Raw genomic sequence first — 144,179 nt, forward strand, 5'->3', positions numbered from 1 at the left:
ACGTTGTATTGTAAAATATGTACTTCATAGAGACTACATTATGTTTATAGAATCTAAAATTGTTCAGTACAAAAATAATGAAATTTCAAGGTATAATGTTGCGAAATGTGTTAGCTACAAATTTGCTGATATCATGTCATAATTATAGATAACAAGTAGGTAAGGTAAGGTAATTCGTTATATTTTAGTTTAATTTACGGTGGTTTTATTTAACAATTTCGGAAATTATATGTAACTAATAAGTATTAACTTGTTGTTACACAAATCTATATATAAGTATGTGATATATGGGTGGTTTTTCGATAAATACTTATTTAAAAAGAACGAAAAGAAAAGAAGGTGAAGTTATTTGAAAATTGATATGAATAGTATCTTCAAGTTATTTACTAAATATTTATTCATTTCTTGAAACCTCTCCTTTCAGCAGTTCGGTCAGGGATTATAAAATACCAGGTAAAGTGTGTATAGAATGATACGAATTTTATGGACACCCAAACTTAATCCGTTTTACAGCCCTTTCGTCAATTTTACTGTACAGCTGAAAAGCCTGTCAGGGGAAAACCAATGTTTACTGCACCCAAATTCACCACGCATCAAGCAGTCTGACAGGCAGGTACAAATTTTACTGTTTGCTATTGTTTGTTGTTTGTATCGTCAAGCTGCTATAATACCTGACTGATCGCGTAGGGAACATCAGGTGTTTTCCATTCACAGGTTGTTTTACAAGCAAACTCTTCAGCTGTACAATAAAATAGACGCCAGGGTTTGTAAAACGAATTAAGTCCATAAAATTCTTATAATTCTAGACAAACTTTACCTAGCTAATCCTATTGTTACGGTAACAACGAGTATTTCGGTCGTTTATTTCATTCGAATGTGATAAAAACTTTTCTAAATGAATTAAAGAATTAATTACATTCAGAGAATATCCACCTCTACCACAAATAATAATTCATATATTAAGAAAATATTTTATGTTAGTGAGATGCAAGTGTGGCTAGTATGTCTAGCCTTAGGTGTGATAAGCACTTTGCAAAATACATATGTCTCTGGGAATCTTATCAACTGCAGTAATTTTCTTAAGACCCACCACTGACCCGGAAATGACCGGCATTCAGGCAAGACTTCTATCATTTGCGGGTACTAAGACCAAGGAATGATATGCATTGATTAGATTAACAGAGAGATTCTAGAATTACAGCATACAAATTAGTCTGCTATTATTCTCTAATCTCACCCCATCCCCAAAAGTCTAGCGTAACTACCGACCATTTATCCGCGCATCACTTGGAAAGTGACCTACACTACTCTGACCTACTGGTGCTAATCTAATCTGACTGACATGATCAGACTGTTCGAGAAACTTACGAACAATATGACATGTTCCTAGTCACTTTTTTTAAACTGTTAATTTCAGATAGTGATATCTTTCTTGTGAAGAACCTTTGACGCAATGTCACTTTTGATTAATGACAAGAGTACAGAGAAGTTATGGGAAAACAACGAAAATCTGCAATGGAGATATCATTTGATCTTTATGCCTAACTTCTGTATTGTGGAGACGGTAATGGTGAATATATACATATAGTTTTTGTTAGACAAAAATTATTGTTAACTCTCTTTTTAAGACGTTAAATAACATTAATCACGCCATGTTACTCCGGTGTATGAATTTTCGTCTGCTTTGCGCACCAGCCACGTGACGTCACATTGCCTTGAAAACTGTGCCTGAAACGCTCTTCTGGCAACTTCTAAAACTGTCAATGTCAATTTATCAGTGATTTGTGAGCTTACAACGGAGGTTGGGATTTGGTTCACTTTTTAATCATGGGGTAACTTATCTTCGAGGGTTCTAAGTTCAATTCAAATTCTAATAACATGTTTTTTGCTGCTTAAACATCCGTTCAATGTTTTTATACATAATTATCACATCTTTAGAAGGCTTTGTTAGTCGCCCTCGGTTTTTTCTATTTAAGAGGTGCGAGTCAGAAACTAGAAAGTAACCTGTCCCTACATATGCTGTATTCTAAAGTTTAGATATATCAGATTACAAGGTAAAAAAAAATGTCTTATAGAAAATTTATTTGGATTCGCCTCAAAAACTCTAAAACTATACTTCTATGCTCTAAATTTGTATTTCACGTTAAATCCGAGCTCTAGTTATGACCTGACGTTTTTATTTCCTGAACGTAAGCTAAGAAAGTATAATAAATAATCGAGTCCATCAGATGACTTGTCATTTTCATATTTTCTCGAAGTTTCATGACACCTAGGTAAGAAACATTTGGTTTCCCTTTTCCATCTGTCTGTCCGTCTATTTACGTGTGTCGATTTTTATTAGACTTACAATCTTCGAAACTACCAGACCGATTGTTATCAAATCATTCAGATGGTAACACGCTTCACAAAATTTGACAAATCATCCCCACCACCAAAAGAGTGAGTAGAATAAGTTACTTCTGTATGAATCCGTGTCTAGTTTTTCCCTAGACATCTAAATTTTATAACAATTTCAACAAAGTATAATGCAAGTTTTAAAACGCCAAACTCACATAGTAGTGTGACTGACTTTGTGTTCAATTAATAAACTGTCTCACGACTTGAGATCAGTCAAAAATATACATAAAGTATTAAATTAATGTTCAGCCAGTTATGTTTAATTGAGCGTAATCATTGAAAGTTTTACACAGAGTTATACCTGTTAAAACCCTGCACGTGGTCCTAATCCCTCTAAAAGTTTGGGGCAAAACTACCTGTGAGGCGAGCGTCACCTGCACGTGGCACGGTGGTCAATTTACCACTGTGGGTGGTCTAACTCCTGTTGTGCTCAAACAAAAGATTATAAAGGTTATCAGTTCTTAAGAGCTGGTAGAAATTAGTATAGTCCTGGCAAATTGAAGTGGCAGACCTAACTTTACCATAAAAGTGTTTACTTCGGTCATTGATTAAATACATATAGATAGACCCATGCTATTGTTTGGAGCGAACAGGCCAACGGCCGGCGAACAAGAGATGGCGCACCAACAGTCGGCCGTCAAACGCCGGCGAAAAGCTTGGACACCAATCGCGCGCGTAGATAACCCAAATCGCAGCAACAATACATTTAATAAAGCTACCACTCGACAGAGGGCGACGAAAACAATGTGTAAAAATCTCATAGTAACCATTTATATAATTTGCAACGTTGCCAGATGAGCCTAGCACAACTTTGCCGTTATTTCTAGTCGATTAGATTTTATTTCGTTTAAAAGTTTCTGGTGAATAAATGGAATTATTATAATGAATAAACAATACAAACAAATTATTACTTGTTATTTTAAATACTTGTTAGTGTTGATGAAAACATAAATGGTAATTAAAGTTATTCTAAATACGGTCCGGTCCGGTAGCTCAAATTTTACAGTACGAGTGATATGTTTCAGGACGAGTAGGTAGCCGAGTCTTTAATTTCGAAACGAGTACTCCGAAAAGAGTTACCGGACGTATGTTGTTATGTATTTTATTTCATACTGTCAACATACTTTTTTATTCGATAATATTATTATTATTTTGAGAAAAAATCCAAATCGAGTCACTTTTTCTGACATCGTTAGCAACCGCTCTTTGGTAAATGTTTTAATTTGATTATTCGTGCAAATCAGCATCATATGTTTAAACACATAGTACTTATAACACTTTACAGGACTTATTGTTTTGTATAATCTGACTCGATGGACGAATGTTTTGTGCAATCCGTCTCGAAGGACCAATGTTTGTGCAACTCGGCTCGTCCTACCAGTATTTTTTGTAATCTGGTTGATACGACAATGTGATACCGAATTGTACTTTGATATTGCTCCAAGGACCTTTGTTTTCTTGCGTGCGAGATAATAGACAGCGTTCGGTTTCGATGTTTAATACAGGACGGTTACAGAAGTACTAAATTTACATTTGTATTTACAATAACAGGTAAAGCAAAAGAGACCCAAAAGGGTCAGTGGCCGCTTCCGGAAATGGAAGACTTGTCCTTTTTGGCCACGGAGGTAGAAGAGTGTCTCTTCTACCTCCGTGTTTTTGGCTCAATTTTATCGGACTTGTCCGTTTTTTTTATTTTACCGGAATACTTCGATCCAGTAAAACGTCAAACTTGACATAGTATGAAGTAAAATAAATAAATTTTATGATGTAAATACAATTAAGTGTATCGATAATAATTCGCTACTGAAAATTTATTGAAATATAATTTGTGTTAAAAAAAGATTTTTGTGGTTTTATGGTTTATTAAATGTAATTAAAATAAATAATATCAAGAACTTGTATTATATATCAAAAACATTCATTGTAAATAAGAAAATTATGTAAATAAACCATAAAACCATACAAAATTTTCCTGCGACCTCTATTCAAAATCCCAGTTTACCAATAGGAATTAAGGCACAAAGATGTTTCACTGAATTTATTACCGATTTTTCAAGAAAAGTATAATTCTTCGGCCGCTTGAAAGTCTCGCCATGTGAAAATAGATTATTTGATAACCTGTTTCGTAATAATTGTAAATACGAACAAAAGCATATTTGCATATTCTAAACAACTGGCCATATCGATTCCAAACTTGTACAGATATGTTTTTTATTGTTTCTGTTTTCAATGAAATAAATTTTATTTGCAAAATACCTAATGTCTAACGACATATCACGCATACATACTACCCCATTTACTATATTTTCAATCTGTGCATTTTTCGCTTCATTCGTAGGAGCCAAGTAAGAAGTATCAGTGAGACCGGCGGACTTTCAATAGCTCGTAAATGAAAAGATTTAGTAAAGTTTCCTAGAATAGTCTGTCTCTTCATAAAAAAATTTAGACATTTTTACTATGAAATATAGGTACAATACGGTATATTCCACTGTTTGTTTTCTTTGAGATACGACTAGTTCTTGTGCCGAAGTGAAACACCAAAAAGTCTAAAGTCCGGAAATCAGAGTGAATTTTAAAACACATAAAACGACTTCTTTATTTATTTAAATATTGTCCTGTAACGTCCTGTGACGTGGAATGGAGTTTCTTAATGTACAAAAGTATGTTAGATAATAACCGAAAAATTTTCTTGATTAAAACTAAAGGAAACACAATTATTACTTGGAATAAAAATAAAGAATATCAAGAACTTGTGCTATGTATTAAAAATATTTAATTTCAAATAAGTAAATTATGTTAATAAACCATAAAACCACAAAAATCTTTTTTTAACACAAATTATATTTCAATAAATTTTCAGTAGCGAATTATCGATATACTTAATTGTATTTACATCATAATAGTTATTTATTATACAAGCGGTTAAAGTGAATGTTTAATGAGCGGCCAGTTTAAGGCGAGAGCGGCGTATGCCGCGAGCGCCTTAAGACCACGAGTTACACATTCATTTTAACCGCGAGTGTAATACAAACTTTTATTCAATTTTGACAACCCCAAGTCCCAAATTGTGAAAAAATTGGTGATTCAAAGTTCACATTCGAGAAACGTCAGAATTGACAGCGACCAAATAAAAGTTTTATATGCGTAGAATTTAGGTTACAATATCAGGTGTGTGTGTGTAGTATGTGACTCTGGCGACGGTGTTTGTTTATTTTAAACAAACTAAAATTATCGAAAAATTGCAAAATCATGCAAGATTCCAACGGCAAAACTTGCTCCCAAAAAAGAGCAAATCAGAAAGTGTATCAAAAGTTCCTTAGATGGAAAGAGCAGCAAGGCATTGGAGAAATTACAGAAATGGTAACCATGGTTTTAAAACAGCAAAATAAAAATTTTATTTCGCTAGCGGTTTAAAAATTTTATGGTGCTACCGGATAAACCAAAGCTTTAGTGGCCTACTGACGGCAAAATAAACGTTTGTTTACATGTCAAAATTGAATAAAATTTATTTATTTTACTTTATACTATGTCAAGTTTGACGTTTTACTGGATCGAACGATTCCGGTAAAATCAAAAAAACGGACAAGTCCGATAAAATTGAGCCAAAAAGGACAAGTGTTCCATTTCCGGAAGCGGCCACTGACCCTTTTGGGTCTCTTTTGCTTTACCTGTTATTGTAAATACAAATGTAAATTTAGTACTTCTGTAACCGTCCTGTATTAAACATCGAAACCGAACGCTGTCTATTATCTCGCACGCAAGAAAACAAAGGTCCTTGGAGCAATATCAAAGTACAATTCGGTATCACATTGTCGTATCAACCAGATTACAAAAAATACTGGTAGGACGAGCCGAGTTGCACAAACATTGGTCCTTCGAGACGGATTGCACAAAACATTCGTCCATCGAGTCGGATTATACAAAACAATAAGTCCTGTAAAGTGTTATAAGTACTATGTGTTTAAACATATGATGCTGATTTGCACGAATAAACAAATTAAAACATTTACCAAAGAGCGGTTGCTAACGATGTCAGAAAAAGTGACTCGATTTGGATTTTTTCTCAGAATAATAATAATATTATCGAATAAAAAAGTATGTTGACAGTATGAAATAAAATACATAACAACATACGTCCGGTAACTCTTTTCGCAGTACTCGTTTCGAAATTAAAGACTCGGCTACCTACTCGTCCTGAAACATATCACTCGTACTGTAAAATTTGAGCTACCGGACCGGACCGTATTTAGAATAACTTTAATTACCATTTATGTTTTCATCAACACTAACAAGTATTTAAAATAACAAGTAATAATTTGTTTGTATTGTTTATTCATTATAATAATTCCATTTATTCACCAGAAACTTTTAAACGAAATAAAATCTAATCGACTAGAAATAACGGCAAAGTTGTGCTAGGCTCATCTGGCAACGTTGCAAATTATATAAATGGTTACTATGAGATTTTTACACATTGTTTTCGTCGCCCTCTGTCGAGTGGTAGCTTTATTAAATGTATTGTTGCTGCGATTTGGGTTATCTACGCGCGCGATTGGTGTCCAAGCTTTTCGCCGGCGTTTGACGGCCGACTGTTGGTGCGCCATCTCTTGTTCGCCGGCCGTTGGCCTGTTCGCTCCGAACAATAGCATGGGTCTATCTATATGTATTTAATCAATGCTTCGGTCAAGAAATATTTACTACCTTTCTATTTATGAATAAGCATTTGCACAGGGGCGAGTTGAAGGTGAGTCAAGAGGAAGAGACAATGAAAATAGAAACAGATCAGGTAGAAAAAAGAATGGAAGGGTAATAAACATTATTTGATAGAAGTTCACACATTTGCGGTAATTCTATTGGGGATTGGGGCCTTAATTGTTAGGTCAACATTACACAAATCTCATTTGACATACACCTGTTAAAACTTTTATGACTTAAGCGGCTTAAGCCAAAGCACCCTTATAAGTCATGCCTATTGTAACCTTTGTGGACCCGAACCGCAAGATTATTACTGTCCATTGTGGTATAATGTAGCTGTGAACTGAGTTAATTAATACAATAGCCAGTTTGACTTATAAAGGTGGTTTGGCTTAAGCCGCTTAAGTCATAAAAGTTTTAACAGGTGTATGTCAAATGAGGCTACTTTTCATCTTCTTTAGCCCCTTTACTGTTTAACAGATTAAAACATTAATATTTATAATAAATTTAAATAAACAATTTAATATAGAATTAAAATATCGAGCAAACACGTTACTCGCCAAACCAGCTTGAAGAAAAGTACCCTCAAACCAATTTATAATTTTTCACACAAATCTGGGCCCGATTAAGCGAGACAGATTAATATTGTATAAATCCAAAAATTTTTGAATAATTCGAAAAAAATGGTAAAAAAAACATTTTTCTATTTGGCTGAAATTCGATTAGTAGAGTAATTTTGCACCGCTGAGTCCATTTCTGGTGTCAGTTGTTGACTATCCTTATTATTTTAAACGAAATTCTTCTTAAAATAAAAGTCAAAAAGCAGATTTCAAGTTTTATTGGTCTTAAGTTTGGAACGGAATAAGATTGCTATTTCTGGTTTTCACCGTTTGATTCATTGAAGTTTTTTAATGACGATGGTTCATTCTCAGGTAAAAATCGATGGTCGTTTAGAATCTACGGATCAAAATATAAGACGGTGTCATTTTTCGGGAGTGTCGATAAATAATAAATTTTGAGAAAAAATCAGGAGGACCCGAAGACATTTTTAAAGCAAATATTCTTTTTAGAAATCTCTAATTTATACGTATAGAAATTTTCTGGGAATAAATTCGAAAATATTTCGGTAGCTCAGCACAAATTGATTGTGCCGAACTACTGGCAAAGATTTCATTTCATGTTCCACGGCTATGTTGTAGAGGAGCATTGTCTTCTTACTCTCCTGCAGCTCATACAAATATATTACTGAAATCCCCAATTAATTTAATCTGTATGTTGTATAATAATAAGTTTAAAGAATTGAATGTCTTTTACCTTAATGAAATCCATTTTACGAAATTAGCAACGAACATGTTCAATTAAATGTCTCTGGTTTATTTTTGTTACGTAAATTATTATTTATTTACTTAGGATTTGATTTAGGTTTTTGTTTTAATTAATATTTAAATCATCGGTTCCACCTTGTTTCTTTTGCGTAATTGATAGTTATTAATGCTCTGTAATAGGTTCTAGGAACTGTAGCTTATTATTATTATTATTATTATTATTATTATAATTTTTTGTTTGAGCACAACGGGAGTTAGACCACCCACAGCGGTAAACTGACCACCGTGCCACGTGCAAGCGATCCTTGCCTCCCAGGTAGTTTTGCCTCCAACTCTTATTAGAAGGATTAGGACCATCTGCACAGTTTTAGATCGCGGCACGCAGGTATAACCATAGATTAAGATAAACACGAGATACAGGCTGATTTTGCAAAACCACCCTTAGCGACATTGGAGTCCTCAACCGCCAAATTTAACTAGTTGATGTCAATAAAAACCTTGTTTCATTATAATTGTAATTCGTGTGACCTGAATGAAAGTGAAGGAAACAGTAACTAGCTTGTAATATTCTGGTAAATCTAGTGTCAATTTTTCGAAAATAAAACGCGTCGTTAATAGTTATTTATATATCAAGGGAGCAAAGTGAAACATTTCCTCCCGCGGATTCAGGTTGAGGCCCGACGCGTAGCGGAGGGCCTTAAGAATCCGAGGGAGGAAATGGCATTTTGGTCAAGTGATATATATATATATAATTTTTTCTTCGAACGTGTTAAGATTTTTCACCAAGAAAAGCAGCCAAATAAAACATTTCTATATTAATCGACTTGTATACAGGAGTATGTCAAATACCATAGACATAAAAATAATAGATTTTTCACTCTAAGGTTATTAAATACAAAATTAAGGAATTACATCAACAGAACGAACGTTTAAAATCAAGTTTATACAAGTTTAAATAAAAAATTTAATTATTGCCGCAATAAACTAAGTCATCTAGATAGTTTCTATGACAATTTTCAAACAAATAAACAATTAATCGCATTTGAACAAAGCGTCTCGTGAACTGTAGATTTGTGTTCTTTAAAACGCATTAATTTTGGAAAAAATATAGGATTTGGATTTAAGTAGTGCTTTAGATAATAATTGTACCCGTCCAGACGTTTTAGAAGTAGCAAGTTTATAAATTTGTAAACGTCATTTTTGACAAAAATGTACTTTAGCTTCCGGCGGGAGCCAAAATAGTTTACCTCCCGCCGGGAGGTAAAGTGACACTTTGTGCCCTTAAATGAGAGCAGAAAATCACATTTTCTATATAGTGAGTAGAAAAAAATATTATGACATTTCTTCTAGTTACTTTTATTCCTAATTAGAAACAAACATTGCTACCAATATAAATTGGGGAGTCCTCAACAGTCATTTGAGTTAAACGATGACGCTTCTCTATGTTCTCTGGTATAACTCTTAATGTAAAACGTTCAATGATTAATTTCACTTAAACATAACTGGCTGAATATTAATTTACTACTTTATTAATTGGAATAAACATAATTACTAAGCTGGTAAATTCAAATATACGGTAATAAATACCAAAGATCTTACTGATTTGGTACCGCTCATTGACGTATGTAAACCGTGTGGTGAACCAATGGAACAGCTTTCCTGATACAATTGTTATTTCTCCCAGTGTTAACTGCTTCAAGAACAGATTCGACACATTCAATTTATAAGTTTTAGTATATCCAATTATTTGTATTATTTAGGAGTGCAGCTTTTTTTCTTTTGTTATTGAAATTGTCTCTTATTTCTATTCGGATGCATAGGTTTTACCTCTATCCTTATTTTTGTATTAATAATATTAATAATAATAGAAAAATAAACGAACAAGCAAATTTTGTATCTCTTGTACCATCAATTGATGGGACCGGATACACGAAGGAGGTGTAATCAACACCCACATTTGGGCCGATGAAATTTCGTACGCTATTAGGGATCAGCACTTTCAATTTCTCTCTAAATGTTTGTCATGTTGACATGATTAGAAAAATACGTGTCCTAGTAATTGTTTTTGACCATAGATTATTAATTATAATAATTATATGTATTATTAGTGTCCATGGGTGATTGAGGATCCAAGGGCGGGTAACCTTAATTGGGATAAAATTTTAACAATTTTTAACTTTATAATTAAATAGTTTCTGATAAAACCCTATTAAAAAAGTTGTTGATTTTGATGAGTTCTATGTACTTATTTCTAAGACATGCTGTATATGTTGATGTTGAAATAAAATTTTTGAAAGCAACCATTTGTTACGCCACTGGTATAAGCACATACACCACTGATTAAGTGACGTTCAAAGTAATTGACAGTCTGTCGATTTAAATTAAAGTATAAAAGCAGTGTATTTTTTTTAAACAAGGTGATAATAAAAAACACGCAAAGAAAGTGTTATCTTGCGAACTTTGATATGTAAAATCAGTATTAGTGCAGTCCTGTCTTCGACATAACCTCACTGTGTAACATGAATAAATCCAAAACAAAACAAGATCGCAGTGACCAGAAGGCCACAAATAAATTAATCGACTCGTTATCCAAACTCGTGAAAGAGCAACCCACGACAACAAAAAAATGGACCTCTTCGAGGAGCAAAATGGGCGAAAAAAGCAAACTGAAAGTTGTGTCATCTTTGAGTAAAACAAAAGCGAAACTGAAGCCTCTGGACATTACTACAAAGAAAAAGGACCGAAGTTTGAAACGGGAATCGTCTTTTGAAAAGTACGAGATCGTGTTGCCGTCGTTTGAGAAGATCGTGGCTGATCATAAGAAGTTTGAAGAGCATAAGGAAAGTGTTAAGCGGTTGGATGTTTTCGATGAGGGGATGTTGAAGGTGTCTTTGGCGACCGATTGTTTGAAGGAGAAGGAGTTCACTGGGGAGCTTCTGGATTGCAAGCACGTGTCGCTTGAGGAATTAAGCAAGAGTTTCTGGAAGCACTTGAAGACTTTGAAGACCATCATGAAGGGGGATAAATTTTCACAAAGACATAATTCTTTTTTTAAGAGCGACGTACGTGCGGTTGGTCAGGACTTGACGTGTAGTACTAGTTGCGCCGTTTTTTCCTACGAACAAAAGGAGCATTTGTTGAAGTTAATAGAAGCAGAGTTAGATCCGGATAATAAATTTTTGGGGTATATTTTTAAAGTGTTGTTACCAGAACTGTGTCTGTTGATTTTTGTGGATGAACATGGGATGACTAAATCAGACGCAGAGGAGTATTTAGATCAACGACCGTTACACTTTGACCAAATATAATACACAGAATTGTAAAACTCTTGATTAAATATATATATTTCGTTTTCGAATTCGAGTTTCTTCTTTTTTTCTATTTCCTGTGAAAATTTGCAATAGTAATGTATATTTTTTTACACCATCAGAAAGTAGAGATTTCGGCAAACAAAAAGCACACCGATTTTTTCAAAAAAGCAATTATTATGACGTGAGAATTTTCGATTGAAAATTAGGGTGGTTTTTCGATATTAAATCAAAATAAGGGGAAAAATAGATATTTTGAATAAAAAAAATTGCAGTGAGTTTGGGACATAAATAGGTAAGTTTTCACCAAATTTTGTGATTTTTTTTTCTGGGAGATAAAAATAAAAAACCTAAAACTCGGTTATTTGCATTTTTCGCATAAATTTTGAGGTTATGTAAAGAAAATGTAAATACAAAACTTGTAGATCTTTTTATTACCTACAACTTTGCCATTTAACTTTTTGCGATAGGACTTGTAGTTTTGCCGGAAATCGTGATAAACCGTTTTCTACCTTTAAAAGCTCACCCTCTTCCACTTCCCGACTCCAGATCGCCCGTAAATTATTTTTCCTTTTATTTTTGTTATATTTTCTTCTTTTTGCAATGGATATCATCCTGTTCTAATTTTTTTTCACTTTTTACCATTTTCAAAGGCTTCGGCATTATGAATTGGACTCTACTTTAAGAAATCATTTGAAAGAAGCAACGGTTTTTAAAGAAACGCCTAAAACTGTTGAAAATGAACTTTTGGATGCTATGAACGTAAAATTTTAACCGAAGGCAAAAAGGAATGTGGAGAAATCCTTTTTTACATTTATTGAATGTATTTTTGTATTTATTTCCGGCACACAATTTCGTCTTTTAATTGGTAATAACAACCTGTTCTATATCTTCATATTTAACTCATCAATCAAATTGTGTACCCACATTTCAAAAGGTCACGAGCCGCCCCTGAGAATTGACTCTTGTGAGCAGAGAGAGGTTGGTCATGTTAATATTCTTCAGAACATCTTGTGTTTTATTGAAAAATATAATCATTAATTTAAAATTACTTGTATTTATGTGACAGTAACTGACATTTCAAAAAAGAAAAGCAAATTTGTTTTCATGCCATTGTGAAAATAAAATTTTTAGTCAAAGTAAACGGATACTGTATATATGTTGGGGTGCCTATAAGAAACAGGTAAGTGGGTCATTTAAGTTAAATCACCCTGTATATGTAAAAAATATATTTAAAAAAAGTGGAAGGGCGTCAGTCATTCTTTCACGGGCGGCCAAATGTCTAGCATCGATCGTGTAACCTAGTTTAAAATCGCACCGCATTTGAAATGTTCATTTGTTCATATTGATTGATATTGATATTTTGCTACTCATTTTGTTTGATTTTTACGAAAACAAGTAATGAGTAAAACGAGGATAAGTTTGTTTGAAAATAAATAAAAAATCCTGTTTTCCTAATATGTGTAGGTACAAAATTTATTAACGTAACAAAGTTGTGTACGTAGAAGAAAAGAAAATAAATAGACCCAAGACAAAGGAAAATAACATCCATACCAGCTTACAAAAGTTTAGGAAATGTTAACTCATAAAATTCGAAAAATTGAATTATATTCAAAGTTAAGAGAAATAACACTTTAGTTGAGTAAAAAATGCAAAAAGAACTTAAATTAACATTTAACAATATATCCAAACAACACTATCAATTGTTTTTACGGAGTTACTGTTGAGTAAACTTAGCAAAATACACTGTTATTCATTGATTACTTATGTCTTTGTATATATTTCAGCGATCCTTTTTAAATTCACAAAATTGACCAACAGTCGCACTTTATATTTTACAGGACTATAAAATATCCTCCTTGTCTCAGACAAGATATCCTTCTTGTTCATTAATACCATAACCTTTTCCAAAACTAGTCAGGAGTCGTTTCTGAGCAAGAATTTGAGCTAGGAGACTTTGGGGATTCTCGCTGGAATTGTGAAGAACGTCTGGCCATGGAACGGCATCTCGCTGATGGCGGAGAAGAGATTCATTGGCCGGAAGAGCCGGTGGCACCGGGATGCGGATATGACCCACGTGAGGAAGTGCCGGTATTGGACGCGGATCTTGAAAATCCAGAGGTGGTGGATACAAAAGATAGGGGTCGGACATGTTGTAATAGGACCCGTCCGCTGGAGGTGCTGGCGATAGGCCACTTATGTACGACGATCTTGCTGGAATTTGATTTACATATTTTATAAAGTCATGGGCCGAATGTACATTGTCAAAATGTATTTGGGTACAGAGTTGTGCAATCGATATTTTTTAAACATCGAGATGAAGACAATAAATAATTCGTTTTTTTCCAGTGAGTTCACACTTGATTAACATTTGTTTTTTGTTTTTAATTCTAATATTTTGTTTCTCTGCGCAAGCGCAGTGAATATTATTAATTTGATTATTTTAAAGCTAAGTTACTTGAGCCGACTTGATCTAACCTGATGGAACACGAGAATGTTACATATACATCGATTACCTATCTATAAAGAGAAATAAATTTGTTTCGTTGAAAGATATTTGTTTTAAAAATAATGTTATAGCATAATCTACACAGATGCTGGATTTAAGTATGCAGACATATTTTTTTTCTTTGCTGAAGAAATTTGAAGACACTATGAAAAACCATCTTGCTTAAATCAGCTTTATGTAGTTGTTACTATGTAATAATAACGAAATTTCGAATAGCTTTCGAGTAACAAAATGATAGAGAATAGTAAACAATTACAAAAAAAAAAAATGTAATTTAACGACAAAAGCTATGGAATAGCAAAAACTGCACACTGCGTCCTTTACTAAAGAATTGGAGATGTCTTGAACAAATTTTTACTATTAGACAGGACACACAATTTTTTTGTATTTCATTTTTGAGACATAAAATCATATCAAATAATTTATTTTATTAAATATGATGAATTGAAATCGTAAGAGAAAACATCGTTTCTGAGATTTTTGAACTAATTCATTGAGTCTACAAACGCCAAACGTTGAAACTATATCCAATCGTCTTCTTTTCACCAAATGAATCGATTTTGCATATCACAAGAAGTTCAGAATGGTTAAAACAAACTTGAATATACTCATTAATGTTAAAAACGATTTGATCTCTAGCTAAAATGTGAAAGTTTTCTTGGCATTTTTGAGTTCATAGGATGGAACTAAGGTACAATTCACTAAATCAAAAATACATTTTCCAATATACAAGCGTTCCAAGAATCAGGTGATAAAATAGTTTGACGCAGTTTAGGAGAACCTGTCCACTCTCCATTAAAGAAAGTGTATGTGTGTCCAATTAAAATTGTCTCAGATAAGATAAATAAGAAAATTCTTTAAAACATAAATATTTAGATAAAGATATATATATCTATACGTTTAAAATAGTAAAAGTGGAGTAAAAGTAACAAATAACCGATGATATTTTCATTTAGATAATAATCTAAACTGTTTAATATATAGAAATCTGAACACACTGTCTGCAATTAAAAAACACTTTACTGCTTACTATAAGTCTTTTCGTAGACTAAAAACTTTTGGCACCAAAATATTAAAAGATGTTTTTAGAGGTTAACATTAAGTATTTACAAGTTTTGCAACACTACAAATCGACCAGTTTCAAGCAGCTAATGTTTGCATTTTTCAAATAGGCGATCGTTAGTAGGTAGGTAGCAATCGAGTTAATTACCTGTCATAGTGCCTTGAAAGTCAAGGCTTTGGTCATCTCTAGCTCTGTTCCTATCATTCTCATAACTGGGACACACTGGCTGCACACCTGGGTAGTCCTGTTGGACCATGAAATAAATGCTCGTTGCTTCTTTAGGGCCATCCTCCTGGCAAAAATATTCGGGCGTTACTTTTCTTTCCATTTATATCGTTATTACAAACTATAACGATTTATGGTAAAGAAACAACGAAATTAGTTCGTTGTTTTAAAATTATGTGTCAAAAAATTACTTCACTTTTTTGTTTTGTGCAGTTTTAGTGGAATAAATTTCAAAGCCGACGGCATAATAATGAATAATGCAAAAAATTTTAATAAATAACATATATTACTTTAATTAATAAAGGAGCTACTGTACCTTCATTTTTAATAACTGTAAATGCCAGTTTTTGTGAAAACTATTACGACGTACAACTACGTAAAACTAACACAACTACTTAATTTTCATTTATTTACTTCATTGTTCCCTTTTTTTTTATACATAATTTTGAATTCAAAACCAACTTTTTCATAGATATTATTCGTACACACGTTCTTAGTAGTGACAATATTGTCCTGTAGTAATGGATGTTCAATTGAAAAAGTAATCGAGCTGCCGTTGCTTGTTTGATATTTGATAGAAGAAAGTACAGTGAAAAACGCATACCTATGTTTATTAATTCACACTGTTGTGCATAAGTAAGTGATATTTCCGCGTTGTTTGCTGTCAGTGGTTTACTTTGTAGACATACTTTACAAAGTTACAAAAAATCATTACATTATAACCTTTTAAACTTTCAACAACAGATATTTATGTTAAATGAACAGACAAATCACTTCAAAAGTATGCAATAAAAAATTCATAAAAAATAAGTTTTGGATGGAGCAATCAGACAGTATTGTTTAGAAACGATTTTTTATACACTATTTCATTATTTAAGCTGCTCTAAATTGTGCTCCTGCACTCAGAAAACAATGAACTTTTCACACAGTTATTATATTAGTAGGAGTAACGTATTCTGATAAATTTCTTATTTAATTAAAGACTTATTGATATAAAATTCAAGAAAAAAAACATGTTAAAAATGATGGCGGTTTGAAAAATCTTCTTCGTCATAATAAGTATTATAGTTTTAAGGCAAAACTATTTATAATAATTTATTTATTTATTTACGATTATACAGATGTAGCCATTTTGTCAAATAAAAAGACTATCTGAATGCTTTTTCACATCTTGTTGTCTCTGATCATGAATCTAATTATTTATATTATTTTGCGAACATTTTAAAGTTTTACAAAAGTAGAAAAGGTTAATTTTTAGTTACCGAAACTATAAACCTCTCAGCATTGTCATCATTTTCACATACACAGTCGTTGAGGATATTGATGAGTAATTGAAGAGTCAGTTTGGTTTATTTATAATCACAAGTGAGGTCTTTCATCAAAGAAATCAGAAAATTTAATGTCAATTAGTAGGTACTGATCATTTGAAAAATTAAAAGTGCTAAAGTTTTTATTAAAAAAAAACTTACCACGTAATCGTTGTTACTCTCTTCGTTATTGTAAGTTGCGCTTTTCTCATTAACTGAGGATAATGTTTCACCTGTGACGGTATCGTTGTGGCTATTCGGAGCACACATTTCGATGGTAGCCGATGTACGAGTTTGATTACTGTGTTCTGAAAAAAATATGAAACGAGTATATAAACTACTGCGATCAATAAAATAGGCGAATAAATAAACTATCAAATGTGAAAACGAATGTCGGATTATTTTAAGTCTTCGTTTAAGCATGCAACCGGCAATTAATTCGATGTTGGTAATTAAAAAGAAAATACCAATAACAGAAACACTAATAAATAACAATTCTCGGTAAATCTTGTTTAAAAGAAAATAAAACGTATTAATTACCTGAAATACGTTTCTTGGATCTTCTATGTAAGAAACAACCAATTAGCAAGACGTTCATTAGTATTATTAAGGTGCCCACAATAGTGCCCACTGTTATAAGGAAATCGGAGAAATTTTTTAAGTTTTCCTCATCTAAGCTGGGTGACGAATTAGACGGAGGTACTTCCGTATACCCCTCAATATATGGCAAACCAGGCGGATCTGAGCATATTCGGAGTTAGAGTGTGTTAAACGATAAAGAGTGAAGTTACTTACAGAATACACTAAACTGCACTGTTGTTTTCATAGGTATGTCGGAAGATAACGCTTCGTGCATCGCTTCGCACGTGTATTCGGCATGATCATCTTCAGCTGTTGGCTTCAACGATATGCGAGAATGCGTGTCGTATCTGGTAACCCTTTTGTTCCCGTGTTTGCAGGGAACTTCAATTATTTGATCATCGCGATTGGCTACAATCAAAAAGTTTGTCATCTCAAGTCGAGCAAATATTTAAAGTGCTTACGTATGTTTAATTCTACGTTTCCTCTGTACCAGACAATTTTTGCTGCCGGTTTTGCATTTCGCACTCTGCATTCGAGATGGAACTCTTGATTTTCTTTTATTTCAATTTTTGATTTATGCCGGTAGTGTAAAATTTCAACGGATGATGGCGGCGCTGAAAAGAGTGAAATGTAATTTTTTATAGAAGGAAATCTGATAAAATAAATTGTTGACAATTCGATAAATTCAACCCTCCCACTTTAGAAATCCAGCATCAATTTCATTAAGGCTACACCATATGATAAAATAGCTATGTAAAGATCTCTACGTCTGTTTTATTTGCGGTTAATCGGTACGAATATAAAAGTAATTCGCCAGTATATCGTTGAGGCGTATTCAGGTCTTTCTGTGAGAAACAACCCTGTTTCAATTCAAATCTAATAATTTCTTTATCACAATGGACCATGACCTATAAGTTGTCATAAATAGTTGATACTTTAAAGCAGCAAATCACTAATAAAACTTAAAAATGTTTCGTTTAGGCAAACTTGGTGCCAACAACTCAGCACGTGGTCGACCCATAAAAATTATATTATGAAGTGATTCTGGTGTTTTTGCACTCCTCGAATTTTCCAAAAACCTCAAAAATTCTGTTGAATATAAAAACTGTTCTATATTTTCGGACAAAACACCCAACCAAATAGAAAAATACAAAGCCCTTAAAAACAACTTTCTGAACGATTAGATAATGGTGAATCAAATTTAGTTATTTGTTACATTAAAGGAATACCCAAAATAATTTCTTTACACTAGTTGAATCACCCAATTACAATTTTCACTGTTATTATCAAAACGTACGAGGCTTAGAATCCAAAGTTCTTGATTTTTATAATAACATTTTTTGTCCAATTATGATGTGATTGGGTTAACTAAGTCTTGGGTTACTGCGGACATTAGTAATGAAGAATTATTTTCTAATGATTATTCTGTTTTTCGTAAAAAGAGAAATTTAATGTCCACAAATTTAACAAGAGGAGGTGGGGTAGTTTTGGCCATAAAAAACGTTTTTACAGTAACTGAAATCGATACAACATATTTCTCAATTATTTATCCATTTATAGGTGTTATTGGCGTCAAAATTCGTTTACACTTCAAAAATTTATAAATACATTTTTGTTACTTTTATTTTATATTCCCCGTCAGTTAAATTTGACGATTATGAACTGTTTCTAGATATTCTTAATAACCTAGATTTTACGCACCATGATAATGTTATGTATCTTGGTGACCTGAATACTTCCTCATTTATTACTGAGAATTTCAACAAATTCTCGAATGCTTTAACTCATTTTAATAATAATAATAATAATAATAACCTTTAAGGAAATACATAATTACATTCAATACAACACAATACTTAATTCTCACAATCATATATATTTTAGACTTAATATTTAGTAGTTTTAATTGCTTAGTAACTGAATTTAATTACCCTCTTTTATCTGAAGATTCCTTTCATCTGGCATTGAAAATTGATTTTTTGATTGATAAACCTCAAATTGTTCCATTTCTATTAAATACTAGTTCGAAACTATTCAACGCTAATTTTCCACTTCTTTATGTGATGCTCCTCGAAACTGATTGGTCATCCTTGGATAACTTTAACGATGCTAATGCTGTATGTTCTAAACTATACGTAAAGTTAGACGATATGTTCTCTGCATCTGTCCCGTTGAAACACCACAAACGTAATTTCTCTTCCTACCCTGCCTGGTTTGATCGTGAAATTATAAACTGCTTACGCCTGAAGTCCAAAATGTTCAGCAAAGCAAAAAAGCTCAATTCTAGATATTTTAATAATTGATTTGTAAACTATCGCTCTTGTTCCAAAGTACTAATCAAGAAAGCCTACCAACGCTATATTGTTGAACTTGAAACTTCATTTACCAACGACCTCCGCAAATTTTGGGCTTACATTCAACTGAGGAAAGGCTCCTCACGTATACCAGGACTCATGAAACACAACTGCTTGGAATTTTCCGCCCCTTCTTCAATTGTGAATGCCTTTGTATCATTTTTTAGTAGAGTTTTTATTCATTCAGATGTAGATAGATCTTAATATTGATCTTTCCTTTAACGGCTACAATAGTAATATATCCATTCCATCGATTTCCGAAGAGGAGATTGTAACTGCTCTAAAGAGATGCAAATATAGTTTTACTCAAGGCATCGATAATATTCCCAGGTTCATTCTTAAAGATTATATCTTCAACTTAGTTATGAAAACTTCAACTTTCCTAAACATCTGGATAACTGCCTGTGTTTCACCAGTTTTAAAAAAAGGCGATTTGAACAATATAGAGAATTATTGTCCAATTTCTCTCCTTTGTTGCTTCTCTAAAGTGTTCGAATCTATAATCCATAAACATATCTAGGGCTCTGTTAAAAATCTCATATCTCGTTCTCAACATGGATTTATGGGGAAAAAACAATTTAGCATGTTTTACTCAATTCACCTGAGAAGTAATTTATAACCGAGGTCACGTCGACGTTGTCTATACAGATTTCCAAAAGGCACTTGACCAAATTGACCATTTCATTCTGTTAGCTAAAATGAAACGTTACGGGTTCACTGACGCATTATGTTCTTTGTTTAGGTCGTATCTTGTTAATCGGAATCAATGTGTAAAATATAAGGAGCACCTATCTAATGCCTATGTACCAATTTCTGGGGTCCCTCAAGGGTCAAATCTTGGGCCACTTCTTTTTTTACTTTTCATTAATCATATTACTGAGGTCATTGCATCTAACAAAGAACTTTTCGCCGATGATTTAAAAATTTCTCGCAGCATCACCTCCGTCAGAGACTGCATTTATTTACAAGATTTGGCTAATGTAATGAACTGGTGCGTGAAAAACCGACTTTATCTTAATATTTCCAAATGTTTCATTGTTTCTTTTTGTAGCAAGATTCATCTATTGTTTGATTAATGATTACACTTTAAACGACATTTTACTTGTACGGAAATCGGAAATTAGAGATCTTGGCATTATTTTTGATGAGAAATTGAGATTTAGACAGCATATACTAGACATTACGGCAACAGCGTTTAGGATCTATGGCTTTGGCTTTATATACAGAAATTGTAAAAATTTTTAATCTGCATTGGCGTTAAATGCCCTTTGTTCTTCGCTAATTAGAAGTAGATTAGAATATGGTGTATTAATCTAGTTCCAATATATAATATTTATATTGCCATGTTAGAATCTATTCAACGCACATTTTTGAAGTACTTAGTATTTTTAATAGATGGTATTTATCCTCAACAAGGATACGATCGTAATATGTTGCTGCTTAGGTTTAATTAGAATTCTTTAAATACTCGTCGTATTATTAATCTAATTCAGTTTTTAATTAACCTTTTGAATAACAAAATTGATTGTACCCAACTTTTATGTCAAATTAACTTCATTATTCCAAACAGTTTTAATTATTAACCGACACTTAAGACACGAATTTCAGACTCCGAGGGTGCATTTTGAGGGCAGTTTGTCAGACTCCGTGAGAGTCAGTGTAAAGTACCCGATGGGGCGTGAAGACCCAGCTGTGTTGTGATGGCCGGAATCGGGTTGTGTGATAAGAACAAATAGTTGGGTGTTAAGGTATTGATAAGAGAAGGTAGCATGTTAGGGTGAACCTGGCCACGAGAGAAGTGTTAACGCGTAAAATCTCCGGCAGATACCATGGTATGTACCTCGGCACAGAGGGCGAGCTCAGGTGGGGTGCCTTTGGTTGTTGACCGACCGGTAGTGGCAGTGGTGGCAAGCGAATGCAACAGAGAATACGTTAACTGATTTAGATTAGGAAATTAACCCGGTTTCTGGAGGAAACATAGTGACGTATGAACGTGGAGGTGTCTTCTCTACCTTGGCCATGGCAGGGGGGCTGTGGGCGGGCAGTAGATCCTAAACTGGACCGCCTGGACGATTTCAGATAACTCGATAACATCACCAGAAGATCACGCGCCGTGAGTTGAAACTGCTGATCGACAAGGCGTAGGCTAGGGGGTGGAGGCCCCCTGGTGAGTTACCCTATTCTTAATCATTAGCGATAGATAAGACAGGTGTGTCTGTTTTCTCATATTCGTGATTGGGGCCGAACGATTTTCGGGGGTTATTAGAAAATGTTCCTCTCAACCTCCGATAAGAGCTGTGCTTTCAGCAGGACGGGGCACCACCTCGTTATCACAGAGTCGTTAGGTACTATCTTGATGAGACGTTTGCAAATAAGTGGATTGACAGAGGCAGTGTGAATGCATGGCCCCCTCGTAGTCCCGACTTAACATCTTTAGATTTCTTCCTCCGGGAGGTTATAAAAGAACAAGTTTACCAAAGTTCTATTCATATTGTGAAGATTTAAAAACCAGAATTAGAAATGCATGTGCTGCAATAACTCCTGAAACATTTGCTCGCGCCCGGTTGTCTTGAGTTGCTGATGTAAACGCAGACCAAAGGAGGACTACGTAGGTCGGATTTGGGTGAGGGTACGAGTCAGTCTACCACAAGCTTAGCGCTGTAAACGTCCTCAGAGCAGGTCATATTACAACGCTGACAAATCTAATTTAAGTTTATACTACCAAGCAAATTCATAAAGTGCTTCAGTCTTAGTTTATTCAAGAAAGTTTATTCTGACTTTTGCCTCTGGCACTTGATCTGTTTATGAGTTGCAAAAATCGCTTTTCTTGGAAAGTCGGTACGCTTTTAAAACTTAAAAACACTCAGTGAAAGTGATTTTTTTTGCGTAGGTATGTGACGAATTTTTGTTATGTAAAATTCGTGACATTTTGCATCTGCTTATGAATATGCTTATGATATCTTCCACAAAATAAAAATTCCTACCTAAGACGAACTCCTCCGTCGCCCATTGCACCTGACCCGCCAAATTAGCCACTTCGCATTCCAGCATCGCCTCACCACCTTCTTGCACTTCCACATGTCGAGGTTCCACTCGGAAATATTGTTGTCGACCATAGACCAAACTTAAACCGACGGTCATTATGTACACTGCAAAAAAGGGACATTGTTAAAAAAGAGTAACTGCGACGAGGGTTGCCTTGAAAATTTAAATTTATAGGATAAGTAAGCTGGTGTGTAGCTATGTTGATCCTTGTTCCAAACACTTTCTGTACGCAGGATCGGTATAAATGACTCGGGATAATTTAAAATTGCTCTCCAGTAGCTAAATAATGCAAACTCGAATGGGATCTTACAGATGTGGCCTTTAACGCCTTTGTACATTTAAATAGATTAATGCCAGGGATAGTGTAGGTATTGGTCATTATTTTTTTATGTTGGCTTGTTTTAAACCTATTAGGGGTTTCCTCGTTTACGTGATAATGAAGTAAGAGTAAGAATGAGTTAGTAAAAAAGAGTGTATGAGTACAACTTTGAATCATGCGAAAATATATCAGTTCATCATTAAAATTTATCACAATTAATTCGGGGAGATAAAACTTTTTGTTGCATATAAATTAGGTTTAAAAATTATAGTGAGTGTTACAGAAATGTAAGAGTACTCGGCTACCATCGCTCGCTTTCGCCTGACCTCGCCACGCGCCGGAGGCAGTACCGGATCATCCCTCAGGGGGATGGCAATATTAATTTAGGCATAGAGCTGTAAATACGTTCGACCTGTGATTTGAGGGTGGTTTGAATAAATTGTGCAGTTCAGTGTGTGGTGTTATTTAGGGTTATTTTACAATCAGAAGTGGGATTATTAGCCACAAGTGCCCATACATCAAACCGGCCAGAGGAAAATGGGAAAAGAGAAAAAGAAAGAATGTCGTACTTCAAAACGTCGCGGGTATACACCACCGCGGCCGCCACAGACGAGTCAAAAGCTAAATGAGGATGAAGAAACACCACGACGCCGCAATCCAAAACAACGTAGTCATACACCACCGAGTACACCACCTCTAGTATCGGCGGTCAAGGTAGCGCGACGTCGGCGTCGCTCCCGCTCATCCTCCACGTCGTCGTCGTCGACGTCATCCTCGGCGGCAAGCACCCCGGACCTGAAGAAGGAACTGCGACAGGTCAAGCAGGAGTTGGCGCAATTAAGAAATCGCTCTACCCCGAGTGTTTTCGACCAGGATGCGAGCATCATACCAGTTTTTGATCCAGCACGAGACGACGCTTCGGTGGATGAATGGATCGGCAGATTAGAAACCTTTGCGAGACGTTATTGCTGGAATGATGACACCATACTTCGTCTGATTGCAAGCAGATTACGAGGGCATGCACGACAATGGTATGACGAACAGTTACGCCGCGATCCGATCTGGTCAACTTTTAAGATGGAGTTTGCTCATCATTTTCGTAAGTCCGCTCCTTTTGCCAGCCTGTTAGGTGATGCCGCAAATTACGCGACGAAACCTGGTCAAAAACTCGGCGATTATTGCTTTATAAAACTAACAAAATTGCGCGCCCTAAATCTCCAAATTCCCGACGAGTATTTAATTGACGCCGTTATTGGGGTATCAAGGATGAAAATATTGCACGTACGGTCCGTTCCGCGCGATATCCAAACGCCAATGCCCTTTACGCTGGGATGAGCGCTATGGGGGCAATGCCAATTGCGGTCGCGGGCCCATCAAAGCAGGGTAGCCCGTTAAATCGTAGCGTCGAAGCCGCTAAAGCGCACCAAATATGTTACAATTGCGGGATTTCGGGACACATGGCAAAAAGTTGCCGAAAACCACGCTTAGAGTGTTCGAGATGTAATAAGTTGGGTCATTCCGCGGAGGCATGCACATCAACAACTCCAACGGGGAGACCTGATAAACGAAAATTTCACGGGCGAGTACCGTTCTCGCGTAAACCAATTTTGGCGGTGACAGGTAGTGTTAGCGACTCTGAGACGAACACGTTTCTAAAAACGGCGTACGTAAACAACCATAAGGTCCAATGTCTAATTGATACCGGAAGTGCTCATACTCTAATTAAGGCGTCGATAATTCGAAATTTAAAGCTTGCCCTCGATTCGAACGATCTTAAATTGCTAGTTGGTTTTTCCGGAGCAACGGTTTGTTCAATTGGAAGCGCATTGATAACGTTAAAAGTAATGTCTGCTGTAGCAAATGTTAGTGCTACCGTAGTTAATGACGAACGAATGACCTACGACATGATTGTTGGTCGTGATTTCCTCGAGTTGCCGAACATAATTTTTAAAAAGCAAAAGGGAGGAGTTTATTTGTTTTCCACGAATGCACTTCCGATTCCAGTAAACATAGTCGACATTGTTTTTCCGCACCTTTCCATTGAAACTTTGAATTTCGGCGAAATTGACGACGCTGACAGGCGAGCCTGTTTTGCCCTGCTAAGTAATTATTCCGACTGCGTTTCGTCCAGTTTACAGAAATTGGGAAAAACGCAAACAGCGCAATTGGAGATCAAATGTACAACTGATACGCCAATTTGTTACTCCCCATATAGAATGTCTGAGGAACAAAAATCGGTTTTACGCAACATTATCGGTGAACTTCTTGATAATAATATTATCCGCGAGTCCACATCACCTTACGCTAGTCCGATTACGCTAGTCAAAAAGAAGAACGGAGATTTTCGCCTTTGTATTGATTACCGCCGATTAAATGCTGTAACGATAAGGGACCGATACCCACGTCCACGAATCGACGAGCAAATTGATAAGTTGGGTGGATATGCTTATTTTATCGGACTTGACTTGGCGTCTGGTTATTATCAAGTGCCAGTGTCAGAAACTTCTATCCCTAAAACTGCGTTTGTGACACCCGAAGGTCACTACGAATTCCTACGAATGCCATTTGGGCTTACTAACGCACCAGCTGTCTTTCAGCGCCTTATCAATTTGGTTCTCGGTCCACTTAAAAACTCGATAGCTTTCCCTTACATCGACGACATAATTATCCCAGCACACACAGTTCAGGAGGGTCTTTATCGCTTACAGTTAGTGTTGGATAAGTTACGGGAACACAGATTAACTTTAAACATACAAAAATGTTCCTTTTTTCATTTGAAGATAGAGTACCTCGGGAGGGAAATTAGTGCGAAAGGTGTGGAACCTAGTAAACGCAAAATAAGGGCCGTTGTCGATTTAGCGGCACCAAAAACCGTGAAACAAGTTAGACAGTTTGTCGGACTTGCTAGTTATTTCCGCAAATTTATAAAAAACTTTGCAGTAATTATTGCTCCGATTACACAACTAACCCGGCGTGACCGTCCATTTAATTGGGGTATAGAACAAGAAAATGCTTTTCGCCAGATAAAACGAATTTTATGTGACGAGCCGGTTCTATCATTTTTTTATCCTGATTTGAAGACCGAATTGCATACAGATGCTTGCGCGCTAGGAGTAGGTGCCATTTTAATGCAAACGGATCCGGCGGGTCAAATGCGAGTAGTTGCATATTTCTCGAAACAGACGACGGTCGATCAACGCCATTATCACTCGTATGAACTAGAAACCATGACCGTAGTTCTTTCCTTGCGCCATTTTCGAACATATCTTTTGGGGCTGAAATTTACGGTGGTCACTGACTGTGCGGCTCTCCGCACTACATTTACAAAAAAGGATTTAATTCCGCGCATTGGAAGGTGGTGGTTAGAAGTACAAGACTTTCAATTCGAAATTGCGTAACGACCCGGCACACGTATGCAGCACGTGGACACCTTTAGCAGAAATCCTGTCGAAACATTGCAAATCGATGTCACAGACGCCGACTGGATTCTTGCAGCGCAGTTGCAAGATGATGACATTCGGCGTATTAGAAAAATTTTAATGACTGAGGCGAAGTCGGCAGGAACAAAACATTATTTTGAACTGTACGAGATAAAACAGAATAAACTCTTTCGTAAATTAGATAACGGTAAAAAGCGATGGGTAGTACCTAAAGCGGCGCGCATGCAAATTTGCAGATTATGCCACGATGATGCTGGCCATTTCGGATTTAATAAAACTTTAAAACGCATCCAAGAGCACTACTGGTTCCCTAAAATGACGCGTTTCGTAAAAAAATACGTGGCCGCGTGTCTTAAATGCGCATATTATAAACACAATGTGAGGAAAAGCGGCCAACTGCACCCAATAGAGAAGGTCCCTCAAGCCTTCCATACACTGCACATCGACCATGTAGGGCCATTCGAAACGAGCAAACAACGGAACCGGTACTTATTTGTTATTGTTGATGGTTTTACAAAATTTACCATTCTCGAACCCGTGAAATCGACAAAATCAAAATTGGCTATTAAGGTTTTGCTAGACTGTATTCACATATTTGGTGTGCCTGCCCGTGTAATTAGCGACCGTGGTACGGCATTTACGTCCTCATCATTCCATATTTTCTGTAGGGAATATGGCGTGCAACATATTTTAAATGCAGTCGCTACTCCTCGCGCAAACGGGCAATGTGAGCGTTATAATAAAACAATTTTGCAATCCTTGGCCGCTTCGTGCGCTTCGCGAGATGTCCGCGACTGGGACAAATCCGCTAAGCCTATTCAGCTGGCATTAAACACATTATACAATAAAGCCATTGGTACTACACCCGGTAAGGCGCTACTGGGGTTTAATTTACGTCATCCTGGAAGCGGGTTCCTTTTACGTGAAATGGATGACAACGTCGAAAGGGTCAATCTATACGCTCTCCGAGAGCAAATTTCGGCACACATCACCGCAGATCAAGAAAGGCAGCGACTACGTTATAATAAAGCACGACGGGAGGCCCGCAAATATGGAGTGGGTGACGTTGTTCTCCTGGATGTTACCCAGGACGTGGCTACGGGGACCAGCCGAAAATTACGACCGAGACGTAAGGGCCCATATGTGGTAACCAAAGTGCTACATAACGACCGCTACGAAGTGGAAGATATGAGGGAGCAAGGACGTCATCATAGGACGGTCATGGCAGCCGATCGAATGCTTCCATGGACCTCCACGTTACAGTAAATGTGAGTATCAAACCCCTTGTTCAGTATTTCAAGCTGTTACAAGGTTTACGTACGTAAGTAGACGGAAGTAGCCGACGGGCTAGCGACCGCTACTTTTACGAGACCAACGGGTCTAATCTCCCTTCACAACCTTAAAACCCATAAGACCAATGGGTCTGTTTTCCTTCTTATTACCTTGAAATCAAGAGACCAACGGGTCTTTTGAAATTAAGACGACGAGATCACCTATCAGATCTATTCCAAAATTATGACGACGAGACCACCTCTCAGGTCTATCTCAAGTTAAGATTGACGACACACCTATTGGGTCTGTCTCAATATTCAAACGACGAGACCACTACGGGTCTACCTCAACTTATTACAAGCTAAGATCATCAAATCAAAACTAGGGGGATTGCAACGTGCGTCCTCTTGGTTAAGCCCTTATAGTAAATTACATCGAAATCTTTCGTTTTAGGCTTCCATTCTGGTCATGGGTCTGAGGACAGCCCAAAGTCAGGATGGCCGATTGTAAGAGTACTCGGCTACCATCGCTCGCTTTCGCCTGACCTCGCCACGCGCCGGAGGCAGTACCGGATCATCCCTCAGGGGGATGGCAATATTAATTTAGGCATAGAGCTGTAAATACGTTCGACCTGTGATTTGAGGGTGGTTTGAATAAATTGTGCAGTTCAGTGTGTGGTGTTATTTAGGGTTATTTTACAGAAATCAACATCAGCCCCTCCCTCTTTTTTATATTTATTATTTTATTAACATTGAACGTCACCTGGGACATGTAATAACTAGACAGCGGATTTCTGTCGGGCTACGTCACGATTATAGGTGGGGACGCGCTGGGATCGCCGGGACTCAGTAGCGGGTGATAGATAATCACTGAATTTAATCGACACTTATTCCATAAATACAATTAACGATTTATTAATCAAACTGCTTAATCATGGGTTAACTTATCTTCGAAGGTTCTAAATTCAATTCAAATTCTAATAACATGTGTTCAGAATTTGGCATCGTTCGTTGACAGAAGCTCGAATTTAAAGTTGGCGGTTATGGCAGACACATGACGTCACACAAAATGCGCAATATCATACCATGTCTTCTTTTACCATGGTCCACAGGAGGTAAATCAAGTATAAATTAATAACGGCAGAATTAATTTCAACCTCTGCCGTCCCCAGGATAATTTATTGCCTTTGAAACTTTTTGTCGCACATAAAAATCCATAGTGCCACAGTTTAGTTACAAAATAAAAATCCTGCACTTACATGTCTGTCGTACGTAATCCATAATAGCCAGAAAGAGTAATCCTACAAATGAACGTAATCAGTATAACACTGAATCTGTCACAGAACAAATGGAAGTTTCGTAGGTGTTTCACACTCACGCAGCGTTGAAGTCACTTTACTGAAATGTGCGCAGAACTCGTGTGAAGAGTTACCGCTTCCAGCAGCACTAATTGGGGAAACGCTAAGTAATCACTGAAATCATCAATGCGTAGGTAGTATATACTTTCACAGCACAGCACGAGTACTTCACTATCGCTGAAACAATGAATGAAATTCGGCGCAAATGTGAAACTTTCAGCTTTTTCAGGAGCACGCAATCGAACTGTCACCGAGATTTCCTCGCTCCGAACCGTTTAAGAGGTGGGGAGATCAATTCAAAAGATCGGAATCGAATCGATTCCCTGCGATTACGTCCGATATCGATTTTTTAAAGGCTAAAACGATTTTACTCAGAATTTCAATTATATTATTTGTTGGTGGATGGCGTTTTTTTAGAATGTCAGAAGTTATAGAATAGAGAATAATAAAAATAAACATTAAAAAGGACGAACTCGCGAAGGAAAATTTATTAGTGCGCATGCACCTGTCATTATTTTTCCCACGGAACCGCCACTCAAGGATTTTAAATAAGTAGACAGGATTGCTCGATCCGTCTATTATTCTGCCTCAGCGGCGTGACTGGATGACGTCACATGCCGACCTAATGCCGACCGGCTCGCTAGCGGAGCATTAATTTTATTCGTCTACCATTTAATGTAGAGGTGAGAATAAGACTAAAAAATTGGTCTAAAGGGTTTAGACAGTACTTCCCTCGTTGTCGGAAACGTGACGACTGCATGCCTATTATGTTTTTTTTTCGCAGTAGATTTCAAAGAATTCGGTTTTGTAGTTCCTGAGTAAACCAATAAAATAAATTTATGCAATAATTATTTTTTTTGAGTCACCCGGTATATGCAAATTCAAAAAATATGAATGGAATGATAAATCACAAGTACAGAATCATCATATTTTGTACAGGTCATGAAAGGTCGAGAAAACGTAAAAGTAGAGAGTCGGCTGAAAGACTCGATTGCAATACTTCCTGAGCGTAAGCAAAAGTGATGCACATTAACTTAAGTAGTCCAAAAGCTACAAGGTTATATGACCATCATAACATTAGTTGACTTCGAATAAATACCCCCTTTGTGTGGATCGCATAAAGCTTACCGGTTGTCAATAAATTATTTTCTAAACATTTCTTGCTCATATTTAGATATTTAGTGAAAGCCACCTGTGAACGACACGACAATCTTAAAATCTTTTCTATTGTAAACAACTTAACTTCGACACAATGGGACAATTTTATGATGGCTATATAACCTTGTAGCTTTTGAACTACTATACCTGACAGGCAATGGCCACCTGTAATGGCCACTAAGGCATGGCATAGTCACTCAAAGAAATTAATGTATGATATATTGAAAAAAAATCATTTAATTAATAAAATTTATTAAAAATATAATAATAAAAAAATACCAATACACAATTTGTTACAAACACTGTCCTGTTTTTTTTATATTAACCTTAATTTTTGTCCCCCATTTTAAGTAAATATCATAAAAATTCCCCTCAAACGCGAGGTGACGCCACCAGTGGAAATTGGAGGTGATCTTCCCGCGGGGCTTCACAAAGGTCATTTCGACCCTCTGGCGTCGGTGGATATTCAGCTGACGCATATCGTGGGCAATCCCTTTGAGAACCTGGATTCTGATTCCTATTGGTACTTCTTCCCTGAAAAAAAAACATGGATATTAAACAATAAGTAATTAGTTATATATATACACATATATGAGTACACATTAACAGAAAATTTTCTACTTACATCTCTGTGTCTTCTCAGTTTTCTGACTCGATTCGCTGTATTTAGAAACATTCGTGTCACTGTGACACCGAAGTGCAATGTAGAGCTTAATATACCCCCCCAATTTTTTGAAACACCCCCACCGCTAAGCCACATTAGCTCTACCAGCCTCCTGATTGGTTCTCATTATTAGCACGAACCTTTCCCTTCCAATGCGAAGGTGGTCTGGATGCATTCAAGCAAGAAGAAGAATTTTGATCAACAGTGATAATCGATAATGAATAGTCTACCTTAATGTTAGTTGTCTTGGAGGAAGTCATCATTTATGTACATTAGTTTTTACGGAATTATAATAATTATCTTCAAGTTTAGATATATCAGATTAAAAGGTAAAAAAAAATGTCTTATAGAAAATTTATTTGGATTCGCCTTAAAAACTCTAAAACTATACTTCTATGCTCTAAATTTGTGTTTCGCCTTAAATCCGAGCTCTAGTAACGACATAACGTTTTTATTTCCTGAACGTAAGCTAAGAAAGTATAATAAATAATCGAGTCCATCAGATGACTTGTCACTTTCATATTTTCTCGAAGTTTCATGACACCTAGGTAAGAAACATTTGGTTTCCCTTTTCCATCTGTCTGTCCGTCTATTTACGTGTGTCGATTTTTATTAGACTTACAATCTTCTTCGATGGTAACACGCTTCACAAAATTTGACAAATCATCCCCACCACTAAAGGAGTGAGTAGAATAACTTACTTCTGTACATACTTGCGGTGTATGAATCCGTGTCTAGTTTTTCCCTAGACATCTAAATTTTATAACAATTTTAACAAAGTATAATGCAAGTTTTAAAACGCCAAACTCACATAGTATGACTGACTTTGTGTTCAATTAATAAACTGTCCCACGACTTGAGATCAGTCAAAAATATAAATAAAGTATTAAATTAATGTTCAGCCAGTTATGTTTAATTGAGCTTAATCATTGAAAGTTTTACACAGAGTTATACCTGTTAAAACTCTGCACGTGGTCCTAATCCCTCTAAAAGTTTGGGGCAAAACTACCTGTGAGGCGAGGGTCACCTGCACGTGGCACGGTGGTCAATTTACCACTGTGGGTGGTCTAACTCCTGTTGTGCTCAAACAAAAGATTATAAAGGTTATCAGTTCTTAAGAGCTGGTAGAAATTAGTACAGTCCTGGCAAATTGAAGTGGCAGACCTAACTTTACCATAAAAGTGTTTACTTCTGTCAAGAAAAATTTATTACCTTTCTATTTATGAATAAGCATTTGCACAGGGGCGAGCTGAAGGTGAGTCAAGAGGAAGAGACAATGAAAATAGAAACAGATCAGGTAGAAAAAAGAATGGAAAGGGTAATAAACATTATTTGATAGAAATTCACACATTTGCGGTAATCCTATTGGGACCTTAATAGTTAGGTCAGCATTACGTTGTTCTTTAGCCCTTTTACTGTCCAACAGATTAAAACATTAATATTTATAATAAATTTAAATAAATAATTCGATTAATAGAGTAATTTTGCATCGCTTAGTCCATTTCTGGTGTCAGTTGTTGACTATCTTTGTTATTTTAAACGAAATTCTTCTTCAAACAAAAGTCAAAAGGCAGATTTCAAGTTTGATTGGTCTCAAAATATAGGACGGTGTCATTTTTCTGGAGTGTCGATAAATAATAAATTTTGAAAAAAAATTAGGACGGCCCGAAGGCATTTTTAGAGCAAATATTCTTTTTAGGAATCTCTAATTTATACGTATAGAAATTTTCACGATAATCTGGGAATAAATTCGAAAATGTTTCGGTAGCTTAGCACAAATGGATTTTGCTGAGCTTCTGGGAAAGATTTCATTTCATGTTCCACGGCTTTGTTGTAGAGGAGTATTGTTTTTATACTCTCCTGCAGCTCATACAAATATACGTATAAGTACATTATTATTTAGTTACTTAGGATTTGCTTTATATTTTTGTTTTTATTAATATTTAAATCATCGGTTCGATCTTGTTTCTTTTGCTTAATTGATAGTTATTAATTACTCTGTTCTTAGGTTCTAGGAACTTGTAATATATATCTTAAGCTGTAATTCTCATGTAATTCAATTTGACATTTCGTTAAAATCACGCATGCGCCATTCCCATCTGCAATGTGACCGGACCACGAAGCTCTCGCGGTCTCGCGTACCGAACGTTCATGTAAATTGGTTGTACTTGGTAAACGCAAACTAAAATTGTTCTCAGCTCGCTTAATTATCGTTACCGTTCCAGCAATCCGAAACTACAAGTTCACGAAAATGTCGTGGAGCAAGGCATTCTGAAATATTTGCTGACGTATAAGTTAAGCCAAGACCACCTCGAATTGTTTTTTTCTTCTATTAGACCTAGGAGTGGATTTGATAACAACCCAACTCCTCGACAATATATATTAATTAAACTCTCTACGGAAATAGGAAAATATATTGACAGTGCATGCGCACTAATAAATTTTCTTTCGCTAGTTCATACTTTTTAATTTTTATTATTCTATATTCTATAACTTCCGAGATTCTAAAAAACGCTTGTATCAACAAATTATTTATAACATAATTGAAATTCTGAGTAAAAATCGATTTAGCCTTTAAAATATCGATATCGGACGTACTCGCAGTCAGTGGCGTAACTACCGGTGTTCCACGTGTTCGGCGGAACACGGGCCCGCTGCTTCAAGGGGCCCGGTCCGGTCACACGAACATTTTTTTATTAGATTTTTTTTATTTTATTGCCCAAATTACATCCTGAAATAAAAAATTCGTAAATGTGCGGTAATCCCAGGATCGATGGTCGATTGCTATTTACGAATTTTTTGCTGCAAAGGGCGGCATCTCAATATCATAGACTCAATAAACTCGGGTTTTAGCGACCGGCACCGGCGGTCGAAAATGCAGCAGCATCTGTTTGTAATAAACCTGTCGCAGTGTCGCAATCCCATTGTAGCAAATTTAACACCCCATGTAGTAAATTACCAATCTTTATCCGACAAAAGTATGACTAATTTATGATGCAAGACAACAAAATACTTAAATTTTGTCCTCAGTTCTACAGTGAAACTTCATGCTGTAATAAAACGTGAAAAAAAAATCAGTTTCAGTTGTGTTTTATGAAAATTTTCGTATTTTCAAAACTATTTTAATTTTGTACTTGTGGTGCTTTTTTGGAATAATAGAATATATCTGACGTATCTTACAACTAATTTTTTAAGTAGAAAAAAAACTGGGCCGGGAAATTATTACAGAATGACCTACCTGTACTAGTGTCACTGAAATTATCACAGCATGTTTCACTTTTCTTACAATACCTCTTTCGGTGGTTTCAGCGTAAAGATCTTTTTCGAAATTAAAAATGACTAAAAATTTTTTAAGAAACAATGAGCCAATGCAGATTACCTTCATTGAATCTCTCAAATGGAAATCAAATTGCTAGAAGCTTAGATGTGTCAAATTTTGTATCAATTTGTGCCCATTGAAAAGCAAGAAGAAAACAATTTTGAGATTAAAAAAAAAAAATGGGCATTTTATCTATACTTCTATACTTACTTATATTATAAAGTTGAAGAATTTGTTTGGTTGAACGCGCCAATCTCAGAAACTACTGGTTTGAATTCAAAAAATCTGTGTTGGATAGTCCGTTTATCGAGGAAGGTAATAGACTATATAACATCACCCTATGATTAATAGAAGCGGAGCAGCAATGAAAAATATCGGAAAAACGGGAAAATTATTCGTCCTTTGACAGCTTCCGTTGCTTACGCTGCTTATTAAACGGTTAAAGTTACATAAAAATCATGTATGATGGAATTGTTCCTTTCTAGAAGTTCTAAAAAAAAGTCCGCGACAGCATACATCAATCTTTTAAGGTCGACTCAGTATAACCTTTTTTATGGCAATTAATTTTTTTCTAAAATAATCTAATATAAAATTCTGGTGTCTCCTCCGAAACGCCTTGACCGATTTTTATGAAATTTTTTGTGTATATTCGGTAGGTCTAGTAAACTATTTTTTAAACCCCTAAGTGATTAGGGTGACCCACCAAACTTTTTTTATTTTTTAGACAACATTTTTTATTTTTATTTTTTTAAGATTTGACATTAAAAAATACATATAACCCTAAATTTTGACCCTTCTACCATCAACCCCCATTTCTTTATAACGATATGAGTATCTTTGCTTTCATCCACAGATGCGCAATAGGGTTGCAAGATGGCCATTGAATATAATCATTGTCGTACGATAAATTTTTATGTATTTATTTTAATTTAATTTTTTATTTAACTATGTACCAAAATATTCACTAGAAATGCCAAAACAACGTTTGCTGGGTCGGCTAGTTTCTAATATTGTATATATTTTAATTATATGTCTTCAGGTAATTATTGTATTTTATTTTTTTAATTCAATGTTTCAGGTAGAATGATTTTAATAAAACGTTAGCGCTAATTGCAATCTACTCATTCTTTACTCATTATACTCGTATTTTTAAATATTTTTATTTCGCTGTTCATTAGGGGCCCCACAGTGTTGTAGAACACAGGCCCGCAGTTTGATTGTTACGCCACTGCTCGCAGTGAATCGATTCGATTCCGATCTTTAAAATCGATCTCCCCACCTCTACATTCTAATTGGCGCGAGGAAATCTCGATGACAGTTCGCGATCGCGTGACCTCACGAAGTCCGCTTGAAAAAGCTGAAAGTTTCACGTTAACGCCGGATTTCATTCATCGTTTAAGCGATAGTGAAGTACTCGTGCTGTGTTGTGAAAGTACTGCCTCCCCGTTGATGATTTCAGTGATTATTTCGCGGTCAGTCAACGGGATGAATGGTCGAGATTATTTGTACTAACTATCTTAACTATGTGGTTCATTAGTGCGCAATAACTCTTCACACGAATTCTGTGCACATTTCAGTAAAGTGACTTCAACGCTCCGTGAGGGTGGAATACTTACGAAAATTCCATTTGTTCTGTGAAAGATTCAGTGATTTAGTGATTACGTTCATTTGTAGGATTACTCTTTTGTTGCTATTATGGATTACGTACAACAGATATGTAAGTTGAGGATTTTTATTTTGTAAATAAACTGTGGCACTGTGGCTTTTTATGTGTGATAATTTAATTCATACATAAAAAATCCCATAAGCCGCGATGAATTTGTCACTTTAACATCGGATAAAGTTAACCCTAATAACTTTGCATCTGGTTAAAATATGGGTAAACTTCCATGGCATACTCTTTCAAACCTGATTATTATTGGTTGTTATGATAACGAATGAACAATTTTAAAAATTGACAGACAATTGATGCAAAATGGCGAATTGACCGCGTTTTGGTACTTCGGATAAACGAGAAATTGAGGAAAGTGTAGAAGAAGCGACCCCAAAAAATACAGCTAATACAAAAACGTCAATTTGGCGACAGTTCAACTTTAAACGAATTTATTTTCGAAATTTTCATATTTACCTAGCTTTATTTTTTATTATTCATTATATTATCTCATCGAATTACGCTAAAGGTCTTTTTCTCCAGGATAAAATTTCATTTTTTAAAATCGATTTTGGTTTCTTTTGGGTAAATTGATTCCACAAACCATCAGCTAAATGATGATTAGGTAAACTTTGGTTAGCGTTTTTTGTTAATAAATAAAAAAATTGACAACAACCGGCCCAGTACTTTCGGAGATTATTTGTCTAATAATAATCCGGCAAACAGACAGACCGACGGACAGACAGACGGAAACGGGAGACCTATTTCTTCATCTTCCAGGGGTCATGATAGGTCGAGAAAATGCAAAAGTAGAGAGTCGGCCGACGGACTCGAGTACACAATACTTCCTTTGGTTACGTTCTTTAAGTAAAAATTGAATTAATTTGTCATTGATATGTCAGAACATCAGTTTGATTGAGGGTAGTGTTGATGTGTCAGTGTCAGACTTCTAAATACTAAATGATTCTTTAAGAAGTAAACAGTAAATAAAAAATTTTATAATCTAACCAGCAATATATCTATTTTCAGTGGTTAAATGCGAGGTAATTAGAAACCGGCAGAGAAATATTTGGTTTAAAAAATTATTAAACACTGGGTCATTATTACATGTTCCAGGTGAAGTTCAATGTTAATAAAATAACAAATATAAAAAAGAGGGAGGGGCTGATGTTGATTTATCTAACACCCATTATAATTCTTGAACCTAATTTAGATGCAAGAACAAGATTTATCTCCCCGAAATAATTGTGATAAATTTTAATGATGAACTGATATATTTTTACAAGACTGAACGTTTTACTGATACACTCTTTTACTAACTAACACTTACTTCATTATTACATAAACGAGGAAACTCCTAATAGGATTCTCACAAGCCAACATAAAAAATAATGAACAATACCTACCGCTACTATCCCGGGCATTAATCTATTTAAATGTACAAAGGCGTTAAAGGCCACATCTGTAAGATCCCATTAGAGTTTGCATTATTTAGCTACTGGAGAGCAATTTTAAATTATCCCGAGCCATTTATACCCATTCTGCGTAGAGAAAAGGTTTGAAACAAGGATCAACATAGCTACACATCAGCGTACTTATTCTATAAATTTAAATTTTTAAGGCAACTCTCGTTCCTCTTTTTTTAACAATGTTCCTTTTTTGCAGTGTGCTTAACGACCGTCGGTTTAAGTTTGGTCTATGGTCGACAACAATATTTCCGAGTGCAACCTCGGGATGTTCAAGTGCGAGAAGGTGGTGAGGCGATGTTGGAATGCGAAGTCGCTAATTTGGCGGGTCAGGTGCAATGGGCGAAGGAGGGATTCGCCTTAGGTAGGAATTTTTATTTTGTGGAAGATAAATGATTCCTTCATAAACAGATGCAAAATGACACGAATCTTAGATAACAAAAATTCGTTACATACGCAAAAAAATCACTTTCACTGAATGTTTTTAAGTTTTAAAAACGTACCGACTTTCCAAGAAAAGCGATTTTTGCAACTCATAAACAGATCAAGTGCCAGAGACAAAAGCCAGTATAAACTTTCTTTCATAAACCAAGACCGAAGCACTTTTTGAATTTACTTGGTAGTATAAACCTAAATTAGATTTGTCAGCGTTGTCATATGACCTGCTCTGAGGACGTTTACAGCGCTAAGCTTGTAGTGGACTGACCCATATCCTCACCTAAATCCGACCTACGTAGTCCTCTTTTAGTCTGGGTTTACATCAGCAACTCAAGACAACCGAACGCGGGCAAATGTTTCAGGAGTTATTGGAGCACATGCATTTCTAATTCTGGTTTTTAAATCTTCACAATTATTAATAGGACTTTGGTAAACTTGTTCTTTTACAACATCCCAGAGGAAGAAATCTAAAGGTGTTAGTCGGGACTACGAGGGGGCCATGCAGTCACACTGCCTCTGTCAATCCACTTATTTGCAAACGTCTCATCAAGATAGTCCCTAACGACTCTGTGATAATGAGGTGGTGCCCCGTCCTGTTGAATGCACAGCTCTTGTCGGAGATTAAGAGAAACATTTTCTTATAACACCGGAAAATCTTTCAGCCCCAATCACGAGTATGAAAACAGACACTTATCTGTCGGTAATGATTAAGAATGGGGTCGCTCAATGGGGGGTCTCCACCCCCTAGCCCGCTCCTTGTCGATCAGCAGTTCCAACTCACGGTGTCGTCTTCGGCGTGCGATCTTCTGGTGATGTTGTTGAGTTATTTCAAATCGCCCTAGCTGTACAGTTTGGGATGTACTCCTGTTCCTCACAACACAACTTGACTCCCCGGATCACCACGACCGAATCCCCTTAAAAATGGAAGACTTCCTCCTCCATCCCCTCTTAAGGAAAACCTTTAATTAGCGTCGTACGCGTGTATTGACATATTTGACATCAAGATAGCGGATTGTTTACATCCGGAAGTTGTACGGTTATTTATATATAGGTTCGCGTAGGCTTATAATGATCGTACTTGATGAGATGTTGTTAGTACAAGTCGCAAAAGAATTAGAGTGAAGAGAAAGTGATAGTAAAGTAAGAATGGAAACATAGAAGAAGGGTTGCACTGTTTGAGGTGTCGACAAAGAGTGGAAAGGAAGGGAAGACCTTCCCCAAAACAGTACAACGGTACTTTGGGAAATAGAGGAGAGAAGACGAGAGGAAAGTTAAAAGTGTAAAGAACGAGATTTGAGTGGTATGGCACCCAGGAGTGCAGAGTGACACCCCCTGTGGCTTATAGCAGCCATCCGCTGACATGGGAGGGGTAACAGGCGTGGTTCCAACCGCCCCATATTGGCTGGCGCCAAAAAAACAAAACTCAAAACGTAAAGAAAATTACCATTAAAACTTGAAAATCCAGAGAAAAACGAACATATGCAACCAATTATACTTAATTTGACTACCTCAACGCTACTATATATTCTTTTAGGCCCTTTACTCTTTAGTTGTCTTTTATGGTGTTCAAGACCGATGTTAAGCACCCAAACATTTGTGTGGCCCTTTAAAATACGCCCCACACACCGGCAAGTAAAAGTAGCGTGCTACAAAACCTCCACTAAAAATTCCGCTTACACAAATTAAAAACGAATCCTACAATGTTAATTAAATCATGTTTTGTTTGTCCACAGGGTTCTCGTCGGTTATTCCGGGTTTGCCTCGACACTCAATGGTCGTTGACCGTCCTCACGGCATATACAACTTGAGGGTGAGCAATGCTTCCCTAGAGGACGACGCCGAATATGAGTGTCAAGTGGGACCGGCAAAGCCTCATAAGGCAATTCGAGCAAAAGCCAGGCTCAACGTCATGTGTAAGTACCTGAGTGTTTGATTAAGGTTATTTCACACGTTCTCGAACGCAGTCCTGTTTTTATCACGCTTTTATTAGCTTGGGTTGTATCTATGTATGTATGTAACGGAATCTTTGAGCTTAATTTTCATCGGTTTCTAAAAGTCTGATCATCTTGAAACTTTGCACACGTCTCAAGGATCGATGACAATGCAATAATTTGATAACAGTTTCCCATTATCCTTATTAGGACCGCCAGGATCCTCGATCCTACGGAGACCACTGAGTGGTTCTTTCTAGAAAAATCTAAATAAGTAATTAATTCCCGAATTTATGAATTTGTCGCAGACTAAAAAATGAAAAATAAATAATAGTTTAAAAAACTAAAAAAACACGCTTTTATTGCTAATCGAACTAAAAACTAGAAAATAATTTTTAATGACAGAGTTTAATATTACAGTAGTAGAAGATCAAACAATCAATCATAATAAATCACCTCAAATTAAAATTATAATAAAATTTAAGTTTTTAACAGAATAATTCAATTCAGAGTAAAAAGCGTGGGGTGCATTTTACTGCGGTTCATAACTATCCTCTCATAGATAGTTGCCAATAGAATGATTGTAATATTTAAAATATCAAGCACCCCACGCTTTTTACTCTGAATTGAATTATTCTGTTAAAAACTTAAATTTTATTATAATTTTAATTTGAGGTGATTTATTATGATTGATTGTTTGATCTTCTACTACTGTAATATTAAACTCTGTCATTAAAAATTATTTTCTAGTTTTTAGTTCGATTAGCAATAAAAGCGTGTTTTTTTAGTTTTTTAAACTATTATTTATTAATTTAGTAAGCGACCAGGCAGCGGCTAGGGGTAAACTACTCTTGCGTAGAGACAACATCGACAACATTTTATGTACAAATGTAACATCTTGGTAACACATATTGTTAATATACACATAGTTACCATCGGGGACACGGAAAACTGGGCAAAGGTGTCACACAATTGGCAAAATATCTAAACCAGGCCTTAGCTATTCATAACCACGCTTTTAATGTTTGGCGTATTTCTCATTTTGACACTGACAAAGTCGAAGTTTTATTAAATTTGTTTCAATTATATGTATTAATATGCAGCTACTGCTCGAGATTTGTTAAAAATTGATACAGCTGGCATGCCAAACCAATTGATATATTTCAATGCTCATTTGACAGTTTTTTCGAAAATATCAATCATATTGACGCGTAAGGTGCATTTACATTGACATTTTTTTAAATGACAAGAACAGACTGCCCAGAATTCCATGTCCCTCATAGTACACTAAGGCGTGATGGCCGTCCTTGTTGCAACCTATATATTGGAAAAAGATGGTAGTAAGTCATTGGTTGGTGTGTACGTTTTCTTCTCCTTTCATTAAATTAAAGTGTAAATTCAGGGAGATATACTCTCGTGTGGAGCGAAAATCGCATAATCAGATGTTTCACGCAGTTTGAAAATTTATACGAGGGATGTCCTGGAAATATCTACGTTTCTGTAGAGTCACTTGCGACGCTGCCACAACCTGAGTTTATTAGTCAAGAGGCGTTCCATACTTGTGTAAATTATTATCCAGATTTTTTTCTTTTCTCACTGTTGAGTTTAACAGCGTAATTTCTTCCAACAAGGATGATATTTTAAATTTGTTCTTGATTTTGGCTTTGAGATAAAAGTTGATTGAGAGAACAACATTTGTAATAATAGAGCAAAACCGATGTAGACTTAATGCTTTTTTAAAATTAAAAATTGTGTTACAGTATTGCGGTTGTCGTTACATGTCTTCAGAGGTGCAAATGTAACGAATTACTTTCCCTATTGATATAATAATTTATAGATAGCAACAAATAAAAATAGTCTAAATAATAATAAATTAATGAAAAAAGCAAATGTCCTTTCAGTGGCGTTCTCTTTTGCTTTTGTTAAAATCAAAGCCTCTCTTTACATCTTGGCTTAAATTTTAGAGGTGAGGGGACAAGAAAAATCAGTTTGACTCACTCATTGCAATTGTCTAACAAAATCAGGTTGCCTTAGTTTCACTGAGGACCCCTCACATATAAAATTAACCAATTAGAGGTGGTAAAAGTAACATCACCTACTAAAAGAAACTAATATTTAATTACACATGTGTTGTAAAAGGGTGCAATAATGGAAGTTTCTCAAAATTACTTTCTTGACTTTCTTGAAAACACACAGTGACTATATGTAAATTTTAAAACTCTGACAACAGTAAATCGGTTACATCATACTATTTTCTCCATCGTTTTGGCACCCTATTTGCATACAACATGGAGGTCTGGTGGCGTCTTCTTTTGAAATCATTATAACAAAAACTTGAGCAAGCATTTTAGTGAACAATAAACAAACAAACTTGTTAAATTTAAAGGGGTTAAATTGCAAATTTCCATAGCTCGTATTGAAGTAGAAAGTCTATGACACCACCGACGCCGGGTGGGTATTATGTGTATTTAAACTTACACATACACATCTAAAATGTGCAGAATCTCAAAACAACGTTACCATTTTATAGATAATAAATAAATAAAAATCAAGTTAAAAATACAGTTATAATGTAAATGTTTTTTAACTTCTTTTATATCTACAATCAACAATTTCGAAGAGATCGTGTAAAATCCTGTTAGTGTGTGTTAAAAATTGAAACCATTTGCCATATTGCAAAATAATGGTTTAATTGATTAACCAAACCAAAATGGAATATTCTAACTCACTTAAAACAAAGGCTTAGAATAGTTGTTGTTTCATCATATTAGTATCATTAAAATTACGACTTACGCGCATTGCAAAACCTAAGACCTAGATGCAGAAGAACATACACTATTAAGATGGTCCCGAAAAGTTAAACCAGGGGCGAAGATCACTCCAAGATCCTTTATTACCTCCATTTCGCTAATTAAATGATCATCAATTAAATAATGAGTGTCCATAAAATATAAAGCTTTAGTTAAGGTAACAAAGCAGCTTTTACCATAATTAAGAATTAATTTAAGTATATTTGGCACACCATCTTGCAGCTAAATCTGAATTATTTTGTAATAGTAGGATATCATCAATGGATCTGATCGATAAATATAATTTGATGTCAGCAGCATACGCCAGAACAGGACAGGAGAAAGAAGAAATAAGATCATAATATAAATAATAACGGACCTAGGTGGGACCCTTGAGGTACACCTGAACCAGCTACAAACTCTCTTGATGCAAACCCATTAATAATAATAAAAATAATAATAGTAAAGTACCTTACGATATTTAGAAATTGCAGCTATTTTTCCATAACGATGTAATTTGGTAAAAACTGGTCTGATCGATGTCACTTATACTCGTAACTGCGTTGACTTGCGTCTTTGTATACTGTCATGGTCCGCTGTGATAAAGAAATTTTTAGATTTGAATTGTAACAGGGTTGCTTCTCACAGAAAGACCCGAATACGCCTCAACGATATACTGGCGAATTAATTTTATATTCGTACGGATAAACCGCAAATAAAACAGACGTAGAGATCTTGTATATAGCTATTTTGTCATATCGAGTAGTCTTAATGAAATTGATGTTGGATTTCTAAAGCGGGAGGGTTGAATTTATCGAATTGTCAACAATTTATTTTATCAGATTTCCTTCTATAAAAAGAACTACATTTCACTCTTTTCAGCGCCGCCCTCATCCGTTGAAATTTTAGACCACCGGCAGATAGAAATAAAAGAAAATCGAGAGTTCCATCTCGAATGCAGAGTGCGAAACGCAAAACCAGCAGCAAAAATTGTCTGGTACAGAGGAAACGTAGAATTAAACATACGTAAGCACTTTAAAAAATATTTGCTCGACTTGGGATGACAAACTTTTTCACTGCAGCCAATCGCGATGATCAAATAATTGAAGTTCCCGGGAACAACGGGGACAAAAGATTTACCAGATACGACACGCATTCTCGCATATCGTTGAAACCAACAGCTCAAGATGATCATGCCGAATACACGTGCGAAGCGATGCACGAAGCATTATCGTCCGACATACCTATGAAAACAACAGTGCAGTTTAGTGTATTTTGTAAGTAACTTCGCTCTTTATCGTTTAACACACTCTGACTCCGAATGTGCTCAGATTCGCCTGGTTTGCCATATATTGAGGGGTATACGGAAGTACCTCCGTCTAATTCGTCACCCAGCTTAGATGAGGAAAACTTAAAAAATTTCTCCGATTTCCTTATAACAGTGGGCACTGTTGTGGGCACCTTAATAATATTAATGAACGTCTTGCTCATCGGTTGTTTCTTACACAGAATATCCAAGAAACGGATTTCAGGTAATTAAGACGTTTTATTTCCTTTTGTCCAATGTACAACGACCATATCGAGAAGATTTACCCCACCAGATTTGTTGGATAAACAAGATTTACCGAAAATTATTATTTATTAGTGTTTCTGTTATTGGTATTTTCTTTTTAATTACCAACATCGAATTAGTTGCCGGTTGCATGCTTAAACGAAGACTTAAAATAATCCGACATTCGTTTTCACATTTGATAGTTTATTTATTCGCCTATTTTATTGATCGCAGTAGTTTATATACTCGTTTCATATTTTTTTCAGAACAAAGTAATCAAACTCGTACATCGGCTACCATCGAAATGTGTGCTCCGAATAGCCACAACGATACCGTCAGAGGTGTAACATTATCCTCCGTTAATGAGAAAAGTGCAACTTACAGTAACGAAGGAAGTAACAACGACTACGTGGTAAGTTTTTTTTTAATAAATACTGTAGCGCTTTTCATTTTTCACGACATGATCAGTACTAATTCATTTCAAATTTTCTGCTTTTTTTGATTAAACAACTCACTTGTGATTCTAAATAGACCAAACTGACTCTTCAATTACTCATCAATATCCTCAACGACTGTGTATGTGAAAATGATGAGAACTCTGAAAGATTTGTAGTTTCGGTAACTAAAGAATGAACCCTTTCTATTTTTGTAAAACTTTAAAATGTTTCCAAAATAATATAATTAGATTCATGATCACAGACAACAAGATGTGAATACTGAATAAGCCTCCAGATAGTGTTTTTATTTGACACAGTAGCTACATGTGTGTAATCGAAAAAATAAATAAATTATTATAAATTCAATAGTTTTGCCTTAAAACTATAATATTATGACGATGAAGATTTTTCAAAACGCCATCACTTTTTAAATGCTTTTTTTTCTTAAATTTTATATCATCAAGTCTTTATTTAAATAAGAATTTTTATCAGATTTTTCTGAGTGCAGCTTAGGTACTGAAATTCGAAGTAAACTCTAGGGTATAAAAAATCGTTTCTGAACAATACTCTCCGATTGCTCCATCCAAAACTTATTTTTTATTAATTTTTCTATTGCATACTTTTGAAGTGATTTGTTTGTTCATTTAACATAAATATCTGTCGTTAAAAGTTTTAAAATGTTGTAATGAAATGATTTTTTGTAACTTTGTAAAGTATGTCTACAGTAAATCATTGACAGCAAACAACGGGGAAATATCATTTACTTATGCACAACAGTGTGAACGCCAATTCGATGACTTTTTCAATTGAACATCCATTACTACAGAACAATAGTGTCACTACCAAGAACATGTGTATGAATAATATCTATTAAAAAGTTGGTTTTGAATTCGAATATTATATAAAAAAAGGGAACAATGAAAAAAAAAAATTAAAATTAAGTGGTTGTGTTAGTTTTACGTAGTTGTACGTCGTAATAGTTTTCACGAAAAGTGGCATTTGTTTACGTAACTTCAATGTCCTGTTCACGGGGGTAGGTGTTTCTAAAAAATATACACGTATGTAAATGTATATGGTGTATGGTAATTTAATATGCACAGACATGTATTCTCAATGTGGTACACATTGTTATGGCATAAATACAGTTTATTTTAAACAGGGCGCAAGCCAGATTTGTTCCGGGAATTTGTTACTGTTCATGTTGTAATACACAAAAAGAAAACAACAAAGTGCGTTCGATTGTTTTGCGTTTTTTTTTTTAATTTTCATATATATGTACTGCGTCTAATATACCGGATTTCAAAGATTTTATGAAGAAAGTATAAGGTAAACATAATTTCAATAATTATAGCTCTAACTGCTTTACAGTTATTAAAAATGAAATAGCTCATTATTAATTAAACTAATACATGTTGTTTATTAATTTTTTTGCATTATTTATTATTATGCCGTCGGCTTTGAAATTGATTCCACTAAAACTGCACAAAACAAAAATATGATGCAATTTTTTTCACACATAATTTTAAAACAACGGACTAATTTCGTTGTTTCTTTAGTATAAATAGTTATAGTAATAACGATATAAATGGAAAGGAAAGTAACGCCCGAATATTTTTGCCAGGAGGATGACCCTAAACAAGCAACAAGGATTTACTTCATGGTCCAACCGGACTACCCAGGTGTACAGCCAGTGTGTCTCAGTTATGAGCATGATAGGACCAGAGCTAGAGATGACCAAAGCCTCGACTTTCAAGGCACTATGTCAGGTAACTAACTCACTTGCGACTTACCTACCTGTTAACGATCGTCTATTTGAAAAATGCAAACATTATTATCTGCTTGAAACTAGTCAATTTGTAGTGTTGCAAAACTTGCAAATAATGTTAACCTCTAAAAATATCTTTTGATATTTGGTGCTAAAAGTTTTTAGTCTACGAGAAGACTTACAGTAAGCAGTAAAGTGTTTTTTTAATTGCAGATAGACAGTGTGTTCAGATTTCTATAGATTAAACTGTTTAAATTATTATGTAAATGCAAATATCATCCTTTATTTGTAACTTTTACTCTACTTTTACTATTTTAAATCTATAGATATATTTTTCTTTATCTAAATAATTATGTTTCAAAGGACTTTCCTCTTTCTCCTATCCGAGACAATTTTTATTGGACACACATACACGTTCTTTAATCGAGAGTGGACCGATTTTCCTAAACTGCGTCAAACAATTTTATCACCTGATTCTTCGAACACTTATATGTACATATATTGGAAAATGTATTAATTTTTTATTTAGTGAATTGTACCTTGGCTCCATCCTATGAACTCAAAAATGCCAAGAAAACTTTCATGTTTTAGCTAGAGATCAAATTTTTGTTAACATTTATGAGTTATATTCAGGCTCGTTTTAACCATTCTGAACTTCTTGTGATATGCAAAATCGATTCATTTGGTGAAAAGAAGACGATTGGATATAGTTTCAACGTTTGTCGTTTGTAGACTCAAGGAATCAGTTCAAAAATTTCAGAAATGTAACTTTTGATGTTTTCCCTTACGACTTCATATCATCATATTTAATAAAACAAATTATTTGATATGATTTTATGTCTCAAAATTCAAATACAAAAAAATTCGTTCTAAACACCTCCAATTCTTATTCTTTCAGAAAAGTACGCAGTGCACAGTTTTTGCTATTCCATACCCTTTGTCGTTAAATTACATTTTTTTTTTTTTTTTGTAATACTTGACTATTCTCTATCATTTCGTTACTCGAAAGCTATTCGAAATTTCGTTATTATTACAGAGTAACATAACTCCATAAAGCTGATTTAAACAATATGGTTTTTCATAGTGTCTTCAAATTTTTTCAACTAAGAAAAAAAATTTGTCTGCATAAATCGAGCATCTGTGTAGATTGTGGCATCATATTATTTTTAAAACAAATATCTTTCAACGAAACAAATTTATTTCTCTTTATAAATAGGTGATCGATGTATATCTAACATTCTCGTGTTCCATCAGGTTAGCTCAAGTCGGCTCAAGTAACATAGTTTTAAAATAATCAAATAAATAATGTTCACTGCGCTTGCGCAGAGGAACAAAATGCTAGAAATAAAAACAGAAAACAAATGTTAACGAACTGGCAACGCCGTTATCCTTTCTGTAACATTCTAAATTAATAAATTATAAACTTTACGCTGTCATCAAATGTGAACTCACTGAAACAAAACGAATTATTTATTGTCTTCATCTCGATGTTTTAAAATTATGTATTGCACAACTCGGTAGTTGAGCACATTTTGACAAATTTCAGCAAAATCGACGTTCATAAGTGCCCCACCGCCAGCACCTCCAGCAGACGGGTCGTATTACATGTCCCACTGCTATCTTTCGAATCCACCACCTCTAGATTTTCAAGATCCGCCTCCAATACCGGCACTTCCTCAGGTGGATCATATGCACAACCCGATGACACCGCCTCTTCCGGCCAATGAATCTCTTCTCCGCCATCAGCGAGATGCCGTTCCATGGCCAGACGTTCTTCACAAAACCAGCGAGAATCCCCAAAGTCTCCTAGCTCAAATTCTTGAACAGGAAGGATATCTTGTCTGAGACATGGAAGATATTTTAAATGTCGTGTAAAATATCAAGCGCGACTGATGCTCAATTTTGTGAATTTAAAAAGGATCGCTGCAAAACAAAGACATATGTAATCAATTAATAACAGGGTATTTAATAAGTTTCTCAACAATAACTCTGTTAAAACAGTTGATATTGTTGTTTGGATATATTATTAAATGTTAATTTAAGTTCTTTTTGCATGTTTTTACATGAGTAAAAAATGTTATTTACTAGTCGAATCCAACAACCAAAGTGTTACTTCTCTTAAGTTTAAATATAATTCTATTTTTCGAATTTTATGAGTTAACATTTCCTCAACTTTTGTTAAGTATGGAATTAATTTTCCTTTTTCTTGGGTCTATTTATTTTCTTTTCTTATGTACACAACTTTGTTACGTTAATAAATTTTGTTCCTATAGATATTAGGAAAACAGAATTTTTTATTTATTTTCAAACAAACTTATCCTCGTTTTACTCCTTACTTGTTTTCGTACAAAATCAAACAAAATGAGTAGCAAAATATCAAACCAACAAATGGACAATTCAAATTCGTACGATGACGATTTCCTTCTGAAATTCAATTTCGGTACGATTTTAAAATAGATTACAGGACGGATGCTAGATATTTGGCCGCCCGTGAAAAAATGACTTCCACTTTCCTGAAATATATTTTTTCCATATACAGGGTGATTCAATTTAAATGACCCACTTACCTCTTTCTTATAGGCAACCCAACATACATATAGTATCCACTTACTTTGACTAAATATTATTATATATTTTAGGACCCACCACTGACCCGGAAATGACCGGCATTCAGGCAAGACTATTATTATTATTAATATCATTATCATAGATATATTCCGTACTTTTATTACTTGCATCAGTTGGGCCATTGTTGACAGCTACTGAACTATTCAACCTATATATAAATACTAATTATAGAATTATTATTGTCATTTAACTAACTAGCATTTGCTTGTTTGTGTTCTAGGACCAATTATTTTAATAGTATATTATTAGCCAAGGTTGCAGAGCCAAGCATTCTAGACCGAGCACAAATTAGAACCCGAGACGCGCAGCGTCGAGGGCTCTAAGTGCGAGGTCTAGAAGTGGCTTTGCAACCGTGGTTAATATACTATTTTTTTCACTAGTAGAAACCATAAGACAATAAACTGAAAAATAAACGTTCAATTTTTTGACGCAACATGATTTTGTTTTGATTTCTAATCAAACTTGATCTAAATCTTCAACACAAAGAAAACCGTTTATACTTGTCGCTGAGTTAATCATTTTATCTTCCACCGTCTACCAACTACCATGCGTATACTCAAGTAATGTTTGTAGCACACATTTGTTCATTTTTTAAGAAATAATCACATCAAACATTGCGTACATAACCTCAATTTTTCTTTTTGAACCCGTGGTAGCAAAAGTTGAATTTGCTACCACTAAATGAGTCGACATTTGCATGCGTCCAGGCTGCTAGTGAAAAAAATAAATTTTACGTACTGTCGTTTTTTCCAACGTTGCTTTACCAAAGCCGTCTTACTTTTTCTTCGAACACCACAAGTTTTGTGCACTTTGCTATAAATTCCCATTTTTTTAACAGAAATAAAACAATCAAACTATTTCAAATATCAGTGAAATCGAAACACTCTCGCCAGCACGACTCTGATAAACTAATGCAAATTTTGTTCATTTAAAATTCTGCTAGTACGGTCAGAGCAGTTAGATCAGGTATAAAACTTTCCTTTTTAGGGAGAACCCAAAATTCGTCCAGTAAAATTTTTTCAATGTTGGTTGCCCACTTTTGTAATTAAAAAAATGTTAATTACCGGTTCTTCGTTGACAAAAATATAAAATTAATTTAACACCTGTGTAGATTTTACTTATATAACCAAGTGTGCGAAAGCTGAATTCTGAAATATTACTATTTTTACTGAAAACCCGAAAAATGTATTTTATATTTTTCCAATTTAAAGAAAAATCATGTTTGTTGGCAAAAAAAATAATTTAACTCCTGCTTCGAGCTTTACGAGTTGCGTTAAATATGTTAATTTCGCTTTTTCATATTTAAAAATAAAGCCTTAATCTCACATAAAAATTTATATAGGAACAGAGAATGCGTCCATCCACTGCCGATGAGCCTTAAAAGGCGAAAACAAAGTTAAAGACACTGTTGGAAATGGTATCCATTCTCCTGTGTACATAAATAGGCACGTCTTTTCATGTTATCAAACACATTTTGTGGTGTAGCAGGAATATTGCGAGCCCACTAATTCTGTTTTCTGTTCTTCTATGGTGTGAAAGGGAGTCTTAAAAATACTTGGTGTTTTTTAGATAACCTAACAAGAGATAATCCAGAGGAATTAAATTTGGTGACCTTGGGGGGAGAGGGAGGGCACCCAGGAACTGAAGGTAAACTTTTCACTTTTTCATCAAAGAATTGACGTAAAAAATTCAAATTGTCTACTGTTGTATGTTGAAAAAATCCGTCTTGGAGTTCATTATCTTGTAACTCTTGAACAAAAGTTAGGTTATTGTTTCTGGTTAGTTCAAAGAATTTGGAAAAGGTAGAGCTTTTTTTCACAATTTTATGGCATGTAGATCCCACGGAAAGGCCAACTTCTTGCGACAGGTACCTCATTGAAGTTGACGCTTTCTTCAACATCTTCTACGACTTCATTAGTACATACACAATGTTTGTCGTCCAGCTCCTTTTTTGTTGTGGACACTACCTCTTTCACGAAATACTCGCACAGTTTCTTAACAACGTTGTAAAAATCAGCAACCATTAAATAATTATATATTGCAAATTTTTGTTGGAATTCTTGTAAAACACTGATTTTCTACTTCTACGGCTTTTGTTGTTTTCATGAAATTACCAAAAGTATTAACAGTTTTTAACGTGTATGTATGTTACTTAATAGGATTAATTTAAGCAGTTGATCTTTAATGATAAACATGCAGGTACGAAAACCTAAATACAGTTTATACTTGCAAATAATAGGTCCAAAAATTAGTTAAATGGTAAACAAAAAACAATCTATAGTTTCATTTCTTTATCATTTAATTTACAAAAAATATACAAAAATGTTTACATCTTAATATACCTACTTATTACTAGAAAATCAGCATTTGACAAATTTAGTCAGTAATTATCCAAAATCAATACAAAGTCACACAAGAGAGAATCTCCATCATAAATCTGTAAGTATGCGATTTAATCACATGACTTAATGAAAAAATTAAAGTGCCAAGTATGGATCAATTTCGTGGATCCGATCACTATCGGCTATGAATTAAAGCTCTCGCTGCGACGAAATTTATAGTTTGTCTACTGATATTTGGAGGTGACTTCAATGCGGCTAATGGGCTTAGGACGATTCATTGTTTAGCCCCGCTGTAAGCTGTAAATGTGTTCATCAAGACTGTTTTTATAGAGTTTGAGAAATTTTCGAGTAGGTATAGCACCGATACTCTCGCAGGTAAAGAAACATTCATGTATCTGACAGTTTATTGCAGTAGACGGTTGTCCGGGCTGGTAAAACCCCCTTAATTAGTGTAAGCTTTAGTAAAATTTTTGAGAGGAGGCAATAAACTAACATCCTACACGGACGACTGAATTTGAGGAATCCTAATCAGTAGGTAATCAGTACCGGCGATAAGACTAATCCTATTTCTACTCGCAAATATACCTCATCTACGTACAAATAAGATAAAAGCTTTCTACTTACCTGAAAAATATGTTTTCAAAACGTGGAAAGTTAACATTTAATCTTTTTACGCTTGGTAGAAATAGTAGTTTACGATACAAGTAACGTTATTAGGGTTTTTACAGTACGAGGAATATGTTTGAAGAACGAGGGGCGGTAGCCCCGAGTTCTTTAAAATTTCCGAGTAATGTAAAACCAGATAACGTTACGTGCATCGTAACACGTTTTATTTTATCCTATAATCACAATTTAAAACTATAACAAAAATATTTTTAACGACAAAGTTCAAAGCGCACGAAAAATCAGTCAGCTATGCCTGCGCTGGTAGCCACGGTATTAGTTGTTTACACTGAAAAAACGATTGTTTCTGATTTTGTAAATGCGAGAATGACTTCCAAAATAAAAGGCCGTTGCTGAAAGGCAAAAAACAGCTGGCAGGTATCTCAAAGAGGTAGTAAACTTTAAGACCTGGAGAAAAAAATACACGAAAGATAAATTAATTACTATTAGCAGACGCTTCGGAATTAGTAAGTTTTTAAAATTTTTATGTCAACAGCTCTGAAGGGAAAATGTCAGTGAAGATTATGATTTCACAACAACACTAGTGGTGTTATGAAAATTCATAACAGTACTAGTAATGTAAAGTATGCCTTAACGTAACTCGTTGTCAACGTGTTATCGGTATGGTTACAATATAGGATAAAATAAAAAAATTAACGGCACGTCATATGACCCCGGTTAGAATACACACATAATATTTTGTTAATATTACAGTTTGTAGTTCTATAATCTTAGGGATGGTTCCATGTAAAAGGTCACAACAATGTCCAGGTATAATTACTTGGTCTTCGTGTTTGGGTTTGTAACGATAAAAATTCTTGCCTGAATGCCCGTTAATTTTCCGGATCAATGGTAGGTGTGATCAAAATAATAATATCTAACAGACCAATTATAATACATAGAAATTTTGTTGGAATTCTTGTAAAGCAGCATCGCTGGTATAATGACATTCGCCTACTTATTCACTATGTCAGAGAAACGATGATGGATGCCTCTGAGGTTGCGGTCACCCCTTAAATTTGAAAGTGGACTTGGTCCGACTGTTTTTGTGCTTCTACGCTTTTTGTTGTTTTCAGGAAATTGCCAAAGATATTAGCAATTTTTAGCGTGTATGTATGTTACTTAATAGGATTAATTTAAGCAGTTGATTGTTATTGAGAAATATGCAGGTACAGTTTATACTTGTAACTTAATAGGTCCAGGAATTAGTTAAATGGTAAACTAAAAACAATCTATAGTTTCATTTCTTTATCATTTAAATTACAAAAAAATTACAAAAATATCTACATCTTAAATATACCTACTTACAAGAGAATTACATCAGCATTTGACAAAATTTAATCAGTAATTATCCAAAATCAATACAAAGTCACACAAGAGAGAATCTCTATCAAAAATCTCTGTTAGCATAATCACATATTCCGATGTTTCGGCAAAAGCAGGACAATCTGGAGCTGGTACCACGGCTATAGAATGTCGATTTAAAAAACCAACCACCACAGGTCGAAGCGGCGTCGCGAATTGTTGCAAAAATTTATTTTTATGAACAAATTAATGTCTGTTTCAGCCACAGGTTTTTGTGTTTTATTTTTATTTTATTTTTTATTTTATTGTGTTCCTTGGGACTTGTGTAGACGTAATCAATTTTTAACTCGTCGTCCTGAAAAATTAAATTCGATATCGTCCCGTAATTTGCGGTGTTCTCTGTACAGTCGTCGTCTTCACGAAATGTATTATCGGCATTTCGGACGGTCACATACTTCAAGCGGAACGGACTGATCATTTTTGAAGATATCTGTAAAAAAATTGTAATAATTAATTACCAATGAAGCACCAACAATTTTACTTTGAAGTAAAATAAATGAAAAATGCTTACATACTCTTACCAAAAAGTGTTTTTATTCCGAGCATTTGCTCTGTTGATGTTAAAGTTTAAATTGAAGAGTATAGCCGGACATTCATGTACACCTTGAAGAAAATTTTAAAAAGAAGTATCAAGAAATGTTCAATACGCCTGGTCAACAAGGAAGACATTTGAAATCTAGCAAGCAGCGATTGCTGAGAAAAACCTCTGGGTAGATAAGTACCATCCAAAATATAAACCATCGTTTTTAAAAATCTTCTTTGAATTCTCTCAAGAGAAGCAATATGAATATTATAAATAGGAGACCATATAATAGAAGCGTAAGTATTCCATTCGCGACCTATAGCTGAGATATAAAGTTTTTAATGCTTCAACATCACCAAACTCACGGCCATTGCGTATAACAAAACCTAAGGATTTATAAGCTGCATCTGAAATAAACTGAATATGATGTGAAAATGAAAGTTTCGAGTCAAAAATTACACCGAGGTCACATATCACTTCTGGTCTATTAAGCGTGGTACCATCAATATTGTAATTAAACAATAGAGACACAGTTTTTTTTGTAAATGTCATAACATAACACTTAGATTTGTTAAGTTTTAAATTATTGTTTTCAGACCACTAGTAAACTCTGTAGACATTTTTGTAATTGTGCGGCGTCTTCATAACTATTAATTAGAGAGTAAATCTTTAAGTCATCTGCAAATAGAAGAAAACTTTTATTTATGACATCAACAACATCGTTTATGAATACAATAAACAGCAGGGGACCCAAAACAGATCCTTGAGGCACGCCAGTTTCTTGTTTCAATAACTTAGACCTATATCCATTTAACCCCACAAAAAGATACCGGCTATCTAAATAGGATGTAAACAATTTTATCAGTGGATCAGCAAACCCAAAGCATTCTAGTTTTTGAATTAACAAACTGTGGTCTATTAGTCTATTGTATCAAACGCCTTGGAGTAGTCAGTATAAATGACATCCACCTGGCGTAGATCATCAAAAGAATCATGAAGAAATTGAGTGAAAGTTATAAGATTAGTCTCAGTTGAGCGACCACTAATAAAACTATGTTGATTTGGTGAAATCATTTGAGAAATGTGATTTGAAATGTAAGTGTGCAACACAAGTTCAAACACTTTAGCAAAGTTACATATAATCGCTATAGGTCTATAATTAACCACGTTTGATCTATCACCTTTTTTATAAACTGGGCATATTCTGGAGACCTTCCATTTTTGAGGGAACGTGAAAGTTTTAAGAATTAGATTGAATAGAGTGGTTAACGGTTTCCCAAATACATTTGCGCAATCACGTATAATAAAAGCTGTAAATAAATATTATATGCTTCACCTAATTTGGACTTCAACTGAGCTCTGATGGTTTTAAATATTAAATAATCATTTTGCGATTTAGATTTGTTGTATTCTTTCTAGGCCTTGTTTTTATATTTTAAATCCTTAATGACATCACTGTTGAACCAAATGGGATAATTACCACTAGGATTTTTTTTTTGGTATGTGTTTCTGAAAAATTTGATCCAAAATAAGGTAGAGATGGGAAAGTGCATCATCACCGTTGGAGTAGCCATTAAGAAAAGACCAATTTACTGATAGTAGTGCTTCATAACGTGAAATAAAATTGCATTTTTTGAAGTTATAATCTGAATGAAATGAGGTAGAAAATTTCTTAATACGAGATTTTGACAAAAACAAATCAATTTCTAAAGCAGGGTGGTGTTCATCTTCTCTTATGAATGGATCATTTGATTTCGAGACAGTACATTGAATTTCGTTGTTAACTAAAACTAGATCTAAGAGTCTACTATTGACGTTTAATACATTATTGTATTGCTTTAAGTCAAAGAAGGATATAAAACTGTTGATGCATCTATACGAACTAGAAGATGACTTTACACTTAACGTTGATAAGACAAAATGAGCACAGTTAAAGTCATCAACAATAAATAACTGAGATCCATATAGACAAAACAAGGACATTAAAAGATCAAAAACAATTATGTAATCATTGCTATCACATGCAGGTGGCATGTAGACGACTAGAACATAGAAATCACAGAAATTTAAACATATTTTCACTATCAAAAAATCAATCAGAGGCAAAATTTCGCAAATAGAGTCACAAATGGTTTTATCACAGACATTAACAGGAATCGTACGATTAATGGCTAATAAGACTCCCCCACCTTTGGTATAATTACAAGATTTATAATTGCGATCTTTCCGAAAAACGTTATACCTTGTTAGATCAAATAATTCTGCACCTTTTACACTATCATTTAATCAAGTTTCGGAGAAAGCAATTAAATTAATATGAGATGCAGATATAGGAGAAAAATAAAAGTTACGTGTTTTTGTACATAGACCTCTAACATTTTGATAATAACATAATAAGGACGATGAATCACACAAAACAGTAGATGAACATTCACTAATTCGTTATAATTCTATTATAATTTGCTTTAGTTTATTATGATTACGCAGAGGCTTACACTGTTTTAACAAACATATCGAGTTACCACCAAACAAATTTTTATTACCACATACAAGGTAATCTACAATTGACTCCTCTGAAATATCATTATCAATACCCGAAACTCTTAATCTAGGGTTAAGAGTTGGTAAAGTTTTTACACTGTAATCCACTAGGTTTTCAGAAATTAAATTTTTTATTTTTCAGTTTCATCATTTGAGTTACAGCTTATAATGAGACTTCCATTTCTACCTGTTTTCACCGCAACTATATCGAGTTTAGATTTCACCGGATCAACTTTATTTATTAAATATTTTTTTGTGATGGACACTGATTGTTTGTCCTTTTTTGGTTGAAGAATAACAGAAGATTTTTTACTAACAGCATCAGAGTAAGAGGGCTTACTAGTTTGTTGTTCAACACTTACAGTATTTGGTAGTTCTTTGTCAATTAACTTGTTAATAAATTCATTATGGGATTGAAGTGATTCACTCTGCTTAACTATAGCAGATATACATTAATCCACAGATTCTTGAAGTACATCTAATTTTGATTTACCTTCAAATACAAGACAAGAATCACAGATAAAACGAAAATTTTCATTCTTACCCAAAATTTTTAGTTCAGCATCTTCAATTTTCAGACATTTGTTTTTGAACTTTATTGCCACAGGTAAAGCATTTTTGGCACTTATCAATATGTCGTTTATGTATTTTTTCTAAAAAGACGTAAGATCATTAAATCTATTTTTGTAATTACTAATTAAATTTAGTTCTGTTATTAAGCTTTTTTTTCATTTTTGGAGTACATGCAACTACATATCTCTGCATACATATATTAATAATATTACTGCATATTTGCCTAAATTTGATACATATTATATGATCATATTTCTCAAAATATTGCTGCATATTTTCCACTCTCTACTGATTATAGTACTTCAGAATAGTTATTTATTGTAAAAATGTTTTAGACAGCGTTTTATCCACGCAAGAATGTTTAAACGCGAGAACGCAGTGCAAGCGTTTAATTTTCTGAAATAGATAAAATGTTAGTTAAAACAATTCATAAAGTGTGGCTTAAAATTCAACTTTAAATTGATTGTGGACGAATAATATATATGTGTATAAGGGCATCAGAATTGAAAACTGGTACTGTGAATTTTTATCTAGTTTTTTTATAAATTAAGTTATTTTATTCCTAGCTTTTTTTTATACCAAATAAAAAATGTCGTATCTAAAGTTTTCAAAATTATTGGGATTTATGTGTAATTAGAAAAAAAGTCCTAAAACTGAGCAACAGTGAAGGAAACCAAGAAAACTGGAAAAAGCTAAAAAAAAACTTCTAAAGTTTTATTGTGATACACATAAAGTACAAATAGGTATATAAATGCCACCTGATCGCAGCAGGTATATGTTTAATACAGCTAGCCGGACGGGAATTCCGGTGACGGATTAGGACCAATTTAATGGCTAGAAAGGTTGCACTTGACCACGACGGGAGTTTAGGTGCTCCGAAAAGGAAGTTGGATCAGGGTGGAGAACTCTTCAGGGGCTTAAGTAGATTATTACTCTTACAATAGAAAATAACAACAACAACTAAATTAAAATTTACAGCCCCATTAAGGGACAGTAGCAATTATAATGGGTTGTAAAGTTTAACAAGGCACAGGGTCGGTGAAATTTAAAGCACCTGGCTTAACAACTTTAAAGCCTTCACAATATTATCACAAAAGTATTACCTCCTGGAAAATAATACTTCCTGGATGCACAGGATTTAGGAATAAGCAGCGACATTGATGAATCAAGTGTGAGGTAGAAAATACACACGTGTTTTGATGAAAGTTAATATCTCTATCTACTCACTGTATACCATATTATTAAAAAATCGAAAATTATTTATTCCTCAATAAAAAACGATTACATTCTGCTATTTTGCTGATTAACAGTGTAAAGTGTGTGTAGAATTATAAGAATTTTATGGACACCCAAACTTAATCCGTTTTACAGCCCTTTCGTCAATTTTACTGTACAGTTGAAAAGCCTGTCAGGGGAAAACCAATGTTTACTACACCCAAATTCACCACGCACCGGGCAGTCGGGCAGGCAGGTACCAAATTTATTGTTTGCTATTGTTTGTTGTTTGTATCTTCAGACTGCCAACTGACTGACCGCGTAGCGAACATCTGGTGGTTTCCCTTGACAGGTTGTTTTACAAGCAAACTCTTCAGCTGTACAATGAAATGGACGACAGGGCTGTAAAGTTTGGGAGTCCATAAAACTCTTATAATTCTAGACAAACTTTACCTACAAGAAAAACGAATTTAGTACCATGAGATTTTATTTCAAAATTTAATTATGCTTAAGTTACATTTTGTGATATTGATGGAGTTTTTTTTCATTCCAGAAAAATTTTAAAGGTGGATAATTTAGAAGATTATTACGCAAAGTCGTGAAATTCATCACTATTTTACGTTAAACCCATCTACTGATAAAATAATAAATTTTACTTGGGAGAACAGAATCAAATTATTAATAATGTTAATAATAATTTAGTTAATATAATAATTAATAAGTTTGAAATTTAACAATTGGAAACAGAGGACATACGCTACTAATTAATGAGTCTCCCAAGTTAAAAATTCAATTTACAAAAAATTTCCCTTATGGATTTTCCTTTTTTAGTATCTGTACCTTTCAATAATTGCGAATTTGAAATTCAAATCTATCCATAGCAACATATTCATAACATAATAATAAGAACTCACCTACGAAATGTTACTAAAAAACCTCACATTCTAAGTGTTTTTGACTAGGTGTATTTCCACGACTATACCCGTCTGTTTTAAATTAGCTAGACCAAATCTGTTTTATTAATTTGTTTAAAGAAACTTTTAACCATGCACTTTCAACTACACCAGCAATGTATTACTTCATATCTACACTGACCGGCAAAAAAACGGCCACCCTGAAAAATTTCACAAAACCACTTTAAAAATTATTAATTTAACTAGTGATCGTTATTTTATTAAAGAATCATTCACAATTGACACATGATGTACAAATTAGCAACAAAAAGAAGACAATTAAACGCACAATTAAATTTAATTTAACAAAATAACAGAAACAGATCAAATACGATATTTTCTTAAAAAAAATAATAAAGGAGGCTGTTGTTGTAAACAGTGTTTTTCATCATTTGATTATCAATTTGGCAATTAATATACGTTTGCACGCCAAAATAATTCCGTTAACTCTTACAGACGTCTCTCAAAGTGTCGCTCTATTTCTGTTATTTTGTTAAATTAAATTTAATTCTGGGTTTAATTGGCTTTCTTTTTTTTTCCTCCACACAGCAGGTGGAGAAATTGTATCATCGGAATGTAAATCCAGAAATCAAAACATTTTAAAAATCGAAAAATTGAATAACCGAAAGTTGGCAACTTCAGATATGGAAAATTCGAAAAATTGTTATACAATTTTGATATTTCCAAAATTCTAGGTGTCTAGAACACGGTTTCATAAAACACCTAGAAAACGAGAGATCTATTTTTCATAGTCTAGAGGTCATGAAACGTCCAAAAAACGTGGAACTAAAATTTATTTTTAATATTATAATTTATTCAGTTATTAGAGTAACGATCCGAAAAATGGTAGGTACTCCTGGTTTTCCCACCGGGCAGAGATTAGTACTTATTGACGAATTAACGACAGCCTCCCCTTATCTGAACCAATGGGTGTTAAAAACACCCTCCCTCTTTGTCTAAACCAATGAGGATGCAGGGCTCAACAAAGTACCACCACTTAATTAGCTTTCGTACTCTTGGTTTTATTTTTACTTATTTTTATTCCACCTGCTACTACGAAAGGGTATAGACCTCCCTAGCAGTGATTTTGAAATCTTACGCCAAAATGTCTCGTAGAGTTTCCAAAGTGTCCCCTGCAGTTTCTAGAGTGTCCCCTTTTGCTATGGAGCGCCTTAAAGGCAATGTGTTTATCTGCAGACGTAAGTCCCAGAACCTCACCTCTCCGGACAGCAGCGATGGCGGCAGCTCCGGCAGCGGCCAGTCCTCGACCAGCACCCACCCCGGCTCTCCGCCGCCGACCACGACGTCGTCGTTCAAGCGACCCGGATACTACGACAACCCGGACGGCTTCCCCACCAAGCGCCAACGCATCTCCCATTACCGGAAGCCCTCCGAACAAACCACCTACCGCTCAACGGTAGAGAACAACAGCCAGCGGCGGCTCGTCACCGACTCGCGGGATTGTAGGAACGTCACGCCGCAGACGGGCAAGACGGACAGCGGGTACGCGAACGGGGCCCCGGTGTTGCCGGTGCCAGTGGACAGCAGTTCGGAGTTCCCGGATTACTTAACGTAAGAAACACGCAAATTTGGTTATTGAAATGATGTAACAGGTTATCTATGATTGCAGGAAGTACAGCAGGATCAAGGATGCCGAGCAGAGACGGAGGTTCGAAGCCGATTTCAATGCCGACTTCGCCGAATACAAGGACTTGTACAAAATTGTGGACAAGGTTTCGAGGAGGTTTGTCAGTTTTGAATCGATGCTTAAGCAAGAAGATGCTTCTAGTCCCAGGTTTAAAGTAAGTCGAATTTTATATTCTCTAATTCTAGTGATTTCGTTGTTCAAATTAGAATTTTTAAACATTGAGCATAGTTCGTTTAACTCTAGAACTTTTAGTTTTTCGGCAAAATCCGCTTATCGCAAACGAGTCACTCTTTTGTTCATATCAGAGGCAGACATCTGGATAAATTCAATAGCGTTGTTTTTACTTGCAAGGATTTGCTACTTGTTGAAAATATGTAAAACTTTAAATATGTCTGTGTTAAAACGAAACCACCGTACAATGAACAGGTGAGAAAAGGAATAACAATTTTCGCACATGCCAGTTGACATCGGTGTAGGCTACATTCCTTCGCTGTTCACAAACACATAAATCGGGCGACGTAGCTGGCAGACTATGGGAAAATAAATTTTCCTATAATTGTAAAATTATGTGTCTAGGATTTACATATTTTATTGTGGTTACATTTCGTTTTGTCGTTGTTTCAGGACCTAAAAATACAAATCATTAGGGAATACAATGAAATCAAGAAAGATCTGGAGCACCAGAAATTAAAACGGAGGTTTCACTATCTCCACGACAAGCTGTCGCACATAAAACGGCTGGTATTGGAGTACGATCAGGACTTGTCAAATAACCGGTACTGACCCTGGGACGTGGACCGTAAGCCTCAAGCCCCGGCACATTGCTATGGACTCCTGCCATCGGACGCTCAATACTAACATCACGGACTACAATACAAGTTTCCCCCTAAAATAGAAGAAAAAAAGTGTCTAGTGTATTGTATTCGTCTTAAGGAACAAGAGAGGAATTAAGTAACTCTTTTGGTAGATTGTCGTTGAAAATATTGTAATTATTGCTTATTGATAATTTGTTATTTATTAATTTTGATGTCAAGTGCATTACTTAGATTTGTATAGGTTAATTTGTTTATTGCAATATACGTCTTGATACAATCACTCTTTCTTTGAACGCAACAACAGACGGATGCTAAAATTTGATGGTTTCGTTGCTCTTTCCGAGCCCGTTGGGTGTCTGGTTGGCTGAAAACTACAAGAAAACGCATCAAAAATGACGTTTCTGAATAATTTTAACAATTTTCTTGTATCTACGAACGCCAGAATGCATAAAATTGACCTAAACGTCTCCTTTTCCTAATCTGAGACGATTCTGCATGCTCTAAGTGTGTTTCGTCTCTCAGAATAATCAAAAAATGTTGAAATATAGTTCAGATTTTATAAAAATAAAAAAAATACGATTTCTATCTAAAATTTGATGGTTTCGTTGCACTTTCCGAGCCCGTAGGGTGTAAAGATTTTTCGGCTTTTAAGTTATTTGCATTTAAAATCTTTTCAAGTTTGGATTTTATTATTTTTTTCTCGACATCTCACTTTACCAATATTTCAAACTGTCATCTCAAAATTTTTTTCAGCTTCTCAATTTTTATTTTTGATTTTGATTTTCCCCATTATTTAATTTTCATTTTCTCGATTTTATATCACCATTTTCGTTTATTAAATTTTTCGAATTTTCATGTTCGATTTTTATTCCTGGATTTTTGAATTTTGCTATTTTTGGACTTTCAGTTATTTAGATTTTTCAATTTTTCGTTTCCTCACTTTTTCAAGTTCCTGATTTCTTTACACTTTTTCATTTTTGATTTTTCAATCTCATTGTTTTTCCATTTTTTAGATTCACAAATTTGAAAAATCGAAAAATTAGAAAACCCAAAAATTATAAAATCGAAGAATTATAGAATCGAATAAATGAAAGCTTTAAAATCCAATAATTAAAAAATTTCACAACTATAAACAAAAGAAATATAAAATCAAAACATTGAAAAACCGAAAAATTGGAAACGAGAAATGCAAATCGAAAAATTAAAAACGTAGAAAATTGAAAAATTTATACTTGGAAACTCGAAAAACTGCAAACCGAAAAATTAAAGAATTCAAGTTACTTTCGGTATTCACTTTAGAATTTCTAAACATTGATAATAAATTTTGGATGCTAGGTATACACATACCTGGCTACTGTAATACTTAACTCAGTTCACAGCTACATTATACCAACAATAGACAGTAATAATCTTGCGGTTCGGTTCCACAAAGCTTATAATAGCCAGTTTGTCTTATAAGGGTGCTTTGGCTTAAGCCGCTTAAGTCATAAAAGTTTTATCAGGTGTATGTCACATGAGGTTTGAGTACTTCTTTAGCGATAATGACATCAAGCGGTTAGGCGAACTCATGATATTTCTTACCGTAAACATAAATATTTAAAATTTGTGACAAAACATATTTCACTGAAAAGGGAAATACCATTCTTTTGACTTTGTAACGTGACATTTACGCGGCGGCGCAGCTCGGCGGGAGCGACGAGCGACGAGGCGAAAGAAAAAGAAAGGAAAAAAAAAAGGAGAAGAGAGAGGCGAGGTTGGGTGAAGAGGACGGGGGGCCGGTGTCGAGGCTTTGGGAAGAGAGACCGTGTTTGGAAGACGAGAAAAGGGCTGAGGCGAGAACACCAAACGCCAACGGAGTCCAGGAGAGGCACAGGAAGCGAAGCTGACCTCAACAGGACCGCGGAGACGGGAACGGGCGTTCTGCGTATTGGTACCAATACGGTAAGTCGCCGGGAAGTGCGCGCCGATCGCCGGGAAGTGCTCGCCGATCGTCCGGGAGAAACCGGGTGCGTCCCAGTTTGCGTTGTGCCAGTTTTTTGTTTTGCCTCCAATCGTCACGGGTCGCCGGTTCACCAGGGTCATCAATCCACCTACCAACGAGCTGCTGCCCCCCCCCCCCCCCCCCCCCCCCAATTTATATTATTTTTTTGTATATAGAATCCAGATTATATACGTGATTAGACCGGGTATTTGTTGCTTCTCCCTTTTTTCCCTTTCCTTCCTTTTCTTCTCTTTATTCTAATTATTCCACTCCTCTTTCTTTCTCTTCTTCGGCTTTCCTGTCATCTTTCTTTTTTTCTGTGTGCCCTCTTGTGACACACTGGCGCCCAAGGTCAAGACAGTCGAACGACCCATCACCCCGTAACGACGAAGGAGCTAGCCTGGCCGTGAGAAGGACGTCACAACTTTTTTTTTAGTAAAACTTGGTAAAACCTAAAATAACACAAAATTTGAGTTCTAAAGTCAAACGAAAAGGCATTAAAGCAGTAAAATAAGATCAAATGCGATAAGAAATTTAGAAATACGAGGATAAAACCAAAATGGGTATAAAGTCAATAAAGAAGACGTTTCTACAAGGGATTAAGTCGGTACGTTCAGGGGCTGTAGGTAAGTTGTCTCCCAGTGGTCAAGGTGACAAAAAGGGTATAGGTAAATTCTCTCCCGGTTACGCAGGGAGACGGATTCAGGCTAAGGCCACCGTGGCACTCATTTATACTTCTATTCTTATATTATAAAATTGAAGAGTTTGTTTGGTAGAACGCGCTAATCTCGGAAACTACTAGTTCGAATTCGAAAAATCTTTTTGTGTTGGATAGTCCATTTATCTTACATACATATAGGCTATATAACATCACGCTACGATCAATAGGAGCGAAGTAGCAATGAAAAATATCGGAAAAAGGAGAAAATTATTTCTCCTTTAACAGCTTCCGTTGCTTACGCTGCTTAAAAAAAAAGTCCGTGACAGTATATCTTTTAAGGTCGATTCAGTAGAACCTTTTTTATAGTAATGAAATTTGTTTTAAAATAATCATGCCAAATATACCTATGTATATGTATATATAAAATGCTCGCGTCACAGTGTTTGTAACCGAACTCCGCCGAAACGGTTTGACCGATTTGTATAATTTTTTTTATGTATATTCGATAGATCTGAAAATAGGTTGTAAACTATGTTTTATACCCCTAAGTCATAAGGGTGGCCCACCCTAAAATTGTTTTTATTTTTTGGAGAAAATTTTTTATTTTTATTTTTTTAAGATTTGGCATCAAAAAATACATATAACTCTAAATTTTCACGTTTCTACCACCAACCCCCATTTTTTAATATTCTAAACGGCTTGACCGATGTGAACAATTTTTTATATAACGAGGATGGTTTATAAATAAGAAAAAATAGGGAAAACTTAAAAGAACAGCTAAAAAATAAAAAAATTCTAAAAATTTTGTATGGGAATCGCCACTTCCATTTAATTTCAATAGGAGGGCGTTCCTGACGGACCTGTCGTCTAACTGACGTGCCATACAAAACTATTTCTTCCGTGCGATTGTGAAAAATACATATATGTATTGCATTTCAAATCGTTCGCTTTTTTCGTAAAAAAAAACGTCGTTTATTTTAAGAAAAGTCTTGGTTAAGGTGAATTTAGTTACACATTGCGAAAGTTTGAAGGTTTCGACAAAACCTCAAACTTTTCCGTTATTCGAGGATTTAATTTGAAGTTTTCAAAATTTTAAAATTCTCAAGACAAAATGTACAGATTTGATTGACTGAAAATGATTGTGTGTCGTTTTATGAAGTTCATTACAATGCCGAGAAGACGAAAAGCTCACATACTAAACCCCTAGCGACTTGATCCGAAACAATCAGTTTGAAGATAGTCACTGGAGAGTCGGCGCCAATCATGGGCCAGTCAGAAGTAGAAATCTACATTGGTCAGCTGAAGATAAGAGATCGCGCTCTCGTGGCTGGCATCGAAGATGACTTCATTTTGGGAATGGATTTGATTAGCCGCCATGGATTGACGGTCGATCCAGTGGAGAAAGTCCTACGTCTTGGCAATGGAGAGTTTATCCAGAATCAACGCAGTATTGAATCCAAGCCTGTAAGATTGATCACGTGCCAGAATGTGAAAGTCAGAGGGAATGCAGAGACGATTGTTCCAGTTAGAGCAGAAATCGAACCCGGATTTGCCCTCGGCATTATTCAACCATCACACACCCCAAGAAGAATTTCATGATTGCCACTGTTTTGATCAATACCGAAAATGACATACCTGTAAGCGTCGCAAATATTTTTACCAAACCCAGAAACATCAAGAGTGAGGAGGTTCACGAAGATAGTTCATCATAACGTAGGACTTTCTGACAACACTAATCATCAACGGAATATAGAAGAGAGTTTCTGCAGAAACACAGTGGAATGTTTGCATCTGGAGACTCCTCTGGGCGCAAAAACAAAGTGCGACCTCGGATAAACAACCGATCCGTCAAGCTCCGCGAAGACTACCTTTGGCAGAACAAGAAGAGGCCGAGAAACTTGTACGGAAAATGCTGGATGACGGCGTTATATAGGAATCAAACAGTCCATGGTCCTCGCTTGTAGTGCTAGTCACCAAAAAAGATGGGTCGACGAGATTCTGCGCAGACTGCAGGAAACTAAACGATGTAACCAAAAAAGACAGTTACCTGCTTCCACGAATTGATGACACGCTCACAACACTATCAGGATCCGCCTGGTTTTCCACGTTAGACCTAAAAAGCGGCTGGCAAGTTGGTATTCATCCAGAAGATAACGAAAAGAAAGCTTTTTCTGCCGGAAGCGACTTGTGTCAATTTACCGTAATGCCTTTTGGACTCTGTAACGCTCCGACTACTTTTGAGAGGCTGATGGACATGATATTACGAGGGTTAACATGGAAAAGATGTTTGGTTTATTTAGACGACATCATGGTAATGGAAAAGACATTTGAGGAGCACTTGACCAACTTGGAAGAAGAATTTAGCTCAATAAGAAAAGAAGTAGGATTTCTGGGGCATACTGTTTCGGCAAGCGGGATCAACGCTACGGGAACAAAGATCAATGCGATTCGCGATTGGCCAAGGTCAAGAGATAAACACGAAGTTCGGAGTTTCTTGGGATTGTGCACGTACTACAGAAGGTTTGTCAACGAGTTTGATGATATTACTGCTCCTCTGCACCGGCTGACGGATTTGAAGTCCCAGTTTAATTGGACTGCTGAATATAAATTATTATTATTATTATTATTATTATTAATATTCACCCCCACAGTACAACCATTTATTGGGGTAAGATGAATGTATTTAACATTAAAACTAACTTAAATTTAACACCATCATTCAGCCTGTAACAAGCATATATTTTTAATTTTTCTTGAAGTGGTGTTAAAGATGTCGAACATATCCTGGTTTCTGTTGTAATTTTCGCAGATGGTATAAATTGGAGAAAATTTGCGCACATTAGTGCGAGCTGTAAAAATGTAAAATGTGTCATATCTACGCGCATTTACCCTTGGAACTAACAAATTTATACATTTCAATAAATCTTGGCAGTCGATATTTCCAGAGACAATTTTGTATAAGAATATGAACGAAAAATATAAACGTCTTTTCAGTAAACTATTGATGGAAAAGGTTTGTAAGAGTTCTTCTTCAGGAAAACCTCTTGGAGGGTAGAAACCAAATTTCTTATAATGTAAAAATTTTAAAAATTTTCTCTGAACTTTTTCGATCATGTTAACATATATCATATATCCTGGGGCCCATATATTACACGCATACTCTAATTTAGTTCTCACAAACGCGAAATACAATGTTGATAATGTTTCACTGTTGCGAAAATTACGACCATTGCGTAAGACAAAGCCGAGAGATTTCGACGCTGACATGATCATTGTTTCTACGTGATTGTTGAATGACAATTTCTTGTCAAATATCACTCCTAAATCCTTGACAACGTCAAATCGTTGTAATACTACATCGTCAATCATGTAATCAAACAAGAGGAGTATATGTTTCAAAGAAAATGTCATCACGCCACACTTACCGATATTCAATAAAAGACCGTTTTCCAAACACCAAACTAATAACCTGTGTAGGTCATTTTGCAATGTGAGACAGTCGTCTATGCATCTTATTACTCGAAATATTTTTAAGTCGTCCGCATATAGTAAACAACGACTTTCTAATGAAGATGTTATGTCATTAATAAAAAGGATAAACAAAAGAGGCCCAAGAACTGATCCTTGAGGAACGCCTGATGTTGTATTTATTTCTACCGATTTAAATCCTTTACAGATCACAAACTGCGTTCTACCAAAAAGATACGACTTCATCAAGTCTAATAGACGATCACATAAACCAAAAGAATTTAATTTGTTAATTAACTTAAAATGATCAATCCTATCGAATGCTCTCGAAAAATCGGTGTACACCGTATCTACCTGGTGGCCGGTGTCGATTGTGTCTGATAAAAATTGTGTAAACAAACATAAGTTGGTCTCAGTGGAACGACCCTTAACAAAACCATGTTGCAGTGGTGAGATGTAGGACTGAACATGACGCATAATACTCTTGTGTAGCAAGATCTCGAACACCTTGGAAAAATTGCACAAAAGAGCGATGGGACGATAATTTTCAATTTGTTTTTTATCCCCTTTTTTATATATTGGACAAATAGAGGACTGTTTCCATAGTGAGGGGTACACACCAGAGTTGAGGCACATGTTAAAAATAAGCATAAGCGGAGATTTGAAAATATTAGCACAGTCTCTCAGAATAAAAGCTGGAATACAGTCTGGCCCAGATGTCATTTTATTTTTTAGTTTTAACAGTGCTTGATACACCTCCTCTTCACTATAATGGTAAATGTTTAAATTAGGAAGCGACGGTATGGTATGTACAGCAGAAGCTTGAGACTGAATATATTGCTGTTGAAAAAACTTTGCGAAAGAGTTGACAATTGATAACGGATCATTTAACTCTTTTGAATCATAAGTCATCACTCCTGGTATAACATTTTGAGATCTCAACCTGTGAACAAAGGACCAGAATTGTGTAGGATCTGACTGTATATTACTTTCAGTTTTTTCTAAATATACATTATATGCATTTTTTATTTCAATTTTGATTTGTGATCTTAAAATCTTGAATTTGGAGTATACCGCAGGATCCCTAAACCGTTTATATTTCAACCAAAATTTCCATTTTAGCTTTAGCATTTGTTTTATATTTACAGTGAACCAGGGCGGATATTGTCTTTTATTGAAACGCTTTGTCATAGGAACACAAACTTCAAAGATTTTATCTAGTCGGGAATATAACTGCAATGTTGCCTTATTAGGCTCCGTAATGTCTTTTAGAAACGACCAATCAACGTTTAGTAACATGTCATATAAGAGGGCAAAGTCTGCATGTCGAAAATTGTAAGATTTAAAGTTGCCGTTACATATTTTTTTTTCTTTAGATGATAATTTGTGTTTTATAAATATCTCAAGACTGGGATGATGATGATCTTCATCAAGTAAAACATCAGTAGCTTTTGATACTCTGCATTCAATGTTAGACAAAATTAAATCTAATAGTCGCAAATTAGAATTCCGTACGAAATTATATTGACGATAGCCACTCATCTCTAAGAAATTCAAAAGGGGCTTTAACCTTCCATCACTACCTGTTTGATCCATTAAGGAGTCTGAGTATGCCGGAATATTAAAATCACCTAGGATGATTACGTCCCCTTCGAGAGTAAAGCAAAGAGCTATTAAGTATTCAAAAAATACATCAATGTCTTCCACACATGTTCTTGGACTAGGAGGTACATATGCAACCACTACGTAAAAATTTTGGAAGGAAGAGTTAATTTTGACAACTAGAATATCGATCATTGGCACGGAATCGAAACCTAAATTAGAAATGTCGAGCTTACATGAAGTAAAGGAAGGATTAACTCCTATTAAGACTCCTCCACCTCTTGTACAATTAATACGAGAAAAGTTTCTGTCACTTCTATATATTGTGTAATTACTTGATATTTCTGAGTCTAGAACTGTGTCATTCAGAAACGATTCAGTGAATGCAAATATATCAGAATGGAAAACATTTAGATAACTACTCAAATCATTTAATTTACTGTTAAGACCTCTTACATTTTGATAATAGATTATTAGGTCTCTATCATGTACTGAGTGAGAGCTATTGCAATTAACTGAAGATGCTAATCCGGAAAAAGTAGAAATGTCGCTGATATTAGGGTTTAATTGCTATTGTGAATTAAATATAATTTTTTTAAAGTTTTCAACATGAGATTTGTAGACCGTGCATTTGTTAATGTCCCAGGCTGCATGGTTTGTGTTTATATTAGCATTAGTTGCCTTCAACATACTACAGTTAGTACACTTAAGAATATCAGACTTACACTCTTGTACTTTATGTTTTTCTGAACACCTTGGACAGATGGGAAAGTTCTGATCACATTTATCAGAATGGTGGTGGAAACCACAACAATTATAACAACGGCGAACATCGATAGCATCCCAAACTTTACAATATTTATAGCCTATTAATAGTTTTCCAGCTTTCATTATATTGTTGTATGACACTGTGTCAATTTGAACTACGGCTTGAAGATATTTATCACTTTTGCGTTGGCTACTGTAGCTTACAACTTTATAATCTTCATTGACATCATTAAACAATAATTGGTTTTGATGAACTAGCGATTTAGAGAACATTTCTGAGGTTATTTCTTTGGGAATACCTGATATTCTTATTCTGGGGCACAGATTTGACAATTGTTTTATATTATAATCTTCTCGTAGTTCATTCTCTACAATTTCAACAATTTTTTTAGTGTCCTTACTACTATTGCAGCTGATTATTACTCCACCACTACGCGACGACTTTACGTTAGATATGTTCAAATTATTTTCCACAGGATTAACTTTTCCTAACAATTCGGCTTTCGTTTCCGATACTTTTTTCTCAGTGTTCTTAGGCTGTACAATAACTGTTGATTTATTAGTAACACTGGCATAGGACGGAACATGATCCTTTTGAAAGGAGCTAGGCATTTTTTGCAACAAGTCATTAATTATTGTACCGTGAGAGTTAATTGTTTGATTTTGGTTTTCAATGGCAGTTAAACATTTATCAATTGACGCTTTCAAAGAATCCACTTTCTCAGAATTTTGAAGTATTAAACACTCATCACAAATGTATTTAAAATTATTTAATTTCTGCAAGATTTTAAATTCGGCATCTTCAATTTTTAAACATTTTGCATGAGATTTGTTACTACAGAGGAAACATGAAAAAACCTTTTCATTTCGGCGATTGATGTCTCCATCACATGCTTTACACGTTCCCGGCATTACTAACTCCTATCAAAGGTGAGAGGTTCACCTTTGATTGGAACCGGCAAAAAATGAGGCTACCCAATAGATAAAATTACTAGTTTTCTTGCACACATTAATTAAACTAACTACACAGAGAAAAAACGACTAAACAGATGCGAAAAACAATTACACTGTTCTCAATGCGAGAAACGCCCTTTACATATGTCTCATTCAGTGTAAATTTGTTTCCTCAAACCTGAGAGGAAGGAACAGATTTTGGAGCACAACACACCTGCACACATGCACTATCACGCACGATCACCTTTTGTCAAATAAAGCAGCCTTTAAAAGATTGAAGAACGCACTATGCTCGGGTCCTATCCTGTCCTATCCTCAATAATCGGGAATGTTCATCTTGGACACGGACGCGAGCAACATCGGCATAGGTGCTGTATTGTCACAGGTGCAGGAAAATGTAGAAAAAGTCATCCAGTCACCTTCGGCATCGATGACTGAGAATAATAATCGCTGTAATAGTTAGTCGTGTAAATTTGAGTTAGTAAGAAATAGATTGTTGAGTTTTACTCACTCCGATTTATAATCACCAGTGCGAGGATGCTTTGATCTGGTCCACAAGGTCGTGGCCAGTGCGTCTCTAGGAGTGTTTACAGCTAGTAAAAAAGCTACTTCTATATATTCCTATTATTATATAACTTCAAATAATAATACTCGGTGCCCTTTTTAATTTTTCAACCACAGCACCACAGAAGTATCATATTATGTTGATATAGTCCAAAGGAAAAATATATTTGTAATCAAAGTATTGACGCGGCAGCACTGAATCGAGCGTATGAGATATTATTCCACGCGTTGATAATCACTATTAATCACCCATTCGACCTAACAGTATGCACTGCACAAAATTTTTAAACGAGCTAAATAAACAATCGTGTTTTCCTAATATGTATAGGTACAAAATTTATTAACGTAACAAAGTTGTGTACATAGAAGAAAAGAAAATAAATGGACCCAAGAAAAACGAAAATTAAATCCATACTTACAAAAGTTGTGCAATGTTAACTCATAAAATTCGAAAAATAGAATTCTATTCAAACTTAAAAGAAGTAACACTTTGGTTGTTGGATTCGACTAGTAAATAACATTTTTTACTCATATAAAAAAATGCAAACAGAACTTAAACTAACATTTAACAATATATCTAAACAGCACTATCAATTGTTTTTACATAGTTTTTGTTGAGTAAACTTAGCAAAATACACTGTTATTAATGTCTTTGTATTGCAGCGATCCTTTTTAAATTCACAAAATTGGGCATCAGTCGCAACTTTATATTTTACGGGGCATATAAAATATCCTCCTTGTCTCAGACAAGATATCCTTCTTGTTCAAGAATTTGAGCTAGGAGACTTTGGGGATTCTCGCTGATTTTGTGAAGAACGTCTGGCGATGGAACGGCATCTCGCTGATGGCGGAGAAGAGATTCATTGGCCGGAAGAGGCGGTGGCTCCGGGTTGCGCATATGACCCACGTGAGGAAGTGCCGGTATTGGAGGCGGATCTTGAAAATCTAGAGGTGGTGAATACGAAAGATAGCGGTCGGGCATGTTGTAATAGGATCCGTCCGCTGGAGGTGCTGGCGATGGGGCACTTATGTTGGACGATTTTGCTGAAATTTGATTTACATATTTTATAAAGTCATAGCCTGAATGTACATTGTCAAAATCGAAAATTTTAAAACATCAAGATGAAGACAATAAATAATTCGTTTTGTTCCAGTGAGTTCACACTTGATGACAGCGTAAAGTTTATAATTGATTAATGTAGAATGTTAGAGAAAGGATAACGGTGTTGCCAGTTGGTTAACATTTGTTTTTTGTTTTTAATTCCAGTATTTTGTTCTTCTGCGCAAGCGCAGTGAACATTATTTATTTGATTATTTTAAAGCTAAGGTCCTTGAACCGACTTGACTTAACTTGATGGAACAGGAGAATGTTACAAATACATCGATTACCTGTCTATAATGTTAATGATAAATAAATTTGTTTCGTTGACAGATATTTGTTTTAAAAATAATGTTATACTGCATTCTACACAGATGCTGGATTTATGCAGACAAATTTTTTTCTTTGTTGAAGAAATTTGAAGACACTATGAAAAGCCATATTGCTTAAATCAGCTTTATCTAGTTATGTAACTATGTAATAATAACGAAATTTCGAATAGCTTTTGAGCAACAAAATGATAAAGAATAGTCAAGTATGACAAAAAAAAAAAAAAAAATGTAATTTAACGACAAAAGGTATGGAATAACAAAAACTGCGCACTGCGTATTTTTCTTAAAGAATTGGAAATATTTTGAACGAATTTCTACTATTAGAGAGGACACACAATTTTTTTGTACATATTTTATTTTTGAGACATAAAATCATATCAAACAATTTGTTTTATTAAATATGATGTATTGAAATCGTAAGAGAAAACATCAAAAGTTACATTTCTGAGATTTTTGAACTAATTCCTTGAGTCAACAAGTGCCAAACGTTGAAACTAACTATATCCAATCGTCTTCTTTTCGCCAAATGAATCGATTGTGCATATCACAAGTGGTTCACAATGGTTAAAACAACGTTACAAATCAACCAGCTTCAAGCAGCTAATGTTTGCATTTTTCAATTAGGCAATCGTTAGTAGGTAGGTAGGTAGGTAGCACTCCAGTTAGTTACCTGACATAGTGCCTTGATAGCCAAGGTTTTGATCATCCCTAGCTCTGGTCCTATCATGCATAAAATGCTGGTGGTGATGATGAGGATGAGAAAGAGTGTGCGTGTTGTGAACCATGTTAGGTTGCATCTGAAGCTCATCACTAAGACATATTGGTTGCGGACGTGGGTAGTCCTTTTGGTCCACGAGGTAAGTGCTTGTTGCTTGTTTACGGCCATCCTCCTGGCAAAAATATTCAGGCGTTACTTTACGTTCCATTTATATCGTTATTACTATTTACTATTATACTATTTATAGTAACGAAACAACGAAATTAGTCGGTTGTTTTAAATTGTGTGAACAAAATTACATCATTGTGGTGACCGAATTTGAATCAAAATGTCGCGCTGGAATTAATTAACAGCGGCGCGAAATCACGTTTGAACAATTTGGATTTGAAAAAAATTCCAAACAAAAAAAATCGTTAAACACAGGCAACCATGTGCACGTTAGCGAGCGGTAGTGGTAGACAAGATAGCGGCATGGCGAGAGCATGGTGAAAGCGTCGTTATTGTTTGTTTCGGAATGTGTAAGCACGGTGAAAAAGACGCTGTAAGTTAGCAAGGTTAAATTGGTTGACTTGGTAGTTAATAAAAGGGAGGAAGCCTTTGTTTAACGCCACAGTTTTCCCCAATACGCGCAGCTAAATCTTGCGGCTTTCTAATCCGAAAAAGTGCTAATTTTGGATCGACGCTACACGTGCTGTAAATTTGTTTTACTGTTTGTTAATTCACCGATCAGGTTAGGATTTTAATCGTTAACTAGTTCTAACATAATTTAACAGACATTAGATTTGTAGATTTGCTTAGACATACATTTACTACGAGATTTCATGAAATTCACTTAGTCAGGATAACACCCTTTGTTTACAAGTTATAAATACGTTTATGGATGCATATACTTAAGTGTTATATTATAACACTTCTTAATTCTGCACACAAGATTGCTAATAGTTCATTAACGGCAATTAAATTAACAAAGTTCATATTTCGTAAACTGAAAGGGGGGGGGGGGGCTCATTTAAAGATTTCTCTCCTCTAGACAATTATCATCGTTTCCCATCATCAACGAGGCATTTCCTCGCAGCGTTAATAGTATATTACATATCGAGGGTAGTAAGAAGCTAATTACGAACGAAGAAGTATGTACACGAGCGAGCGTAGCGAGGGAGTGATATAAAATAGATTTGTAATTAGCTTACCACCAGAGTTGTGTTATATACTTTTTCTACGACCTAATTTTTTTAATCAAAGTTTTTTCTTTAACAATATAATTATAGAAACTACATACAACTAGCTAAAAAAATTGTGTGATGTTAGCATCTTTACTTTGCGCACAAAGAATGAATTATGTATTTTCTACAAATTTGGTAAAACAATCCCTGAATAATAAAATGTCTAGATATTTTTGATTTGCTGTTAGATATTTTCACAACAAATATTTTTCCAGTGTCCTCTGTGTCATTTTGTTTTAAATGTTTCAATTCTTGTTGCCGACAAGCACCAGAAATAGCAGTTATGAATACTACCTATAAAGTGAGAGTTGTCAGAAAATAAAATATTGTAAATAAATGAATTATGTCACGAGCTTCTTTTATAAACTTGTTTACTTGTTCCTCACTTGTAAACATCAATTTACCGAGTCACTGTATTCAACATGAAAATGTCACTTAACTGACTATAGCCAGTAAAATTTTTACAGCCCTGCTCGTGCTCATATTGCCATGTTTTTTAAACATTTTAAACAATTATAAGTTGGAATGACAGCCAAAATTGATTCAGGTAAATTTTCACTCACAACTGCTGCTTCCTTAGTAATATAGCTTGCGCCATACTCATTTCAATACATCGAAAACGATAAATCGAAAAATCTAAATGACAGAACTAGACAACGCAGTAAATGCTATGACAAGTGCTATGCTGACGTGCGTTTCCAAGGCAATACGTCTAAAGCTCATACGATGTTTCTTCAAATATTGGACCTTCTAGAGTTTTTAATAATTTATAATAGTTATTTACAAGTGAAAAACAAATAAAATATTGAACAATACACGCACAGTAAAAGGGTTTTTACTGACTCCAGAAGGGGACATATCCTTCTGTCCGCGAGTAAAAACCCTTTTACCATGCTAGTAATGTTAAATACTATTACTTCTGTTGCTGTGAGTGTTTTTGACTTTTTGCTTTTATATCCAGAAAATTACGTTTTTAGAAATGCTGCATAATGAAGATGGCTTGAATTCAGCATTGATTTACCAAAATATGCCATGAGAACGGTCTCTCAAAATGATGTAGCCTTGTTTTCGGATCGCCAGTTATTGAATTTCTGATAAAACATTTCATACCCCTTTTTCGATTTTAGTTCTAAATATTTATTGTTTATAGTTGTTGCTATGGAAAGCATTCAAACAGGCACGTAATATATATATAAATATATACTGGCCATTACATGCAAGTGTGTGTAACTATGGATTTACTGTGAGGTTAAATAGTTTGTAATTCATGGATTACTATGTGGGAGTAGAAAAATATTGATTACATCACCGAGGCATTTCCTCGGAACGTTAAAGATTACATCACCGGGACGCTTTTTCCTCGCAACGATGCCTGGATATTTTTGTGTTTATTTATTATGTGTTTTGTTGGGGTAACCAGTTCGCGGTATTATAAACTCCCAAAGTAAATTGTTTTTAAGTAACCAATCACTTGGATAAAGACATAATTTGGCATAATGTAAACTCTTTGTTTGAACTGTTGATAAAGTGTGCCAAATATTAATCTCACGCAAATTTTGTTTGCTTTGCAATTTTACACTTCATACAATATTTCTCTATTTCCCAATTTTAACATCAGTAATTTTCTTTGTTGTATAATTTTAATTGAACGTAAATTTTCATGCTCTATAGTCTTTAACCTGACGTAATATTTTTATTTGCAAAAGTTTATTTCACACCAGATCTTTTGTTTTCATAAATCTTTGCTAGTTTTTGTTTTGCAAATATTTTGTTGATGAATGTTTCCATCATATAAATTATCTGATGTTCAATCTTATTCTCAAGTAAGAATTATTTGTTGTTTAAAATTTCACAATGTAAAATGCACAAAATATGATGAGTTCGTACTTGTGATTTATCATTCCATTAATATTTTTTGGATTTGCATATACAGGGTGACTAAAAAAAATTAATGAATGCGTGAATCTATTTTATTGATTAAATCAGAAACTGCAGAACCAAATGCTTTGAAACCTTGGGGATGTTTTAAAGTTATCATAGGCAAGATAAATTTGTGATCAAAATGTATTTGCTCATCCCCCATAAAAAATTGATGACGCTACCCCACAATTTTGCTGAAAAAATGCTATCTTAAACGTACAAAGAATGATCAGTCTATACTGATGATTTAACACTGCATTAATATTTTTTAAATTTGCTTATACGGAGTGTCTAAAAAAAATTAATGACTGAGTCAATTAATTTTATTGATTAAATCAAGAATTGCAAAACTGAATACTTTGAAATCTTGCAGACGTTTTAAAGTCATTGTAAGCATGGTAAAGTGTTACTCCAAATAAATCTGTTTATTTCCCCCAAAAGATTGATGACGTAGTCTCAAAATTTTGCGGAATAAATTCTGGCCAATATGTGCAAAATATGAGTTTTTACTTGTGATTGATCCTAGCATTCATATTTTTTATTGATCAAATTAAGAACGAGTCATCCCATTTTCTCGAAAATGTGAAAATACAAACGTCTTTATTTAACAAGAATTATAATAATGATGTTCAGAACATTTTGTAGATTGTAGCTGACTAGTTAATTGTTGTGTTTCTTTGTTTTGAGGGATCGAACGTATTCAAGTCAAACTAATTTCTACGTGACGTTCCTCCGATGTATAAACATAAACACTTCCAAGTTGTTTTTTCTTATAGAAGATAATCTATGGACGTGTAGTAATGGAGTCTACTGGTCAATTTGGTACTCCAAATGTGAATTACAGCTTCCAAAAACGAAATAAAATGTAGTGTTTTATTCAATAAAGGGAAGTCAGAGCAATAAAAAAGTCTGGACCGTCGCATTGTCATCCGGTTATTGGAATTCGTAGAAACCATGATTTAGTTTAATTTGTGTTTCACCGTCACGTCTACAGGTTGATATCTGTGTTATGGCTTATTTATCTTAAATTACAAGTACTACACAGGTTGTTCATTTTATCATTCCACTTTATTTGTTCACACCTGAAAATTTTTGCATAGGCAACATATCATACACCCCAGAGACGACTTCGAGGTATTTTTTTTACCGCAATCATAGCAATCACAGAAAAAAATGACAAAGATGTCAATGCCAAATAATGACAAAATGGAAAAAATTAATCCTCAATTTATTTAAAAATGTAGCCCGAAAAAAACATAATAGCCACAACAAGAAAAGTACTGTCTTTAGACCAGTTTTTTTATATAATTTTCGAATTCAAAACCAACATTTTAATAAATATTATTCATATACACACGTTCTTAGTAGTGACACTATTGTTCTGTAATGGATGTTCAATTGAAAAAGTCATCGAGTTGGCGTTGATTGTTTGATAAAAGAAAACACAGTGAAAAACGCATTCATTCACACTGTTGTGCATAAGTAAGTGATATTTCCGCGTTGTTTGCATTACATTAGACCATTTTTAAACTTTTGACGACATATATTTATGTTAAATGAACAGACAAACCATTTTAAAAGTATGCAATAAAAAATTCATAAAAAATAAGTTTTGGATGAAGCAATCGGGGAGTATTGTTCTGAAATGATTTTTTATACCCTAGAGTTTCCTTCGAATTTTATTACCTAAGCTGCTGTAAATTGTGTTCCTGCATTCAGAAAACAATTAATTTTTCACACAGTTATAAGATTAGGACTAACCTATTCTGATAAAAATTCTTATTTAATTAAAAACTTATTGATATAAAATGAAAAAAAAAAACCGCATGTGTAAAAAATTGATGGCGGTTTGAAAAATCGTCTTCGTCATAATACATATTATAGTTTTAAGGCAACACTACTTATAATAATTTATTTATTTACGATCATACAGATGTAGCTACTTTGTCAAATAAAAAGACTATCTGAATGCTTATTCACATCTTGTTGTCTCTGATCATGAAACTAATTATATTATTTTGCAAACATTTTAAAGTTTTACAAAAATATAAAGGGTTCATTTTTTTTTCTCATCATTTTCACATATACATGGTCTATTTAGAATCACAAGTGAGTTGTTTAATCTAAGAAAGCAGAAAATTTGATATGAATTAGTACTGATCATGTCGTGAAAAATGAAAAGTGCTAAAGTATTTATTAAAAAAAACTTACCATGCAATCGTTGTTACTTCCTTCAAAAATAGTTACCACGCAATCATTGTTACTCTCTTCGTTATTGTAAGTTTCACTTTTCTCATTAAATGAAGATAATGTTGCATCTGTGACGGTATCGTTGTGGCTATTCGGAGCACAGATTTCGATGGTAGCCGATGTACGAGTTTGATTATTTTGTTCTGAAAAAAAAAAAAATGAAAGTATATAAACTACTGCGGTCAATAATAAAATGCTCGAGTAAATAAAATATCAAATGTGAAAACGAACCGCGGATTCTTTTAGCTCTTCGTCTAAGAATGCAACCGGCAACTAATACGATGTTGGCAATTAAAAACAAAATACCAATAACAGAAACACTAATAACAATTCTCGGTAAATCCTGTTTATCCAACAAATCTGGCGGAACAATCTTATCGATATGGTCGTTGTACATTAGACAAAAGAAAATAAAACGTATTAATTACCTGAAATACGTTTCTTGGATCTTCTGTGTAAGCAACTAATTAGCAAGACGTACATTAGTATTAGTAAGGTGCCCAGAATAGTGCCCACTATTATAGGGAAATCGGGAAAATTTTTCAAGTTTTTCTCATCTATGCTGGGTGACGAATTAGACGGAGGAACTTTGTCTAGAGTTAGTTCGTTAATAAAGAATTGCGTGGAAAAAACAAAGAACGTGTTAGTGCAAATGCGAACATTGGAGTAAGCAAAATAAGCGAAACAAAAGAAAAACTCACTTGATGTGTTCGCCGACAACAGATCAGTAATAAACTTGCTGTTTCCCACTTTATTCATCGCCATAATGGAAAACACGTATTGTGTGTTAACTTCCAAATTACGTATTGTAAATATAATCGCATTATGAGGCACTACGTCCACATATTTATAGCCATCATCATTCACTCGCCTGTATCTAATGAGATAAGAGGCTTTCAGGCCACCGTCAAAACCAGGTGTCCATCCCAGTGTGACGGTATCGTGAGTCACATTTAATATTGTTAGAAGGGTCGGCGTATCTGGAGCAGAAGTTACTTCAAGTCTCGGTGAAATTGTAGAGAAGCCTAGTTCGTTTCTCGCAACGCATTCGTATTTACCGTAATCGGATGAAGTTACGTGAGTAATGTACAGGACGGATTCAGACGTTAAAGCATCGATCTGAAAATTAAAACAAAGACGTTGAAGAATGAAGAAAAAGAAAAGCATAAAGCTTTTGTGTAAATCTGCCACTCTATCGAGATTATTCCAAGCTCACCTGTCTAAAAGTAGAGTAGTATTTTCCTGTAGTGTTGGCAGTAATTGGCCACCCTGATCGAGCCCAAGAGTATCTAGCTAGAGGAGAGGCCTGACTCCTGCAAATAACTTTCCCCGTGTCGCCCTCATCGCTTGCAAATTTCAGCAGAGCAGGATGTTCGTCGATTTCAGGTTTATCTGTGTTTGTAACTCGTTAAAATTAAAAACCGATTTGCGAATTCGATTACTTACGTTTCACTATGAGCATCACATCTTTCGTTGTAACATTCCCAACTCCGTTGTTGACAGTGCACTGGAAATTTCCTAAATCGTTCCTTGTGACATGAGTTATCTTCAAATACGACGTTCCTGTTTTATGATACATGACTGAAGTGCGGGAATCGAAATCCGGAAAAGCGTCTCTTTTCCACCTAATCGTACCATCAGACAACGGATTGCCATCCGCTGTACACCAGAGTATGGCAGTTTCATTCGGATTCACTATCACACTCTCGCTTGTGGCAACGATCGCCGCCGCATCTGCAATTTGATTTACTGTAAAACTGAGTGACATGGTTGGATAGCAATTGAACATACATTGGACAGTAATGTTAATCTGAATGACCGAACTACCCTGCGAATTTATCGCTTCGCAGGTGTACGTGCCAGCGTCATGTCTGCTTAACCTTGTTATATTTAAAACAGGACCGTCGGAGATGATTCGTTCCACACCAGAACCAGTTGACGATTGTATAATCGGTAGGCCGTCTTTGGTCCAGGTGTATGCGATATTTTGCGGACTGCCATCAGCTTTCAGCGAGACGATCAGTGGTTCGCCTTCTACTCCTGTGACCGCTTCTTCGTTATCTTTATCGAAAACGGGTTTATCTAAAAGTGTAGGATTAAGGATTAAGAGATGTCATATTAGCGCCAAGAGTTTATCCTCACATAAAACTTGGAGAGTGATGGTGTCGTGAGCGGAACGTCGTAAGGCTTCATTAGTAGCTTGACACGTGTAAACAATTCCGTTAAGTTGTTCGGTGATATTAAGTTTTAGTTCGGTCGTCGACACGGTGCCTCCATGAAGACCTGCTTTCGTCGCGTTGTACAAACCTTGTACGAGGATGCCGTCCCTCCACCATAATATTTTAGCTGGGGGATTACTTGAACCCGAGTCGCACGTTAACGTTGCTTGCTCGTTTGGTTTTAATTCTACAGGATCTTTCCGAATTGTCACATAATCGGGAGGAACTACAAAGACACGTTTAGACGAAACTAGAAAATAATGTACCATGATGAATCGCTTACAATACACGTTCATAGTGATGTCTTCAAATAATGGAATATCGATTGCTGAATTCGCCGCTTCACATCTGTATCTGGCTTTATTGTCAGTAACATTTGTTACGATCGTTATTTCTGCCGTTACCGATTTGTCAGTCGTTTTTATAATTGAATTGATCTTCTTGTCGTTTTTATACCACGTCAGAGTAGCCAAAGGGTTTCCTCCATATGATGTACACGAGATCTTTTGCATGGTCCCCGACGGTATATACGACCTCTCCGTATATCTATATCCATGAATAAAAGGCGGATTTGGTGGATCTATAAGAGAATACATTATAAGACGTCCAAGACGACGAAGAAGACTTACATAAAACGTTGATAGTATGCGTAGAGACTACATTTTCTCTTAACTGCATGTTCAATCCGTGACAAGTTACAACTAAACTTGTCCTGTTAGGCTCAACAACGGCTGTGATGTTGGACGTTGTAATCCAGCCTCCTTCTGGAGAAACAAGAGTTCTGGAGGTGGCATTTCTAATCTGTCTGCCAGCCACCATCCACTTCATTTCTGCAGGTGGATTCGAGTTTGCGGTTGTGCAAGTCAAGGTAACTAGATCGCCAACTTTGGCCTCGGTTTTACCTGATATGGTGACACGTGCTGGAGAAACTAAAAAAAAAAAACGAAATAGTACTGGAACGTTACGACAATAATCGGAGTTAATTACATAAAACGGTCATGTCGACTTCGGCTTTCAACGGAGATTTGGACATGATGTTGCTAGATTCGCACTTGTATCTTGCCATGTTGTCGCTGGCGCCCGCTGTGAAGATGTAAACGTTTTGTGAAACTCTTGCGGCCGTTTTGTACGCCTTTTGGATTTGTTTGCCGTTCTTGTACCAGATTAATTGGGCTGGAGGATTGCCTCCTCTACTACGACACGCCAACTCCACGGTTTGGCCTCGTCGGATAGTCTTCCCTTCCGTATACCCCTCAATATATGGCAAACCAGGCGGATCTGAGCACATTCGGAATCAGAGTGTATTAAACGATAAAGAGTAAAGTTACTTACAAAATACGCTAAGCTGCACTGTTGTTTTCATATGTATGTCGGAAGATAATGCTTCGTGCCTCGCTTCGCACGTGTATCTGGCATAATCATCTTGAGCTGTTGGCTTCAACGATATGCGAGAATGCGTGTCATATCTGGTAAGTCTTTTGTCCCCGTTTTTCCCGGGAACTTCAATTATTTGATCATCGCGATTGGCTGCAGTGAAAAAGTTTGTTATCCTAAGTCGAGCAAATATTTAAAGTGCTTACGTATGTTTAATTCTACGATTCCTCTGTACCAGACAATTTTTGCTGCGGGTTTTGCATTTCGCACTCTGCATTCGAGATGGAACTCTTCATTTTCTTTTATTTCTATCTTTGAAAAATGCCGGTGGTCTAAAATTTCAACGGATGAGGGCGGCGCTGAAAAGAGTGAATTGTAAATTTTTTTATAGAAGGAAATCTGAATAAATATATTGTTGACATTGCGATAAATTCAACCCTCCCGCTTTAGAAATCCGACATCAATTTTATTAAGACTACTCCATATTATTATTATTGTGGATAGGTGGCCTAACAGATCTAAGTCCAATTATAAGCCAACATAAGAAGGAGTATCTTAATTGTTCTAAATACATAGATAGAAGGATACTACTGGTTCCATATTAGAAAGTAGTGTTTATTAGATGTCGTAACTAAGAACTGAGAAGAAATTGCGTGTGTTCATGCAAAGATGTCAAAATCTGTGGCTGAATAAATGTTCATGATTTGGTGCAATGGTGACATTATCAGAATATTTGTTTTCGGTGCATCACAATGCAAAAACAGTGTTTTGGAGAATTGAATCTTGGTACCCGAAAATAGAAATTTGCTAGCAGTTCAGAACAATCAATACAATAGTTTAATAATAATTGATACAGAAATTTAACGAAAAAATATCTGCGCCTACTATCCAGAGTTGTAAGTTGAACGCTTTCTAAGATAACATTTTGAGAATACCCTCGAGGAGGATCTTCCCTTTTAACTATAAATAAAAAGTTTTTGGTGAAATGTCTTTGAATTTTTCCAAGTGCATCTATATGGATTTTATAAATAGGAGATGATACAAAATTATATATATACATTAGGGTGATTCAAAAAAAAAAAATAATTTTTTTTTTCGTGTCAAAGAGGTTCAAAAGTTTCTTTTCAACGTAAAAAAATACCAGTTAAAATTTGAGCTCTTAATATTAATATTAAGACCGTCCGCAACGCGTTTTTCTATTTCCCATAAGAATAACATGGGAAAATTTTTGTTTGCACCTTCTGATTTTTATTGCTAGCCCGTCGTGTGTCGTGAAAAAAATTCAATCACATATTTTTATAGAGAATTGAACGCTCTACAAAAAGTGTCTCCTATGATTTTGCGAGAAACCTGACTATGATTTTTTCACCCACTGATGCTGAAAATGTTCGGAAAGAGTTTTACTGGCCTTATTATAGCATAAAATTATAAACAATTACTGTTTAAAAAACTAAATTTAAAATGTGTATAAATTTTTGTGGTGATTTATTCCAATAAGACCATCAAATTTATTGTAATGCATCAAAAACGTCAAAATTTGGATAAATTTAACTTTAGCCTAAAATAACTCTTCAACTATCAGGTTTCTCGCACAATCATAGGAGACACTTTTTGTAGAGCGTTCAATTCTCTATAAAAATATGTGATTGAATTTTTTTCACGACACACGACGGGCTAGCAATAAAAATCAGAAGGTGCAAACAAAAATTTTCCCATGTTATTCTTATGGGAAATAGAAAAACGCGATGCGGACGGTCTTAATATTAATATTAAGAGCTCAAATTTTAACTGGTATTTTTTTACGTTGAAAAGAAACTTTTGAACCTCTTTGCACAAAAAAAAATAGTATATTGTTTTATTAGGAGCTAAAATGAGACTTTTCGTGGCGAATCTGTAGGTTTGACGGCCGAGCGCGCGAGGCCGGCAATTACAGATGAGCCACGAAAAGTCATTTTTCTCCGAATAAAACATGCTATTTTTTCTTCAAACGTCTGCAATTCAATTAGAGAAGTAATTTAAAAAAATGGAATTACATATCAATTCTTTAAAACGAATGAATTAAGTTAACTGTTACTATGGTTTTTCAGTGTGCTTTGGAATGATTTGTATGCTGTTGCTATGGTTTTACTTTTGCTGCCGCCTGTAGCGGCAGCAAAAATTTTTATCTGTCGGTGGTGAGGAGCGGCTGAAATGTCATACTTTAAGTTCATTTGTTGAGGTACATAAAGTCATGTTTTTTTGACGTTTGAAGAAAACATTATTTTTTTTTTTTGAATCACCCTAATATACATATTCAAGTTTAGTTCTTACCAGTGTTTTATGTAAGACAAGGAGCATTGTGGGATTATTAAAATATTTAAAGCTGCGTAAAACAAAGCCTAGCGTTTTATACGCTATTGAAGTAATTGCTTCAATGTGACATTTAAAGGAAAGTTTAGTGTCAAAGATAACACAAAGGTCTTTGAATGTATTGGATATGTTTATGAGTTGATTATGAATTGCATAATTGTACCTAATATTATTAATGACTTTTTTAGTAAATGACACTACACAACATTTATCTTTATTAAGAATAAGCATATATCTAATACTACTATATTGCTAACTGGCCTCAAAAGAGTCTGAAAACACAACGCCAGAGCAATATATCGGACCTCTCTGTCTCTCTGTGGTACCAAACAGTACTGCGCATACACTCGTACTTGCTTGATCTGTAGTCGCTAGCGTGACTGGATGCGTTTTGACATTTCGTACTTTCGCTCTTATTTTGTGTACATACCCTCGGTACTCTTATAGATAGAAAACAATATCTTCCGTCTCTTTTTGTCCGTGGACACCGTTTCTATGTTACTTCTGAAGAGTTAGCAATATAACTAGAACTTTTAGATATATGAGAATAAGGTTATTTTCAGAACCTCTGTCGTAAATTTTGCCGATATCCTGTTGTAGAATAAGGCAATCATTTGTGCATCTAATCGGTAAAGTCTATTTTTTAATTAAAAAGTCATCAACTTCGCAAATTTTTGACACAATAATATCGGGAACAACCGGCAACGTTGTAGATGGGAGTGTTTGACAGGACGCGTTGAAAGGATAAGAAAAAACTTTTACAAATAGGCTTAAAATGCCCATTTCCTTACGCCAGTCTGCTTGTATTAGTTTTTCACAGTGGTGAATGCTATTTTGCCACATTTGTGACGTAAAATGATCCAAAGCTTCAATCCACAAGTGTGTAACACGATCCTTGCCATTGGAATTCTCATGGAAAAATTGTAAAATCCTTTACAATGGGACCATGCCAAGTCAATTGGGTTGTACTGGCAATGGTAAGGTGGCAATAGCAACACATCAATGCTTTTTTGTGCCAGTAATGTACCTATCGATTTCATATTTGATCGGGGCATTTGCAATGGTTGGCTCAACTAAGGCCCATAACTATTTCTGCGTCAATTTTGGATCAAAAGTGATATCATATTTGGCCAGGTGATCTTGAAGAATAGCTTTCTTTGAAGATTTTGTAGGTGGATTTTCTAGTTTGGTCGAATGGTGACTAGCATTATCTAGTATGACTACTATTTTTGAATTATTACTAAATTGAGCCTCAAACTTGGTGCAAGCTGTTCTAGCACCCATTGTTTGAATAAAAATTGATTCATAGCCTTATGATAGTCCCTGTCATTGTTTGAAAAAGTAAGTTACATCCGTTAATGAAACCTTCTGAACAACACAGTGAACCGCGTGCCTTCAAATTTGGGAATTTTGTATTTTTTGGGCATATTGTAATCGACCCAAGTCTTAAGCTGTGAACCGTGTTTATATATCCATGTTTCAACCAAGAGTATGAATTTAATCGGGGTAATCCTGCTTATATTTGAGATAACTTTTTAGAAATTTTATACGTTTGGCAATTACATATGGTTTTTCTGTAAGTATCTTCCGATTATTTTCAAATTTATACTTGAAACCCATTGATTTTAGACTTTGTATAAAGAACTTCTTGATCCACTGTAGGTATTCTAAATTATTTTTTGCAAACGCCAGGATTTTGTCCAGGGTAAAATATTCTCCGGTTCCTTTATAGCGTTGTATTTCTCGATCTAACTCTTCCTTAAAAAAGTGATTTTCAAACTCGTCTAATTTTTTCCTTCCCCCAGAACTTCCTAGATGAAATCAGTGTTTCTGCGTCACGGTATAATTTTAAAATTTGCCTTACATTAGATCGAGATACCTAATTTAAGAAGAAAAACCGTATCAGTTATCGTAGAAATAAGTATTATGGAAACCAGTTTGATACCGAGAAAGTCGACGCCAATTTTTCGTATATTTGAAGCTAATTCCAAAATAAGATCAGAACATTTTACGAAGGCCATTTTCAACTTAACGTCTAAAAGATTTCGCACTTTTCAGTTTTTTTAAATTAACGAAATGAATGACACCATGCAAGTTTTATACGAAGCGCTGACAATATACTAACATGCCAACATAAAATTTTAAGTTCTCTACGTAGGGTTTTTCTGTGTTACCAACTGAAAGCAACAGATGGTGCAACGTTGAAGGTTTTTTAATTGAAAATGAGATAATAGGAACAATTTAAGGTCATCAGCATAAAGCAAATAGTGCACATTGAGGGAGTCTACAATAGACCAGACTGCTGGATGAATTTAAAAGATTTAAAACCCCGATACTGCACAAACTGAAATCGATTATTGAGATATGAAGCAATAAATCTCGATCAAATGCCTTCGAGAAGTCGGTGTACACTACATCCATCTGCTGATGTTGATCCAGATTATTACACAGGAATTGAGTTATCGATGTTAAATTACTAACAATGGATCTCTTAGACTTAAAATCGTGTGGACTTATGGATACTTTATTAGAAATATACTGCGAATTACTTTCATTAATGATAAATTCGAATACTTTAGCAACATTGTTAATTATCGCTATTGGCTTGTAATTGGCAACATCTGATCTATCCCTTTTTTAAACACAGGACATACCTTACAGGTTTTCCATTGTTGTGGAAATTGTTGAGAGCTTATAACTGAGTTAAAGATAATTTTTACTGGAAATGCTAATACAACTCTACAATCTCGAAGCAGAAATGAGGGGATAAGATCGGGACCCACCATAAGAGTTGATTTCAGTTTAGTTGAGGCTTTTTAAACTTCATTTTCAGAAATTTCTTGTAAACGAAGAATGCTAGAGTCTATATATGATTCAGACACTTTAGTATTATTTAAATGTTTGGCGGAGGAATCGGCAAAATAAGAAGCAAATTTGTCGACAATGGATTGTGGATCCGTTAGTGTCTTGTCTTGATATGTCATTAAAGATGGAATGGTGGTCGTGTTTTCCAATGAATTTAAGTGAAGCCAAAAGCGTTTGGGATTTGCTTTGATTTCATTATTTATATTAGAAACGTAAATCTCGTACCTTTTTTAAGCCTGGATCTTAGAGTTTTAAAAGTATGATAATCTTCTTGTGCTCTCGATTTTTTAAATTTCAACCATGGCGCATGTTTTTGTTTTATAAGTTTAATTATATATTTATTAAACCAAGATGGAAATGATCCAAGAGGGGATGATTTTTTGGGATCACATTGGTCAAAAATATAATTTAATTTGGTATAAATGCAGATATTAATTCATCCACATTTTGAATTTCATTAAGGAAATCCAAACTGACATCGACTATTGCTGAATACAGGTCCTGGAAGTTAGCTTTCTTGAAATTATATTCTGATGAATTGGAAACTGGAAATTTGATATAAAGGAGATGTGAAATGCTGAACACAAATTTCAAGAGCAGGATGGTAATGGTCTTCAGAGCTGAGGATAACTAGCGCTCTACTAACTTCGCATTTTTATTACATAAAACCAAATCTGATATTCTGTCTAGGCTATTATTAATATGATTGTATTGAGTTAAATTGAAGAAATTCACAAAATTATTGAAACATGTGCAAAGTGGAGAACTAGAATTTGTTAAAGCCCAATTCCGATATTCCGGCATGTTAAAGTCGCCTAAATCCAAGTTGTATAAACAGTGTAAAGACATTAGTGAGTCGAAAAGGATGCTGTAATTCTCTGTATTACACGAGGGAGGAATATAAAGAAGACATATACACATAGATTGAAACTTATAGGTGGTTTTAACAAATAAAACATCCATAAATTATGTATTATAAAATAGCCATAGAAAAGATCTCTACGTCTCTTTTATTTGTCATGTTTATCGGCACGAATATAAAAGTAATTGGTGAGTATATCGTTGAGGCCCATTCGTGTCTTTCTGTGAGAAACAACCCTGTTCAAATTCAAATCTAATAATTTACTACCGGCTTAGATCGTCCAGGATCTCTTAGTCCATCACCACAACTAATAAAGGACTCCGGTTGCGTAGCATCGGCACTTCTTTAGCGTCTTCTCTTTTAATCCCAGATGCGCAAATAAGAGACAGAAACAAGCTTATGTAATGACAATGCGAGATGTGTAAACTAATAAAGTGGACGATTTGAGATTTAGCGCACGTAACGTCTGGCCTTTCGGTTATGCCTCCACAAATATTAGTTCTAAACAGAGCTTGATTATCTCCACTCTGAAATTTACATATAGTCACTGTGTGTTTTCAAGAAGGTCAAGAAAGTCAAGAAAGTAATTATGATAAACTTCCATTGTTGCACCCTTTTACAACTCATAATTAAATATTAGTTTCTTTTAGTAGGTGATGTTACTTTTACAACCTCTAATTGGTTCATTTTATATGTGAGGGGTCCTCAGTGAAACTAAGGCAACCTGATCTTTTTAGACAATTGCATTCTATATTCGTGTAAAAATTTTATTTATCTAGAATTAACAGTTTGACTTTCTAGTGAGTCAAACTGAATTTCTTGTTCCCTCACCTCTAAAATTTAAGCCAAGATATAAAGAGAGATTTTGATTCAACAAAAGCAAAAGAGAACGTCACTGAAACGCCACCTATAAATTATTATATGAGTAGGGAAAGGTTCATTTGAATAAAAAATGTGCATCACTGACGAAAGTAAATCGCTGCATTTGCACCTCTGACGACATGTAACGAAAACCGCAATACTATAACACAATTTTTAATTTAAAAAAAGCATTAAGTCTGCATAGTTTTGCCCTATTATTACAAATGTTGTTCTCTCAATCAACTTTTATCTCAGAGCCAAAATCAAAACCAAATTTAAAATAGCATCCTTTTTGGAAGAAATTATGCTGTAAAACTCAGTAGTGACAAAAAGAAAAAATTAAGCAAGTATAGAACGCTTCTTGACTAACCCAGTAAACACAGTTGTGACATTAACGTGACAGGTACGTACTCACAAAAGAACAATGAGTACATCGCATAATTATGTCGTAACGATATACCTGGAACGTAAGCTATATAACATCACAATGGAGTACTCATGCTATGTAACCAACATGTAATGTTGACTACATTTACTAGATATCTCACTATTATGTCGCAGCGATATAGCTTGCATATAAGCGTTTAAATATCACACTGTGGTACTCCTGTTATGTAACTAACACCTAATGTTAACTGTAGTTACTAGATATCTGATTAATATATATACATGCCTCGGAATGTTTTATTTGTATTAGTTAATTATGTAAAGTGCTTTTCAGTTCATTTTACAAAATGGCATCTCAAATCGAAAATTAACGTTTCTGACAGGGCAACACCAAATAACTGATACGATTTTGGTTGATTTTGTTTATTTACATGAGTTTGTGAGGTTAGTTGACAGCTCTCATTGATTCGGGGTATCGATATTTTCCCCTCCCTCAATCAATTTGGGTATTTCAGACCGCGCATGCCACAGAAAGGAAAAAAAAAAACCAGGAGGGACTCCATTTTGATTTTTCGAGTCGTTGGGAACGGGTGCAAGTGTTTTCAGGGTATCCAGTGCGAAGGGGCCATTTTTGGAGGTAGAGCCCTTATTTTAGCCAGTTGTGGCATTACTCTTCTCCAAATTGCGTTAGAGACGATTTGAGGCCACCGCATTTGGGAAAACGAGGACGTGTGTCCTGTGTTTTTGAGACCCCCGAAAATTCACTTTAAGGCCGCACACCATCAGAGGCCTTTTTCTTTTTCGTCTTCGCTTTACTTTTATCGTTGGGTTTTTTTTTTCCTCCTCTTCTCTACGTGTTGCCATCTTTTTGCGCTCTTGGCGTGGAAAGGTTTTTCTGTGTGAAGTTTGGACGAAGGTCAATTAGCCGCCCCGCCCCACCCCATTTTCTAAGTGAGGACGCCGTGTTGGACTCCGGAAAGAAGGAGAGGCGTTAGTTATAGGGTATTAGGTATTATTTTATTTTCTTGTATTTTTTTTTATTATTTAAGTATATTCGCGTTCGGCATTTTCGCCACCGCCAGGAACGGCACTGTTGCGGTACGGACGCGAAGTACTCATAAGGTTCTTAGAATAGTAATTTATTTAAGTTTTTTTTATATTTAGATCGATAGTTTGTACTCAGTCACACAGTCACTCACCTCCCCCGTTCTAAATAAATTTAATTAATTGTAGGCTCCAATCTTTTATTTTTTTTTTTGTACCATCACCCACGGCCTTCCCGGTTGAGCGTAGTCGCGGTCGAGAGCCTCGTAACATAACATTTAAAAACATACATATCGAGTATTATATAGCTCTATTTTATATTTATTAATTATGTTTGTGTTGCAAGTAAATAGTTTATTCATAAACAAAAGATGCTGAGTCTTAAAAACATAAATTTCTTCCCTGTCTTAAATCTTGCACAAATGAGATGACGTCAAAAGTGAGTTGCTCTTAATTTTTTTTTTCATATTATATTTCCATGTAATTATATTTATTAATAATTTTATTTTTATACGTCCATAACGACCTACGCTTTATAAAACAGAACAAGAGACTTAATGTATATAGTTTATAATCAGAATTAAAAAATGTCCCATCTAACAGGTAACACGAATTAAGACTAGTAATGAGACATTATTTTTTAACCTCTGCCTATGCGTCACTGCCAAAAAGGAACATATACAGAAATAAGCTCGAAAAATAAAATGATATATTTCATCATTTTATTAATTCTAATGCAAAATATGTTGATCGGCAACAAAAGCAACACAAAGGAAAAATTGGAAATTAAAAAACGAATCTATTTCAAGGTCAGAGATATCGTTCTAAAATAAAAATTAATTAAATAATTTCTTCACTTTGATCGTAAGGAAAATAAATAATAATTTGAATACGAAATAATAACAATTGATCATCGAGTTTTGTGTATTGACTTTCGTACTCAGTTATAGGTATATCTATTTAACATTAAATTTTCAAAAGTTTAGATTTTTCCAATGTAATCTTGAGCTCTAAAATAAACTGGTAATGTATAATGTATAATTATAATTGAGTATTTCGTGGTTAATCTTTAAATTATTATTTTCTCAAAAAATTCACTTCATTTCATATCCAATATGTAGCTAATTGAAAACTGATAATAAAATAGCAGATACGACAAAATAGTGTAGACTTTTTTTAATGTCGGTAATAGAGTGTATGTATATACTCGTACCAATACATCGGGTATGTTTCTGTTTTTGTCTTCGTTCGACACCACTATATTTACAGTATTTACGCAGGTATACGTTTCCGCCCCTAAAATCCCACGTAAATACAGTGTCTGGAATGAAGACAGAAACAGAAACATATCAGATCTGGCGATTCACATATAGTTTTACAACACCTTATCAAAATTTAAAAAAACCACTATGGTATTATTTGAAATTGATTGTTAAAGATTATATGGTCAATTAGATGTGGGTCGTCGTATTCTTTAAAAAGTGGCCTTCGTCAGTGAGTTCGTAATGCTTAATTAACAATTAATAATTATATTCAGAGCGAAAAATACTACGGCTTTATTAGAAATACACCAAAGACAAGTTTTGTCATTCTAATAATGTCTAATAATAATTATTATTTCTATAAACTTGTTCACTGTTTAAGTTTAATTTTGTAAGTACCTGCTTGGAAAATTATAAATAGAACATCTGGGGTAATACAGGGAAGACCCAACGACACAAGCAAAGTCATAAAAATTCTTTGTCCATTGTCCCTAAAACGGGACAAGGTTTTGAAGAGTTCATTCGTCGAATTTTGATTTTATAAAGACGTTTATAAAGCAATTATGGGTACCAAAAAAATTAGAGAATGGTTAACTTTTAATTTTATTAAATTTATTTCATCTAATGAAAAATAACGCTCAACCTCTGCATTTACTATCCACCAGATGTTTGTGCAGTCGGACGATCCTTTTTTTCAGTATTTATGTTTATTGCACTTCACACTCACAGTGAAGCTTTCGAATTACGTTTGGCGTTGGCCATTTGGTTCACAACCACTGAACCTTTCTCTTGGATCTGTCAATCACTTCATTTTTAATGCAGTTTTGTAAAAATTGTTCGTTCAGCAGGAAAATTCCAGAATGGCTGGGACAAAAGCAATGAATATCATGAAAGGTATTATTTTGCAATAAATATAATTATTACAATTTTTATTTTTGAAGAAATTACAATGAAGACCCATTTCGCAATAGAAAAAGAAGTAGAACAACGCTGCTCAGAGTGGCTACGACATTCTAGTCAACGCCTAAAGAAAGAAAAAACAACGACAGTTTATAGTTTCTGGCTCTTTTTTTAAGTGTAAATTATATTGTATTATTTTCAAATTAGGAAATCATATATACATATATTTATTTATTTATATTATGAATTTATATTACTTTTTGTATTTTATTACTTATTACATATTATATTTTTTCAAACATTGAGTAAAATAATAATTTACTTGAATTAAGTTCTGTTAGCTCTAAATTTTACTCTCCATATCCATATCCCTAAATGACACATATAAATGGTAACTAGACTTTTTGAAATGCCTATTCATATCGCATAGATCATGTTAATAAAACATACTGAGAGTCATATGTTTACGATGTTGCTATATAGGTATACGTAACGTCTATTTCTATTTATACGTTATATTGGCGATTAAAATAAAACGTAACTGATACATCAAAATATAGAGAATCTAGCGACGTACTAACGCAACGTTATGACGATGTACCAGCGAGCACGTCTCTAGTCTGAAACAATGTGAATGTCACCGGTATGTTACAAGCATTGGTGACTGTTGATTACATTATATAGCACAGAGAAGCAAATATACGCAGTCTGGGATGTAACAGCTAATAAGGTCGTAGACACGAGTTAAGTGCCATGAACATCGCTACTACGTAACTGTGTTTACTGGGAATACACTCAGGTTGTGCCAGCGTCGCAAATGACTCTACAGAAACATGATATTTCCAGGACATCCCTAATATTAACTTTGAAACTGCGTGAAATATCTGATTATGCGATTTTCGCTCCATACGAGAGTATATCTCCCTGAATTTGCACTTTATTTTTATGAAAAGAAAAGAAAACGTACACACTAACCAATGACTTACTACCATCTGTTTCCAACATGTACGTTGCGACAAGGACGGGCATCACGCTTTAGTATATTAACAAAATCTGTTACCAAGATGTTACATATGTAGGTACATAAAATGCCGCCCATGTTGTCACTACGCAACAAAACGTTACCCCTGGCCGCTGTATGGTCGCTTACTAAATTAAAAACAGGACTGCGTTCGAGAACGTATGAAATAACCTTAATCAAACTTGATTGAGCTACTTACAGATGACGTTGAGCCTAGCTCTTGCCCGAATTGCCTTATGAGGCCTTGCCGGTCCCACTTGACACTCATATTCGGCGTCGTCCTCTAGGGAAGCATTGCTCACCCTCAAGTTGTATATGCCGTGAGGACGGTCAACGACCATTGAGTGTCGAGGCAAACCCGGAATAACCGACGAGGACCCTGTGGACAAACAGAACATGATTTAATTAACGTTGTAGGATTCGTCTTTAATTAGTTGTAAGCGGAATTTTTAGTGGAGGTCTTAAAGGCGACAAAACCAATCAGTTTCAATTATTAACCTCCACTTAAGACAGATATCTCAGACGCCCAGGGTGAATTTTGAGGGCAGTTAGTAAAAATCTAGTCTATTTCAGAACTCCGTTCGTCTAAGCCATAATCCGGGGTTATTGTAAATCAACAATTATCACACAGTAAGTAGGCTTTTACCACCGGACTTCTTTTGTTAAAGAACAAGCTGTCCCCTTCTTTTCGCCGGTAAGCGTTGAATTTAAGGCTGTCCTTGCCTTTCAGTATAGAGCAAATGAGTTTAAGCAAGAAAACCATAGTACAGTTTCAGCATGGTTGTATGATATAGCGATTTACCCAATGCTTAAAGCAGTGACGTTAAAAATGTCGAAACACTGCATTTATATGTACAAGAGAAACTGAAATACCAGTTTTTTTTAAAGGTAACCTATTTCTTTATTATTTACAATTAAGAAAATAAAACGAATCGTTTGCTCTATTGTTGCAGTAATTTTTGAGAATTATCATCTCTAAAGCGATCGACCGTTGAGAAACCCTGAAATCTGTCTAAATTTGAAGCAGTTTATGACTTAAGCGAACGGAGTTCTGAAATAGACTTTAACCGATGGGACGTGAAGGCCCAGGTGTGTTGTGATGGCCGGAATCGGGTTGTGTGATAAGAGCAAAGAGTTGGGTGTTAAGGTGTTGATAAGAGAAGCTGGCAAGTTAGGGTGAATCTGTCCACGAGAGAAGTGTTGACGCGTAAAATCTCCAACATATACCATGGTATGTAAAGTCGCCCAAGAGCTATAAGCTTATATGACCATCATAAAAGAAGACAAATTTTGTTGATGGCACGTTATCAAAAAACGTTTTTGTAATTGGCTGTACTGTGTCGTATTTTGCGATCAATAATATTAATTTCATAAGGGTTAAATGCACGAATGATGAAAAAGTTGGTATGATCTTGATTTTTGGAAAATGCGAAAAAAATGCCGTTGCAACAGCAAATCTCTACGAAAGAAGATATCCCGACAGGCGACATCTATCATCCATCCGACCAAATCTTCAGATGTTTAGAAAACACGTTAAGACAAAATTGGCCGAAAGAAACCATAAATAAAGGACTTACCGCTACTGGTGTCGAAAATATAATTGGTGTAATTGAAGCCGCAGACAATGACCCGCATGTGGGCCAAAGATTTATAGCACGACAGGTAGGAATATCTCAATCTTCCGATTCAAAAACTTTGAGAGCGAATAAGTTCCACCCTCACCATGTGACATTAGTACAAGATCAAAAATAAGAAGAATTTCCAGGAAGAATACAAATTTGCAATCTTATGCAACATCAACTAGAGTTGGACAACAATTTTTTATTCAAAGTTTTGTTCAGCGATGAAGCTAGATTTGACAACAATCCACACTGGATCAGAACTGCTCATTTTCAAAATGTTTATTTCATAAATGTGTGGGTTGGGATTATTGCAGATTACGTAATTGGCCCATACTTTGAAGGCAACTTAACAGGACACAGGTATCGATAATTTTTGGAAAATGATTTTCCGAGGTTATTAGAAAATGTTCCTCTCAACTTCCGAAAAGAGCCGTGGTTTCAGCAGGGTGGGGCACCACCTTATTATCACAGAGTCGTTAGGGACTATCTTGATGAGACGTTTGCAAATAAGTGGATTGACAGAGGCAGTGTGAATGCATGGTCCCCTCGTAGTCCCTACTTAACACCGTTAGATTTCTTCCTCAGGGGGTTGTAAAAGAACAAGTTTACCAAAGTCCGATTCGTAATTGTGAAGATTTAAAAACCAGAATTAGAAATGCATGTGCTCAATAACTCCTGAAACACTTGCCCACGTCCGGTTGTCTTGAGTTGCTGATGCAAATGCAGACTAAAAAGGACTACGTAAGTTTTATTTGGGTGAGGGTATGGGTCAGTCCATTATAAGCTTAGCGCTGTAAACGTACTCAATAGCACACCTTTGCTCAGAGCAAGTCATATGACAACGCTGACAAATCTAATTTAGGTTTATACTACCAAGCAAATTCATAAAGTGGTTCGGTCTCAGTTTATGAAAAAAAGTTTCTTCTGGCTTTTGCCTCCGGCACTTGATCTGTTTATGAGTTGCAAAAATCGCTTTTCTTGGAAAGTCGGTACGTTTTTAAAACTTAAAAACATTCAGTGAAAGTGATTTTTTGCGTATGTGACGAATTTATGTAATGTAAAATTCGTGACATTTTGCATCTGCTTATGATTGTGCTTATGATATCTTCCACAAAATAAAAATTCCTACCTAAGACGAATCCATTTTTCGCCCATTGCACTTGACCCGTCAAATTAGCCACCTCGCATTCCAGCATCGCCTCACCACCTTCTTGCACTTGAACATCCCGAGGCTGCACTCGGAAATATTGTTGTCGACCATAGACCAAACTTAAACCGACGGTCATTAAGCACACTGCAAAAAAGGGACATTGTTAAAAAAGAGTAACTGCAACGAGGGTTGCCTTAAAAATTTAAATTTATTTTTGTTCCAAACCTTTTCTCTACGCATTATTTTTTATGTTGGCTTGTTTTAAAGGGGAACGCTAGACGACAGACAAGTTTGAATTGGGCGCCATTCGTTGCCTTAAACGCAACCAGCAATTCTTCTTTATATCCACCTGACGCGCTGAGATACACTATGACGGGACACGGGCCATAAAAACATCGTAAGCCGACAATGAAGAAAAATGATAATTTATGACAGGCTGCCACAACGTACATTCAGCACAGAATAATCATTTCCCGTATTCTTTTGAAATATTAATTTTAATATTCGAGATAATTATTATATTCAAACACATTTGGACACAAGTCTTATCAAGCCCGTCTATTAATTTATTCGCCTAAATGTATTATTAATACCGTTTTCTTGTTATTTAGATAATAAAAGAATGATTTGATACGATCGGTAATATACAGAACGAAACGGCATTAGGGTTTTTAATTTTGATGAATAATTTTAAACTTAGATGGATACAAATTATATTGTGCGGATTATGAATATACAGGGTGATTTAAAAACGTTTGGCAAAAATCCAATAGCGTACTATACAAGTCAATAAATATGTACAGGGTTATGATCACTGGTTATCTATTATTATATACAGATAATTATCTGGATATAGATAAAATCTTTCTTTAGTAGTTGGCAGTTTAATTATTGTAATAGTAATTTTGACATTTCATGTTGGTGATGGTGGTTTCATACAAAAAATACAGATAAAAGGTCGACTAGTAGGTACGTTCTATGACTAATACCAAGCCAATAATCTGTTTACCAAAACTCCCATATTTTAAATGTACTGTACCATCATATTCTATATTGCAACCTTCAGTATTATCCATCTTTAAATATACTCCTGAAGGGTAATAAATCTGCTACCATTAACCATAATCCACTATTGTTGAATGTTACCATAACACCTTGTGAAGGGGGTATTTAGCAGCGAAAGCCAAATTCTTACACCAAGAAAAAATAATTTAGACGAAAGACATTTGAAATGTTTATTTTAAAAGATTCATTAATATATATTTTGCTTTGCTAATTAATAAAACTAATAAACATATTTACAGTTTGGGAAATTTCATTCTACCCTATAACATTTTATTGACAAAACGAAACGGACAGTGGTACAATGGTAAGAAATATTTATGGCTCACACCAGTGCATCCGAATTTGTCAGAGAACATTTAGCAGGTGGTTGTACTCATTAAATAATGGTCATTTTCGTTTGTGAGTAACGATGGTCCCTGTCCGGACCTGAATTATTCTGCTTTCTAACATCTGGGGATTACCGGCACGCGACAACTTTAAGTTATAAATATCTCTTGCTATTGTCCAGTTCGTTATTGCCAATAAAATTTTATAGGGTAGAAAGAAATTTCCAAAACTATATAATAATAATAGTAGAAAATATGTAAAATACAGCTTCTGTTTAACACGTGTAAGTAGCCAAGTGTATATACTACTTATCCCAGAAAGGAGGTGTTTTAAAAAAGCCTTACGTCCAGTAATTTCTCCCTATATTACTTACTTGAAAAATAGTTTTACAAAAAGTGCTCGTATATGTTTTCATTTGCCGAGAGATCATTTTCGAAATATATTTATAATGAAAATATGCAAGTATTGCTGATAAAAAATGTACTCCTAATAGATTATCAAAGTACATAAAAATATAGCAACAAATCTTATTTATTAAAAAAAATCTGTCGCAAAGGCAGGTTCTTCTTTTTCTTGAATCAATTATTTCGGGCCATAATGCCCCAAAGTAAAATCTGACAAGTTCATCTACCATCTTTTTAGATATTTCTTCGTCTTTGTGAATTTTTTTTATATTTATTCCTTTGGGTGTTCACACAACAAAATAAACTTGCGAAATACCCGTAACAAGCATTTATCCCTGGACTTGAAAGTAGTAATCATGATTTTTTTTTAGTTTCAAATCTCTACCTGTCAGTAGCAGTCAGGACCAGCATACGTACATCTTTTATGACAATTTTTTTTATGAATATTTTGTCTAAAACGAGCTTGTTTCATAGACGAAAAATATGTTTTTTGTTATTAAACCAGGGTCGTTTTTTGTTAATTTTTTTCAGATTGTTTCATGATTCATAAAGTAACCTCATTTGACATACACCTGTTAAAACTTTTATGACTTAAGCGGCTTAAGCCTAACCACCCTTAAAAGTCAAACAGGCTATTGTATTACTTAACTCAGTTCACAGCTACATTATGCCAACAATGGACAGCAATAATCTTGCGGTTCGGGTCCACAAAGCTTACAATAGCCAGTTTGACTTATACGGGTGCTTTGGCTTATACCCCTTAAGTAATAAAAGTTTTAACAGGTGTATGTCAAATGAGGTTACAGTACCTTTTTCAGAATTTTACAATAAGGCTGCACCGTACACTTGGTCGTATAGGCACCCTTTAAAGAAAAATTCACCCCTTTGCCGCCATAAACTTACTGATTACAGAAATATAACCTTGCGATAAGTTGTTGGTAACATTATCTGCCATCCTTTCATTTCGAAACAAAATTTCATCAAAAAATCCATTATTCATCAACAGTGGGACAAGATTTTGTTCTACAATCTCCACCTTTTTTTTCAGATTGTTCAGTACAAAAAGAAGTTAATTTTGATACGTAATTGCGAATAATATGATTTTTACGTTCAATTTTTTGAATATTGAATTGTGAATTTTAGTCCCATTTGACCTTTTGGCAATAAATTATTTTTATGTTAAACGAGCCATTATTATGCGACTTTGATAGAAGTATGGACAAACAAAAAACATATTTGTCTAAAAGGCACAAATTACCGGCTTACATACAGCCAAAAATTATTCTTCATTTTATTAAACCAGCAAAAACTGACAAAAACGAAGCACTTTGATAGATTTTTCTTTTAATTTTTAGATACCTACTAGATACAAAAAATAGACACTTCTTGAAACTTTGGCCAATAAAACAACTGATAACAAGTTTTTATTTTTTTTTTAATGAATCGTTTAAAATAAATATGTATTTCAAATGTGTTTAGCCTAAATTATTTTTTCGTGGTGTAAGAATTTGGCTTTCGCTGCCCAAACACCCCCTCCACAAGGTTTTATTGTAAAATTCTGGGAATAGTGGATCATTACCCTTCAGGATTATATTTAAAGATAGATAGAACTGAAGGTTACAATATAGAAAATGATGGTACAGTACATTTAAAATATAGTTTTGGTAAACAGATGATTGGCTTAGTATTAGTCACAGAACATTACTAGTGAGCTTTTTATATGTATTTTTGTGTACGGAACCACCATCACCATGTATTTTTCATCTAGATACAGACATTTTGTGCCTAAATGTGTTTTTATCTATATACAAATAATAGGATTTTTGCCAAACGTTTTTAAATCAGCCTGTATATTCATAATCAACACAAATATAACTTATACCCACCTAAGTTTAAAATTATTCATCAAAATTCAAAACCAGTATTAATAATACATTTAGGCGAATAAATTAATAGACGGGTTTGATAAGCCTTGTGTCCAAATTGCGTTTGAATATAATAATTATCTCGAATATTAAAATTAATATTTCCCAAGAATACGGGAAATGATGATTCTGTGCTATATGTATGTTGTGTGCAGCCTGTCATAAATTATCATTATCCTTCATTATCGGCTTACGATAGTTTTGTGACCCATGTCCCGTCAGCGTCTATCTCAGCGCGTCAGGTAGATTTAAAGAAGAATTGCTGGTTGCGTTTAAGGCAACAAATGGCGCCGAATTCAAACTTGTTTGCCGTCTAGCGTTCCCCCTTACAACAACGTAGATTTCATTTCTTACATTCAAGTTCTGTGGCCACTTCGTGTCGTTTACCTCATCCACAGGAGCTAAATCAAGTATAAATTAATAACGGCAAAATTATTTTAAACCTCCGCCATCTCCAAGATAATTATTGCCTTTGCAACTTATTTTCGCACATAAAAAGCCACAGTGCCACAGTTTAGTTACAAAATAAAAATCCTGCACTTACATATCTGTCGTGCGTAATCCATAATGGCCACAAAAAAGTAATCCTATAAACGAACGTAATCACTAAATTACTGAATCTTTCACAGAACAAATGGAATTTTCGTAAGTGTTCCACCCTCACGCAGCGTTAAAGTCACTTTACTCAAATGTGCACAGAACTGGTGTGAAGAGTTATTGCGCACTAATGAACCACATAGTTAAGATAGTTAGTACAAATAATCTCGACCTCGCATCCCGTTGAGTAACCGCGAAATAATCACTGAAATCATCAATGGGCAGGTAGTACTTTCACAACACAGCACGAGTACTTCACTATCGCTGAAACGATGAATGAAAATCGGAGTTAACGTGAAACTTTCAGCTTTTTCAGGCGGACTTGATGAGGTCACACGATCGCCAACTGTCATCGAGATTTCCTGGCGCCAATTAGAATATAGAGGTGGGGAGATCGATTTAAAAGATCGGAATCGAATCGATTCCCTGCGAGTACGTCCGATATCGATTTTTTAAATGCTAAATCGATTTTTACTCAGAATTTCAATTATGTTATAAATAATTTGATGATGCAAGCGTATTTTTAGAATGTCAGAAGTTATAGAATATAGAATAATAAAAATTAAAAAGTATGAACTAGCGAAGTAAAATTTATTAATGCGCATGCACCTGTCAATATATTTCCCTATTTCCGCAGAGGAACGCTAGACGAGAGACAAGTTTGAATTGGGCGCCATTTGTTGCCTTAAATGCAACCAGCAATTCTTCTTTTAATCTACCTGACGCGCTGGGATAGACGACTACCGAACGTGGGTCATAAAAACATCCTAAGCCGATAATGCAGAATAATGATAATTTATGACAGGCTGCACACAACATACCTTCAGCACAGAATAATCATTTCTCCTAGTCTTTTGACATATTAATTTTAATATTCCAGATAATTATTATATTATTCAAACACAATTTAGGCACTGTAGAGCAAACAAGGCTTACCAAGCCCGTCTATTAGTTTATCCTCCTAAATGTATTATTAATACCGTTTTCAAATTACACCAAAATTGAAAAATCGAAAAGTTAATAATAGAAAAATTGAAACATTTTAAATGAAAAAAATCGGTAAACCGAAAAATTGAAAAATCTATAAATCAAGAAATTGAACAATCAAAAATTAAATAATTTAAAAATCGAAGAATTGGAAAACCAAAAAATCTAAACCGAGAACTTAAAAAATCGAATAATCGAGAAATCAAAACATCAAGGAAAACAAAAAAATTAACGGAAAATCTACAACTTAAAATTTGAAAAACCCAGAAATTGAAACATCAAAAAATGGAAAAATTGAAGAACCGAAACATTGCAAAATCCCAGAACTGAAATACTGAAAAACTGAAAAATGGAAGGAAAATTGAAAAATCGAAAAAGTGAAAAAATTCAAAACTGAAATCTTGAAAAACTGAAAAATGGAAAGAAAATTGAAGAATCGGAAAAGTGAAAAAATCCAAAAATGAAACATTGAAAAATTCAGAAATCGAAAAATTGAAAAATCACAATTGAAGAAAGAATTGAAAAATCGAGAAATAGAGAAATGGGAAAATCAAAAAATCAGTTAATCGAAAAATTGAAAAATCGAAAAATTTAGAAACGCCAAAAATTGAAAACTGAAAAATAAAAAAAATTAAAAATCGTAAAACTGAAATATCAGAAAATTGAGAAATCGAAAAATGAAGAAATTCGAGAAACCGAAAGTATGAAGAACCGAGAAATCGAAGAATCGATAAATTGAAAAATCTCAATAGTAATATGTCGAAAAATTGAGAAATCGACATCGAGCAAAACTGAAGTATCGTAAAATTAATAAATTGAAAAACTGAAAATTTTTGAAAAAAAAATCGTATCAAAAACTAAAAATTCAAAAAATCGAGAAATTGAACAATCAAAAAATCAAAACATTGAAATCCCAGTAAGTTTATAAATAGGAAAATTTAAAAAACAGATATTTTAAAAATCCAAGAATTGAACAACAAAAAAAATCTAAGCCTGAAAACTCAGAAAATCGAATGATCGAGAACTCAAAACATCAAAGAAAACAAAAAATCTAAAATTTAAAAATTCGACAAATTGAAAAATCATGGAACTGAAAGATCGAAAAGTCGAGATAGTGAGAAATATAAAAACCTAAAACTTTAAAAACTGAAAAATTAAAATATCGAAAAATTTAAAAACCGAGAAAACACAGTATCAAAAATTTGAAAAATTGAAGAAACGAAATATTGCAAAATTCCAAAGCTGAAATATTGAAAAACCTAAAAATGGAAGGAAAATTAAAGAATCGAAACAGTGAAAAAAATCCCAAACTGAAACATTGAAAAATTGAGAAATGGAGAAATGGGAAAATCAAAAAAATTGGTCTAAAGAGTTTAAACAGTACTTCCCTCGCTATCGGAAACGTGACGACTGCATGCCTATTATGTTTTTTTTTTTTCACATTAGATTTCAAAGCATTCGGTTTTGTAGTTCCTGATTAAATCAATAAAATAAATTCGCGCATTCATTAAATTTTTTGAGTCACCCTGTATATCCGAATCCAAAAAATATGAATGGAATGATAAATTACAAGAAGAGATTTATCATATTTTGTACATTTTAAATAGGATTATACGGCAAACATTTAAAACATTTCCAAGATTTCAAAGCATTCGGTTTTGTAGTTCATGATTAACTTAATAAAATAAGTTTGCGCATTCATTAAGTTTTTTGAGTCATCCGAATCCAAAAAAAATGAATGGGACGATAAATTACAAGAAGAGACTAATTATATTTTGTACATTTTAGATAGGATTTATTCAGCAAAATTTTGAGGTGACGTCATCAATTTTTTAGAGCGGTAGAGTGATTAAAACGGTCATAGTTTAATAATAAAAAAATATTGTTCGTCTATGAAACAAGCTCGTCTTAGACAAAGTATTTGTAAAAAAAATATGTCGTAAAAAAATATACGTATGCTGGTCCCGACTGCGATTATGGTTTAAATATATTTTAGAAAATCCTGTCATGAATGTAGAAACATTTGTGACAGCAAAAGAGGTTTTTTTGAGAAAATTATCTTTGAATTTAGATCAAATTGAAATAGACACTAGGCAACAGGCACATTTGGGCAAAAGAAATTAGGGTCACGGCTTCAAATTTTGGATGTATTTACAAACTTAGACCGACTACAGCAATAGCTAAAACTGTGGAGTCTCTGTTGTACAGTACATTTAGAGGTAATAGTTATACATTCTATGGACAGCAAAGTGAGGAAAAAGCTGTCAAATGTTTTGAAATAAATAAAAATATAAAAACTGAACGGTGTGGCTTGTTTATTTCAAAACAATTTCCTTACTTGGCTGATAGTCCAGACAGGGTTCTAGAGGATAGGAGTGCATTAGTCGAAATAAATGCCCTTCAAAATCGCAAGATTTGTCTCCCGAAGGAGCGGTTAGAAAAAAAATAATCAAATTTTGTACATTGACAGAGAATTGAAACTAAAAAAAAATCATGATTACTACTTTCAAGTCCAGGGACAAATGCTTGTTACGGGTATTCCACAAATTTATTTTGTCGTGTGGACACCCAAAGGAATAAATATAGAAAAAATTTATAAAGACGAAGAAATATGTAAAAAGATGGCAGATAAACTTGGCAGATTTTACTTTGGCGCATTATTGCCCGAAATAATTGATTCAAGAAGAAAGAGGAACCTGTCTTTGCGAGAGATTTTTTTAAAATAAATAAAATTTGTTTCTATTTTTTATGTATTTTAATAATTTATTAGGAGTAGATTTTTTATCACCAAGACTTGCATATTTTTTTATAAATATATTTTGAAAATGATCTCTCGGCACATGAAAACATATACGAGCACTTTTTTCGAGTAAACAATGAAGGGAGAAGTTACTGGGCGTAGGGCTTTTTTAAAACACCTCCTTTCTGGGATAAGTAGTAGATACACTTAGCTACTTATACGTGTTAAACAAAAGCTGTATTTTATATATTTTTTATTATTATTATAAATATGTTTATTAGTTTTATTAACTAACAAAGCAAAATATATATTAACAATATATTACAATGAATTTTTAGTAATCATGTGTATTGAATTCAGAATCCTGAGTGGAGTAAAAATATTATAGTTCCCCAGTTTTAATTCGGTTTTATGATAGTACCTCATTGCGTAAAAGTTAATTTCCTTAACAATAGATTACTACGGCCGGTCCTGGCGGCTTGTTATAAAACTGAGTTCCTTGCCATAAATTAGAAAAATCAGCCGAGAACTCTAACAATTAGCCTATGGTAGAGCAGGCGATAAGGGTTTTACCTGGAAAATCGTTTCCGTAAATTTTAGTGGCGCTCCTATCGGCAAAGTAATGAACTAACTGCTCAAATTCTGTCGAATTGATACCCATTTTTTTCAATAATTGTTAGTTTTTGTTAAAAACTCTGCTAACCAATAGATCATTAATTTTCCTCTGATATTCCTGTTAAAATTATTCGACGTATTTTGCATTAATTTGTGGTATATTTTGATTTTAATAAACACATTATTATTTAAACAAATTGTACCACTAACAAACATTTAATGACTCTGCGCCCTGTAAAAAGTGATGTTTTATCCATGTGCTAATTTTCAAGCGATTCTATGATGGTTATGACTGAAAAAACTTGAAAAGAAAACATACAATGGTGCTTTTTTTACGATATTTCTCAGCCATATTTTTTTAATTGATTGAACTGGTCTCTGCGCTCTAGAATATGAAAAAAGCTGCAGTTTGATGTATGATACATCTATATTAATATCATTTTTTCATACAAAAAAACAAAAAAATGTTATACCTCGTCTAGCGAGTCCCCTTAACAATTTTATTTTGCGTTTACCAAGTATGTACAACCGATTTGCATGAACGTTCGGTACGCTAGAGATTCGCGGTCCGGTCACATTGCAGATGGGAATGGCGCATGCGTGATTTTAACGAAATGTCAAATGGAATCACATGAGAATTACAGCTTAAGATTACTTATTACAAAATATTTACAGCTCGAGATATATTACAGAAAATTAACGGCCTAAGATATGCTTGTTAATCATATTGTAAAAAATCGCGCCGATTTGTGGGAAACCTCACTTTCCTGCCCGCGCGTGTGGTGTAACCGTGGCTATTTGTTTCTGGGGCGAGGTTTGAATTTTGCGCCTGTACGGGTAGGTTGGTATTGTCAGAGAACATAGAGAAGCGCCATAGTTTAAATTAAATGACGGTTGAGAACTCCGAAATTTGTGGTGGCAGCAGTGTTTGCTTCTAACTAGGAATAAAATTAACTAGAAGAAATGTCACAATATTTTTAACGACGCGTTTTACTTTCGACAAATTGACACAAGATTTACCAGAATATTACAAGCTGCTTACTGTTTCCTTCATTTTCATTCAAGTCACACGAATTACAATTATAATGAACCAAGGTTTTTATTGGCATCGACTATTTAAATTTGGCGCTTGCTTTTGGCGGTTGAGGACTCCAATGTCAATAAGGGTGGTTTTGCAAAATCAGCCTCTATGTCGCTTCTCTATGTTCTCTGGTATTGTTATTGGCACCCATGCTTGTCGTTGGTTGGTGAGCTGTCATTTTTGCGACATTGGTGACCTTTAACCTGTCAACAGAGATATTAGAACGTTTTGTCTTCACTATTATTGCGAAAAATTTGTCGGATGTTTTAACTACTTCGAAGGGGCCCTCGTAGGGTGGTTGTAGGAGTTTTCGTACGGAGTCAACACGGACGAAAACGAATTTTGCTTGCTTCAGTTCCTTCGGTATGTGTACGTACGGCGGAATTGCTGTGGGGTTTTGCAGCGGAGTATTCACTTGTAGATGCGGTTGCATTGGTCTGATTGGAAGTGATTGCAACGAAGATGTTATCTGGAAGTCGAAGTGGGGTCCCATACACTAAGTCGGAGGCAGATGTGCTGATGTCTTCTTTAATGGTTGTTTGCAGCCCAAGTAACACTAAGAGCAAGGCTTTTGTCCACTTAATGTCGTGGCATATCAGGGAAGCATTCAGAGATCGGTGAAAACGTTCCACGATATCGTTGCTTGCTGGGTGATAAGCTGTTGTCTTGATGTAGTGTTTGCCCAATATTCCTAATATAAGTACAAAATTGCACAACAATAGGTCCAGTACTTTCGGAGATTATCTGTCAATAAAAATCAGTGGCGTAACAATCAAACTGCGGGCCTGTGTTCTACAACACTGTGGGGCCCCTAATGAACAGCGAAATAAAGATATTTCAAAATACGGGTATAATGAGTAAAGTATGAGTAGATTGCAATTAGGGATTACGTTTTATTAAAATCATTCTACCTGAAACACTGAATTAAAAAAAAATACAATAATTACCTGAATATATATAATTAAAATATACACAATTATACATATTAGAAACTAGCCGATCCGACAAACATTGTTTTGGCATTTCTGGTGAATATTTTGGTAGTTAAATAAAAAATTAAATTAAAATAAATACATATAAATATAATTAAACTCGCTTTTCCCCCGCGGCTTCACTCGCCTAGACGATTCGTTGTGTTGAGGAGCATTATTATCAACCTTCAAGTAAAAAATGTGTTTGTAGGACATTAATACAATTTCCAGTAAAAATAGACATAAAAAATGTTTGCTCACACAAACTTTGTCACCCCCTTTCATCTTCTAAGGGGGAAATCTCGAAACAATCTGAAATACGTGTTTCATTATTTGTGTTGCAGAGTATTAATACCTAGTCCCCCGTAAAAATTTAAATTTACAGTAGAAATATTTTTCCCATACAAACTTCGCACCACTTTTCACCCCCTTAAAGGTTGAATCTCGGAAAATAATTAAATACGTGCTTCATTATTTGTATTCAAGACCATTCATACCAAGTTTCACGTAGAAATTTAAATTTACAAATATTTTTCCGATACAATCTTAGCCAGCACTTTTCACCCCCTTGAGGGTTGAATTTCGCAATATGCTTAAATACGTGTTTCATTATCTGTGTTGGAGACAATTAATGCCAAGTTTCACGTAAAAATTTAAATTTACAATAGAAATATTCTCACACAAATTTAGCCATCATACCCCCTTAGGGGTTGAATCTGGAAAAATGCTTAAATACGTGTTTTATTATTAGTGCTGAAGAGCATTCATACCAAGTTTTAAGTAAACATCACCATAAAAATATTTTTCTCATACAAACTTAGCCACAGTCTTTTTTACCCCCTTAGGGGTTGAATCTCAGAAAATGTTTAAATATGTGTTTCATTATTTGTGTCGAAGAGCATTAATTTAATATCAAGTTTCACGCAAAAATTTAAATTTGGAATAGAAATACTTTTCCTATACAAACTTAACCAGTACTTTTCACTCCCTTAGGGGTTGAATTTCGGAAAATGCTTAATTACGTGTTCCACTATGCATTAATACTAAATTCCATGTCAAAAATTTACAATAGAAATAATTTTCCGATATAAAGTTAGTCACCACTTTTCACCCCCTTAGGGGTTGAATCTCGGAAAATGTTCAAATACGTGTTTCATTACTTGTGTTGAAGAGCATTATTACCAAGTTTCACGTAAAAATGTAAATATACGTACAACAGAAATATTTTCCCATACAAACTTAGCCTCCACATTTCACCCCCTTAGGGGTTGAATTTTAGAAAATGCTTAAACACCGGTTTCATTATTTATGTTGAAGAACATTAATACCAAGCTTCACGTAAAAATTTCGATTTATAGTAGAAATATTGTTCCTATACAAACTTAGCCGCCCAAACTTAGACACCACTTTTCACCCTCTTTGGGGTCGAATCTCCGAAAATGCTTAAATACGTGTTTCGTTATTTGTGTTGAAGAGCATTAATACCAAGTTTTAAAGAAACATCACCTCAAAATTTACAATAGAAATATTTTTCGGATACAAAATTAGCCACCACTTTTCACCCCCTTAGGGGTTGAATCTCGGAAAATGCTTAAATAGTGTTTCATTATTTGTGCTTAACAGCACTAATACCAAGTTTCACGTGAAAATTTAATTTTACAATGGAAACATTTTTTCCGCACAAAGTTAGCCAGTACTTTTCACCCCCTTAGGGGTTGAATCCCGGAAAATGCTTAAATACGTGTTTCGTTATTTGTGTTGGAGACAATTAGTGCCAAGTTTCACGTAAAATTTTAAATTTACAATAGAAATATTCCCACACAAATCTAGTCACCATATTTCACCCTCTTAGGGGTTGAACTTTAGAAAATGCTTAAAGACGGGTTTCATTATTTGTGTTGAAGAACATTAATAGCAAGTTTCACGTAAAAATTTCAGTTTATAGTAGAAATATTGTTCCTATACTAACTTATCCGCCCAAACTTAGACACCACTTTTCACCCCCTTAAGGGTCGAATCTCCGAAAATGCTTAAATACGTATTTCCTTATTTGTATTGAAGAGAATTAAAATGTACCAGGTTTCACGTAACGATCTAAATTTACAGTAGATATATTGGTCCTATACAAATATTATCACCCCCTTAGGGGATGAATTTCGAGAAATCCCTTCTTAAACGATGTCTCCAGTATAAAATGAACATTCTCTCCAAATTTCAACTTTCTATCATTAGCGGTTTGAGGTGGGCGTTGATATGTCAGTCGGGACATTGCCTTTTAGATATAAAGATTAAATTATAAAAATTTATCGTACGACAATGATTATATTCAATAGCCATCTTGCAACCCTATTGCGCATCTGTGATGAAAGCAAAGATACTCATATCGTTATTAAAAAATGGGGGTTGGTGGTAGAAGCGTCAAAATTTAGAATTATATGTATTTTTAATGCCAAATCTTAAAAAAATTAAAATAAAAAATGTTGTCTAAAAAATAAAAAAAAAACTTGGTGGGCCACCTTTATCACTTAGGGGTATAAAAAATAGTTTACTAGACCTACCGAATATACACAAAAAATTTAATAAAAATCGGTCAAGGTGTTTCGGAGGAGTTTGGTTACAAACAATGTGACACCAGAATTTTATATTAAATTATTTTAGAACAAATTTCATTAACATATAAAAGGTTATACTGAGTCGACCTTAAAAGATAGACATATGCTGTCGCGGACTTTTTTTTACAACTTTTAGCAGGGAACAATTCCATCATACAGGATTTTTATGTAACTTTAACCGTTTAAGCAACGGAAGCTGTCAAAGGAGGAATAATTTTCCTATTTTTCCGATATTTTTCATTGCTGCTCCGCTTCTATTAATGTTATATAGCCTATAACCTTCCTCGACAAATGGACTATCCAACACAAAAATATTTTTTTAATTCGCACCAGTAGTTTCTGAGATTAGCGCGTTCAACCAAACAAACTGTTCAACTTTATAATATAAGTATAGAAGTATAGATAAAAATGCCCATTTTTTTTTTAATCTCAAAATTGTTTTCTTCTTGCTTTCCAATGGGCACAAGTTGATACAAAATTTTACACATCTAAGCTTCTACCAATTTGATTTCCAATTGAGAGATTCAGTGAAGATAATCTGCATAGGCCCATTGTGTTTCTTAAAAAATTTTTAGTCATTTTTAATTTCCAAGAAGATCTTTCCGGTGAAGCCACCGAAAGAGGTATTGTAAGAAAAGTGAAACATGCTGTGATAATTTCAGTGAAACTAGTGCAGGTAGGTCATTCTGTAATAATTTCCCAGTCCAGTTTTTTTTCTACTTAAAAAATTAGTTGTAACATACATCAGATATATTTTATTATTCCAAAAGAGCACCACTAGTACAAAATTAAAATAGTTTTGAAAATACGAAAGTGTTCATAAAACTCAACTGAAACTGAATTTTTTTTTACGTCTTGTTACAGCATGAAGTTTCACTGTAGATCTGAGGACAAAATTTAAGTATTTTGTTGTCTTGCATCATAAATTAGTCATACTTTTGTCGGATAAAGATTGGTAATTTACTACATGGGGTGTTAGATTTGCCACAATGGGATTGCGACACTGCAGCAGGTTTATTAGAAACAGATGCTTATGCATTTTCGACCACCGATGCCGGTCGCTAAAACCCGAGTTTATTGAGTCTATGATATTGAGATCCAGCTCTTTGCAGCAAAAAATTCGTAAATAACAATGAACCATCGATCCTGGGATTACCGCACATTTTCGATTTTTTTATTTCAGGATGTAATTCGGCCAATAATATAAAAAATCTAATAAAAAAAAATGTTCGTGTGACCGGACCGGGCCCCTTGAAGCAGCGGGCCCGTGTTCCGGCGAACACATGGAACACCGGTAGTTACGCCACTGATAAAAATCCGGAACAGCAGACAGAAGGACAGACGGACAGACAGACGGAAATGGGGACCCATTTCTTCGTCTTCTAGGGGTCATGAAAGATCAAGAAAATGTAAAAGTAGAGAGTCGCCCGACGGACTTAATGTGACTCGATCTTGAAATGTGTGGCAATTAGTAACTTTTATGAAATAGAAATATATCTGTGTCCTTGTTATGCTCCGTCTTTTCGACAGCAGATATTTTTTGCTTCTAGTATGGCGATCCTGTTACTGTCATTTGGCCGTCAATTGCCTTGGTGGTAACACGTCTTCCACGACTGTTTGCTGGTTACCGGTGACACTTTCTCGTTGAATAGGGCTGGAGTTACTTTGTGACTGGAATAATGTTCTTTCCGGTCCGTTAACTCAATAATTCTAGTACAGTCTGTCGTAACCTCAAATCGTAAACACATCAAACTTTCGTTGACAGATAGCGAAAATTACTAGCCTCGCGCTATCTTTGTTTAACATATAGGTTAGGTTCCTCTCTGTCGAATTCCGACCACAGGCAGTTTGCCGTACTTTCTAAAAGTAATAGTAGATCTAGTGACTTTAGACGGACTCGATTACAATACTTCCTTTGCTTACGCTCGGGAAGTAAAAATGAAATTTCTGAATAATTTAGTTTAAAAGGAGAAAATAAAGTTAAATAAACTAATGGAAATGGTGTCCATTCTCACATAAATTGACACGTCTTTTGGACTTCTTCATCATATGCATTGATTAAATAAATAAACTAAAGGACGCGAGCCTCAAGTATGTTTTACAAGGTAAGTTAATCGATAAATCTAGTGCCTGAAGCCTATGCGTTGTGTGAGGTGGAAATGAGAGCATTACTATCCGGTTTGACTTGGAATAGCAAACTGCATTAATTGATAAGTGAAAAACATAAATAAATTTATTTAAATATTATTTTATTATACTGATGTAATATAACACTATTTGTAACGTCATACAAATATAGTTATAATTTTGTTGCGTAACATCAATACATAGCCCTGTTAGCTATATGTTATATAATTGCTACCATTGTGTACGGTTGTCTGGGTAAACGTTCCAGTCTTCTCGACAGGTATTAGATGTATCCCTTCTGCTTCCAGACGGACAGTTGGGGGGGATATAAAACCTTAAAGACAGTTTTTGGGGTTCTTTTAAACATTCAACCGTCAAAGTTGTAGCGTTGACGCCAAAAATCCCACCGCCAAATTCAGCGGGTGCACACGGTCCATCGGGTTTATCCAATTCGTAGCATACGCCCTCGTAGCTAAAAATGTTGTTAATTTACATATTCAAGCCATTTTTAAACTGGACAAACCTGGCAAAACCCTCTTCACAGGGGTTGACGACGCATTCACTAACCACTTTGTCGGGTTTCAGAATTAAGTGATACGTTTGAGGACAAGGACCTTGTCTGTAGGCACCGAAGCAGGCATCTACAGGGGGATAGTAAATGTAACCTGAAACCTTTTTCGTAACTCGTGAACTGGTTGTAAACCGACATACCTGATACACAGTCACAGGTCCAGTCATCATGTATTTGGTTTCCTGGATAAAGTAATTCGTTGTCTGGACACTTATCTGGAGCAGGTATAGGTACTCTCTCCTGAATGGTCAATTTTAAATTGTTGTTTGAACGATGTCACGGTACTTACATATTCCTTATCTTCAAGGGAAGGATAGGCTTGACAATTATTGCCAATAATGACAATGACTAATAATAATGAATGAAATTTGTTCATTGCGTTTCGTTAACTCTAAAATGACAATTGCTTGAAAAATTCCAGTACTTTTAAGTTCAATATTAATATTCGGCTCTGATACAAAAAAAATCGCTCTTAAAATTTTAACATTTACTTTTTTTAGTGAGTGCCGCTAACTGCGAATGACAATTGTGTCATAACTACTCTAATTTTACAGGTCGTGGCGTTTTTAACATTCCAAAAACAATGCTCACTAAAAGCAAACGTTAAAATTTTAAGAGCGATTTTTTTAATATGTTACACATGGCTTCATTTGAATTAAAATGACAAAATAGCTTGAGTTTCTTTTCCGTTTGTTTGATTGTATTTTCAATTCGTTTAATCAGCGAATTTCAGTAATTTCTTCAAATAATTTAATTTCTTCTCATTTGTAATAATCTATGTATATAAAAATGGATGATGGTATATCTGCTTAAGATTTATAGACTCCGACATCAGGGCTATGAAAGCGTCAGCTATTCCCATAAGAAATACATGGGGAGCTTACGGAAGGACATACAGAGGTCACTAGCGTCTCTAAAGGTGCTCCGACCTTGAAGAGCATAGTTTCTTTTTTATTTTAAGGTTTTCGGTGATCGTTTTGTCTGGTTTTGTCAACAAGAATTGTCATATTAATTACGGGATCGTACGGGATGTTGGGTTATGAGGTTAAAAACAAACGTAAAATTTATTTTAACAAAGTAATAGATACTTACGGTACATGTAAAAAGTACTAGAAAATTAGCTAAAGAGGTCAACAAACTGCAGGTTAAACGAAATAGTTTATTTTCCATGTGTGGGTGTTTGAGCGGTCCAAGAAGAGGCCAGAATACAGGGAAGATGTGTTGCGGAAGTTTGTTTAAAAGAACACCTTGCAAATTTTTCATTTTAAATAAAATAGTGTTTCACAGTTGGTCCTTGCACTTGTATCGAAATAATCTGCAGTAAATAGTTTCCGAAACGCTCTTTGGAATTATATTGGTGTGGGATTTTTACAATTCCCAAATTGACGCCTCACAGAGCCAAAGAAATATGCCAAACAATACTGATTTAGTTGCAGCAACCTTTTAGTGAAAATTGTAAACAAATTGTATTCTGTGAAAACTATTAAAAACAATAAGCAAAATGTTTATGTTCCTGAAGTTGTTCTTTATTTTTTTGTGAGTGATTTAAAAATCTTAAGAGTGAATTAAAAATTTTGCAATTCATTTGTGGATAACAACTTTTTTGTCAGACTTGTTAAGGATTTAATAAACGCAGTTTAAAACGTAAAAATTGAATAAAAATGTTTTGCTTGAATATAGATATTAATAATTTACAAAAAAGAAAAAATTTGCCAATGTCACTAGTACCAGCTATTTTTATTTTTGTGTACAATTATTAGTATTATACGAATGCTACGAAATATTTGAATCTTAGTGTTTCCCGGGAACGGGCTCCCAAGTTCACACCCGTACCGCAAATATTGCTGAAGTTTCGTTACTGATATACTGTGCCGACATCCTTCAACCGATCGCCATGAAAATTGGTAAACATAGGTATTTGAACATGGAGAATGCTTTCGCGCTATCCATTTTGCTGTAACTTGCTACTAGATGGCGCCGTAGCGCATCAAATTCTGCACCGTTTAAGGCTGGCGTCCGGTTGAAAACATCGTCGCGGTTTCCGGAGTTGCATTTTAAAAATACGAGATATATCGCTTTAAAAAAATTATATTTCGAATTAACAAACTTCAGTCCAGGGGACCTCCATATTTATATTCATATCTAGTATGCAGTTTTTACAAAAAAAAAATTATAAAGTTGAACAACTTTTACATCACATTTTAACCGGCACATTGATGCATTTTTTGACGAAGTGCTGAAGTTTTTTGCATTCTGAGATAGGAGGTCCCCTGGGGAAAAGTGTCAGCTTTCTTTTGATACCATTTATAATCCTAAAAAAATCCACGAGTGAGGTAAATAACTCGCGAAAAGTCAGAATCTATTGAAACGAGAAATCGGTATTAAACGAGCTGTGATGCGGTAGCAGAATGCAGGTTTACTTAGATTCTGACTTGGTTGCAGACTTCAGTATTTTTAAAATGCAATTCCGGAAACTACGACGATGTTTTCAACGTATTTAGTATTGGGCGAAACCGAACCAGACGCCAGCCTTAATCGATTGCCATTAAAATTGGTATATGTAGGTAGATTGATAACTCCACATCTCTTAACAGAAGATAAAAAAAATTAGAGAAGAAGGTCGTCCTGTAATCTATATGGATGAAACTTATATCCATAGCGGTCATACTGTATCAAAAAATTGGAGTGATAACAAAAACGTTTAATAATATAATTATTATTAATGCTGGTGGATCAATGGGATTTATACCGAATTGTTTGAAAATTTTTAAATCCGGTGCAACATCAAGAGACTACCACACTGAAATGAATTGGGAAAGTTATGAGAGATGGGTTGAGATAATGTACCATATCATAGTGTGAAAATAAATCATGCACCTAACTGTAATTCTAGAAAGGCTGACATGATTGCCTGGTTGACAGAAAAGCAATTACACATTTCACCGAACATGTCGAACCCACAATTATATCAAATTATTAAAAAAGCACATCAAACAATATGAGCAATATAAATTTAATGGACTCTTAAGTGAAAATGGGCATAGCCTTCTGAGATTACCACCATATCACCTGGATTTAAATCTTATAGAAATGGTATGGTATACATAATGAAATAAGGTTGCTAAAGAAAACACAACATTTAATTTAAATGATGTGTGGAAGTTGCCAGAAAAATAATTTTCTCTACTTACAACGCAGGACTGGATAAAACGTTGTAGTCATGTGATAACTGCAGAGGAGAATTATTAACCACAAAAACTATACTGTACTAATATGAGTGTATATTAAAAATAAAATGGTTAATATAATAAATTGAGCAATAAATTTAAATAGCGATATTCTTAGCTCTAGTGAGCACAACTCCACATAAGATTAAGTTAGAATTAATGCCTACAAATAATACGTTTGATCAAACGAGGCTCTTAAAAGTAACTAAACTTAGTGACAATCATATTACGCTAACAATTATCTATAGGTAACAAAACCACGCAATGAATAAAATTAAGATGATGGTGATAGCTAATTAATCGAAAGAATTACAAGTAATGCAGATTTAATAAGAGTTAAAATAAGAAGAAAAACATTAAAATGGTTAAAACAAGAAAAACACAACGAAACGATAAGCTGAGGTCATACAGCGATAAGCGACGCACTTTAAAAACCTATTTCGTTAAACACGTGAGAAGGAAAACTGCATGCCTGACCTTATAACATGGGTAACCTTCGTCAAGGGCAACTCCACAGAATGGCCGTTGTGGAGAAGAATTCCTTCGCTCAACCTGTTCCTGGAGATGAAGTACAACTGCACGTTCCGATGAACGGGATGTAGAAAGCGCACAAAGAAGTTCAGCCCAAGAACAGAATAAGAGCTGCTTAAGAGGATCATAAAAGAGCCTTAGATGGTGGTGGCCTCGTGGTGCGGGAGAATAAGTAGAAACGCCCTAAATCCGGCTCTGCCGATATAGTACGGTAGTCTTCCAACACTATGACACCGACTACTCATACGGGGGTGAATTCCAGGGATTAATCCGACTATGCGAAAACCAAAACTATGCCCTCGAAAATTCACACACCATTCCTACCATCACTCCACCTCTAACAACAAACAACTAATGAATTCCAGACGGAAGTGGAATTTTTCCCTTGCGAGAAAGTGGGGCAACTTTGCTGATGGTGTGGGAAGCGGGAAAATATTACCTCAAAATCCCTTTAATAAAACGATACCCTTTTCAAATATTCCCTCTCCTGCATTTCCGTTATGGCGCAGCGTACGCGTTAACTGCTATAATAATAATAATAATAATAATAATATTTATTTACAACTTAATAAATCATGTACATTGTTATGTAAATGACTTACAGTTACGTCAATAAACAAGAAATAATATTTTTTAGACATTAACAGTAACAATACTGTTGTATCAAACAGAAATAGTAACAACAAACACAAATGAACAAGAAAGCTTTACTAAGCAGCAAGAAAATCGCTTATACAATAACAATTTAATCCCAGCAGGTACGATTTAACTTTAGCTTTGAACTTTAAATGGTAATTTACACAACTAGTTCGGGACAGCCTGCTTCCCGCATGAACGCTTGTTTGCGGCACGACCGAAGGGAGTGACGCATTTGCGTGAATGCGGGAAGCAGGCTCACGAACGTGTTGTGTACAATATTTTTTGCGACGAATAAACCTTTAAACTGAGGAGATTAACTGTGAGTTATTTATAAACAACGCCATTGACAGCGCCGTCAACACGTCACAATGTTGACACTACCCGAGTATTTTAAGGTTACCATGGCAACGGGAAGTTAAATGCACGTGTGCGGGAAGTTCGACCTCCCGCACTCTGGTGAATGCGCGGAAGCTATCAAAAAAGGTCATGAGTGCAAAAATATTATTTACCTCTTTTATATCAGTCGGTAATTTATTAAACATTCTACAAGAATTATATTGAAGACCTTTCTGGAAATATGTCGTATTATGTTGTCTAGGTAGCAAGTGGTCCTTGTGTCGAGTATTATAGGTGTATGAGTTTCTACTACCTTGTAAAACTTGTACGTTTTGGAAAGCATAGCAAACAACATTATAAATATACAGACTTGGTAATGTTAAAATCCTAAGTTCTTTGAAGGCTTTCCTGCAAGACTCCCTTCTTTTCAAACCAGTAATAATTCTAATGGCCCATTTTTGAATAACAAAGGCCCTTTGGGCTTTGGAAGAAAGACCCCAGTGCACGATTCCGTATTGCAAAATACTTTGAAAGCACCCGAAACAGAATATCATAACCGGGTTCAAATTGCATTGTCGCACTAGGTTACGCAAAGCATAACAAACAGTTGCTAATCTTTTGCATAGATTTTCTAAATAATACGTCCACGTCATTTGACTGTCTAGTGTCAATCCTAGTAATTTTACAGTCTGTGAGAGCTTCATATTTTGATTATTGAGCAATACATCATCGTTAAAGTTGGATTTTCCATTGAAAAAGGTGATAAGCGATGTTTTGTCTTCATTTATACATAACTTATTAGTATCAACCCGCTCACACAAATTTGAATAAATTATCTTTACTTTTTCTTCAGCGTCAGCACCTGTAAGTACAAAGTTAGTGTCATCTGCGTAAGACATTTGCATTACGTTACATTTTTTTCTTAAGTAAGATGGCAAATCATTCACATAGATGATAAATAAAGTCGGGCCCAAAATGGACCCTTGCGGAACCCCGATATCAATGGATGTAGCTTCAGAAGATGTGTCATTTACTATTAGTTTTTGTGTTCTGTTGTTAAGGTAAGATGCAACCCACTCATATGCTTTACCTCTAATACCATAACGTTGTAATTTTTGTAATAAAATTGAGTGGTGGACGCAATCAAAGGCCTTGGTAAAATCAATAAAAAGTCCTAAAGTTGTTATTTTTTTATCAACATGACAATAAACGTCGGCTAGATAATCAGCGAGGGCACTATCCAAACCACGACCTTTGGTGAAGCCGTGCTGTGCTTTGTCTAATATTTTATGTTTCATTAAAAAGTCAATTAAATATTTATTTACTATATTTTCAAATATTTTTGAGATACTTGATAATAGACTGATAGGTCTATAGTTTTCAACAGATTTACAATCACCTTTTTTAAATAGAGGTTTTACCAAAGCTTTTTTGAGACCTGTCGGAAAGTGTCCCTGTTCCAAAGATAAATTAATGACGTGACAAAGTGGTTCCGCTATTAAACATGCCACCTTTTTCAATAGATTGTTAGAGATGCTGTCTTCACCACATGCATTACTATTTTTTAGTTTAGAAATTAAACTTATAATTTCTGGTGGTGACACAGGCAAAAAATAAACAGAATCTCTTACTGACTCAATATTTATAGCAGGGTCAAATCTCATATTTATATGATTATTTAGTGATTTAACTGTTTGATTTGCAATTTGTGAAAAATATTTATTGAAACGATTAGCAGATTCTTTATCACTAAGTCTGATGCCATTTTCATAGATTTCAATTTTAGAGCTTTCGTTTTTGTCTTCAGTATATTCCTTAACCAGGGACCACATTATTTTATTTTTATTAGAGCTGTTGTTTACTCGATATTCGTTATATGTCTGTTTACTTTTTGTGATAAGATCCTGGTACTCTTGGTTGATTTTTTTGTAACTGTCCTTAAAGACTGGATACTGCCTACTTAAATCAGCAAGAAGTGATACTCTACGTTTGAATTCAAGAATTTCAGAACTTAACCATTTATTGTTAGGTTGATATGGTTTTTTACTAATCCGTTTATAAGGAAAAGCTATTTCAAAGTGTTTATCAAGTAATGACATGAATTTGTTAAAAGAGTTTTCAGCATTTAGTTCTGTTAAAATTGGTAACCATTCTTCTGCTTTAAGGCGTTCTTGAAATGTTTGAATATTGTTCTTAGAAAAATTTCTAACCAGTTTATAAGTGAAGGTCACCTCTTTTGAATCAGTGAACTCCAAATCAATTTGCTGTGCTTTATGATCTGATACACACCAATCTCGTACATATGAATTATAAGTTTTACCGTTACCCAAGGAGATCCTAACATAAATATTATCGACGCAAGTCTCACTATATTGCATACACCTAGTACCGTCAAAAATTGTAGATATAATGTTGAAGGTATTAAGCAGGCTTAGAAGATCATTTTTCTGACTGGAGTTTTCAAAAAGGTCTACATTGAAATCGCCTGCTAGGATTATATTCTTTTTGATTGAAACAGTACCTAAAACCTCGTATAAAAAATTAAGAAAACTAATAAATTCGCCTTTAGGCGGTCTGTATAGAACTATTACTACTAAACTATATTGCAAAAGTTCTATGGCGCAACATTCAACAGTATTTATAATTGATCGCATTTGAAATAAAGGTAAATTCCTGACAGGAACGCCCGATTTAACAAAAATCGCACTACCGCCATGCTTCTGTTTTTCTCTACAAAAACTAGCCGACAGTTTATAGTTACTTAATTTAATACAGTTTAGCTGCTCTTGCGATTGCCAGTGCTCTGTCACTAACAATATAAGAGGTTGCACTTCTGACAGAATAACATCTAACTTGTTTAGTTTATTATAAAGGCACTGCATATTTTGATGTATAATTGAAGACACCCTCACACTTACATTGACGTCGGTATTTTCGTTGACCTTTTCGTTAAATATTGGAGATGTTACGTTGTTTCTTTCCTCGAATTGCTCTTGTGAAAATAACGAGAGACGTAAGTGCCCACTGGCCAGATATTAGCATCCATTACATCATTAACCCATTACTGCCCACCGTATGATTTTTCATACCATATGAACGGGACTGTTTGAGGTTAGGTACTTAAAACAAAAGACAACGAACCGGCTTTTGAAATATATCAAACTCTACCTTTTTTAATGGTCTTTCGAGTGCTTATTCATTGGAGATTGTTTAAAACAAAGTTACATTATCATATTGGTTTTTGCAAAACGGTGTCCTTCATTTTTTGCAGAATGAGTAAGAGGTAAGTTTACAATTTTTTATTTTTTCTACAAGAGAAAAATCCATGCATGTTTCTTGCGATATATATAAAAAAAAGGCTGTAGATTTTGTTTATGATTTTTTTTCACATGTTTTGCATTTTTTTTTACCTAAAATTGAATTCAATAGCTTGGGTATGAAAAATCATACCTTGGGCGGTAGAAGGTAAGACAGTTTTTTTTACGGTTTATCTAGATAACGTTTTTAATTCCCTTTCATTGCTCCATAATCTTCGAGCTTATGATATAAATTGCGTTGGTACAATTCGAGCAGACAGAATTGATAAAGCGCCTCTCAAAGATCTGAAGAAAGAAAAACCTGGAAGTTCTTATGTGTTACAAGAGAAGGAAGGTAGTATTACACTGGTGAGATGGCATGATAATAATCAAGTTAATATAGCAACAAACCTAATCAACAATGACATATGCTTATCGAAGGGTTCGTGCAAGCGATGGTCTAGAAAGGATAAAAGTACAGTGTCAATTGAACAACCATCTTTGGTCAGCATATATAACCAAGGAATGGGGGGAGTTGATTTGTTTGATAAAATGACAGGCTTATATCGCATTCGCATACGTTCCAAAAAGTGGTATTGGCCATATGTAAGATTTTGTTTTAACGGAGCAGTTGTAAATATGTGGATGCTGTATAGATTTGCACATCCAAAAGTTGGTTTACTAGAATTCGTTCGCAGAATAGTTTTAGCTTTGCTTTCATCGCCTCCACATTTGGGTGGACCAAAACCAAAATGTACTAGAGCCGTTTTGCCCGAAATTAGATACGATGGCGTGGATCACCTGGTAGATAGCAACAGTACTCAACGAAAATGCGGCTTTTGTGGGAAATGTGCTAAGTTTGTATGTGTTAAGTGCAATGTAGGCCTCCATCCAGCACATTGTTTTAGAGCCTACCACACACCATAATAAATATTTTGTGAAAAAAGTAGTATTTTTTTATTAATTTTTCAATAAAAGTTTTTTACACATACACTCTTTTGACCAGCGTATGAAATATCATACGATAAAATAAACATAGTTAACAAAAAAAAAAGTTGTTTTTTTTTGCTAGTTTGTGTTTAGAAGGGCTATTGCATTAAGTTTTGCTAATTTTTATCAAAATAATAAAAAAAAAATTACTCGGGCATTAATGGGTTAAAGTTGAATAGATCTACCATAACCTTAAAAGCAGAGTAGTAATCTGGATATTTCGTGTCCAATTTTGTACACTGTACTTCCGGAAACATTGGTCTTAACAAGTTACAGATGTCTTCTGCTTTAGTTTGCGGCGCTAGTCTCGAAACATAAATAAAACCTTTTTTTGGAACCACTTGTATAGATTTTATTTCCGTTTGTTTTCCAATAATCCCCTTCTGCCTGGATATTTTCTTTGTTTCTCTCGACAGTTCTCCATGTCGTTTGATCTTCAGAAGTGTTCGTCTGCACGACAGGTACCTTCGTTCTTTTCTCCGCTACAAACTTTTGAGATGTTTCGTTATTATTGCTAACTGCAGCTGACTTTTGCTTGTTTGCGTTTTTTAGGTTAGGCGTGATTTTCTTGCTTACGTTGTTATCTTTTTCCCTATCCATGGTATCAGCCTGACTATGTTTTTTGTTGATTATCGTTTTACCGTCAAGTTTGCCTATTTGTTTATATAGTTCAAGTTGTTCCTTCAACAGGTCAATTTTCTCCCTTAACTCAGCAATAACAACATCCTTTTGCTGTAGGATATATTTAAAAATATTTAAAAACTCTAGGAAAGTCTTCCGTCAAAATTTCGTTCGTTGCATCTCGGGACATGTCATCCAAGACAAGGTCAGATGGTTTTTCACAGCAGATTAACACATCACCCACTAATTTTACATGTGGACAATTTCTTGCACAGCTAGGATGAAACACTGAGTTACAGTTTTGGCATTTGTTGCCTGTTACAACTTTAGAACGGCACTTTTTGCAGAGCTGATTCACCGAGTCTTTACTCTCGCCCGCCATCTTGCTTACGAGGCTGTCAACGTACAGGGGGGAAGTATAGTTAACCTCCGCAACAATATCTCAGCCAAAAAATACTACAATCAACTCGTGCCGAAATCACACCGTGACACTACCCCCTCCTCAAAAATAAGTAAATTTGCCTCGGCAGAGGGTTCTTGCAAAGCTATTGAAATTCACGACTCTTCATCTGTGTCCCATTGTCACAGATCAAGTATTTGGGTGTCCCATATACCAGAAAAATCCCCTCCTCAACGCAACGTGTCATAGTCTTGGCCGATCCGGCTCGGACGGCGAACAACACGACGTACTTTGTAAAATGGTCGGTTACAACCAAAACGTGGGTGTAACCCTGAGTTGATCTCGGAAACGGTCCTATGAAATCCAAGCTCACTAACTGCCACGGAGCAGTGATAGAAGGTTTACCACCCATTAGACCAGCTGGTGCTTTACGCTCAGTTTTATATCGAGCACACGTGACACAACCGTTCACGAACTTGACCACGTCCGCCTGCATCTTCGGCCAGAAATAACGATGACGTATCTTCCAATAGGTTTTGAAAATACCCACATGACCCGACGCGGGAATCTCATGATGACGTTTGAGGATACAATGATCCTTAGGGACTACCAGTTTCCAATAATCGGACTCCTTCCGTAGCTCAGGAAGACTATTCTTCCCATATTTGTACAGCCGAGAATTTTCCACTCGAAACGACGGATAACTAGCTGGACGATTCGCCACTTTATCCAACATACCAGAGTACCAACGATCTGTTGTCTGAGAATAATCATCTGTTTCGGGAATGACTGCTTCCATAGCATCAGCCATCATCAAGCGATTCGACCATAAAAGGCTAAAATGATTTGTAACGACGGTAAAATGAGTACCCTCTAGCAGTGGCGGCTGGTGCAGGAAGGGCAAACGGGCAATGCCCCACCAAAATGAAAGCACATTTTTAAATCTGAGAATTTCGCGCTATTAATTATTAAAATGCATTTAATTACGAAACCTACGAGTTGCCTATGTTCAGAACACAATCTGACATCATCTCGGCGGGGTATCATACACCTTTGCCCGTCTTGCATGTTGCCAAATTGTGAATATTTTCATTGACCCGTACTTGGCAATTTTCGCGATTATATGCACAAATGCACGATATTGCAACATCTCGGCAGGGCATAGTAATCGCTTCGTCTTAATTATGTACTGCAACTTAAGTACTTAAATGCATATACGATTGCATACACTTTTATAGATTTAGTCATCGATTTTGAAACAAAACGGTCGAGTGAAATTTGCTAACTTCGTCAGTTTTAGTTTTCTGTGCGTTTGCAGTGATTTTAAGAAACTTAAAAAACTGTGTTGTAGAGTTGTCAATAATATCAATATGAATTCGATTGAGAGAATTTTGCGGCTACAATCTGAAAATAAATTAAGCCATGATGAAAAACTATTAATAAAAAACGTTGGACCGCCAAGACCCGATTTGGACATTGCTGTGTCGTCTAAAGTTAAAGACAAACTCGTGCATCGAAAATTTAATAAGACTATGTATCAAAGTGAGTGGTGGTTATGTGGTTGCAACGCCAAAAACGACCTTTTCTGTTTTGTATGTACCCTTATGAATAACGGGATGTTGATAAAGCTTGGACTGAAACCGGAATCACGGATTTAAAACATTTGGGAGAAAAAGTAAAAAAGCATCGCTCGAGTAAAAAACACTTAAATCTCAACGTATCGTTCGCAGTCTTAGGTAAAGTAGACATAAGAAATCAGTTAAATAGTGCTTATAGAGAAAACGTCGAGAAACATAATGATCAGGTAAAACAGAATAGATACATTTTAAGTAAACTGATTGACGGTATAAAATTTTGTGGAATCTTTGAGTTGGCTTTAAGGGGGCATGATGAAACGCATGATTCTACAAATCCGGGAATTTTCAGAGGTTTAATTAATTTAATGGCAGAGCTTGACACTACATTAAAATCTCATATAGAAAAAACGAACAATCGCGTTTTTATGGGTCTTTCAAAAACCATACAAAACGAACTACTTGATTCAATTTATGCTGTTTGTATTAATTTAATCAAAGATGAAATTTTGGAAGCGGACTATATATTTATTTTAGCTGATGAAACTACAGATGTAGCTTCACAGTCGCAGCTGGTTTTTGTCGTTAGATATGAATTGAAAGGTAAAATATTTGAAAGATTTTTAGGATTCATTAATCCAACAGATCACACAGCTGATTGTATTTCTAGTATTATTTTAAATGAGCTCGAAAAACTTGAAATCAATCAAAATCCAAAAAAACTTATATCTCAGTCTTATGATGGTGCTTCGGTTATGAGTGGAAGACAAAATGGGGTACAAGCAAAAATCAAGGAACATTACCCTAAAGCTCAGTTTATTCACTGCTATGCTCACCAGTTGAATTTAATTATAGAAAAGGCGGCATCAGCACACAGCCAAGTAAGAATTTTTTTTTCAAATTTAGAATCATTTTCCTCGTTTTTTTCAAGATCTCCTAAACGTATAAAAATACTTGATGATATCGTTTCTAAAAGATTACCAAGAAATTGTCCGACTAGATGGAACTTTAAGTCACGAATAGTTAATACTGTACATAGTTTTAAAAATGATTTGATTAACTGCTTTCAAATTATAATGGAAGATAAAAATAGTGATAAATTAACAATTGCCAAGGCAAGTAGTTTACGGAAAACATTAGAAGATTATGATTTTAATTTTTGGTTATACTTCTTTCACAGAATCATGCCTAGTACCGAGATACTTTTCAACGAACTTCAAATTCGCGAAATGGACTTAATTAAACTTCAGAAAAACATTACTTCTTTTAAACTTGCCATACAACATGTAACAGATTCTATCGACTACGATTATTACCGAGAAGAAAACGAAGAGGGTGAATCTTCAAAAAAGCGGTCTCGTTTTAATGATAATAAAATTGCAATTGGTAAAGAAATTTGTGACAATATTAAATTTAGTATAAATGATCGATTTTTAGAAGCAGATTATATTACAGCAGCAAATTTGTTTCAGACTAGCTTATTTTCATATTTTCAACTAAATTTTCCATCAAAAGAAGTTGAATTATGTGCTACAAAATATGATTTAAATTTTAATGTGTTAAAAAATGAGTTAAACGTTATTTATAATCATTCCGATTTTTCGACAGCAAATGGTGCCTTAACATTCTTGAAGTTTATGTATGAAAACAATTTATTAGACGTATTTTCAGAAACAAAAAAATTATTGAAAATTATTTGCACATTACCGATGGTGACAAGTGAATGCGAACGATGTTTTTCGACGTTAAAACGTATAAAGACATTTTTACGAAATACAATGTGTCAAGAAAGATTGTGTGCCTTGGCAATGTGTTCAATAGAAAAAAAACTAGTGCAAGAAACCACCAATTTCAATGAACTAGTTATAGAACATTTTGTTCGTAACAAAGAAAGACGTATGGATTTTATATATAGAAATATTAATTTAAAAAATTGAAAAGAATTTAAAGTGGGGGATACCTATTGCATCTACTGGACACGCGATTAACAAAATTTTATTTATATTTCTTATGTCAACAAATTTAAAAGGAACTTTGAGTTTGCCCCATCACCGTTGGGGAAGTCTGGAATTAGGTCCACCTCCTCGTGGTTCCAGATGGTAAACAGAAATTATCGATTTTCAATTATCAATTTTCAATGGATAATTTCTGGCTAACGGACCTCTAACTTGACATTTTTCTAAATTTTTAATAAAAAGAAACAATAATTTTTACCTAGCATAAATTTTAAATTTAGCATAATACTGTGTATTAATTTTGCCCCCCCAACAGAAAAAGTCACGGGCCGCCACTGCCCTCTAGGTAATGACGGAGCTTCTCGACTGCCCATATTACAGCTAAGCACTCACGTTCGGTGGTAGTATAATTACGCTCGGGTCGAGACAAAGATCGAGATAAATAACAAATAGGACGCTCGCCATCAGCAATCTTCTGATAAAGAACTGCCGCAATTCCGTACGCAGATGCGTCGCACTGCAGAATAAATTCCCTATTGAAATCAGGACAACTAAGGATGGGGGCAGAAACTAAAAAGTCCTTAATGGATTGAAACGCAGCTCCACACTCCGACGACCATTGGAATTTAACATTCTTTTTCGGCAGCCTACACAACGGCTCAATAACAGATGAGAAATTCGGTACAAACTTCCGATACCAAGAGACCATCCCTATAAAGCTACGCACTTCAGTAACACTACCCGGAACAGGAATATCTACGATCGACTGGACTTTACCAGGATCAGGGGGTAACCCCAACCGATCAACCACATACCCGAGATAAGACAGCTCGGAACGACAAAATCAGCATTTATCTTCCGCTATAACAAGACCGGCTGGGTGCAGATGATCCAAAACACACTCCAACAACTTAAGGTGAGACTCAAAGTCTCCCGAAACGAGAATAATATCGTCTAAGTACACGAAAACATTGGGCTGAAGATCTGCACCCAACACGTTGTCGATAATACGTTGCCACGTGGCTGGAGCATCAGTAAGCCCAAACGGCATTCTCTTGAAATGATAAAGACCACTACCAGGAATAGTAAAAGCGCTGAACTCCCGCGACTCTGGAGTCAAACCAACCTGCCAGAACGCACTCTTGATATCGATAGAACTAATAAATATCGCGTTGCGTAACTGATCCAAAATAGACGAAATATATGAAAGAGGATATGTATCCTTTTTCGTAACAGCATTCAACTGACGATAATCCACGCAAAATTTATAAGACCCGTTCTTTTTGCGAACCAGACATACAGGCTACGACCAGGCGGAATTAGAAGACTCAATCACGTCCAGCTCCAACATTCTTTTGAGTTCTTCATCTATGATACGCTGTTTGTGCGGAGAGACGGGATAATAACGTTGTTTAATTGGCTTAGTGCCGGGCGCATCCGATAGAATCTGGCTTACGTTGTAACTTGGTTTTCAGCAGTAATTCTAACGCGCTTTTCTGCTCGAGCGACAACTTGCTTTCGTCCAGAACACTATTCAACGAAAAGGGGTCACACGGCTACTTCGAAAAATGCCAAACATTCTGCCTCAAATCCGGTACGATATTCATCACCTTCCAAAAATCTACTCCCAGAATCAACTTCTGAGGAACCGCCGGAACGACTAAAATTTCAAGGAGCCGCACGCGATCCATCAACCTCACGGTAGCGCGAACATAACCAGGACAATGAGATTTGGCACCATTTGCAATGGTGCACTGCAAATCAACAGGGTTTAGACACACTCCTGAACTCCTCAAAACTTCCCATCCTGGACCACCAAGAATAGTTCTGGAAGCTCCCGAATCTAACAACTCGCAAAAACCAACACCTTGTATCAACACGTCGAGATAGGGTCTTTCATCTCCTTTAGCGTGTTGCAATACGTTCTGCAACACATAACGCCTATTGAGTTCATCTTCGTCCACCGAACCCGGAAAGAAATTTTGCCTGGTCGCTATCGGACTAGAAGGGTTGACGCTGCGAACACCCTGGACAGTTCTGTACCGTAAAACCGTGCTTACCACAACGATGACATTTTAACTTTCTTGAAGAAGGACATTCACGTCTTACGTGACTGGACTTTCCACAATTCCAGCATGCGATTGACCTAGAAGAATGCTCTACAGCACCGGACGAACACGGAACTGATTTATCTGGAAACCGAGCCTTCGAACTAGTCTTACTAGTCCCTACCGGATGCCTCAACAGAAGTATCCGATATCTCGAGATACGCAAGATCTGGTTCCAAAAAGTAACGTGAACCGCGCTTAGGGGGAGACTTGAACATTTCCACCGAAGCTTTCCTAGACTCGGCCAATTTACCTAACTCCAAAAGTTCCTCCTGCGATGTAACAGGCGCCTTACACTCTCAAAAGAGCTAGGGTAGTTTTTTTGTTAGGAGGTTGGCAAGGGGTGGCGCAAACGCCATCGCGCTTCTTTGACTCGCTCTTGTTTTGATTTTCGTGTGAGTGCAAGTGTTTCTTTGTGAAGAAAACGCCTTTGTTTAAACGAATATCATTGTCTACGAACGAATTATATCGTCCAGTAACGCTTTCTTTCATTTTGAAAAGTCGGAAAATTTAAAACCACGTGATGTCGCCTCCGTATGCGGTAACTTTAGTGCGTCTTTCTTTTTGTTCATCAGCCGGTCGCACAGGAGTTTTCAAAAGTGTTTTACTTGAATACTCAGTTGCATTTTACAAAGGGCTTTTGAATACCCTTTCTCGAGCGGTACTCATTGTCCATGCGTGGAGTTTAACCTAAACACGAACTAATGTATGTACTTGTTTTGAACAGAACAATTAAGGAAAATCGCGTCTAGCAAATTAGAAAAAAAAAACGCGAGTCATGAGGGACGGGGGTTTTATTCCACTGATCTACCTTATTCCACAGTGCCAGTGATAAATCGACTTTAGATCATTTTCGGCGCCCATGCTCAACATAACGCAGAAATTTGGATCCTGCCACATTTGGCCATGTGTTACTTGTGTTTATTTCGTATGTGTTTGTTGGGGGCATCTAATTTGGTTCACGTCTAATTTCTTTTAACCTCATGGAACAACTTAACCATAGAACTCTTGTCCACATTCTAACTGCTCATAACATTTTGCTTGTCTAAATTTCAATCTCTAATAAAGTTTGCTTCGTTTACATTTTAACCTTGCATAAGGTTCATTGTTGCATTCTTGTTCAATTTTTAATATCACATAAAGTTTTGTATAGTCGTACAATTTTTAACATTAACTGCAGTCCTGGGGATTCGATTTTAATATCACATAAACAATCCTCTTTCTCATGTAAATGTTTCGTTTGAAATGCTAACGTCATGTTAATATTTTGTTGTTCATTTTAACACCAAATCAAAGTTTGTTTATCTAATATTAAGAGCACGGTGTGGCGTAGTAAATTGACCAGTAAAGTAAGGTTAGAATTTAGAATGCGCGGCAGTTCATAATTCAAAAATTCTACTATGGGTTTCTTATGGGAGCTTGATTTTACAGACAAAATACGCCGCATAGGTAGAAATCTTAACTAGTTCATGCTACAAGCGATAAAGACTGTACAATTATCTTCGTGTTACTAAAGGTTTAACTATATAAAAAGCTTCTGTTAAAGATATATTGCAAATTAAAAACAACGCTATCCATCGAAGTAACGTACATCGTTTCTAACGTCTTGCGCATGAGTGAAACGGAAAATCCAGAAACACTTGGGAAAGAAAAAGAACGCGAATATTTTGCGGTACTAGTGACGTTTAGATCGTGAAAATCCCCAAAATATGACAGTTGATTTCGTATTTTCATCACAACAAACAATCATAATCACAATTTTTGGATGATATATTAGTTCTGTGATATTGATTCACATTAGGTTGTATGTATCTGTCGACTGGTTTTTTTGTATTTGTTATTAATAATGACAGAAAGACATGTGTTAACAATAGGGGCAATTGCCATTTTTTTTTGTTGGAGAAAATTCTTTACAGTCAAATAATGTAGCGAAAGTCAATTGGTATACTGAATTAAATGTGCTTGAAGAGTTTATTCGAGCTAGAATGCGAGAAGATTATGGTAAGTTAATGTATATTGATAAATTCTGTGTCAAGTAAAATTATGACGTATTTTGTTTTATTATGCATAGATATTCCTTAAGAGAGGCAACATGTGAAACCCCAAGAGGTGCATTTGTATATCATCATATGGCTACACCTGCCTTACACGGACGTTATAATGTATTGTGGACCAATAATTTGCGTGCTTGAGACGTACATCTGAAGAAAAGTGAATCAGCTGAGGTCCGAGCTGTTGTCTCTGAAAATTCTTTTAATCCCCAAGTCAGCCTAAAAACAGCTAATGTTGAGGTACAACTTCATGAAAGCTTAGGACAAACTGATAGGAGCGAAGCACTGCTTTTGCTATTGGGCCCTGAACTGGAAAGATCTGAAGAAAACCTACTTCACAGTGTCGAAGAACTATTAGTGTCCGAGGACTACTTTAATGGCCCATCAAGAAAACAGTTTGTGGGTCAGTTTTTTACCAAAAGTGAATCAGATTTTGCATTAGGAAGTGCAATTTTTTATTGTAAAATACTTTTTTTTTGTTTTGAAATAAATTCTTCTTTAAATTGTGATTTTTTTTTAAATGGGTGTTTCAGACCCAATTCGTACTAAAATGAAAGTGATTTTTACTTGTACATGAAAGGTTGAATCAGGAATGCTAAGTTTTTCCTTTTCTAGCAAAAATGTGTGAAAAGAAAAAAGCTTGGGATTGATGATGATTCTTAAATCAAAATTTGGCAATTGATTGAAAACATTTGCAAATATAAGATCTCCTTTATGTATTATTTTAAATTCACAGCCGTATCTGTAGCATCTGAAAATCAAAGCCATTTATGTGGAGAGGGAAGTCAATGGCAGTATGAACCACTGTACGACATACGTTCGAGGCAAATGTAGTGGTAAAAGTTGAATTTAAATATTTATTAAATACTACCGGTTCCGTTCATGTTTGGTATCAAGATCAACAGTAAAAATATCAGTCTTAATGGTACAGGTAGTGGGATATATAAGAAAATTACTTTTTTGGTACAATTTAAGCGTTAAAGTGACGCCTCGATTTCACCCGTAAGGATTACACGGGGAACTGAAATACGGGTCTCGTGTTATGAACTGAGTTCAAATTTCGCACGTCATTCACTTTACTGGTCAATTGTGCCTGATTCTTTCCAATGATAACTTCTAAAGTTTTGTTTAAATGTTTCTTCCTGTCTAAGGTGTACTATAATTGTCCAATGATTTGTACATGATGTTGTAACATTTGACGTATGTAAGACTGATGTAGTACCAAACATGAATAAATTTATTTAATTATTATTTTATTATTATGCTGATGTTATATAGCTATAACATAACATTATTTGTAACATCATACATAGGCCTTTTAGCTTTATGTTATACTTATAACTGCTACCATTGTGTACGGTTGTCTGGGTAAACGTTCCAGTTTTCTCGACAGGTATTATACGTGTCCCTTCTGCTTCCTGGGGGACAGTTGGCGGGGATATAAACCAAAGTCAGTTTTTGTGGTTCTTTTAAACATTCAACCTTCAAAGTTGTAGTATTGACACCAAAAATCCCGCCCCCAAATTGAACGGGTGCACACGGTCCATCGGGTTTATTCAATTCGTAACATACGCCCTCGTAGCTAAAAATGTTGTTAATTTACATATTCAAGCCATTTTTAAACTGGACAAACCTGCCAAAACCCTCTTCACAGGGGTTGACGACGCATTCACTAACCACTTTGTCGGGTTTCAGAATTAAGTGATATGTTTGAGGACAAGGACCTTGTCTGTAGGCACCGAAGCAGGTATCTTCAGGAGGATAGTAAATGTAACCTGAAACCCTTTTCGTAACTACTGAACTGGTTATAAACCGACATACCTGGTCCACAATCACAGATCCAGTCATCATTTATTTGCTTCCCTGGATAAAGTAATTGGTTTTCTGGACACTTGTCTGGAGCAAACACAGGTATTCTCTCCTGAATGGTCAATTTTAGTTTGTTTTTTGAACGAGGTCACGGTACTTACATTTTTTTTATCTTCAAGGGAACCGTTGTCTTGACAATTATAGCCAAGTATGACAACGACTAATAATGAAAGAAATTTGTTCATTGCGTTTCGTTAACTCTAAAATGATAATTGCTTGAAAAATTCCAGTACTTTTAAGTTAAATATTAATATTCGGTTATGATAAAAAATCGCTTTTAAAATTTTAACGTTTACTTTTAGTGAGTGATGCCGATCGCGAATGACAATTACGCCGTTGTGCCAATTCAAAAACTACTCTAATTTTACAAGTCCTGGCGTTTTTAAGGTTCCAAAAACAATGCTCACTAAAAGTAAACGTTAAAATTTTAAGAGCGATTTTTTAATATGTTACGCATGACTTCACTTGAATTAAAATGAGCTCTCTGACGTCAATTACATAAAATACCACACAGTGGAGAAAAATAATGCCAATTTAAAAAATATCACTTCCAAGTTTTAAATGCGACTTAAATAGTTTCAGTGGCAAAAGAGCATAAGGAGAAGAAAATTTATGTGATTGACAAAATGGCGGAAGGTCGTAGAGTTATTCGCTTGTGTCCGTGTCATTGTCAATTCAATGCAATTGAAATGGTTTGGAGTCAAGCGAAAAGATATTATGATAAATAAATTGGGTAAAATGGTTACAAGGACGAAGTTAACTTAGTATGTGGGAGGAGTCTCTTCAACAAGTTTCCGTAGAACATTGGAGAAATTATTTAATAAAAGTTGAAGATTGACATTGACATTTTCAAGATTTGGTGGGAAAGGAAAAGGTTTTTACATTAAGTCGATGCACTTGTCATATCTGCAAATGACCAAGATGATGGTAATTTTGGGTTTTCGGGTTCTGATGATGAAGAAATAAATGTTTAATGTGTAAATTTGTTTTGTTAATTGTAAATAATAAAGAAATAGGTCACGTTTAAAAAAATTGACGCATGCTCCCTCCTCTCATTCTACCTCCATGGCTTCAACTTATTTGCCCTATACTAAAAAACAAGGACAACTTTAAATTTCACCCTTACTTGCAAAAAGAAGGGAACATCGTGTTCTTTAATAGGTAAAACAAGTGCGGTATAAACATACTGGGTGATAATTGTTGATTTACAATCACCCCGGTTTATGGCTTAGCACTTTATACTCAACATACAAATACATTGAAATATTATTCCCTCGATGCCTTCAAATATACGATACGGCCTTTACAAGATCGATTTGTTTAAAATTAACATTAGTGTCGGTTGATCAGGGTAAATAGTTTCTACCCAAAAATATGGACCATCAAAACATATATTTTTCTATCATAAAAATTCGAAATAAAGTAGTATTAGAACATGTCAAAAAAGTACGTTAAAAAAAATTAATTCTTTTGCCAAAAAGATTGTGAACGCGTTTTGTTATTTCTAAACATAAGCGTTTCCATACAGTTAAGCTAGTCGGACTCAGAACATCAAAGCGATACGGAGTCATGTTTAAATGCACTCAGCCTATGATTATTGCGTGATATTTTCTTATCGAAGTTTTTGTAATCGGAAATTAAAATTTAAAGCGTGTAATTGATGTCAGAGAGCGTATTTTAATTCAAATGCAGCTATGTTTAAGATATTAAAAAAAATCGCTCTTAAAATTTTAACGTTTACTTTTAGTGAGCATTGTTTTTGGAGCGTTAAAGACCTCAGAATTTGTAATTGTTATTCGCAATCAGTATCACAAAAGTTAAAATTTTAAGAGCGATTTTTTATCACAGGCGAATATTAATATTTAACTTTAAAATTCCTGAAATTCAAGCTGTTATCAGTTTAGAGTTAATGAAACGATGTAAAAAGTGATTGGTCATTTGGCAACTGATCTATAGACGCGAGGAAAAATTTACGAAAATCTCCTTGCAACTTGTTCATTTTTATTTTCACTTTCGTCTTTGGATGACAAGACCTTGATATTGGTGGATATTTTTGGTTAAATCACTAGCCAGTGGATGTATCCAACTGAGATTTTTATGATTGCATTGATAGATGTTGGGAATATAACTTACAGTGCAAGTTTTGTAATGAAACTTTTACACAAAATAATTATATGATAGAAGATATAATACTCTAAATGCATTAACTATCTTAAGTGTCAGTAGTGTCACCTTAGTTATTTAATTGCATTACACTGCGCTATTTTCGCTGAATAAAATAATTGTTGACTTTGCCCAGTTTATTTGGTTTCTCCCTAAGTCAGTGAGTGATAAAAAAACACCACTTCCCATTTAAAATCTACCCATGATAAATTTAAATATTCATTTTTGTAAAAAAGTTATGGTTTGTACGGATGTAGCACATTTTTAAAATTTCAGTTTTTGTCGGTAGTACCCGCACATCTTTTGTGCAAGTGACAAAGAAACATTTTTTTATTTAAAAACACTAGCATCTATCACTAGTTTCTTAGCGTGTATGTATGTTACTTAGTAAGTAGGATTAACTTAAGCAGGTGATTGTTATTAAGAATTGTACAGATACGAAAACCTAAATACACTTCATACCAGCAAATAATAATCGCTCCAGTAAACAAAAAAGAAAAACAATCAATAGGTATATAAGATTTCACCAACAATGATCTTCCAAAATCAGTATAAAGTCGCACAAGAGAGAATCTTCTTCAAAAATCTGTTAGCATAATCACATACTCGCCACAGCAACATGTTGTTGAGGCAAAACCAGGACAATCTGGAGGTAGTACCACCGCTACCGAATGTCGATTCTGGAACCAACCACCACAGGTCGAAGCGGCATCGCGAACTCTTTTACAAATTCATTTTCATAAACAAATGTTTGGAGCAGCCACAAGTTTTTGTATTCCTTGGAACTCCTGTAGAAATAATCCATTTTTATCCCTTCGTCCCGAAAAATAATTTATTATTACTTACTTATTTTGTAACTAATAAGCCTCTTTTCTGGTGAAAGTTTGAAGCTTTTACAGAAAAATTAAAATAACAAACTTTGTGATAGTGTTGTAATCAATATTTTCTTTAATTATTATTAATGAATATATGCTATTCTAAAGGAATGACGCTCCTTTGTTTTACGAGTATAGGTTATTCAGATCCTTTTAAGGGGATTAAGATTGGTATATAATGTTTTGAGAACTATTTATAACTTATAAGAAAATATTAAACAGATTTTGAAGATTTCTTTAATTATAACAGTATTAAGTAGTGTCACTAGAAATTAGACCCTTTTTTAAGTAAACAAGTCTCATTCCTTCAGGTGAGACATTTGTTAATAAATTTATAGACGACAAAAGAAATTATTTCCTAAGTACTTACTATTTTTTGTGTTGTTCTAACCGTCTTTTGATTCTTTTTGCAATAAGTTTCATAATAAGTTATCCAAAATGGAGTAAATTTTTTACAAAAACAGGTACCAGTGTAATTTTGGCCGAAACTTGTGACGGCCCATAATTTACAGGGCATTGAAGTAAAATATTTTGCAAAGTGATGGCTAGACACACTAGCCACACTTGCATCCCACTAACGTAAAATATTTTCTTAAATTATGAATTATTATTTGTGATAGAGGTGGATATTCTCTAAATGTAATTAATTCTTATGGTCATTTAGAAAAGTATTTATCACATTCGAATGAAATAAACGAGGGAAATACTCGTTGTTACCCTAACAGTAGGATTAGCTAGGTAAAGTTTGTCTAGAATTATAAGAATTTGATGGACTTAATTCGTTTTACAAACCCTGGCGTCTATTTTATTGTACAGCTGCAGAGTTTGCTTGTAAAACAACCTGTATATGGAAAACACCTGATGTTCCCTACGCGATCAGTCAGGTATTATAGCAGCTTGACGATACAAACAACAAACAATAGCAAACAATAAAATTTGTACCTGCTTGTCAGACTGCTCGATGCGTGGTGAATTTGGGTGCAGTAAACATTGGTTTTCCCCTGACAGGCTTTTCAGCAGTACAGTAAAATTGACGAAAGGGCTGTAAAACGGATTAAGTTTGGGTGTCCCTAAAATTCTTATAATTCTATACACACTTTACCTGGTATTTTATAATCAATGACCGAACTGCGGAAAGGAGAAGTTTGAACAACTGAATAAATATTTAGTAAATAACTTGAACATAATATTCATATCAATTTTCAAATAACTTCACCTTCTTTTCTTTTCGTTCTTTTTAAAAAGTATTTATCGAAAAACCACCCATATATCACATACTTATATATAGATTTGTGTAATCACAAGTTAATACTTATTAGTTGCATATAATTTCCGAAATTGTTAAATAAAACCACCGTAAACTAAACTAAAATATAACGAATTACCTTACCTTACCTACTTATTATCTACAATTATGACATGATATCAGCAAATTTGTAGCTAACACATTTCACAAAATTATACCTTGAAATTTCATTATTTTTGAACTGAACAATTTTAGATTCTATAAACATAATGTAGCCTTTATGAACTACATCTTTTACAATATAACGTGTTTGGTTTTTATGCACGGAATTTATTTTTATATAATTATGTAGGAATCAGTTTGAAAAGACTTTTTAAAGGGTCAAAAAAAACAAAAATATTTGGATGGGTAGAGGAGCAATAATTTTTGAATTTTGAATGAAATCGTTAACATGCATTCATAATTCTATAAATGCTGGCGCTATTTGCTGCCCAAATTTTTGGCGAGAATGTTGCATTTTCATCTATGCACGTTTCGACAAGGTAATCGATAAGTTTATCAATTCGGACGTCTTTCGGCTCTTCCGCCATAAAGTCCTCCACAAATGAATCTCCAACTTCCTCGGGAGATAAGAGAATTAAACCAAACAGATTTCGTATCCATCTGCCAACTTCTGGCTCGCTATTTTTGCATTCCACACTCAGTCCCACACTTTGTATTTTACGCCACCTGTAACGAAAATCAAATTACTTGAAAGATGGAAAAATTCTAAAATCCTAGAACTGACAATGTGAAAATTTTTAAAAATTATAATTATTATTACATACATATTTAAAATCCAAACCAGAAAAATTACAAATCAAAAACTGAAGAATGGAAAAATTGAAAAATCAAGAATCTCAAAAATCTTAAATTAAAAAAACGAAACATTAAAATATATAAACGAAACATTGCAAATCGAAAAATAGAGAAAACCTAAAACTGAAAATTTTCAACCTGAAAAAAGAAAAATTAGAAAATTAGAACGCTGAAAATCGAGAAATAGACAAAATAAAGAAAACAAAAAACCGAAACCAAAATTTGCAAAATGAAAAACTGAAGAAACGAAAAACAAAATACTGAAAAACTAAAAGTTGGGAAACTTAAGAATTAAAAAAAAATATAATCGGTTATTATAACAAAATGTTAACAAAGTAAGCATCCTAAAATTTTTCTAATAGTTTTAAAAAGTTGCGCAATACTCTTGAATTTGTTGCGATGAATTTTTAAATTGCAGTTATATTTTGTTTTTTTTTTTTTTAAATAAGTAGATACTTAGGTACTCATACACTGACCGGCAAAAAAAACGGCCACCCTGAAAAATTTCGCAAGACCAAACTTTAAAAATTGTTAATTTAACTAGTGATCGTTATGTTATTAAAGAACCGTTTAATAAGGTTTTAAATAAAACCAAGCCAACTTGTGGAACAACGGAGAATATATTGATGAACGCTACATACACTTTTGCCGCTTAGGCTACATGAGATCGACTGACTCGCTACTCGAATTATGCAGGTGTGCAAAGCGAGACGTCTGACGTCATACATAAAAACAAAACAATTCTCTGAATCAGTTTGATTACAACAATATTCCCCCTCAAACTGATTCATCTAACAAACCAACAAAAATATTATATTATATTTCACATATGTTTAAAGAATTTCTTAATTCTACAAATCTTACTTTTGGCAAAGCTTTTGTAAACACATCTGCCAGTTGACTATTACTACAAATGTAACATACTTCAATTTTACGTTTCTTATACATGTCACGAATAAAGCGATACTTAATATCAATGTGTTTAGATCGATCATGCAATTCATTGTTCTTTATAATTTTAATGGCACTTTGATTGTCTATGAACAGTTTCAAAACACCTGTGTCGATGCCAAGATCACTCAACACTCGCGATAACCAAATACCTTCTTTCGCGGCACTCGCGGCACTCACAAATTCGGCTTCACACGTTGATAAGGCCACGCATTGTTGTTTCTTGCTTTTCCAGATGACCGGTGCTCCACCAAACTTGCAAACTATCCCCGAAGTTGATTTTCTGGTTTCCAGGTCGCCAGCATAATCGGCGTCACTAAATATTTCCAGGTTGCCGCTGCCAGTAAATAAAATACCATAATTTTGCGTACCCTGCAGATATCGGAACACCCTTTTTACTAGAGACCAATGAGCTAGCGATGGTTTGTCCAGACATCTTGACAAGACATTGATTGCAAACGCGATGTCCGGCCTTGTAGCGCATTGCAAAAACATTAAATTGCCAACAGCTTCACGATATGGCACATTTTCAGCACTCTTGTTTAATTTATCGCACTTATTCCATCCGATATCAATTGGCGTTGATACTGCTTTACATTCTTGCATATGAAAGCGTTGTAAAATTTTCTTGATGTAGGTGCTTTGAGTTAAAAGAATTGAGCCATTGTCTAGAAAAGTGAGATCAATTCCTAGAAATGATGTAACTCTGCTTTCCACCGAGACCTTGAACTCCCTTCGAAGGGCACTTAAGAAATTGTTCGCATCACTCATCACTTGGTTTTGTGGCAAACACCAAGCCGTCATCGACATAAATTATTACGAATAATTTTTGTCTTTCGTTTGCTCTCACAAACAAGCATGGATCGGACTCACTTTCACATAATCCGTTCTTCACCATAAAATCGGAAAATCGTGCATTCCAACATCTCGAGGCTTGCTTAAGTCCGTATAGACTCTTCTTTAATTTACACACTTGATCAGTCCCGTTCTCATATCCCGTAGGCTGTTGCATGTAAATTTCTTCGCCATCTTCTAATGTACCGTAAAGGAACGCTGTTTTGATGTCAAATTGTCTAATACACAAACGTTCTTTCGCGGCGACGGCAAGCGCGACACGGATGGTTTCATATCTCGCGACCGGACTAAATGTCTCATTAAAGTCGATGCCAGGTTCTTGACGAAAACCTCGTATCACCAATCGCGCTTTGTATTTCACTTTTTCACGGTCGGCACTATTTTTCAGTTTAAAAACCCACTTGTTATCTAATACTTTGGCATTTACCGGTCGATTTGTCAAAGTCCAAGTATCAGTCTGTTTAAGCGAATTTAGTTCGTCATCCATCGCGTTCTTCCAATGAATTTGATCGGGACACGACACGGCTTCTTCGTAACTTGTTGGTACCACTCTGTCACCATTTGTTACTTCCATCATCGAACAAAAGCCAAAATAATCTGGTTTTCTGATTTTGGAACGATCTCTTAGAAGTTTTGTAGGTGGGTTTTCACCCTCATCTTGCGAGTCCAAAACAGAATTATCTCTCGACGATACAACATATTCAGGGTCATCAGCTGATGTTGAAGAATAACTGTTATCGCTTATCTCTTCCTGTTCTTCCGGTTCGTCGTCAGCAATTAATGGAATTTCGTTCGATTCACATTGTGTTGCATCAGCTTCTTCGATTTCGCACATATTTATGGGTTTTTGAAGCGGTTCACTTTCAAATAACACGTCGCGACTGACGACGATATCACGTTTCTCCGGCACATACACTCTGTAGCCGCCAAGACCATCGTGATATCCCACAAAATAGCCCTTGATAGCTTTCTTTTCAAGCTTTCGTCGAAGTTGTTTTGGCACGTGAACATAACACTCTGAACCAAACACACGGTACGTTTCGATTCCACTAACCTCTTTCTCGTACCATATTTCATGAGGTGACTTTCCTGGAATTTTCGTCGGACCAGTCTTGTTCAAAACAAAAACTGCAGTATTTATTGCTTCCGCCCATAAACCGATTGGAAGATCGGACCTTGAATGCAGCATCGACCTTGCAGCTTCAACACACGTGCGGTTCTCACGTTCTGACACGGCGTTATGTTGTGGTGTATATGGAGGTGTCAACGTGTGTTTAATTCCCAGACGTCCTGTTATTGTTTTCATTGCCTGGTTGTCGAATTCTCGGCCGCCGTCAGTGACCAATTCTTTAATTTGTTCGTGGAACTTGTTTTGAACTTGATTACAAAACATCTCAAATTTTTCCGAAACTTCAGATTTATTTCGCAAGAAATACACAGTTCGGAAACTACTATAATCATCTTTGAATATCAGACAATAACGTTTCTTGCCTATAGATTCCACATGCATTGGACCGCAGACATCCGCGTTTATCACTTCTCGCGGCGCTGTCGCTCTTTCTTTGCGAGTTCCAAAGGGCTGACGGTGCATCTTGCCGTAAGCACACCCTTCACAAAATTCACTGGTCACTTCAACCCCAATGTCCATTCGTTTTAATACACTTTGCACATGTCTTTTGTTTTGATGTACGAGTCTCTCGTGCCAGAGCTGCAACGTATCTTCTTTCTGGGCTGCGCAGGCGATTCTTATTTCCGGCATAATCACTCGCATATTCATCTTGAACAAATTGTTCATTTCAGTGCCCGTTGCCACTATTTTTCCGTTCTTTTCGAAAACACAAGCACGACCCCTATTTTTTATGACAAAGTTTATATTCTTTTTCGCGGCTGTCTTAACTGAAAACAAATTGCAAATCATGTCCGGCGTATACAGCACATCGAACATATTTCCGGGTAACCATTGTTCATTCACTGAACACTCAACTTCAATGGTTCCTTTTCCAAACGCTTTGACCTTTTGACCGTTGCCGACGTTGACGTCCAATGGTTTAGAGAACTCTTCAAAATCTTTGAAAACATTTCTGTTCGTCATGTGATCTGAAGCAGCTGAATCGATGACCCATTGATCATCACATTTCTCATCTTGCAGATTTCCTATAAAGGCTGTGGGCTGTTCATCATGTCTTCTACCCCTAGAGTTGTGCTCCGCTTGTTTTTTAACACAATTTTTGGCCAAGTGGTATTTCGATCCACATGAAAAGCATCCCTTGCAATCTTTTCGCATGTGATCTTTCTTACCACACGTAAAACAACCATTTTTCTTCTTGCTTTTCATGGTGTTTCCCTTTGCTTGTAATGTCACTTTAGACATCAAAGCCACGGTTTCTTCAACATTTTCGGTGAGCAACCTCGTCGTTAAGTTGTCCAATGTTTTTAACGTTGGACCGGTGGAGTCCCAAGCACTATGGAAATGCTTGTACTCTCCAGGTAAAATGGACAAAATTCTGGACAACAGCATCGAATCAGGAATTGTCGCATTCAACTTTCGCATTCGATGGGTTAACTGCTCCAGCTTGGCGATGTGTTCACCGACGGATAGTGATCCATCCCATTTAAAATCGAAAAATTGCTTCTGGATCAAGGCCAAAGTTTCATCACTTTGCAAATCGTAAACTGAGTGCAATTTCATCCACATATCGCGAGCCGTCTCCGCGTTCATTAAAAATTGAAGCGGTTTCGGTTCCACAGTAGTCACGAAAAACTTCTTCGCGATTTTGTCTGCTTTGTTCCATGCTGCTAAATCGGAATTGTAGCTTGCTATTGCCGCTGCATCTGCTCCTTGTGCTGGGGCTGTTGGCTTCACAAAGATTCCCTCACAGACTTCTAAGGCACCGTTACAATCCAACAACGTTTTCATCACAAACTGCCATTGTGGCCAGTTGCTTGCATCACGCAACTTCTCCACTTGCACCTTATCTCCGTTTTCCATTTCTACAATGTTGCTTCCACTTTGATACTAGAACACCACTGTCGTGTCTGGGCCCATAACCTAATAAGGTTTTAAATAAAACCAAGCCAACTTGTGGAACAACGGAGAATATATTGATGAACGCTACATACACTTTTGCCGCTTAGGCTACATGAGATCGACTGACTCGCTACTCGAATTATGCAGGTGTGCAAAGCGAGACGTCTGACGTCATACATAAAAACAAAACAATTCTCTGAATCAGTTTGATTACAACAATACCGTTTACTATTGATACATGAGGTATAAATTAGCAAAAAAAAGAAGCCAATTAAACGTAAAATTAAATTTAATTTAACAAAATAACAGAAACAGAGCGACACTTTGAGAGACGTCTGTAAGAGTTAACGGAATTATTTTCGCCTGAAAACGTTTATTAATTCCCGTATGTGTATATCAGAAAATCAGAAGTCGTCATCTCTTTCAATTAAAAATACTCTAAACCCATACGTCAGTGTACATGATAAAATAACACCATTTTCCTTTAGTTACATGCAGTTGACCCTACACCTGATACATATAGTAGTGGCTAGGGTCCAAAATATTGTAGGTATATTTTTTTGTTTAATTACAAGCCTTTTTGAGTTTAAACAATTCAATATAAATAATTTTGTATTGGATCTTACCGCCAATAAACATCAATTGACAAAAATCAACAGTTTAAAATCTTACGAGGAATTTTTATGTGTTTAAATTCAAACTGCTTTCTTTTTCGTTCTAAAAATCAATCAATCAATCAAAAACGAAAACAATTCCATTCATGATTTTATCTTAGGTAGAGAGAGAATGACAGATAATTAAAGTATTGAAATGTAAGAGCCATAAAAACCAGTGTGAGCATAAATTGTCGAGGAAAACACTTATACAACTAACTCTCCGAAGGATAATTATATTTGTAATGAGATTTTAATACCTGAGCTGTCAACTGCTTAAACTAAATCCTATTGAAATGTTTACATTCTTAGAAGTTCTCATACCTTTGGTAATTTACCGAAAGCAACAAAGGGTAAAGAGATTACTTCAATGCCCTGTAGATTATGGGCCGTCACAAATTTCGGCCAAAATGACACTGGTACCTGAAGTCGTCTAAAGCTCCGATCCAAACTGATAACAGCAGCGACTAAAATTTACATAAATTTTAGCTGCCTCTATGAATTTTTAAGAGTACAAGGTATTGAAATTTTATCGAACTCTTATTCTGTGAATCTATTCCACTACTATTCTAATATTTTTTAATTTTTGTTTACCAGAAATTTTTTAGACGAAGATGTAGTAACACGAGAAAAAGAATTATATGCGTACAATAGTAATTTATAATTTAGAAATTATCATTCGGGTTTAGTGGTAATAATGTTCCGGTTTGGAAATCGTTTGTGTGCGGTGATTTTAAAAGTTGATTTTTGTCAAAGGTTGATTGTTACCATAATTTTTAAATTTTCATTAAATCTTTTATATTTTGATTCTGAAGTAACAATAAATTTAAAAAATATTTAT

At 34.9% G+C, this 144,179-nt stretch overlaps 3 protein-coding genes across 3 annotated transcripts; 1 reads left to right on the forward strand and 2 right to left on the reverse strand.

The window, feature by feature from the left end:
• Nucleotides 1-13,477: 13,477 nt before the first annotated feature.
• Nucleotides 13,478-98,166, reverse strand: LOC135135771 (nephrin-like). The gene is made up of 18 exons (XM_064064892.1): nt 98,064-98,166; nt 97,070-97,234; nt 94,518-94,697; nt 82,974-83,126; nt 82,726-82,920; nt 82,381-82,671; nt 82,023-82,322; nt 81,677-81,973; nt 81,317-81,619; nt 80,966-81,256; nt 80,621-80,908; nt 80,391-80,566; nt 79,878-80,293; nt 79,406-79,572; nt 79,172-79,317; nt 73,734-73,953; nt 72,450-72,676; nt 13,478-13,736 (listed from the first exon to the last, which is right to left on the reverse strand). The coding sequence occupies exons 1-18, from the start codon at nt 98,164-98,166 to the stop codon at nt 13,590-13,592; spliced, it is 4,065 nt and encodes a 1,354-aa protein (XP_063920962.1). The 3' UTR covers nt 13,478-13,589.
• A 22,951-nt stretch (nt 98,167-121,117) lies between these two features.
• On the forward strand, nt 121,118-122,068 carry LOC135135772 (piggyBac transposable element-derived protein 3-like). Its single transcript, XM_064064893.1, has 2 exons — nt 121,118-121,128; nt 121,423-122,068. Exons 1-2 carry the CDS (start codon nt 121,118-121,120, stop codon nt 122,066-122,068), a joined length of 657 nt encoding a protein of 218 aa, XP_063920963.1.
• A 10,116-nt stretch (nt 122,069-132,184) lies between these two features.
• On the reverse strand, nt 132,185-132,894 carry LOC135135773 (uncharacterized). Its single transcript, XM_064064894.1, has 4 exons — nt 132,811-132,894; nt 132,662-132,761; nt 132,474-132,615; nt 132,185-132,422 (listed from the first exon to the last, which is right to left on the reverse strand). The coding sequence occupies exons 1-4, from the start codon at nt 132,892-132,894 to the stop codon at nt 132,185-132,187; spliced, it is 564 nt and encodes a 187-aa protein (XP_063920964.1).
• Nucleotides 132,895-144,179: the final 11,285 nt, after the last annotated feature.

This window comes from Zophobas morio, unplaced genomic scaffold, assembly GCF_036711695.1.
Source record: "Zophobas morio isolate AGI-343-1 ecotype UQ-CSIRO unplaced genomic scaffold, CSIRO_AGI_Zmor_V1 ptg000025l, whole genome shotgun sequence".
In the NCBI taxonomy this organism is placed as follows: Eukaryota; Metazoa; Arthropoda; class Insecta; order Coleoptera; family Tenebrionidae; genus Zophobas; species Zophobas morio.

Excerpts from the sequence above, each read along its gene's own strand:
- LOC135135773 (XM_064064894.1), bottom strand. The coding sequence starts at position 132,894 with ATGAACAAATTTCTTTCATTATTAGTCGTTGTCATACTTGGCTATAAT. Across the intron at positions 132,762-132,810 it reads CCCTTGAAGATAAAAAAAAT|GAGAGAATACCTGTGTTTGC; the intron begins GTAAGTACCGTG and ends TTGACCATTCAG. Across the intron at positions 132,423-132,473 it reads TGTGAAGAGGGTTTTGGCAG|CTACGAGGGCGTATGTTACG; the intron begins GTTTGTCCAGTT and ends CAACATTTTTAG.
- LOC135135771 (XM_064064892.1), bottom strand. The coding sequence starts at position 98,166 with ATGGATAATACTGAAGGTTGCAATATAGAATATGATGGTACAGTACAT. Across the intron at positions 81,974-82,022 it reads GCATACTATCAACGTTTTAT|ATCCACCAAATCCGCCTTTT; the intron begins GTAAGTCTTCTT and ends ATTCTCTTATAG. Across the intron at positions 13,737-72,449 it reads ATGCCGTTCCATCGCCAGAC|CGAGATGCCGTTCCATGGCC; the intron begins GTTCTTCACAAA and ends CTCCGCCATCAG.